The sequence below is a fragment of the Elaeis guineensis genome, chromosome 8, assembly GCF_000442705.2.
Source record: "Elaeis guineensis isolate ETL-2024a chromosome 8, EG11, whole genome shotgun sequence".
NCBI lineage: Eukaryota > Viridiplantae > Streptophyta > Magnoliopsida > Arecales > Arecaceae > Elaeis > Elaeis guineensis.
In genome coordinates, this window is record NC_026000.2 from 114,637,691 (window position 1) to 114,781,869 (window position 144,179).

Below are 144,179 nucleotides of genomic sequence, written 5' to 3' on the forward strand. Positions count from 1 at the left end.
GAAGTCACAATTGGATTAGAATTTGATGAAATCCTATTAGGTTTAGGTGCACCATACTAGCACATAGTTAAACCCAAATTCTTCTCAAGATTTGATTCCTTATTAAAAAAGATTCAGATCAAATCAATAGTCTTAATCCTTACCTAATCTATTTGGATCAAGAGGGGCATCACATTGGGCACCTCAATAGGATTGGGTCGAGCCAATTAGTCGGCTTATTTTCTCTTTTTCTCCCATGACTTAGTGCAATTTTTTTTGAAAAGGATCATGTGGGTCGCATGCCACCTCTGGATAAGATCAAGAGGAGCACACGCCTCATATGCATGGTACATAGAATTGCATGGAGAAGTGAGAGGGGCACACGCCCTTCTCTGATTTCAGCTTGTGGAGGAGGAAAAAAAAAGCACACCCCCCATCTCTCTCTTGCTTAGATGAGGACAAGTGGCTGCCAAGTATTGGCATCCATTTCACCTTCCTATTTAGGAGAGATGACTTTCTTTTTTAGATAGATTTTTCTTAAAAAGAAAATCTGAATAAAGAGAATGTGTTGTTATGAGATAACAACTAACTATTTTATCTCACTTTGTTTGGATTTCGAATTTAAATCAAGGATCAATAAAATGGGCTACCTTTAAGGTTTGCAGAGAGATGAAAATCAGATTTTTATTATCTCTCCCGAGTCTACACCTCATCTCCCTCTCCACTCTGTCCAACACCTGAAGAGTTTAGCATCCACATCTCCTCATGCCTAAGATTGTTAAGCTAGTTCCTCTTATGCCAAGAAAGTCTCAAGTGTTGAGATCGAGGAAAAAAGATCAAGTATTTATCTAAGGTCAAAAAAGGCTATCAAGAAGGATGATACCTGTAGAGGCCAGGCACGTGCATGGCTTAATAGCGAATCTCCTTCAAATTCATATTTTTTTCAGATTGCGGTGTTCATTTACTTGCGCAAGATCATAAATAGTTTCTCACAATAACCTTTTTGCATGGTATCTTTTTACTTGTATTCTAATTTAGATCGAAGCATCGCATTTTGGATCAAATTACAAGTTTTAAAATCTGCTGCCTCTAACGCTGATCCATCCAGTGTGGGATTCGATCCTTCACTAACTCCTAGCCCAAGCAGATAAGTATGTTTATACCAAGAAAGCTATAGTTGCTCGAACGGAGATAGTAGGAGGAAAATATGCCAAGAAGCATAAGAGTCATAAAGAAAAGGACAAGTCAAGAAAAAACACCATCAAGAAGAAAGAAGCACCAGATGATCTGAGAATCCACCTCAAAGATTCGAAAGATATACCCCTCTTAACATCCCAAGAGCTCAATGAAGATCCAAGATTGAGATTTCTAAGCTAGCCTCAAAGGAAGAAGGCTTCTATTGAAAACAGGGATATAAGCAGATATTGTCAGTTCCATAAAGATTATAGACACAATACTAAGCAGTACGTAAACTAAAAGATAATATTAAGGCTCTTATCTAATGAGGGTACCTCGATCAATATATTGATGGACAATAAGATAAGCAAATTTTTGAAAGGCAAAGTGATGATCGATCAATTGCCAGGGCTACTATCTCTAGAAGACTTAGAATTGAAAGATCCAATCCATCAATCTAAGGCCTGTGACCAAGAAATCCAAGCTGAGGGAAGCCATAGAGCAAGGAGAATACAGAAACATTGCATCAAGCCATACCAAGTAACTGAGCTCAAGAAGCACTACAACAGAACAGGGTATTAGTGATGCCAAAAATTTATCGCTAATAATCGATTTTTATCGGTAATAGTTGTTAGTGATAAAATTATAATTATTAATATTTAGTCGTAAATAATGTTATCGTTGATAATTTTTTACGATGGAAAAAAAATTTCATCGCCAATAATCGATATTATCGATTGAAAATTTTCATCATTAAATATTTTTTCGAAAACTATTTACAATACAAAATTTTAGTCATAAAAAAAGTAATTTATAATGAACCATTACATTGCTAATAAAAAAATAATTTAAAAATTTATTTATGATGAAATACTTTCATCACTATTAATTTAATTAAAAATTTTTATGAAATTCAGATTTATAAAAAAATATTAGCGACATAAAAATTTTATCACAAATATGATAATTTTTTATTTAAATTTTTATCACTACTAAATTAGCTATTATTTACGATAAAACTATTTTCATCATTATTAATTTAATATAATTTTTAATATTTTTAAATTTATTAAAAAAAATATTTATGATCAATTATTTTCATCACTAATATATTTTTTGACGATCAATATTTTATCAAAAATAATTTCATCACTAAAAATCTATATATAATTTTTTTAAAATAATTTATGAATATATATTTTTAATTTATATTTATAATATTTTTTATTTATAATCTATAAAATAAAAATAAAAAATTCACATAATAAACTCATAAATAAATTTTATTATTTTATTATATTAAATTAAAATTATAAAAAATTTGAAATAAAAATAAAAAGCAACATAAATAGGTCGTTAAGTGTCGGCATCTATAGAAGGAGAATGGACTGAGGAAGGAGAGCACTCAGAAGAGCTCGAATTGATTTGCTGCTGTCTCATCAGCTGCATCATCTGCTTCATCTGCGTCATCCGCTCCATCATCTGGGTCTGGAGCAGCTAGTACTCATCAACGTGTGCAGTCAACTCATCAGCTCGCTACTCAGCCCGCTGTCGATCCTCAGTAGCCTGACTCTGCATCTCCATCAGTCGAGCATCGCAAGCAGCATGGATGCAGCCCTAGACGAGCGTGAGGATGAGGGAGCATGATCCCATGCCCTAGATCTCTAACATAACAGGATCTCGTACCAAGCACCTGATCATAGATCTTATCACTATGGGTGCAATCGAGTCTTCAGGGATAGATTGGGATCTGATGCCTATCATACGATCTTGAAAATTATAATTATAATTATTTTAATTTTATACTAAAAATTAAATCATAAATAAAAAAATAATTAGAAAAATTTATAAAAAGCTCTTGGCTCTCCGTCGTTCACTCCTTTGACCGTCGCTGGTGGATCCATTGGTAGATATCGATCCTACCAAGAAGCTCGCCACTCTTTGCATCTCTCTGTAATTTGAGAATAATTAATTAAAAACTTTTTAAATAGTTAGAGAGTTAAAATATGCTAATTAAAAATTACATACCATCTGCTTCATATGACGAGTGAACGACCTCGAACCCCCACAATGCGATAAGATCTGTCTCGCCTGATTCATGATGTTTTGGGTATATTATTTCTGTACAATTAGCAATCAAATTAGTAGGTAACAAGCTAAATTTAAGAATAAATGATTCAATCATTAAACTCTAAAAAAAAATTTAGATATGTAACCTGATATGCCAGATCCTCATAATGCCGGCATACGAGATCCCAATCATCCATAGGATGCTGTCATATGGCCGCTACCACGCTGCCTCCACCCCATGTTCTGTATCACATGGTACTAATGTTGATGAATGCGATGGTGATACTCCTTGAAATACAAACATAAATGAGCATCCCAAGCTCGCCACACGCGATCCTCCTCAAAATCAATAATATCAAATACATCCTGCCAATAATAAATATTAAAAGAATACTATACTAATTAAATATTCACAGTATAATTTATTTTATCTATAACTATGTGTAAAAAATCTCTCTCTGAGTCCATATAACGTGATGCCAATCGAAAAGCATCTCGGAGGTATAACTACGGCATATGATGTCCAGCTCGGTCTGCCACGGCTCGCACCATCTCCTAATGGGTCTGATGTAGTCGGGTGGTATCTCAATACGAAGATGCTATCTCGGGTGCTCACATCTGTAATACTCTAGAGCGAGGTTCTTCGATAGACTTCGCTCTCGCCTCACCACCAGTGGAGATTGGTTTGAAATAATAATAAATAAATTATTAGTATGATAGCTATCCAAATAAAAAAATCAAATTTTATTATATAAAAAATATAATAATACTACTCGAATCCACCTCACTCGAATCCGTCTCACTCGGACCTGCCTCACTGGGACCTGCTAGTGCAGGATCCTCTGGCGACTCTGCTGGTGCGGCAGTGGAAATGGGTGAAGGCACCTCAGCCTCAAGGGTAGGCTGCGAATGTGAACATCATCATCTGTCTCTTGGTGCCATACCTACAATTCTTGACATATAAATGAATATAATATTGAACAATAGTAGTAAAAAATAAATTACATTCTAATGAATAGAATTATATCGCATACCATTATTACAAGAGAAGATTCAACAAAGAATATAGATCTACTCGTCAATATTCATATCTTCCTTGATGTGTAGGTCCTCCTTCGAATTACAATAATCGACTAATGTATCGTCTTCTATCTTATTGTCATTTATGAATTGATTGTTGCCCTCTGACTCATCAAGATTAAATATAAAATCAGCTTCAACTTCGTTAGACGGTAGATCAGCCCTATTCAAAGGGACTGTTATAAGTTTTTCATCAATAAAAAATTTAGCTAATATTTGTTCTTCCTCTTGAAAAGCTTTTTTTTCATGTAAATCTGAATTTTTATCCATCTCTAGTCAAGTTGGTATGTCATATACACCTCTAGGTATTATGCTTTATACGACATTCCAATTATCTTGATACTTTAAATCTTTCAAATATATTACTTATTTTGCTTGAGTTGCTAATATATACGACTCATTCTGGTACCATGTTCGTACAAAATTTATACTAATAAAGTGTGGATCGATATGAATATCGATCTTTTTATTGCTAATATCTCACCATTCACATTGAAACAAGAACGCAGATTTATTAGATCCATACTTCAGTTCTATGATATCTATTATACACCATAATATTCAATCTCTTCTTCTCCTTCATATCCTATCATAGCAATCCCACTATTATGAGTCTGTCATTGCATCTCAAGCTCCCTTATGTAAAATCTCATTCCTCTAATAATATAGGATGCATAGTGGTTAATCCTTCGATTGAAATCACATGCTAAATCGTACAATTCATCGGTTGCATCCTTTTCTTTATTAAAATACTTATATTTCATCTACACCATAACATAAAAAATTATGTTGGTTCAAATAATTATTTCTATAATTATTAAAAATAACATATTATTAGTGCAACTTACAAGGTCTCTAAATCATTTTGCAAATTATCTCCTATGTCGATCATCAGCATCCATATTATTCTCTCTAGATAGTATACTCTTATGCTCACTGTAACAAGTCATAATTTTTAATTTTACATCACAAATAGGGCTGGAAGTGGGTCGGACTGTCAGGAGGCCCATCGGATCGGCCTGAGGCCCATCGAATCGAGCTTCGGACTCGGCCCCAAACCATTCAGATCAGGCTTTAGCCAAAAAAATAGGACTCATTTGGCCATCGAGCTGGGCTCGGACAGACATTTGGCCCGGTCCAGAGTCGATCCGATTGGGTTTGGATCGATTAACCCCTCTCTCCCCCGATCCTGATCCAATCCACATTTTAATTTTTATATATATAATAAATAATTTTTTATTTTTTAAAAATATTTTTTGTCTAAAAATATTTTTTTCTAAATATTTTTTCCCAAAACAGGCTCTGAACTCGGCCCCTGCGACCCCCACTCCCACGGTGCCGGTGCCATCACCCACCCCACGCCATCCGGACTCGACCCCTACGACCCCCGCTCCCATGGTGCCACAGCCGTCACCCACCCCGCACTGCCCGAACTCAGATCCCGTGACTCTGCTCCCGCAGCACTGCCACCGTCACCCACCTTGCACCGCCCGAACTCGACCCTTGTGAACCCCGCTCCCTCAGTGCCGCCACCGTCACCCACCCCGCGCTGCCCGGACTCGACCCCCACGACCCCTGCTCCTGTGGCACCGCCACCGTCACCCACCCCTCGTGACCCACCTCCCACAGTGCCATCGCCCTCTCCAACCCCCTGCGATCCGAATCCCAACTCGAATTCTGAATAGATCCTGATCTAGATCCCAATCCAGATCAAGATCTTGATTCGGATCCCGATCTCGATCCAATTCAAATCATGATCTGAATTTTATTTTTATTCATCAAATTATAAAATAATTGATTAATATTTTATTTTTTTACTTTTTTTTCTTTTTTTCTCTTCATTTCTCCCTTCCCATCCTCCCTCCCTAGCCACCCCGATCGACCTTCCTCCCTCCCTATCATGCAAACCCCTTCGCCCCCTTCGCCCCCGACCCCCATGTCACCTCCGACCGCCCACCCCCACCCTTAAAACCCCCTTCGCCCCCCGACCCCCTCCCCGTCCCCGTATCACTCTCAGCCATCCACCCCCACCCCTGCAACCCCCTCCACCCACCGACCCCCGTGTCACCCTTGACACTAACCCCACACCTGCAATTCCTCCACCCCTCGACCCCCTAGCCCTTGTGTCACCCCCGATCACCCACCCCCACCCCTGCAACCCCCTTCGGACATCACTCGTTGGTGGCCCGATCAATCGAAAAAAAGGATGCGAAGAACCCTTACCTTCGATGGACGACAACGACAGTGGTGGAGAAGCCCACAGTAATGGCAACAACAACGATGGTAGACAGCAATGATGGCAGCGATGGTGGAGATGCGGTCGCCGGCGGGAAGAGAACGGGGGAGAGCTCAAAGAGGGAGAGGGTTTTGCCACGGAGAGGGAGAGGGAGAGGGAGAGGGGAGGAAAGCTCGGAAGGGACACGACATCGAGTTGACATTTAATAAATGAACAACTATTAGCGATGAAAATTTTTATCGCTAATACACTTATTAGCGACAGAAAAGTAATTTCGTCGCTAATAAGACCCGCCAAAAATTCTCCAATAAAAAAATTTTTTCTCTAAAAGAATTTTATCTAAAAAATTCATAAAATAAATTATTGATGATGAAAATAAAAATATGCATCATTAATAAAGATATTCATAATGAAAATATAGTTTTTTTTTTAATAAATACACCCAAAAAAAAATTTTGCTAACAATTTTTTCTTCAAAAAAATAAAAAATTTATTTTTAAAATGGTTTTATTGATGAAAATTTTTTTCATTGCTAATAAATTTTTTTTTCTATTAACAAATTTTTTCTTCATAAAAATTGATTAGAATAATATTTTTAAAATATGGTTGCCTATAAAAAATAAATTTACATCACAAATAATTTTTAAAAAAAATTAAAAAATTTTAAAGACTATTTGTGATGAAAATTAGGTTTACATCTCTAATAATTAAAAAAAAATTCTCTTCCAAATTTTTTCAATCTAAATTTTTTTTTAAAAATAATTTTTTTAAAAAATAATTTTAAATTTTTCTCATCAAGAAAATTTTCCATCCAAAAAATTTAACAAAAAAATGACATTAAAAATATATTCATAATAAAAAATAAAATTAATTTTCTTTAATCTAAAAATTTTTTGATCTAAAAAAATTTTCTAAAATAATTTCATCAAAAAAATTAATTTTTTATTAATCAAAAAATATTCATATAAATAGTTAATTTATGATTTTTTCTTTAAAAAAACTTTTTTTTTCAAAAAAATTATATAAAAAATATAATTATGATGAAAAATTTAATTTACATCACTAATAATTGTTATAAGAATAGTTCTTTGACTTTCGTAATGAAATAGATACTATAGGAGATCGATAGCTTTAAGGTCTTCGATCTTCAAAGAACTCATCTTATTTTTAGATTTCTCATTTCGAAAGTCAAAGTACGAGAATATTGTAATGATTTTGAGATTGTGAGAGAAATCTATCAAGATTAAGAATTGGAGAATATGATAGAGATGGAAAGTTAGATATCCATAAGCTCATATATTGCATGCATGTGAGGATCAAGTTAGAGAAATGTAAGAAGAATTGTGTGAGCATAAAAAATCTAGCAATTAACCAAAATCAAAACAGACCTGTGGGTAGTGCAAGTTGTGTTATAAAGTACAAGTTCATATTTATGCTTTTATTACTAGGAAGATGAGTACTCATATTGTCTGTCTTTTTATAATTGAAATTTTTATAGAGATACATTTGAGCATCGATCGATGCGGAAAGCACAGTACCTTTCAAGATCGTAGAAGTCATGCTAAAATATGCTGCTTAACTATATAGTTTCTATATGAAAGAAAGCTCCTTTCATACAGCTTAAGGCAGACACTCCATCAGAAAGATTCATTTATATCACTAGTAACAGTGACAATGATGAACAGATAGATTTTATGTCGTAAATAAACATATAGCTTATTTTATTCAAAATGATCTATTCATTCTACTCTATGAATATCATCCACTTTCATATGATTTTTTTACATAAAAAGTTCAATCTGAATCATAACTCATATTTGCTTCTTTACTATATAAAAAGATAAAAAATGTATGCAGCTGCTATAAAAAATAGATGTAGTTGCCTTACATAAATTAAAATTTTAAATTTTATGATTTTTTAAATTTTTAATTTTTTTAAATATCAATAATAAAAATATTTTTATTATAAATAATTAAGTATTTATGATATAATTTTTTTTTATTATAAATACTTAATTATTTATGATGAAAATTTTTCATCACAAATAATAAGCAACTTTTGATTTTTTTTAATTTTTGATTTTTTAAAATATTAATGATGAAAATATTTTTGTAGTAAATAATTAGGTATTGATGATGGAAAATTTTTTTCATCACAATAGTTGATTAATGATGAAAAACTTTCATCACAAATAATAAGCAATTTTTATTTTTTTTTAATTTTTAATTTTTAAATATTGGTGATGAAATTATTTTCATCATAAATAATTAAATTTTTATGATAAAATTTAGTTATTTATGATGAAAATTTTTTATCATAAATAATCAATAATTTTTGAATTTTTTAAATTTTTTATTTTTTTTAAATATTGGCAACGATAATATTTACATTGCAAATAAGCTTATTGACGATGAAAGAAAATTTTTTATCATAAATACTTAAATTATTTATGATAAAAATATTTTTATCACTAATATTTAAAAATTTAAAATTAAAATAAATATCATATTATTTATGATAAAAATATTCATCATAAATAATTTATATTTAAGATGAAAATTTTTTTCTGTCGCTGATATGAGACTATTTACGATGAAAAATTATTTTCATTGTAAATATTAAATTATTTATGATGAATATTTTTTTTACCATAAATAGTATTATTAACCATGAAAATATTTTTGTCATAAATAATTTTATCGCAAAAAAGCTATTTTTTTATAGTGAAGCTCATAGAGTATCCATACCCTGGACATAAGACCTTGACAATCACAGGATACACAACCAATAAGAGTCCTAATACTGAATTTTGTACCTTTTTATTACTAATAATTAATAAAAATATGTTTCAACTCTTCTCCAAGGATCAACCTAAAGAATCAAAGCATCATAGGTCATACATGTTTCATAGAAGTTACTAATCTTAAAGGCGAAAATACCCCTAGGACCTCTATTCAAAAGTCCTAGCACAGTCTAGGCTCAAATGGGAGGAGGCATGTCTAGCCTAATTACCCAGGTGCTGGCTATCTAAAGAACCCAATCCATTAAAGACTTGCAAGTCAAAATTTTTATGAAGGATCGAAGTCTACTACCTCAACCTAGTAATTCTAAGAACTGGAGCAAAGGCTCATTGGACATAAAGGACCATAATCCAATCTTAGAAGAATGTAATCCATTAGCTCACCTAGAAATGTCGAGAACTAAGGATAGAGGCCCATTGACCACAAATTGGTAAGACCATAGTCTACTATCTTGGCCTGATCATGCTAAAAATCAGGCCACAAAGGACCAAAATCTGGCACCTCAGCTTCAAATGACTATAGATATGACAAGCCTCTCTAAGGATAACTCTAAAAGGATTGGAGCCCATTACCTCAGCCTAACCATATTAAGAATGGGGACACAAGCTTGGAGATCCATAAAGGACCATAGTTCACTACTTCAGTCTTACTCAACCGACCTCGATGTCCATTAGACGATCTCAGATACTTGAGATTATTTGGAAAGGTGCTTTGACTAAACTCATCTACCTCAATATTTGTAAGATAGATCTCAAATATCTGGATGAAAAGTCAAACACTCAAACTTCACTAAAAAAAAAGGTACGAACAAAAAGTGTATTTCATAATATTTAAATATTTAATTATAAAATAGATTAGCTCAAAGTCCGATAAAACTATATCACAAAAGAAGAAAGTCGAGCTCACTGTTCTATACAACTAAGTAAGAAGAAGACTACAATAAGACCAAAATGATCAAAAACAAGAAAAAGAGAGTACAAAAGCCTAAAGGCCTACTCTTCGGACCTTAGAGAAGGATGCTAGACCATGTTGTCCTAAAGAGGAAGATTGGTAATGTTCTCTTCCTGCTCCTGCTGCTCCTTGATGCTGTCAAAACCGCCTTTCATGGTAGGAATGAGGTAGCTGAAGTTAATCTCAGGACAGAGTCTTGCCATTTGGTCCTAGCATTTAGCTTGCTATTTGGCTACCTACAATTCTTTTTAATCTCAGCAATTCAGAGCTTGGTTATTTTGGTGGTGCCCTTTATGGCCTCCGATCTACCTTCCATGGCCTTCGATCTGGCTTCTAACTTAGCTATCTTCGAATCATCTATGCGTAACACTATCTCGAGCTCTGTCACTCAACACCTAAAAGTCAAGAAGCTCTCATCCACTAAAGCCACAATGTCAGTGCTCTACAAATGAAGGAGAAGTCAAAATAATGGTCCAGCCTCAAAAATTAAAAAGAAGGCACCGCTTGGAGATTACCTCCGCAACCTAAGAGTCCAATATCTAGCAACAAACATAACAAACCGAGGAGTTTGTATTATTTCCTTCCTGAGCAATACCTTCATCCAAGGGACTTTAATGGAAAACACTAAAGAATCTATGGCAACCAAACTCCAAAAAGCTAAAGCAACCTCATCAAAAATTATGAAGCTTTTCAGATGAAGTGAGGGTGCTAGGACTTGTATCCTTTGTATAGAATCCTGAGAAGTTTAGATCAATACCCTTAATCGACTCCCTAGCTTGGCTAGTCGACATGCATTGACCTAACATTGGCCATTGGATATTTATAAGGATCGACACCTTATCAGATAGCTCAAGAAAGTAAAACACTATGGTACACCATTTGAAAATTTCTGATTAAGTATTTAATGCTACAATCCAAAAGCTTCTCGATTAAACCAGACTATATAGCATAAATGGGGGTACACTTGGATGATCCTACTATTTTCACCCAAACTAAGAAAAATGACTCAACCTTGGAAGTGGGGGCCAAGTGATATGGTATAAAATAAATCTAATGATGTGGTATAGCTGAATTAGCTAGCTCACAACTAACATGCTAACTAGGATACACTCATCAACCCCTGGATGTAATCAACCCATGAGGTTATAATATGTCCTCAGGTGGATGTATCGTATCCTAAGATAATTATTGTGTGATCTTAAATAGTCACATCGTGTCCCTCTATGGTTATTGTACGACCCCAATCTGTTATAACATAATCTTAAGGAGATTCAGAATTCTATAGCTATATATGGACCAAAACCCCTCCATAAAAAGGAAGGAGAAATGTATGAAAGAAACAAGACTTATGAAAACTCTCACCCTTGTCAATTCTCCTATAAGATTCTCCTCACAAAACTCTCTCTATTTTAAGCATCAAAGGACCCGACAAGAGATAAATCCTTTGAGCTCTTTGACTTGTTGTTGTTTTGTAAATTGATAGAGGCAATCCACATCAACAATTCAGAGATCAGCATCAACAAATAAGAATGTTTCTATTTGTTAAAAAGTCCCACCAAATATAGTAGAGGAGCTATTAGAATATATGGAGAGGTCTTCTATAACCAAAACCATGAAAAAATTTTAGTTGATGGATGAAGAAATGCAAGAATAATTAGATGATAAAGAGCTTGAAGCTAAACAAAAATTTTTGGGAAGCTAAGGTACAAAGGTTGAAGTGCAATGTGGAAGTAAACTAGAATACAAATAGACAAGACTTCCTCATCAACATTGCAACATGTTGTTCGATGAAAAAAGAAACCTAAGACATCTAGACCTTCAGATGCATAATTTAAATAGCAAGCTAGAGTTAGAAAAGTTACTCTTAGATAATTTTTAGTTAAAGGTATATTAAAGAAGAAAAAGATGAACCGAATATGATTATCAATTGATGAATGATTGTTTCCAGTTGGTATATTTTTCATGATATTCAACTGAAATATTTCATGACTATGAAAAATTATCGCACAATCTAGACTCGAGTTTGTTCTGTCGTCACGCTATCATATATGAGAAGCCATGTTTAAAGCAAATATAAAAAAAAAATCTTAGTTATTAGAGATCTTTATTATTCTTTTTTATGCATACATCCTAAACGAAAAGAGGGATATCAAACTATCATACCAACCTACTTCCACCACTGCCTACTAATCATTGGTCAAGTGGCAGTATGGTAGATTTAAGGCCCACATAGACAGTTCTATGAGGTCTTTTTAGAATAGCATTCCTTACACACAAATAAGCTATATATAAGTATAATATATCCTCCTCTAAATGTTGTAAAAATTTGAAGAGGACAAAAAAAAAAGCAAAGAGAGATAGCAACAGGTGAGAGCATAATAACAAAAAAATATATATGATAGTATTTACAAAAAAGTTTGGTATGTAGGTACGACCATGAAAGATTGGAGGATATATAAAGATTAAGAAGCTTGATGAACTTTCTTGTAAATTGCATATATGACTATATTTGTTAAGTATATTAATGCCTCCAAAAAGCCTCGTATGGTCAAACTTTTATTTCAAAAGATTGATATTGTTATTGAAGAGATTAGAACTAAAAATATTGTGCATATTTTATTTCTTTCATAAATTTAATTTTTTGATACTATTTTAAATGCATATCATGATCGATAATTTTAGTTCCAATGTATTGCAATGGAAAGACCACAAATATATTGAACACCATATGCTACAAATTGTGTGAACTTAATATTGGAGTTATCAAAAATACGAAGCTCCGCATATATAGTTATCTTGGCAAAAGGAAGAAGAATCATAAAGTTTATGTATAAGTATAAGCTCTTGCTTAACGTATTGAGGAAGGTTATAAGGAACGAAGACTTCATTAGAGCCAGTACTATTAGGTTTCACCATAATTTTCTTGCTTTCATAAAACTTAGATTAGTATAAGAATAATTTGAGCATATTATTTTATCCCAAGAATGGCTAAACAGCTAATGGTCTCTGATTAAAAGATGACAAACATTATCTTTTCTATCTCTATATGGAAAAAAAGTATTATGAACTCTATTAGATTCTCATCTTATGTTGAAGATGTTATAACAAGTGTGGAGAGAGAGAGAGAGAGGATCGTAGATTTATGATTTACATACATAAGCATTGACAGATGCTTATAAAAAGTTGATAGAGAACTTCAAATACAAAAACATCCTAAAAACTATTGATGATAGGTGGCAAGATCAAGATCATCAAGACATTCCTTGCTCATTGATGTGTTCTTTCTTGACTTAATTTTATTATGAGAAATGCTTATAAGAATGAAATTTTTAAGCATCAAGAAAGTTCTATTGAGTATATGGAGAAGATGTTCCTAAATCAAGATCTACAAGATACTATTTCAATTTAAGTAGAGTTGTACCTATCCTCTAAAGCATGGTTATGTATATTGCAATAAAATATTTTGAAAAGAAAGAGTTATAGATCAAAGGACATGCAAGAATGCAAATACCTATATCTATATGAAGTTTTGATTTGCATTTATAATACATGTCAGGAATTTATTTCATGTGAAAGTTTCATATTTATAAGTATTAATGATCTTATTTTATTTGAAATATAGTTGAAGGTGGGATATATTGGATGGTATTGCACCTGAATTATGTAGAAGAATGATGCATACTCTTGTCTTTGTTGCTCTCTTCATAATTTGACTGTAATTGGAGTATATTTGAGCATTTAAAGTTAATATATGGTCTCTTTCTAATATATGCATAATGAAAAAGCTAAAAGCAATTCTTTGTTTTTTTGGTTATATGTTTCCTCCAAATTTATACAAAAAAAAATAACTAGCCAAAACTAAGAAAATTGAATGATCTAGTTTATGTTCGACACAACAATAATGGAAGGAAGAGATTACTGATTTAATTTGTCTTGATGAAGTTGATCAATATAATGTGTGGCTAGTTGTCCAACCAAATCTAGATAGAGAGAAGTAGGTGTTTAAAAGTGAGAACTTACTTGATAGGATGTTAATATAGCCTTTGGAGCTTCAGCAGTTGTTGAGAGGAAAAAATCAACTAGAATGAAAGGAAAAAAAAAAAGGAGAGAATAGGACAAGTGTTATGAAGACCAAATTAATATCTTACTTGATTCCAAAAACACATGAAATACAATAATGAAAGTCTTAACCTAACAATACATAATCTATATATAATTAAAAAAAAAGTATTAATGTATTAGAGCCTTATTGAGCTATGCCAAATTTTGGCTCAACTTGAAATTTATATAAATATAAATTTTGGCTCGAGCACATTTTGTTGGTTTTAGCTTTTTTTTTAAAAAAAAATTGAGTCGAGCTTGATTATAGCTTTTGTTAAACCAACCTCAAGCTAAATTGGAGCTACTGAGTTTATTTGACATCCCTTGTATATATAGTTAATGCAAATAATCTAATTTGCTAATTTCTTTTCAAATACTTTCATTTTATATTTTGTTGAGTGAGAATGGCAAGTTAGATTGTGTAAGCATGATTTTTTCCTTTTCTTTTGGGATGAGGATGAGAAAAAACTAGATCAAAATCAAATGAGGGCATAATTCTATTCTAAATCACTTTTTGGTATAATTAAAGCCATAACATAATACTAATCTTAGTAAAGTTCCAATCATAATTAAAGTCATGCTTATTTTAAGTGATTATATATTTTTAGTGGGCCAAGCATGAGCTCTTTAATAGATACTAAATAAAACTTGAGAGGAGGAATTGATCAGGATGTTAATTTAAAGTTATTGCTTTATATTGCTGATAATTCTAGTAAAAAATGAGTTCATCACTTAAAAGTTTTGGACTTAGCTCATGATTATCTAAACTATTAGAAGATTTTCAAAACATCACATTTCTTTACATTACTATGAAATAAATAGGTGACAAATTGGCACATGGGCAATCAAATTGCATAAGTTTGTAGATATGGTGGAACTAGATAAGACCTGAATAGAAACTAGGCTTGCTCAAGACCGTTGATCTTAAACAACAAATATAACCATCATTTCTTAGCCATCTTTTTAATGAAAATAATAGTTTTATTTATTTAAAATAAAGATCTAGAAATAAGTTTTATTGCTTTATATTTTATTATTATTTTAGACAAGTGACATTTATGGTCACACCATGCAAAATGTTGACTTTCAAAATGTATGATACTAAAAATTAGATACAAGATGAAGGAATTAATTGTTATAGAAGTACTAAGAAAAATAATGATTCAACAAAAGCAATTGTTTATAATATTATAGTCGTAAGAAAGAAGCTAAATTTAGAATTTAAAAGACCTAGATTATATGAACACAATGTAACCCAATTTTGAAAAAGGCAAACTCTTTGAATTGTGTTGACCTCTGGATTAATTTTGATGATAACAAAAGTATTTGAGTATAATTGGTCATATTACTAATATTGTTTTTGAGGATGTGTAGCTTTTAATTTCTAGATTCACCAAGTTTCAAGTATTTTTCATCAATTAAATGAAGTACCACCATTTAAGCAATTTATGAAGAAACTCTTGACTAGACACATCTTAAAAGGAATGCTAATGAAGATTAAAATCAAGTTAAGAAGACAAGTCTAGTCTAGAAATAAAATTAGAGAAGAAAGACTTTTAAAGATCTCATGGCAGCTTGGCATACCAACTGAGTCGATCCAGTGGATATTTAAGCCAACTCAGTCTCAATGATAGAAAGCCAAATTTTTGAAAATAGAAGACTTAGTCAATCCAAAATCAAATTAGTCGATCAAGATAAGATCTTCATCAAAAAATTATCGATTCAGTCAGAAAGTTAATCGACTCAATCTCAGAGGACAGTAGAAGACAGAGAGGCTGATGTTTGAAGCATTGTTCATTGAGCCGACCAAGTCAGAATTGAGCCGACCCAGATAGAAAGTTAGTTGACTCAGAAGTTCAGTGAGCCAACTCAGTCTTAAAAGACAGACAGGATAAAAATTTGAATTTTTAGATCAAGTCTACTGAGCTAACCAAGTGGTCACTGAGTCGACCCAAAGACCAACTGAGTCGACCAAGTCATAGAGAAGCAACAAAAGATAGAAAGTTTATTTTTCAATTATCTGATACTTAGTTAACTCAGAAGATTTTTGAGTCGATCTAGTGAAGGACTTAGTTGACTCAGAGAAAAGTTGGTTGACTAAGTTACTGTAATAGTTAGTTTTCAGATCTATATAGTTTTACTTCCAATTTGCTCTTAATGGTTAGATTTTTATTTTCAACAACTAAGACATTAAATGCGGTCTCTCCCAATGCCTTAAAAGGGTGGAAAAGCTTAAGGATATAAATGAAACACCTTGGAGTATTAAAAAGAACTTTTGAACACTTATTGAAGAGCATTCAAGTAAAGTTCAATTCATTCAATTGTGTGAGCCATATTGTGAAGAGAATGAGTGATTCTAAGATACTCTTTTATCCTTCCAATCATTCTCTAACTGAAAGAAGTCAGACTACAGGCATTGAAGAGCTTCATTAACTTTTTTCAAGCATTCAAGGAGAAGAATCAAGCCAACAAGCTTTCAATTTGAATTTCTTCTCTTGGGCTTCATTGAGTTTTTTTTTCTAGACTTATTTACTCTTATACTTATTGTGGTTGTACATTTTTATTTTCAAGTTTCTTGGGATGAAAAACTTGGGTTGGTCTAAGCCTAGAGTTGGATATTGTATTAGTTTGATTGATGAGTCAAGGACAAAATCAATCGAGGTTGATTATTAGCTCAGAAAAACAATCCTTGTAAAGTTGTGGTTGGTAAGCTTAGGTCAAAACCAACTGAATTGAATTGTAAATCCAAAAAAAATAATCGAACTATAAACGAGTGAGTGATTATAGTTGAATTCTCAAGTGGTTTACTTAAAGAGTGGATATAGGTGTCGAGTTTAGCATCGAACCACTATAAAAGCATTATATTTGTGATTGTGTGGTTATCTCCTTATTATTCTTATTCATTGCTTGAGTTTCAATTAGTTTCATTAAGCACTTAGAAGTAGATTCAGTATAATTAACACTTAAATTTTTTAAATACCTAATTCACCCTCCCTCTTGGGTAGCCATCTTTGGGCAATAAATGGTATCAGAGCATATGCTCACTTGTTACTCATTATTTCAAGCTAAAGATTCTATGGAAAACCCAATTGAGACTTTATTGGTTGAGGGGCGATCAACCAATAGACCCCCGCTTTTCAATAGAACTAACTACACCTATTGAAAAGTGAGAATGAAAATTTTTATTCAAGCATAAGATTATGACATGTGAAATGTCATAATGATTGGTCCACACACACCCACAATCATAGCTGATGAAGTACCCATCTCCAAATCCGAAAAAGATTGGGATGAATATAATAAAAAACAAGCTCAACTCAATGCCAAAGCAATAAATGTATTATATTGTGCTTTGGATGCAAATGAATTTAATAGGATATCAACATGTCTATTCACCAAAGAAATTTGAGAGAGACTTGAAGTCACCCATAAGGATACCAGTCAAGTTAAGGAATCAAAAATAAATTTATTGATACATAAGTATCAGCTATTTAAAATAAAACTATATGAAACTATCATCGAAATATTCTCAAGATTCACTAATATATTAAATGATTTAAAGAGTCTTGGAAGAGACTATCTAACAGTGATATTATGCGAAAATTCTTTAGACCTTTGTCGAAGAATTAGAAGCCAAAGGTGACTGCCATTCAAGAGGTGAAGGACTTAAATAAGTTAACATTAGAGGAGCTCATCAGTTCTCTTATAACCCATGAACTGAACATGAACTAAGGGAAGGAAGAAGAGGTGAAGAAAATAAAAAATATTGTTCTTAAAGCTGCTGCGATCCAAAAAGATGAAAGTAATTCTGAAGAAGATTCAGAGGATGATGAAGAGATGGAATAATAGCAAGAAGGTTCAAGAAGTTTATAAGAAGAAGAAAAAAATTTGAACCAAGAAGAAGGTATAACAAGGGAGAAGGTAGTAAAGAGAAAGAGAAGGAAAAAGAAAAAGAACAACCTCTTTGCTATAAGTATAAGAAATCCGAATATTTTTGGATGGATTGTCAACTATTGAAGAAAAGCTCCAAGAACCTAAAGAAGAAGGCATATACATGATGAGGATTCTTTTTCAAGTGACGAAGAATTTCAATAAGAAGAAAATGCAAATCTTTGCCTTATGGTACTTGATGATGAGGTAACTGAAGATAATTTAATTTTAAATTTTATTTTTGAAGAATTATATGATACTTTTAATGATCTAATTAGTGATTTTAAAAAGCTATCTCATAAGAACAAAGAACTTAAGAAAGAGAACCAAACTCTAAGTAAAGATAAAGCTAAAGTAGAGAAAGATATGAAGAAATTATAAAGTAAACTAGATGTATCAACTAAAAGGAATGAATCATTACAAGAAGAAGTTAATAAATTAAAACCCATAGTAGATAAATTCACACTAAGCTCTCAAAATTTGCAAATGTTAATTGAGAAACAAAAGATGGTCTTTGATAAAGCCGGCATAGGATACAATCCATTAAGAAAATAAAAATTCTTAAAGAATGTATTTGCAAAATTTCAAAATCAAAGTAAGAATATAACTTATTTTAAATGTAACAAAATTGGACATAAATCTATAAAATATAAAATAATAAATATAAGTAAAAGTTTTAATACAAATAAATCAAAAATAAGATAAATTTAGATTTCAAAAAGAACCATTTGTGCTAACCCCAAAAGATCCAAGTTAGCTTGGATACCTAAATTTGCTTGATTGCATGTGTAGGTATGCTTGACATCTGTGAGAGCTAAAAAAGATGGTACCTTGATAGCAGATGCTTAAGGCATATGACGGAAGATAAATCTCAATTTATCTCTCTTGAAGCTAAGAATGGAGGTATAGTGATTTTTGAAAATAATGATAAAGATAAAATTATTGATCTCGATAATATCTTGATAACACCCTCTATTTGTATAGAAAATTGAAGGTTTAATGCATAATTTACTTAGTAATAGTCAATTATGTGATAGAGACTTTAGTGTTCATTTAAATCATTTCATTGCATTATAACTAGTTCATTTGATGATAGCATTAAATTCATAGAAAAAAATATGATAATATTTATATCATTGTCCTTGATGAACTCAAAAATAAAAATATTGAATGTCTTGTTGCTATGAATGCTAAAGTAAATGAATCTATTTGGATTTGGTATAATAGACTAGGTCATGCAAACATGGACTCATTGGCAAGACTAATTAAACTTGACTCAAGAAAAGTTTTACCTAAAATAAATTTTGAAAAGAATAAGCTTTGCAAAGAATATCAACTTGGTAAACAAACAAAATCTTCTTTTAAATTCAAGAATATTATTTCAACTTCTAGACTACTAGAGCTACTTTATATAAATTTGTTTGGACCTATTTCAACTACTGGTCTTGAAGGAAAAAGATTTGGTTTCGTTATAATTGATGATTTTTCAAGATTCACTTGGATTTTATTTTTATCACATAAAGATAAAGTTTTTGATGTCTTTATTGATTTATTTAATAAAATAACAAAAGAAAAAGATTGTAGTATTTTGAATATAAGAAGTAATTATGGCATCGAATTTGAAAATCATAAATTTAAAAATTTTTATTTTAAAAATAAAATTAATTATAATTTTTTAACATCTAGAATACCTCAACAAAATGGGATGGTAGAAAGAAAAAATAGAATTTTAATTGAAATGGCACGAACCATACTTTGTGAAAATAACTTTTCAAGATATTTTTGGGCGAAAGCCATTAACACCGCATGCTATATACTAAATAGAGTACTAATTAGACCTATTTTAAAGAAAACTCCATATAAACTTTATAAAGAAAAGAAACCTAATGTTTTATATTTTAAAGTTTTTGGATGTAGTTGTTTTATTTTAATTAATGATAAAGATAAATTAGGTAAATTTGATACAAAATCAGATGAAGATATTTTTTTTAGATTATTCATCTAATAGAGCATGTTGGTGCAAAAATCTGCTTGTGCCGGAGAAGCTGGAGTCGAGGAAGTCGCAGTCGCCGTCGGGACCTGCAAAGGAAGTCTAAACCGGAGGTGGGGTTGCTCCGGCAAGACCCTCCGACGCTCAAGTCAGTTCTCTGCCTCAACAAGAATGGAGTGCTCGAACGAAGAATTTAGCAGAGTTTTTAGATAAAAAAGATGAGAGCTTAGAGAATAACGTATCTGGGGTCTCCCTTTTTATAGGCGGAGGGTGCCACAGACTGATAGCGACGTTCATAACCGTCTGGTAGTGGGCTGCCCAGGGTCAGGTGGAGTTTGCTGCGAAGAGTAGTGGGGTGGACCCATGGCTATCACCGGGGCGTGCCACGTGGAGTCTGTTGCGGGGAGTGGAGCGGCGTCTGTTGTCACGACTTGCCAGCGGATGGGAGAATCGCGCGGTATCCATCGCAGGAAGTGGAGCAGGATCGTAGCCGTAACTGTGGCCTGCCAGGGAGTAGTGGAACTGCGCGGAATCTGCCGCAGGAAGTGGAGCAGGATCGTGGCCGTTATTGTGGCCTGCCAGGGAGTGCAGATCTGTCGGCTGAAGTTCGGTCAGCGGACGGAGCCCGGCTCCTGTAGGAGTCCAGGCGGAGTCTACTTGCGGTTGAAGTTGTTGGCGGAGTCCGGCTCCCGTAGGAGTCCGGACGAAGTCTGTCTGCAGCCGTTGGAATCGAGGACGAAGCCTGGCTCCCGTAGGAGTCCGGACGGAGTCTTCCTGCAATTGAAGTTAAAGGCGAAGTCCGACTCCCGTAGGAGACCGGACAAGGCTTACCGGCAGCTGATGTTGAGGACGGAGCCCGGCTCCTGTAGGAGTCCGGGCGGAGTCTACTTGCGGATGAAATTGTTGGCGGAGTCCGGCTCCCGTAGGAGTCCGGACGAAGTCTGTTTGTAGCCGTTGGAGCCGAGGATGAAGCCCGGCTCCCGTAGGAATCCGGGCGGAGTCTTCCTGCAATTGAAGTTAAAGGCGAAGTCCGGCTCCCGTAGGAGACCGGACAAGGCTTACCGGCAGCTGATGTTGAGGACGGAGCCCGACTCCTGTAGGAGTCCGAGCGGAGTCTACTTGCGGTTGAAATTGTTGGCGGAGTCCAGCTCCCGTAGGAGTCCGGACGAAGTCTGTCTGCAGCCGTTGGAGCCGAGGACGAAGCCCGGCTCCCGTAGGAGTCCGGGCGGAGTCTTCCTGCAATTAAAGTTAAAGACGAAGTCCGGCTCCCGTAGGAGACCGGACAAGGCTTATCGACAGCTGATGTTGAGGACGGAGCCCGGCTCCTGTAGGAGTCCGGGCGGAGTCTACTTGCAATTGAAATTGTTGGCGGAGTTCGGCTCCCGTAAGAGTCCGGACGAAGTCTGTCTGCAGCCGTTGGAGCCGAGGATGAAGCCCGGCTCCTGTAGGAGTCCGGGCGGAGTCTTCCTGCAATTGAAGTTAAAGGCGAAGTCCGGCTCCCGTAGGAGACCGGACAAGGCTTACCGACAGCTGATGTTGAGGATGGAGCCCGGCTCCTGTAGGAGTCCGGGCGGAGTCTACTTGCGGTTGAAATTGTTGGCGGAGTCCGGCTCCCGTAGGAGTCCGGACGAAGTCTGTCTGCAGCCGTTGGAGCCGAGGACGAAGCCCGGCTCCCGTAGGAGTCCGGGCGGAGTCTTCCTGCAATTGAAGTTAAAGGCGAAGTCCGGCTCCCGTAGGAGACCGGACAAGGCTTACCGACAGCTGATGTTGAGGACGGAGCCCGGCTCCTGTAGGAGTCCAGGCGGAGTCTACTTGCGGTTGAAATTGTTGGCGGAGTCCGGCTCCCGTAGGAGTCCGGACGAAGTCTGTCTGCAGTCGTTGGAGCCGAGGACGAAGCCCGGCTCCCGTAGGAGTCCGGACGGAGTCTTCCTGCAATTGAAGTTAAAGGCGAAGTCCGGCTCCCGTAGGAGACCGGACAAGGCTTACCGGCAGCTGATGTTGAGGACGGAGCCCGGCTCCTATAGGAGTCCGGGCGGAGTCTACTTGCGGTTGAAATTGTTGGCGGAGTCCGGCTCCCGTAGGAGTCCGGACGAAGTCTGTCTGCAGCCGTTGGAGCCGAGGATGAAGCCCGGCTCCTGTAGGAGTCCGGGTGGAGTCTTCCTGCAATTGAAGTTAAAGGCGAAGTCCGGCTCCCGTAGGAGACCGGACAAGGCTTACCGGCAGCTGATGTTGAGGACGGAGCCCGGCTCCCGTAGGAGTCCAGGCGGAGTCTACTTGCGGTTGAAATTGTTGGCGGAGTCCGGCTCCCGTAGGGGTCCGGACGAAGTCTGTCTGCAGCCGTTGGAGCTGAGGACGAAGCCCGACTCCCGTAGGAGTCCGGGCGGAGTCTTCCTGCAATTGAAGTTAAAGGCGAAGTCCGGCTCCCGTAGGAGACCGGACAAGGCTTACCGGCAGCTGATGTTGAGGACGGAGCCCGGCTCCTGTAGGAGTCCGGGTGGAGTCTACTTGCAGTTGAAATTGTTAGCGGAGTCCGGCTCCCGTAGGAGTCCGAACGAAGTTTGTCTGCAGCCGTTGGAGCCGAGGACGAAGCCCGGCTCCCGTAGGAGTCCGGGCGGAGTCTTCCTGCAATTGAAGTTAAAGGCGAAGTCCGGCTCTCGTAGGAGACAGGACAAGGCTTACCGGCAGCTGATGTTGAGGATGGAGCCCGGCTCCCGTAGGAGTCCGGATGGAGTCTACTTGCGGTTGAAATTGTTGGCGGAGTCTGGCTCCCATAGGAGTCCGGACGAACCTTACCGGCGGTTGACGTTGGCGACGAAGCTCGGCTCCCGTAGGAGTCCGGGCGGACCTCCTGGAGCCGATTCTGCTGAGGACTTCGGCTGTGGGTATTTTATACCCAACACCAGTCCTCCTACTTTCGAGTTTGAATTTCGAACGAAGGAAGTACAGAGAGAGACGGGCACAGCCGAAGCCGTCCCTTCGAATCCTGTGCACTGCCGCCCCCAGATATTTTGGCATTAAATGTGCGCGTGCTGGAGTCTTTTCGGATCGGAGCGATACGAAGTGACCCTTCGAAATTCTCGTCGGTACACTGGCCCAGGTACGGCACCATAATGGCCCTGCTGATTCATCAGCCGCTTTTAGCCGCCTGCCGGGGGGAGTGGGACACGTGCCGGGTGTGGACTGGCTTAGGGGGATTCGCGATCATTATGGCACTGGATCCCAGGGTCTATTTAAACCCGTCCTCCCACCTTTAGGTGCCCTATTCCATTCCAGAGTTTCGACCAGTGTCTGCCTTCTCTTCGAGAGCCCTGTTTCAGTGGGCATCTTCTCGAGCCGTAGGTGTCTTCCAAATCGTCTCTGTCTTCGTCCCTCTGGTCCCTCAGAGCGATATAGGTTAGTTCCAGCACCTTCAACCTTCTTTCCACCGCCTAGGGACTTCTTCTCTGTCATTATTTTTTTGCGTCCCTCCGAGTTAGTTTCCTGTGGCCTCTCGTCCCCCCTTCTGTCTGTCTTCTTAGGGACCTTTAGAGCCCTCCTTCGAAACTACTCGAAATGTCTTCTGGCTCTTCTGCTCCCTGCAGTTCCGGGAGCTCTTCCGCCTCAAACCCCAGGTCCCCGGCTCTGTAGACGAACCTGCGTCTGGGGCTGGGCTCCGCCCGGTTTTTGGGTCGGGCGCCATTCCATGTTCTCTGACCTCGAAGGAACTCCTTCTGATAAGGGTTCAGTACGGAGTTCCTCCGGAGTACGACCTGGAGCTGCCTGGCCCTTCTGACTGGGCCAGCACTCCTCCTTCCGATCATTTTTGTCTGTACCAGGAAGCGTTTCGTGCCGGACTCCGGCTTCCGCTTCCTTCCTTTGTTGTTGCCCTCTTCCGCTTCTTAGACATCTCCTTGGCTTCCGTGGCCCCGAATTCTTTTAGGTTCTTGATAGGATTTCTCTCCCTCTGCCACGTAGTCGAGGTCCAACCGTCCCTCTCCTTGTTTAGGCACTTCTATACCTTCAAGCGACATCCTTCGGCGAAGGACTGGTGGTACTTCTCCCTCCAGTTCGGCAAGAAGGGGTTGCTGAAAGGCGCCCCTTCTTCGATCCACAATTGGAAGGAGAAATACCTCTTCGTCCACTATCCGACCCTGAAACTGGGCCTGCCCCCTTGGGGCTCTCTGAGGGATTCTGTCCGTCGGACCCCCAGCCTGGGGGAGGACGACCTCCAGGCTGCCCGAAAGCTTCTAGCTTATTCCACTCCTTCCCTTCCCAATCTTCTGAGGGAGCAGTTTCTTTTCAACATCGGCCTGAGTCTCCAGGATCCAGCGAGTATTCATCTTTTACCTTATCTTCTCTTTTCATGCCTTTCTTTTCTTCTTCTCTTTTTCTCCTCTGTTTCTTTCTTTCTTTCCCTTTCTTCTTTTCTTCTCTCTCTCTCTTTTTTTTTTGCGACCTTTGACTCTTGATTGATTGGTTTGCTTCTTTTTCTTCTTTCCTTTTCTCTTTCTCTTTTTTTTTTCTTTTTTTTTTTTAGGAATGGACGCCGAAGCAGCGCGGATGCTTGCCAGGGGCCTTAGGGCCCATAAGAGAAAGGGTGCCGCGACCTCCGGATCGACGAAGAGGGCCAGGATGGAGGAGTCGAGCCTGGCTGCACCCGTCCAGACGGCCCCGGCCATCGACATTCCCTCGGATGCCGAGCCAACGACTCCCCGGGCCTCCTCGAGGAGTCCGCCGACCGGGGCCCCCATTTCGGGGGTCCGCTCCACGGAGGCACCCATAGTCGAGAGGAAAAGAAGGAAATCGATGGTCCGCAGGGCGAGTAGCCGCCGAACTGCCGCGGACGAGTCCCTCTGCTCCGAAGAGGGGTCAGAGAATCCCTTCAACGATAGGGACTTGATCAGGCGGTTGATCGACGGCTGTATTCTGCCTGACGTCGTTGAGAGGATCGACCGCGCCGATCCTGAGCAGCGGGCCTGGAACTCTTTGGGGTCCTTCCTTGAGGTAAGCGAGCCTTCATTTACATGGCTACTCGGCTTTTGTTCTAATTCCCTGGCCACCCTTGCAGATTGGGCACCAGCTCCTCGCCTATATCGAGACGATGAGTCGTGTGAGGAAAGACATCCTCCAGGTAGAGGAATGCTGTCAGGCCGAGGTTGCTCGCCTCCAAGCGAAGACGGCCGAAGTAGTCGCCCTCCAGGAGGCCCTGGAAAGAGAGAAACGAGCCCGGGAGGAGGAGAGGTAGACCTTGGAGGAGTCGGCGAGAAAGGCGGAGGCCGAGGTCGCCAACCTGGCCGAGCAAATCCCGGTCCTGGTCTCGGAGGCCAGAGCCCTTGCGGTGGAGCAATTCAAGGCCTCCGCGGAGATGAGGGACCTGAAGGTCCAATTTGGCCAGGAAGCGTTCATTAAGGGGTTCGAGCTCTGCCAAGAGAAGGTGGCCAGAAAATTCTCAGAGCTCGACCTCAGCTTCCTAAGCGAGGAGTCTGAAGACGAGGCCGGTCCCTCGTCAGCCGCCACTGCTGTCGCAGCCCCCGTGCCGGGGACGCCGAGTTCTCCACCCCCCGCCCCTGAGGTCTGAGACCTCGATCTTGTACCTTTATTTCGTCGTAATTTTTCTTTTCTGTTTGTCTTCAAAAATCATTCAATCAATAAAGTTGAATTTCTTGTTGCGGACGGCTTCTCCTTCCCCCCTCCTTCTCTCTGTTCTTCTTCCTACAATGAGTCGTGCTTTGACGCTTTAGCCTTCCGATGGCAGTGCCCTGCAGAAGCGCTCCCCCTGCCTCTGGGGGTCCCGCTGAAATCGACGATCCAGCGGCTGAAGAAGGAAGTCCTTCACCCGACAAAGAAGTTGAAGAAGATGGAAGGCGAGCTCCGCAAATTGAGAGAAGGTCACTCTGAAGCCACCGCTGAGGCCACCCACTTTCAAAATCTCCACGTGAAGGGGATCATGGAGTATAGCCGGAGGAAGGCGGACTTCGCAAAGGAACTCGAGGAATGCAAGAAGAGCACCAGCGATCGAATTTGGGCTCAGACCGCCAGGATCAGCGCCCTCAAGGTGGAACTATCAGCTGCGAAGGAGAAGATCGGCCAGCTGGAAGGAAATTCATCCCGGCTCTTGGCCCGGGTCGACGGTGACCGGGGGTGGTCGAAGAAGGTCTCCGACCTTCAGCGGCAGCTTCAGGACGCCGAGGTGAGCCACAACGTGCATCGGGCTAGCTGGTGCAGGCAGGTGAAAGAATATAAAGGGAGATTCAGGGCGGCGGCCGACGAAGTCATCCATCTCCAGAGGCAACTGGCTAGCAGGGCACAGCTTACTTTCGTCCGAGATTCTGATGAGCTCCAAGCCCTAAGAGACACCGTTGAGGGGATTTCTGTCTCCCTCGGGGAAAAGACAGCTGAGCTGCAACAATTGAAGATCCAGCTGGCATACGAGCAGCGGGCCGTCGCGGACGCGGAGGCAAAATCTGAGGTCTTGAGGAAGAGGCGTCGAGAGGCGGAAGCCGAGAGCCAGCGACTTCGTCGGGCGCTCCAGGATGCGCTGCAGAAAAGGGGAGAGCTAGAAGAAGAAATTGAGAATCTGAGGCAGTCCTGGTTAAGGGATGGAGTAGATAATTCTAGGTCGGAGGGAGTAGGGCCTTCTTAGAGCTCTTTTCGTCTTTCTGTCTTTTCATGTATTTACTTCCTTTTTATCGTTTTGCCTTTCTTTCCTTGGCCTTCCGGGCTTTGTAGCGTGTATATCGGAAATGGAATGAAAAGGGCATTTTGTGTTACCTTGTCCGCGCGTTGCACTAAATTGCCGTCCACCGAACTTTTCTTGTCGTTTGACTTGTCTGATGTAGACGTCGTTAGGGGGCGCCCGATCGTCGATGCGTTAGCTCGCCTTTCTCGTCGTACATGGCCGCAAGTCTGAGCTTGGCCGTCCGGGCTCCGCATTATTTCGGGGATGTCATTGTCTCCCTAACCGATGTCGAAAGTCTTTTTAGCGGCCGGAGGTGTTCGGTAGGAACTCTCCGTTTCAGTTGGGATGAAGTCCTTCAGGTCTTTTGGTGTGGTTCATCCTTCATCTGTTTTCGTCGTAGTTTGTCATCCTTCCTTTTAAATTTTCCTCCTCTTCTCAGAGTGAGGGCCTTCCCCCCGCTTTTCGTGGGGTTGCATAGGAGCGAGGAGGTGCCGATGAGGGGCTTTTTTCTTTCACCCGATCTTGTTGGGCGGCCGGGCTTCGCCACCATCAGCTCTTGCTGCAGAAGTCGTGGGTGGAACCCGGCTCCCGTAGGAGTCCGGGTGGAATCTTTCTTGGCATCGTGTACGGAGCCCGGCTCCCGTAGGAGTCTGGGTGGAGTCTTCCTTGGCATCGTGGACGGAGCCCGGCTCCCGTAGGAGTCCGGGTGGAGTCTTCCTTGGCTTCGTGGACGGAGTCCGGCTCCCGTAGGAGTCCGGGCGGAGTCTTCCTTGGCGTTGTGGATGGAGCCCGGCTCCCGTGGGAGTCCGGGCCTTCCACTTTGCTCGAGCCAGGGCGAGATTCTCCTCCCGTTCTTGGCTTGGCTGTGGGGGCGCGTTAGGGCGCTGTAAGGCCTCTCCCCCCATCCGGTCTAAAAGAATCGGGCCTTCGACTTTGCTCATGTCAGGACGAGGTTCTCCTCCTGTTCCTGACATGGCTGTGGGGGCACATTAGGGTGCTGTAAGGCCTCTCCCCCCATCCGATCTAAAAGAACCGGGCCTTTAACTTTGCTCATGTCAGGACGAGGTTCTCCTCCTGTTCCTGACATGACTGTGGGGGCACATTAGGATGCTGTAAGGCCTCTCTCCCCATCCGGTCTAAAAGAACCGGACCTTTGACTTTGCTCATGTCAGGATGAGGTTCTTCTCCTGTTCCTGACATGGCTGTGGGGGCACATTAGGGCGCTGTAAGGCCTCTCCCCCCATCCGGTCTAAAAGAATCGGGCCTTTGACTTTGCTCATGTCAGGACGAGGTTCTCCTCCTGTTCCTGACATGGCCGTGGGGGCACATTAGGGTACTGTAAGGCCTCTCCCCCGATCCGATTTCGAGATAGTCGGACTTTCATTTCAGGTATGTTAGGACGGGGTTCTCCCCTGTTCCTAACATAACTTTGTTTCAGGCGTTTAGAGGGGTCTTATCCAGTCGTAATAAATCCACACCAGATAGGAAGAGTATGTCAAGTAGAAAAAAATTTGGATTCAAGGTGAAATCGTAAGTGATATATTTACAGATTTTTCGAGTTCCACGGTAGCGGGTGGCCCGCTCCTCCTTGAGGCCCTCCGGTGATGGAGTCGATGGTCCCGATGGGAGGCCGGTCCCCGGGTTGCTCCTCCCTTCTTGGCGGTTCAGGCTGCGGAAGGGCCCTTGGCCGGTCTCCTCTACCCTCAGACCTGCGGCGGATGAACCTGTCGAGTCGACCTCGCCGAATGAGCTCCTTAATCTCGTCTCGGAGCTGGATGCATTCCTCTGTGTCGTGGCCGTGGTCGCGGTGGTAGAACTTGTTGGGGTTGTGCTTCTCGGGGTGTGTGCGCATCCTCTCCGGCCTAGGGAGCTGCTCCCTGGCCTCCATCAGCACCTGGGCCTTCGAGGCATTGAGGGGGGCGTAGTTACGGAATCTCCCTGGTGGGAAACCCCGTCGAACCCCATGATCCGGGCTTCTCTGCCTGTGCGCCCGGGGTGGAGTATGGGCGTGCTTATGCCCAGGAGGGGATCGAGAATGCAGCCGGGCTTCCTTTGGCCTTTTCTCAACTGCGGGTTTACTCGAGTCTCCCGCTTGCCGCTCCCTCACCGTCTCTTCATCCTTCATTTTGAAGGCTTCTTTCGCTCGGACGTATCCTTCAGCCCGAGCCAGCAAATCAGCAAAATCTCTGGGATACTTCTTCTCTAGGGAGAATAAAAGATCATTCTTCTGAAGGCCGCCTTTCAGGGCGGCCATGGCGATTGATTGGTCCAAGTTTCGGACCTCCAGCGCCGCGATGTTGAAGCGGTTGATGTAGGCCCGTATGGACTCCCCTTCCCTCTGCTTGATGTTGATGAGGGACTCCGAACCCTTCCGGGGGCATCGGCTGCTGACAAAATGGACCACAAATTCGTGGCTCATTTGGTCGAAGGAAAAGATGGTACCCGATTTCAAAGCCGAGTACCAGTTCCTTGCCGCTCCCTTCAAGGTAGACGAAAAGGCCCAGCATAGAATGGCATCAGGAGCACCGTGAAGCAGCATCATCGTCCGGAAGGCCTCCAGATGATCAACCGGGTCCGAAGTTTCGTCGTAGCTTTCGAACTGGGGAAGCTTGAAGTTTGGCGGGATCGGTACCTGCATGATCATTTGAGAGAAGGAAGGGTCGGTACAAATATCCTCACCGTAAGCGGGAGGCGTATGGCGGAGTTCTTCGATCCGCCGGTTCATCTCCTGGAGCCTTCGATCCAGAAAATCCTCTCGACTTCGAGTCTCGAGGGTTCTTTGGCAGAACGGGGGCAGGGATCTTCCAGGGGTGGAGTCATGGTCTGATTGAGGGCTCTCTACCCTCGGGTTCGTTTTCCCAGGAAGGACGGGGTGGCTGGCCCAGGTGGCCCGCCCCACCGCCGGATTCTGGTGTTCTGGGGATGCCCTTACCGGGCGTACCGATGCCTGCGGCTGCTGCTGCTGCATAGCTTGCACAGCTTCGGTGAGGCCTCTGACCTACTGCGCCAGCAGATCAAACTGCTCTGCGCCGACCGCCGCCGTCGGGGGAGGAGGAGGAGGTTGAGAAACAGGAGGAGAGGCCGGAGCCTGAGATCTGACCGCAGAGGCCGTGGACCGCCGCGTGGACGCCTTGCGAGGAGGCATCAAGTATGGATCCCGTGGGGGAACAAGGAGTGGGTGTCGGAGGAGACGACCGGAGGTGGATCCGTTGAGCGCTCCTTCAAGAACAAGGGTACTGCGAAGACAAAGCCCTTCCTCTAGCGCCAATCCTGTTGGTGCAAAAATCTGCTTGCGCCGGAGAAGCTGGAGTCGAGGAAGTCGCGGTCGCCGCCGAGACCTGCAAAGGAAGTCTAAACCGGAGGTGGGGTTGCTCCGTCAAGACCCTCTGACGCTCAAGTCAGTTCTCTGCCTCAACAAGAATGGAGTGCTCGAACGGAGAATTTAGCAGAGTTTTTAGATAAAAAAGATGAGAGCTTAGAGAATAACGTATCTGGGGTCCCCCTTTTTATAGACGGAGGGTGCCACAGACTGATAGCGACGTTCGTAACCGTCTGGTAGTGGGCTGCCCAGGGTCAGGTGGAGTTTGCTGCGAAGAGTAGTGGGGTGAACCCGTGGCTATCACCGGGGCGTGCCACGTGGAGTCTGTTGCGGGGAGTGGAGCGGCGTCTGTTGTCACGACTTGCCAGCGGATGGGAGAATCGCGTGCTATCCATCGCAAGAAGTGGAGCAGGATCGTGGCCATAATTATGGCCTGCCAGGGAGTAGTGGAACTGCGCGAAATCCGCCGCAGGAAGTGGAGCAGGATCGTGGCCGTTATTGTGGCCTGCCAGGAGTGCAGATCCATCGGCTGAAGTTCGGTCAGCGGATGGAGCCCGACTCCTGTAGGAGTCCGGACGGAGTCTACTTGCAGTTGAAGTTGTTGGCGGAGTCCGGCTCCCGTAGGAGTCCGGACGAAGTCTGTCTGCAGCCGTTGGAGTCGAGGACGAAGCCCGGCTCCCGTAGGAGTCCGGGCGGAGTCTTCCTACAATTGAAGTTAAAGGCAAAGTCCGGCTCCCGTAGGAGACCGGACAAGGCTTACCGGCAGCTGATGTTGAGGACGGAGCCCGGCTCTTGTAGGAGTCCGGGCGGAGTCTACTTGCGGTTGAAATTGTTGGCGGAGTCTGGCTCCCGTAGGAGTCCGGACGAAGGTCTACTTGCGGTTGAAATTGTTGGCGGAGTCCGGCTCCCGTAGGAGTCCGGACGAAGTCTGTCTGCAGCCGTTGGAGCCGAGGACGAAGTCCGGCTCCCGTAGGAGTCCGGGCGGAGTCTTCCTGCAATTGAAGTTAAAGGCGAAGTCCGGCTCCCGTTGGAGACTGGACAAGGCTTACCGGCAGCTGATGTTGAGGACGGAGCCCGGCTCCTGTAGGAGTCCGGGTGGAGTCTACTTGCGGTTGAAATTGTTGGCGGAGTCCGGCTCCCGTAGGAGTCCGGACGAAGTCTGTCTGCAGCCGTTGGAGCCGAGGACGAAGCCCGGCTCCCGTAGGAGTCCGGGCGGAGTCTTCCTGCAATTGAAGTTAAAGGCGAAGTCCGGCTCCCGTAGGAGACCGGACAAGGCTTACCGGCAGCTGATGTTGAGGACGGAGCCCGGCTCCCGTAGGAATCCGGGCGGAGTCTACTTGCGGTTGAAATTGTTGGCGGAGTCCGGCTCCCGTAGGGGTCCGGACGAAGTCTGTCTGCAGCCGTTGGAGCCGAGGACGAAGCCCGGCTCCCGTAGGAGTCCGGGCGGAGTCTTCCTGCAATTGAAGTTAAAGGCGAAGTCCGGCTCCCGTAGGAGACCGGACAAGGCTTATCGGCAGCTGATGTTGAGGACGGAGCCCGGCTCCTGTAGGAGTCCGGGCGGAGTCTACTTGCGGTTGAAATTGTTGGTGGAGTCCGGCTCCCGTAGGAGTCCGGACGAAGTCTGTCTGCAGCCATTGGAGCCGAGGACGAAGCCCGGCTCTCGTAGGAGTCCGGGCGGAGTCTTCCTGCAATTGAAGTTAAAGGCGAAGTCCGGCTCCCGTAGGAGATCGGACAAGGCTTACCGGCAGCTGATGTTGAGGACGGAGTCCGGCTCCTGTAGGAGTCCAGGTGGAGTCTACTTGCGGTTGAAATTGTTGGCGGAGTCTGACTCCCGTAGGAGTCCGGACGAAGTCTGTCTGCAGCCGTTGGAGCCGAGGACGAAGCCCGACTCCCGTAGGAGTCCGGGCGGAGTCTTCCTGCAATTGAAGTTAAAGGCGAAGTCCGGCTCCCGTTGGAGACCGGACAAGGCTTACCGGCAGCTGATGTTGAGGACGGAGCCCGGCTCCTGTAGGAGTCCGGGCGGAGTCTACTTGCGGTTGAAATTGTTGGTGGAGTCTGGCTCCCGTAGGAGTCCGGACGAAGTCTGTCTGCAGTCGTTGGAGCCGAGGACGAAGCCCGGCTCCCGTAGGAGTCCGGGCGGAGTCTTCCTGCAATTGAAGTTAAAGGCGAAGTCCGGCTCCCGTAGGAGACCGGACAAGGCTTACCGGTAGCTGATGTTGAGGACGGAGCCCAGCTCCCGTAGGAGTCCGGGCGGAGTCTACTTGCGGTTGAAATTGTTGGCGGAGTCCAGCTCCCGTAGGAGTCCGGACGAAGTCTGTCTGCAGCCGTTGGAGCCGAGGACGAAGCCCGGCTCCCGTAGGAGTCCGAGCGGAGTCTTCCTGCAATTGAAGTTAAAGGCGAAGTCCGGCTCCCGTAGGAGATCGGACAAGGCTTACCGGCAGCTGATGTTGAGGACGGAGCCCGGCTCCCGTAGGAGTCCGGGCGGAGTCTACTTGCGGTTGAAATTGTTGGCGGAGTCCGGCTCCCGTAGGGGTCCGGACGAAGTCTGTCTGCAGCCGTTGGAGCCGAGGACGAAGTCCGGCTCCCGTAGGAGTCCGGGTGGAGTCTTCCTGCAATTGAAGTTAAAGGCGAAGTCCGGCTCCCGTAGGAGACCGGACAAGGCTTACCGGCAGCTGATGTTGAGGACGGAGCCCGGCTCCCGTAGGAGTCCGGATGGAGTCTACTTACGGTTGAAATTGTTGGTGGAGTCCGGCTCCCGTAGGAGTCCGGACGAACCTTACCGGCGGTTGACGTTGGCGACGAAGCTCGACTCCCATAGGAGTCCGGGCGGACCTCCTGGAGCCGATTCTGCTGAGGACTTCGGCTGTGGGTATTTTATACCCAACAGAGCATATAGAGTATTTAATAAAAAAATATTGATTGTAGAAGAATTAGTGCATGTCATTTTTGATGAAACTAATTCTCTTAAAATAAGAGAAGAAGTATTTGATGTGGGTACAGATAATCTTATAAAGGAGTTGAAAGATATGACACTTGAAGATACTCCTTCTCAAGAAAAAGAAGATGAAGAGCAAAATGTTGAAAAAAAGATGCCACAACCCCAAGATGAATAAGGTACATCCAATTTATCAAAAGAATGGAGATATGATCACAATCATCCTAAGAAATTAATAATAGGTGATCCATCTCATGGTGTTAAAACTAAAGCATCACTTAGGAAAGCTATAAATCATTTTGTATTTGTATCTTATTTAGAACCTAAAAATATAATTGAGGCTGAAAAAAATCCTAATTGAATTTTAGTAATGCAAAAAGAGTTAAACCAATTTGAAAGAAATAAAGTTTGGAAACTAGTTGAAAGACCTATAAATTTTATAGTAATTGGAACTAAATGGGTCTTTGGAAATAAACTTAATAAGAAAGGCAATGTAATTAGAAACAAAGCTAGACTGGTTGCATAAAGATATGATCAAGAAGAGAAAATTGATTTTGATGAATCCTTTGCAGCTATGGCTAAACTTGAAGCTATTAGATTACTCTTAACATTTGTTTGCTTTATGAATTTCAAACTTTTTTCAAATGGATATAAAAAGTACATTCTTAAATAGGTTAATTAAGAAAGAAGTTTATATAGAATAACTTTCAAGTTTTGAAAATCTAAAATTGCCTAATCATATATACAAACTTAAGAAAGCCTTATATGGATTAAAACAAGCACCTAAAGCCTAAAATGATAGGTTAAGTAAGTTCTTATTAAATAATGATTTTAAAAGAGAGAATGTAGATAAAATATTATTTATAAAAAAAATTAAATAATTTATTGATTGTGTAATTATATATTAATGACATTATATTCGATGTTACTAATGAAGTCTCATATAAAGAGCTTGCTAGTCTTATGCAAGATGAGTTCGAGATGAGTATGATGGGAGAGCTAAACTTCTTCCTCAAATTTTAAATCAAATAATCAAATGAGGGGATCTTCATTAACCAAAGCAAGTATATTAAGAAAATACTAAGAAATTTAGGATGAAGAATGTCAAAGGAAGTGGCATCCCTATGAGCACGAGTTGCAAGTTTGATCAAGATTCAAAAGGAAAAGCAATGGATCCCAAGTTATATCGAGGTATGATTGGATCTTTGCTTTATTTAACTGCAAGTAGGTCAGATATAATGTTTAGCATTTGCAAGTATACACATTATCAATCAAATCCTAAAGAATCTCGTGTAGTTGCAGTTAAAAAAAATCTTTTGAGTATTTAATAAATACTCAAGATGTTGGTTTATGGTACTCAAAACAAACTTCATTAGACTTAATTGGATATAGTTATTCTGATTTTGCTGGCTGTTGCTTAGATAGAAAAAAAATAAATAGTACATATCAATTTTTAGAAGTGAATTTGATCTCATAGTTTAGCAAGAAATAAAACTCAGTAGTCTTATCTACGATGGAAGCCGAATACATTACTGCTGCGAGTTATTGTGCTCCACTATTGTGGATCAAACAACAACTAAAGACTATGGCATTACTTGTAACAATATTTCTATTCGATGTGACAATACTAGTACCATAAATTTAACTAAAAATTCTGTATTACATTCAAAAATAAAATATATAGAAGTTAGATATCATTTTATTAGAAATCATGTGCAAAATAATAACATTACTCTTGAATTTGTGCCAACTGAAAATCAAACTGTAAATATTTTTACTAAGCCATTAAATAAAGAAAAATTTTATGCAATAAGAAAATAATTAGATTTATTTGATCCAAATTGTTGATTTGTTGAATATGTTTTTGTGATGAATTTCTTTGAATTATTCATGTTTAAATTCCATTAGAAAAGGCATGTTCATTGACTTGGCCTTGAAACTTTGAATGTTCAGTTCTGTACCAAACTAAGTCGACTAACTCAGGTTCTAAGTCGACTAAGAATGAGTCAACTCATAAAAAACTTAGTTGACCCAGTACTTAGCCGACTCAAAATAGGTTTGAGTCGACCATTGGGGGACACCATTTTTTTAATGGAATTTTTCGTGGACCATCATTGTTCACTCACTATTTCATTTGAGCCGTCTATCCCTTAAACCAAAAGAGCCTCATCTTCAAACCCTAGGAGCCCCTAATCTCACTCCAAAAACCCCAAATCCACTTCGAATCTAAGGGAGTTTTGGATCAATGGCATCGAAAAAGAGACCTGGTCAACGAATCAAGCGCACATTCTCGCCAAGGAATCTTCAAGGAGAAGGATGCCGGACCAAGCATCATCTAGATCGCTCTGAGACATCTCAATATGCTCCACCTCCTCTTCCTCTGGTAGCCTCTGCTCCTTCTCCTTCTCCTTCAGTCATCCCTCCTCCTCTAGCTACTCATGTTCCACCATTTTCACCACCTCCAGTATAATCTACCCCACTCTCAGCTCAATCTTCATCGTACCTTGCACATCCTACACCATCTCAAGCAAAATCGATTCCTTTCTCTTCAAGGGCAATGACTACAAGAAGAAAAATTGATTTTGGATTCTTGGAGAAAGAACATTTTGAGATCGATAAGTGTCTGAAATTTCAAGGTTGGAAATTTTTATGTTCTTTGGATCTATCTACATACCCTAACCTTATGAGAGAATTTTATGGGAATGCAAAGATTAAGGCGAATTCTTTAGAATGTAAAGTAAAGAATGTGAAGATCCATTTATCTGCTGAAAAACTTGGATAACTTTTGAGGGCACCCACTGTAGGGGCTTAAAGGCTAGATGATCATGCTAGTGGGCTACGACTGTGGTTTGGAAGGGATGATGTGTTAGATTTTGAAGAAATTTTTGAAAAGCATTTGTGTACTGAACACCATCTGCTCCACCATATCACCTGCAAGATACTTATCCTAGGATTGGTCGATTTGATTATATGACAAGATCTGATGTTGCGATCATGTACCATGTGCTGAAGAGGGAGAAATTTAACTTTCCGACAGTGATGTTGAGGATTATGCAAGAAGCTAGGACGAGAGCTAAGCCAGCTCTACCTTACATCATGTTCCTCACTTTGATTTTTGCTGATTTTGATGTTGATGTGGAAGGAGAATCTTTTATGGAGCTGAAGCATTATGACACCTACAATGAAAAGTCACTAAAGTGGATGGGGTACAGAAAGATTGAAGGGCAATGGACTAAGGTTGATGAGGAAAAAGAAGGTCGAAGTGTGTCGGAGCCCGTGCCATGTTCTATAGGTTCATCTATTCGGCCAGTACCTCCTGTGTCAATTCAACTTGAGAAGGATTAGATGGAGGATATTGTGCAATCGATTGTTGCTTGGGTGAAAGATGTTGTTCAAGAGATGCTTGCTGAGCAGCATTCTTTCATGTCTATGGATCCATCCTCCTCAGCCCCTCCTGACCCCATCTTAGACTAGGCTGCATATAGTTTCATCTTTTTGAGCTTAAACCCTTTTTGTATGACTTGTTGCTTGTTGTTTAAGCTCTTTTTGGATCTATGATGTATGCCTCTTTTGGCCTCATGTTAATATTTAAACTCCTTCTTAAATATATGAATGAAATTTGTAATTTCTTTTAAATGTGCTATGTCTCCTTTTATGCAATGTGTAATGTTTATCTTTCTGATAATGACAAAAAGGAGGAGAAGAATAATGAGTATATGTTGAAGCTCTAAGCAATTTGAAACCCTAGAGAACAAATGGCACGCACTAAGGGGGACTAAATACAAAATTTAAAATTAATTTGAAACATAGTTATCATATTCAGGGGGAGTTCATAAAATTTGATAAAATTTGAATAAATTTGATGCATATACATTGATTGAAAGAGAAATATTTGAAAATTGAAAGAAATCTATACTCAAAGTATTTTGTCATCATCAAAAAAGGAGAGATTATTGATCTCTGGATTGATTTTGATAATAACAAAAGTATTTGAGTATAATTGGTTGTGTTACTAATGTTATTTTTGAGGATGTATAACTTTCAATTCTTAGTGCTCACTAAGTTCTAAGTATTTTTCATCAATTAAATGAAGTACCAGTACTCAAGCAATTTGTGAAGAAACTCTAGACTAGGCACACCTTAAAAGAAATATTAATGAGGATTAAAATCAAGTTAAGAAGATAAGTCTAGTCTAGAAATAAAATTAGAAAAGAAAAGCTTTGAAAGACCTCATGGCATGCTTGGCACGCCAGTTAGGTCGATCTAGTAGATATTTGAGTTAATTCAGTCTTAATGACAGAAAGTGAAGTTTTTAAAAATAGGAGACCTAGTCGATCTAAAATTAGGTTAGTCGATCAAGATAGAATCTTGATCGACTCAGTCAGAAAGTTAGTCGACTCAGTCTCAGAGGGTAGTAGAAGACAGAGAGACCGATATTTGAAGCATTATTCATTGAGCCGACCAAGTCAGATTGAGCCGACCCAAACAGAAAGTTAGTCCACTCAAAAGTTTAGCGAGCCGACTCGGTCTCAGAAAACAAACAGGATAGAAATTTGAATTTTTAGATTAAGTCTACCGAGCCGATCAAGTGGTTACTGAGCTGACCTAGAGATCAACTAAGCCGATCCAGATGAGAACTGAGCCGACCAAGTCACAGAGAAGCAGCAAAAGATAGAAGGTCCCTTTTTCAGTTGTCTGATACTTAGTCAACTTAGAGAATTTTTGAGTCGACCTAGTAAAGGACTTAGTTGACTCAGAGAAAAGTTAGTCGACTTAGTTACTGTAACGGCTAGTTTTCATATCTATGTAGTTTTGCTTTCAACTTACTCCCAACTGCTAGATTTTTATTTTCAACAACTAGAACATTAAATGCAGCCTCTCCAAATGCCTTAAAAGGGTGGAAAAGCTTAAAGATATAAATGAAACACCTTGGAGCATTAAAAAGAACTTTTGAACACTTATTGAAGAGCATTCAAGTAAAGTTCAGTTCATTCAATTGTGTGAGCCATATTGTGAAGAGAAGAAGTGATTCCATGACATTCTTTTGTCCTTCCAATCATCCTCTAACTGAAAGAAGTTAAGCTACAAGTATTGAAGAGCTTCACCAACTTTTTCAAGCATTCAAGGAGAAGAATCAAGCCAGCAAGCTTTCAATTTGAATTTCTTTTCTTGAACTTCATTGAGTTCTTCTTTTCTAAACTCATTTGCTCTTGTACTTATTATGGTTGTGTATTTTTGTTTTCAAGTTTCTTAAGATGAGAAATTTGGGTTGATCCAAGCCTAGAGTTGGACGTTGTATTTGTTTGAATGGTGAGCCAAGAACAAAATCAATCGAGATTGTTTATTAGTCCAGAAAAACAATCATTATAAGGTTGTGGTTGGTAAGATTAGGTCAAAACCAACTGAGTTGGATTGTGAATCCGAAGAAAACAATCGAACGGTAATCAAGTGAGTGATTATAGTTGAATTTTCAAGTGGTTTATTTGGAGAGTGGATGTGGGTACCGAATTTGGCATTGAACCACGATAAAAGCATTGTGTTTGTGATTGTGTGGCTATCTTTTTATTATTTTTATTCATTGCTTGAGTTTTAATTAGTTTCATTAAGCACTTAGAAGTAAACTCAGCACAATTAACACTTAAATTTTTTAAATATCCAATTCATCCCCCCTCTTGGATAGTCATCCTTAAGCAATAAATTGGAATTGTAAGAAATATCTTCTCACTATTGTTATTAATTGCGACACTATATAAAAATTTATGATTGTTTATTTTTGAAATGCTTTTTTAATTTGTAAAAGAAAATACTAGGCTACTTAAGGGGGACTTCCTTTCATTTGTTAGAATTTTATGATTTTTGAAAAGGTGTTCAAATAATCCCATGTGTGTGACTAAATCCAAGAAGACTTGTATTTTAATAAATCCAACAGTTAAACGCCTAGTTGGCCCTTCTAGTTACGGGTTGGTGGCCACATGCATGTAGTCACCTGCTCAGCTCAATTATCCATGCCATGCATGGCATGCATGACTCGGACATGTCCATGACTAATATTTTTAGGCACACTCTTCTTAAATTTGAATTTCAAAATTTGAATTGAGGTGCCTGCAATCATCCTAAGTTATTTCATATTTGTCTCTGGTATTTATAATGTAGGCATTATAGAGTTCAATCTCATATTTATAATGCTAACATAATTAGGTAGATTTGCCATAGGTAGGCCTTTATGGCCTTCATGAGGTAGCCAGTAGCTATTGAGGTTATTGTGAGCCTCTCTCTAAGGGTCATTCGAACCAAGTCTATATAAAGACCACAGGCTGAGGGTCTACAACATGATCAAGCATCTGTGAGAATCATCTTCGTCTTTTGCTTCTTTTTCACTATTTTTCTTTTGCTTTTCTTTTCTCTCTTTTTAGTCAGTTGAAGGAAGTTTTTATGTCAGACCACCATATGTCGTGCTTATGATAGGAGGCTTAATTGGGTTGAGTTCAATTTGTTGTACATACATTAATTGGAGATAATTTCATCAGATACCTGCATGATAGGACAAAATTCATCTTTCGGCTAGTGTCCCTACATCCCATGTTCCAAGCATGCTTTTCTTTTTTTAAAATATTTTTAAGTATTTAATTATTTCAATTATTTGTAAATATTAGCAAGTTATTAGCATTTCATTTTTCAGTTATTTGCCAACATCATGGGCCCATCATTTGACACTAGGATCAATATGAAAGCAAAATAGCTTGCAATTGTATGAGTTGATTCTTTATGTTTTGGATTATGAGATGGTCATATTGCTACCTTTTACTCCTTTGTTTTTATAAATAGTAATTTAGAACATCTATTACATTCTTTTGTGAAGAAAAACAAAAGTTGTGGTATTTTAGAACATGCATTACATGGTTATGATGCTTTAGAAAATGCATTATATTTTATATTTTATTTATTACAGTTTATCTTTTGGACTTCTCATAAATTCTAAATTAACTTCAAGATCTAAGTATGCACCTTGTATATATGGTAGTAATATGCTATCGCCCAGCTTTAAAACTTGTATGTCCTCCAAGGGCTAATCTTTAGAGAGAGAGAGATTTTAACCACTTGAGCCAACAACTATTAGCAAAATATAACAATATGACACAAGAAAATAATTTGATTCTTTCCAAAATAATTTTAAATAAATATTGGTGATTATAAAAAAAACAGGGAATTGCTAGGCAATTTGATGGATTGGACAATCATATGGTTGGCTTATCTTGCCAATTTTTCATGAATATGCTATATATTTGTATCCTTTAAATACTTTAAGAAATGTTGGAGGGATGATGAAGCTTCCAGTGCATACGGTCTTGAATTTTTGCCACTTGATTCTATAGTGCCCGAATTGGAGGATGAGTTTCCATTGACTTCTTTATGCTTACTATTTCCAGCTAGTCTTGCACCCCTCATGAAATACATAGTATCAAAAATACTACTCAAAATGGTGGTCTCTTGTTTATTATTTTTAGTAATTATACATCAATACTTAGAATAATTTGAAAGAATATAAGTGCCAAGATAAATGGAAACTATGTATTAATTATAACCATTCAAACAAGAGTACTACCATACTTATATATGACTGTGTACCAATATGATAATATATTATTAACTATCTACAAGGCAAATGCTAGTCAGTCAAGGTAAGTAATAGCCCCCTCTGCAACTCATTAATGCATGTTAATGTCAAGGGCATAGACTTTTCCTTTCAATAACAAATGCCACTCGGCCAGTCTTTAGTTGGTATGATTATAAAAGTATGATCAATATACCATAAAATTCTTACAAATCATAAGTCAACAGTGCCACCTAAGAAAAGAGCAAGATAAGATAAATTTATCTTCCTCTAGCAGCAATTTTTGCTTGAATTAAGACATTAATTTGAATTGATTTTGACTCTTATCATGTAAAACAATATAAATAAGATATTAGTCAATATAGTATCATCGTATCTTCACATTAGGAGGGATAGGTCAGGGGATGCAGAAATAGCGTAGTCAATATTTTGAACCAATTTATTATATCTTATTGCACTATCTTTGTATAATCCATGTAAAGATAGGCATCCAAAAAATGGGCAGTCTTACTTCTTATCTTCCTATCAACCTAACAACAGCTACTCCATTGTTATAGTCGGGCATCTATTCAATACTAATCTCGAGGATTCCAGGTACTAAGGAGCAGCAGGATTGAGTGTGCACATTCCACGTGCATGGGGCTTGCATGGTATTTATATTTCAATGTACCTCTCTGTCAAATCGATCTAGCGGATCTTAAAAGTGCAAAAAAAAAAATATTTGCCCTGTACTTATTGCATACCTCGATACAATATTAGGATATCTTATCACTTCGCATTCACAATGACGATATTGGGATGCCTTCACCAAATCAAAATTTAATTTTATATTTTAAAAATATAAAATAATATTTTTGTCCGTATCCATATCATGTAGTTGAAAATATAAGTTAAGTTTGTATTTCAATAATTTATTGTATATAAGAGATTTTGAGATTCAAAAATATCATCGCCTATTGAGTCTTGTACATAGGATTAAAATTAGATCGGATATTAATATATTTATATTTATATTTATTTTATCTATTAAATATAAATATAAATATAAATATAGATATTATTTAAATATAAAAAAATTTATATCTATATTTATTTTAAAAAAATATAGATACAATTTGGATATTGAAAGTTTATATGTAATTACAGATATAAGTTAGATAATTAAATTTTATGATCATAAAATTAAATATATTATTAAATAAATAATAAATCAAATTAATAATATATTTATATGAATATATATTTTTTTAAAAAAATTAATAAATATTATATAAAATTATATAGGATTATAAATAGATTTACATATTCGGATATAGATCAAATAGTTGTTTATCTACATCTATATGATAAAATATGAAGAGAAAGTAGAATTCAATTGTATTGATTGATTTTTCTGTACATGATTTACATCATATAAATAGACTCTAGGAAAGAATAAACAAGAAATAAAAAAAGATATATAAAAAGAATATACGTTGGGCCAATTTAGGATGGTTTTAATTGTGATTTGATTTTCGTGATTTGATTTTTATCAATAGAGATTTACTATATTGGTTAGATTTGGTTTTCACCAAAATTGAGATTTACGATATCTGACAGATTTGGTTTCACCAAAATAGGGATTTACGATATCTGACACCCCTCTGCAAACTCAAGATGGGTTTTAGCAAGAAACCATATTGAGTTTGGAACATAATGTAGAAAGTCGAGAGCCAGGATGCTGTTTTGTGGATAAGTCAGTAAGTTGATCTGAAGAAGAGATATGGCTGAGCGTGACAGTTCCTTGACGAACATGCTGACGAGTGAAGTTGCAATCAATGTCAATGTGCTTTGTGCATTCATAAAAGACTTCATTATAAGCAATTTAAACGGCATTCTTGTTATCACAAAATAATGAAGTGGATCGATCTTGAAGAACTCCCATTTCAGATACCAACTAACGAAGCCAGATGATTTCAAAGACAGTATCAGCAAGAGCTCCATATTCTACTTTGATGCTGGAGTGAGAGACGGTTGCTTGCTTCTTACTTCTCCATGAGATTAGAAAATCATCAAGAAGGATGCAATAGCCGATTGTAGATCGTCGATCATTGATGTTGTCAGCCTAGCCTACATCACTATAAGCACGCAACTGAAAATTAGATGTGCGTGGTAAAAGAATGCCCTAAAAAAGATGACCTTTTAAGTAGCGAATGATACGAAAAACTGCTGCATAGTGACCAATGTGAGGTTTGGCCATGAATTGACTAACAACATGAACTGCATGAGCTATATCAGGACGAGTTGTGATTAGATATATTAACCCACCAACAAGTTCTCTGTAGTGTAGGATTGTTAAGAGGTTTTCCATCATTTGTACCAAGTTTGACATTAATCTCTAAGGGTGTTGCGGCTGTTTTATCATCAGTTAATCCTGCATGAGTTATGAGATCAGAAGCATATTTAATTTGAGAAAGAATTAGGCCGGAGGATTGAGTAGTGACTTCAAGACCTAAAAAATAGCCAAGAGAGCACTATGAGAAATCCACCGATCCACATGTGATGTGTGAACAACGAAAGTTGTGTCTTTCATTTCAAATTTACTATACAGTGAAGCCTTCAATTTCAAGATACCTTCAGAGTCATCTCCTGTTATGACCATGTCATCAACATAAAGAAATAATAAGATGATACCTTTGTCAGTTTTTCGAATAAACAATGCAGGATCATATGAGCTTTGAGCAAAGCCAAAAGATGAAATGGTAGAGCTAAACTTGAAGAACCAAGCTTTTGATGCCTGTTTAAGCCCATACAGTGCTCGACGAAGATGACATACTTCATTAGGTTGGTGAGATACTCCAGGTGGTAGGGTCATATATACCTCTTCCTCAAGATGGCCATAAAGAAATGTGTTTTTAACATCTATCTGATGAAGCTTTCATTATCGTACAGAAGCTACTGCAAGGAGAGTTCGAACAGATGTCAGCCTGGCAACTGGAGCGAAAGTTTCTTCATAGTCAATGTCATGTTCCTGATTGTAGCTTTTCACCACTAGACGAGCTTTGTAGTGCTCAATAGATCCATCTGAACAAGTTTTGATCTTAAAAATCCACTTATATCCAATAGCTGTTTTATGTGGAGGTAATTCTGTAAGGTCCCATATATGGTTTTGAGCAAGGGCATTCAATTATTTCTTAATAGCTTTCTACCAAAGAGGATTAATGGATACTTCTAGGTAGGATTTAGGCTCACGATAAGAGAGTAAAGGGGAAATGAAAGAGGTGTCGTACCCCGTGAGACGTACATTAGATATACGTTGTCGTTGAGGGTATCGTCGTTCAATTGTTGAAGCTGGAGGTACTGGTGCAATAGTCATGAGGGTTTCAGTAGGATTAGCCTGTAGTGGATCATCATCTGTAAAGATACTGTCATCTACTTCAAGTATGCAGGTTGAGATGGTTGTTGAGAGTTGAAATCAAAGAGCTTTGTGAAAGGAATGTATTCCCAAAAAATCACATTTTGTGAGATGTGCAAGCGATTGGCTTTGGGATCGAAACATCGATAATCTTTTTATTCTATTCCATAACCTAAGAAGACATATAAGTTGAAACGAGCAGAAAGTTTATCTTTTTCATTTGGAGGAAGTAGAACAAAACAAGTGCACCTAAAGGATCTAAGATGATTGTATGTTGGATGTTTGCCAAATAACTTAAAGAAAGGAGAGATCATTTCTATATTGGTACTTGGGAGTCGATTTATAAGATAAATAGTAGTTAGCATAGTTTCTCTCCAAAAATATTTTGAAAGTCCTGAAGATAAAAGAAGGATGCGAGTGATTTCAATAATATGCCTATGTTTTCTTTCTGCAATACTATTCTGTTGGGGAGTGTGAGGGCAAGATAATTGAGAGATTATCCCCTCAAAAGACAGAAAGTTACGAAACTCATTTGACAGGTATTCTCCCCCAGAATCTAAACCAAAGACTTTGATCCTTTTTGAAAATTGGGTATAGACCATCTTTGCAAAATGTTTATATTTGAGAACTACTTCTGAACGAGATTTGAGCAAGTAGATCCATGTATAGCGAGAAAAATCATCAATGAAAATAACATAATATCTAGATCCACCCATAGTGGGATCACGAGATGGTCCCCAAACATCTGAGTGTACAAGATCAAAAGATGCAGTAGAACTGTGTATGCTATTATTAAAAGGTAATACAGATATTTTTTCAAGTTTGCAATGGATACAATCAATATTTTTGTTCGCACGCTACCTAACAATCCATCAGAAATGAGTTTATTCAAATAAGAGATGGATACATGACCTAATCTAAGATGCCAAAGATGAGAAGTTGTTACTGATGAAGTGACCATTGAATGTTGAGAAGGAGTGTATAGCCACACAATCTTGAAAAGTCGATCCACTTTACGGCCAATCCCAATGACCTTCTTCGACTGTTGCTCCCGTACCTGATAACCATAGTTAGAAAAAATGCATTCAAAACCATTCTCAACAAGTTGACCGATAGATAGCAAGTTCATAGATAAATTGGGGGCATAATAAACATTGGGTACAGATAAATGTGAAGATATGTTGACATGTCCTATATGAATAGGAGTAAGATTGTTTCCACATGCAGTAAATATATTGGTGAAATGAGGAATGGGCGTTTTGGTTGAAAAACAAATAGCGTTAAATGTCATATGATTAGAAGCTCCACTATCAAGAATCTAAAAGTTACCTGTGTTGGCAGATAAGACAGAAGCAGAGGAAGAATTAATATTATCCTGACGTGCAAGAGCTTTAACAAGAATATCCTTCACTTCAGCAGTCGTGAATATAAAAGTAGATCCCTTATGATCAGACTCATTGTTCAATGTATACGATGTTGTCGCTATAGCTGCAGTTGGTTGTGGTAGTCGTGTTGGAGCAAGTGGGCCTTTATTTTTCTTGGGACACTTGGTTGCAGTATGTCCAAACTCATGGCAGAAGTAACATTCAACTTTGTTCCAGTCGACTTTGCCATATGGTCGATGGAGAAAAGAACCAGTGCCTTTTGATGAAGGGGCATTGGTCATATTCCTAGCAAACAGCACTGCTTCTTGATGATGTTGATTTGATGATAGAAGGCCCTTGCGTGTTTCTTCAAAAAGGAGTTCATTCAAAGCACTGGAGAGAGACGGCAGAGAATCTCTGTGAAGTATTGAGGCACGAACAGACTCAAACTCAGGAGAAAGCGCTATCAAGAGTTCGAGAAATCTATCGATGTCTCGATGTTTTTCATACTCCATCATGTCTTCCTTGTTTTTGAGTTTTGGACCCATCTAATCCAATTGCTGCTATAGTGTAGACATGCGGGAATAGAAGTCTGCAACTGATTGATCTGTAGTTTGACGAAGAGAAAGCAAGTCCTGTTTTAACTTATATTTTTGAGCTGGATTAGGAGCTATATACCTTGCACAAAGATGATCCCAAACTTTTTTTGCTGTTTCATATTTGTCAAATTCCATGGCAATATTGATGCTTGACGTGTTCGAGATTCACGTGATAATCTTGTGATTGTTGCTATCCCAATCATCAAGTCTAGCAGCAAGGGCTTCTTCAATTTCAACAGTTTTTCTTGTTGGTTGGGGAATGTCACCTGTGACATGTCTCCACAGCTTCCTTCCCTTCAAAAAACTGATCATTTGTTGAGACCAAAATGAATAATTGATCCCATCAAGAATGACCTTCACAGGTGGAAAAGATTCTCTTAAATCTTCAGTGGCCATTGATGGATTGCAAAAATGTGAGAGGTTGCAAGAACTCTCACAAATAGGTGATGCAAGAATAAGGAAGATGAGGAATGATCCACGGTCAAGATGAAAGAGAGATGAATGAGAAATGAATCCCACGGTTGGGATTAAAGAAAAAAAAGAATGAATGGCTTTGGTACCATGAAAAAATATGAAGAGAAAGTGGAATTCAATTGTATTGATTGATTTTCTTCATATATGATTTACATCATATAAATAGACTCCAAAAAAGAATAAATAAAAAATAAAAAAAATATATAAAAAAATATACATTGGGCCAATTTAGGATGATTTTAATTATGATTTGATTTTCATAATTTGATTTTTACCTATAAAAATTTATTATATTGGTCAGATTTGATTTTCATCAAAATAAAAATTTATGATATCAGATAGATTTAGCTTCATCAAAATAGGGATTTACGATATCTGGCACTATATTTATTTATTTTTAGATAGATATATTATGGATATAGATATTAGTTAGTTTTTAAAATTTTTATTTATATTTAAATTAAATTAAATATAAAAATAAATCTGAATGTACGTTTTTCATACCCCTTTTATCCCCACTGACGTGAGTATGCTACCTGGGCATCTCAAAATCCACGGGACCGGATGCGTACCCCGCGGACGGACAGGCGACAGTGGCAAAAGCATAATTATGGTGAACGGAAGGGCCATTTCACCAAGAGTTGGTATTTATAAAATGTCATCGGGGTTAACGGACTGGCGGAGAGAGGGGGCCGGGGTCGGAGACAATTGAAGGCCGAAGAGGCGTCGACGGGCACGAGAAAGCGAGAGAAGAGAAGCGACTCCGACACGGCACCCCCACACTCCCCACTATTAGGAGCCAAAATACATAAAGAGCGGCCGCAGTAGAAAGGGGGGAAGAAAGAAATGGAGTAAGATAAGAAAAAAAAAAAAAAAGAAAGGCAAAGAAAATAAGAAGAGCTCCTGTCTCTCTTTCTCTCTCCTATTTCTCCCAATCCCTCTTCTCGCGCCCAAAACCCTCGGTTCGCGTCCTCGGAAAACCCTCCACTGGAGCCTCTCGCAGCGCCGTCCCCATGGCTTCTCTCCCCCAGCTCGACGCACTCCTCCAATGTGAGCTTCGAATCCCTAGCCCCTCTTTTTTCCTCTTTCTTTTTCTCTCTCTATTTTGCTGTCTTTTCTCGTTGGTTTTGAGGAATTATTTTTGATTTTTGGATTTCTGCATTGTCTCTAGCGCTCTGGGACCATTCGTTTAGCTTTTTTTGGAGTTTCCATATGTTTTTCTGATATTTTTGTCCTTTTTGTTTGTTGGTTTTATTTAGCCTTGAATGCAAGCCGTTCGATGTTTTTCTTGTGGGGAAGCGTAGATGTTACCGTTTTCTTTTTTTACTTTTGTGATGGAGGTTTTTGAGATTGTTTGTCGATAGGATCGGATGCTAGTAGGAGTGCTAAATTCTGCATTCTGGTTCTAACTCAATATTTTGCTTTTGTTTTTTTAAAGCTCTGGTTGTACTACTAAAATCTTTAGTTTTATGATTTGAATTCAAGGTTGAATATTTGGGAAAGTACAAGATGAAATTTTTATTTTTTATTTTTTATTTTTTTGTAAATCAACCATGGAGGTTGAAACGCCTTAGTTACTTGAGCACGACCGTTGAGTAATTCTTTTGATCATGATGCCACAGAATGTAGTTATTTAGCTGCTTGGTTTCCAAATTTTGGATCCAATTCCAACTAAAAAGTCTTGATTTTGGTGCTATTTCCTGAACAAGAATTGCTTGTCGCTATGACCTTGTTTGTTCCATGTTGTTTCCAGAACAGAAATAGGGAGTGCTTATCTAATGGCATGGACAGAGATGAGTGTTAGTAATGGAAGAGAAAGCATTGGTACGGCATCAGAGAATGAGTGCTTAAAAGGGCTGAGGTCTTCCTCGGATGTACCACCAACACAGGTTCCCCACCTTAAGAAGAGGTTCGAAGGGAAAGATGCGCTCTCCTATGCCAATATACTTCGGTCACGAAACAAGTTTCCGGATGCACTTGTGTTGTACGACAATGTCCTTGAGAAGGACGGTACCAATGTGGAGGCCCTGATAGGCAAGGGGATATGTCTCCAGATGCAGAATATGACACGACAAGCGTTTGAGAGCTTCATGGAAGCTGTCAAGCTGGATCCACAGAATGCATGCGCCTTCACTCACTGTGGAGTTATATACAAGGATGAAGGTCACCTGATAGAGGCTGCTGAGGTAAAGCGCCTATCACATGCTGTTGTTCCCATGGTATGGATGACTGGTGTAGACATGATGATTTCGTGTGACTTATGGAGATGAATTTTATGTTATTTCTTTGTTTATTCTTTAAGTTTTTTAAAATCCACTGTGGTTTTACTATTTATAGCTTGGATGCTCGACAAAATCTGCATTTCAGTTAGTTGAACCATTGCACCATTGCTTCTTTATTTTGCCTCTCTAATTCAATATATGATGAGTTTAAAACACTAGTTAAGAATTTACAGGTTGAACTTATAGAAAAATAATTCTCTTGGCCATTTCAAAACATGTTATCAGTAGAATTCATTTATCATTGCCAGATTCAAGGGTGATTTGTTTTTGTTATTTTTTATATATATGTGAATTGGATAAGAATCCCAAAGCTCAATGTGCAAGCGAAGACCATTTGTCCAGAGTAGTATGTGCATGTAAACTTTAGGGTGCAGCTAAGATGTGAGTTTGTGAATAATCTTTTTCTTATCTACAGAGGGTAATACTTGTGAGTGCTTTTGCTGGGCATGCAGAATGTTGAGCACAAATGGACATCTGCTCAAGTTCCTTAGTGGCATTGATTCCATGTGTTTTTAGATATTTTTCCTTAACTTTAATGGGCGTGGGCCTTCTTGCATGGTTGATCTGCTAGGCTTCTATTCTGAGTTTGAGGAATCCCTGCATTAGACTATAAATATTTCTATGTTGATTTGCTGGACACGCACTGGCACAACCCTTTGTTGTGGTGTGTATCCTATTGCAGGTCTGCCGTGTATCCTTGTTATGAAGATACATACATCAAGCATGCAAGTTAGTATTCACTCTAAGCTTGTTGTCATGGAGATATCTTCTTACAAAAAATACTATCCTCTGAACATGGTAGTTGAAGAAGCATTGCTGGAATTCTCACTTTGTTAGCTATTATATCCTCAGCTTTTGCTGCCTGTGTTTCCATTGAGCTGATCATGATTTTGATTCTGATCTGGTACTAATCTGGAATGAGCTGATTTGTTATTGCCCAAGGATGTCTGGTTTTGTTGAATAATTACATTACCTGACTCTTGTTTAAAGTGCATGTTGCTTATATAGTAAAGCCCTAGGGCATGTGCATGGAGTAGACTGCTTCTACACATCTCTTTCCATGCATGCTTGTGTGCACACCTCTTTTGAGTTATGTATTTATATTACCTTTATAAGAGGGAAGCTTCTAGCTAGGGTGGCATACCCGCTTTGGAAACTCCCCAGAAACATAATCAGGAACCCACTTCTAGGCATTTCTTTATTTAAAGTTTTTTAAAATGTCCACTTCCCCTGCACCCACACTTATACCTGCTCCTGCACCTGCTTCCAATTCTGGTAACTAGGATATTGCTGTACATGTTTTTCACCCCTGTTCTGTTCTTCTTATGATTTGGTTTGTTTACTTTCTGGAATTGTTCTCTGTAAGTCTTCCATCTGTGTTTCATGAAGATGGTGTTATGCATTCCTTTACTTATGAAGCTTACATGACAAATTTAATGCAGTCATATCAGAAAGCTCTGAAGGCTGATCCTTCATACAAACATGCTGCAGAATGCCTTGCCATTGTCTTAACAGATATTGGTACCAGTTTAAAACTTGCTGGTAACACCGAGGAAGGCATTCAGAAATATTGTGAAGCTCTAAAAGTAGACAGCCACTATGCGGTAAATTCATGATCGCTGCCTTTGTCCTTTTTTGTTTTTTCCCTTTCTAATTTTACAGTTGTAACCCCCAATTTATCATACTTATTGTTATGATATGTGCCAATGTTTTGTAGCCTGCATATTATAATCTCGGAGTGGTGTACTCTGAGATGATGCAGTATGATATGGCTCTTAGTTGCTATGAGAAGGCTGCACTTGAGAGGCCCTTGTATGCAGAAGCATACTGCAACATGGGAGTTATATATAAGAACCGTGGGGACTTGGAAGCAGCCATTGCTTGCTATGAAAGGTACTTTTGGTAGTTGTTGTCATGTATTAGCATTTGTTCTTGTTATCACTACTTGGTGCAACTGGTAGATGTTGCCTGTACTGATACTCTAGTTTCCTGGATTTTGCATTGCATCAGATGTTTGACTGTTTCTCCGAACTTTGAGATTGCTAAAAACAACATGGCAATAGCTTTGACAGATTTGGGAACGAAGGTGGGTACACATTGGTGACTTTTCTAATATATATCATGCTAATGCACAATTATTCATTTCTCGGAGTATACAAATCGTCTTCACTGTTTAAATTGTTTGATGATGCCATAAGTTTTTCTTGTGCCTGTTTAATTGCTTAATTTTTAATCATTTGTGAACATATTTGTGATAATATCAATTTTCAGTAACAAACTGAAAGTGTACTTATACTGTTGTATACACATTCTATGTGTGCTGTGAAAAATATTAAAATAGTTATTTTTTACAATTAAACAACATTAAATTTAGCTGCGAAATGTTTTCACTTCTAACAATCTTTGCAATCATCATAGTTGCTTGTCACATGCTTGAAGGACATACTTCTTATCCAGCTAATTTGAGTTGTTAGTTTTAATTTTTTTGAAATAAAACCTAGAAATTCATTTAAATTATGAGGAAGATTGATAGTTAGGTATCCACTTCATGAGTTTCTCTTCCAATATTCAAGTTATGGTGCTTTTTTTAAAAAAAAAAAAAAAATTCTTTCTCAATTGTTTCATAGAGTTGTGGATTCTAAAGTTTATTACTTGTGTCAAACTTATGATTGTAATTTCTACATTGAGAAGCATTGTCTTTTTCCCATTCCTTTAAGGACTCATTTGGTTTGCCGGAAGAATTTTTCTTCCTTAGAATATTACTTCTGGAAAGCTGATTTCTGAGAATATGATGCATGGGAAAGTGGTTTTGGCATGCTTGGTTGACCATGAGAAAGTGGCTTATTGTAGAGTAGCTTATATTTGATTGAGTATCCACTTTTCTGGAAAAACTGTATACAATATCTACTATACCCTGAATATAAGAAAAAATCTTACCCTATTCTATACATTACCATTGTTTGCAAATAAAAAATTATGATTGTTAAGGTTATTTTTGGCGGTAGATTGTGGTGGAGGAGGATTTGAGGCGTTGTGATGGAGATAATGTTTATTTCAGCCATAGATCTTTTGATGGCTTAAAAGGGTTTTTTGGGGAAAAAAAAGAACCTCCAATTGCCATCTCATGAGAATTCCAAAACCCATCTCCTACATGGTTTTTTTTTTCCCATGAAACATGGAAATTATATTTTTAGGGGAATACCTTTTTTCAGTCATTCTTTTGAAAACTCCAACTAAATAAGAGGATTTTTTTCCACTTCTCGTTGACCACACTTTCCTCCAACTTCCTACGAACCAAACAAGTCCTAAGATTTTTTCAAATCTAATGGAATTTTCAAGGTTTGCTTCTTTGTTGCCTAGGCTTAAACTTGCAATCAATGACCAAGATCTCCCTACCAGCAGCTGGTGTTATCGATCTCTTGTCTGGCACACTTTCGTAAAACCTTCTCAACTTAAGATGTTGCTGAATAGCTGATCCCTATTTGATAAAAAATGACTGCACCAATACTATTAGACCTTTCTACACCTCTTAATTAGTCATATACATGACAGGGTCATATGCCAAGTAGATGTCTTAATTAGCCAAACTTCAACCTCTTTAAAATATGGGATGCAAAGAATTATGAACAATACAAATATTTAAAAATGTATGCAGATGAAGATTTTAAACGATATTGACTAATTAACTAAGTGATATTTCTTGTCAAAACTAGCACTTGCTTCATATTGCACTGAAGAAAATAAAAGGTTTGACACTAACATGCCTTAGCCTTTCTAAAATTGTTTAGCACTCTAAACATTAGTCTAGCTAATATTGTTTAGCAGTCTAAACATTTCATTATCACATAGTGTCTTTGGACAAAACACACCAAGAGATTATGCTTAGTGCTGACCCTTTTAGCATATGCAAGCAAAACTTGTTATTGTTAAATGCCATGTGGTGTCATTCTGTGTCATGCCATGTCTATATATCTAGAGTGGCTAACTCTCTAGAAATCCTTGAAACCAAAGTTTCAAGAAAATAAACTGAAGGGTCGGTACTTCAGAAATAATTACACATCTTTTTTTTTTAATTTTTTTTTAAATCTCAGTGTATGAAATGGGCAATCATCTCTCTTCATCGTGATTTCTTGTGATGGCTTTCTATTGGTAGATGATTCCCCAATAGAGTTTATACTAGTAAGGTTTGCTGAATCGGATGGTTCAAGACATGTCGAACCGTATCAGTGGGCTACTGGTACAGATTGGGCATTCAATTTGGAACACTGGCGAAAATGGAAGGAGGGAGAAGGAAAGAGAGGTAGGCAAAGAGAGAAGAGAAGGGAAGGAGAGGAAAAAGCTGGTGGTGGTTGTTGACGGCCCATCGAGGCCATCGGAGGGCTATCGAGGCCCTTAGATGATCGAACCATAGAGGGAGACAGAGGAAGAGAGAGGGAGGGAGAGAAACAGAAGGAAGGAGAGGTTGTAGGCAAGGTTTTAAATCCCCTGGGATGGGGCTGTCCCAATTTTTCTATGGAACGGGACGCGCCGTCGTCCGCACTATTCCGACACTGGGACAGAAGATGTCCCAAGATGTCCCGATCAGGGTGTTGGGATGCTAGCGTGATGCTCTGTCCCGACACATAGGATGGTACCCTGTTTCGGTGTCCCATGGGACGTCCCGTTGGGACTTGAATCCTTAACTGTAGGGAGGCTGGTGATAGTTGCTGAAGGGCCCCGAAGGCCCCCAGAAGGCTGGAATCCCCCCCCCCACATTGGGCTTCCATTGGTTGGAAACAGGGGCGATCACCCCTGTTTTGAACCAATGGAAGGCAAGGAGAATTCTGGCCTTCTGGAGTCTTTTGTGGCCCTCCGGCGGCCTCCCATCTTTCCATTTCTATCCCTCCCTCCCTCTTTTCCTCTCTCTCCTTCCACGATTTGGTCATTCAAGAGCCTCCACGGCCCTTATGTGGCTACTATTGGCGTCTTCGCTAGCCTCCCTTTGCTTTCCTCCCTCTCCCTCTCCCTCTCTGTCTCTCTTGTCTGCTAGTTTTCTCTATCCTCAGCTTCTTTGCCATGTCGGTTTGGGATCAATACAGTCCGATAAGGGGGTGTAGCGAACCATACAGGCCGGTCAGCATGGGGTCTAGTTCCGGTTTTGCTTTATTAGGTTCATACTACAATGTGATGTTAGTTTCTCCATAATCTACCATCTTTTCTTTGGCTACTTCAAGTCTCTTTTCCTTATTTTGCTCAACTCTTGCTTCTCTAACACTTTTAGATCTTTTTAATTTAGAAGAGAGAGAGATATAAATGGAGAAAGATAGATAGATAGAGAGAGAGAGCAGGTGATATTGGATCATTTAGGAGGAAAAAGGAGTGAAACAGAAAAAGTGATAAAAGAGGAGAGAGTTGGATATCGATCTATTAGCGTGGACAAGGAACCTCATTTGCTTTGTTTAGATCAAGAGTTTTATATTCAATACCATCCTGTAATTTGATAAATCATTGCAACGAGATATACCTGTACTCATTCTTTGTACACTACCTCTTCTCTAAAACAAATTGAAATGTTATATGATCACCTTAGGAACTACTGCATGCCCTTCTAATTGTCTTTTCCCTGTTTGTTCTTCTTTCCGAACCTACAATGACAAATTTGTGAAAAACACTCACATTATCTCTTGTAGGATGAAATTCTGTTTCCTTACTTTTTCAGTGGAATTTTATGTCCAAATCTTTCTTATATTCCAGCCCAGAAGATTGCTGAGGGTTTTCCTAATCAGTGTTCCATAAATCTATGTTCTCTTCAATAACTTTGTGCTTCTTATCAATTTTTCCTATCATGTTTCCAGCTGGGGGTAGCAATTGGGTTAGGTTGGATACAGGATAGGCCAAAAATCTGTCAACCTGAATCCAACATGTGTGTTAAATGGGTCAAAAATTTAGGCCCAAACTTGACCATTTTATTAAATAGGTAACCAAGCCAACTTAGAATGTGTTGAATCAAGTTAAACAGGTTAAGCATTGCCACCCCTATTTTGTTACTTTCTTTAAAATGACCCATCTAGATGCGACTCTTTTTAAGTTTTGGCAGTGCCTTGTAAATCAAACTTTTCAAAATAACAAATTGTTACAGTATGAAAATAAGGACCGTAACCTAATATACTTGCGGGCTTGACCATTGTTCTAAATATTGCAAAGCAAATAATATAAAATTCCGGACTTTATTCTAGCTATCCTAAGGTACCCATGATGTTATCTTTTTCCAATTAAATAGCTTGCTGCAGAATCAATTAACTTCAACGATTAGATGGTTTTAGATCCATTAGAGTGCACAATAAAATATTACCATACATATGTTATTATGCATGCTACCATCCAGTTATTGACCAATTTAATGTCATGAAAGTTACCCTTGATTTCACCATTTTGTTTTTAATGGCTACATTAAATACAATCAAAGGTTAAATAAAAAAGAATTTGAAAGAAAATAGAAACGTGGTATATTAGAGATAGGAGACAATCTCTCTGTCACAAATTTAGCAATCACTCAAATACATAAACTAAGCTATGGAATCCACCACATAGGCTAAAAATTGTACTTCTTTAATTTGCTGCAGTCTATATGTATAACATTACAAATGTCAAAATAGAGATATTAGATGCCCATATGCAGCAACTGTGATTGTATACTTTGACCTATTAAATGTACTTAGAAACCTTAAGACCTAAGTATAACCAAGAATAGCTTTAAGACCTAGACATCTAGATTGTTCAATTAGGGCCAGCAATATGGGCTGGTTAGGTCTTGTTCAACCCAGTTAAAATAGAAAATTTTAAAATTAACATACATAAAATAAAGGAACAAAAATAATAATTTAAACTCTTGCTCCATGAATCTTACTCCTACCCTTTACTCTTTCTCTCTCTCAAGATTGTAAAAAGCAATTGCCATATGTGGGCAACCAAGGGACCAAATAATGCCTGTGCAGTAAGTGGGTCTGTATGGAAATGCCTAGATAACTGTGGAAGAGGAGGCTGAGAGGATGTCTATGAGTACAGGAGGAGATTTAAAGAAGTATAGGAGGAGAGGAGGCAGACCAAGAGGAAAGGTAGAGGAGAATGGAGAAAAAGAACGGGGAGAAAATCAGCTTTGCTACCAGTCACCATCTTACCACCCATTATTTGATGCTTGCTATTTGCTGTCGAACATTTAGTCTCCATGCCTTCGCTTTCGCTTTATCATCTTCTCTCTTGGTGTGGGGTTGAGGGCTTAAGATTCAGTACTCGACCTGCCTAGTTTGGAATTATAAAAACACAAACCTATCTACTTCATGATGGTCTTGCTTGACTCATAACAAACATCCAGCTCTTGCTTGGTTCTTATATATGGGCCAAACGGTCTTAATAACTGTTTGGGTGCCTGTTTTGTTGCCAGTGCCATTTGTGGGAGAGGTAGGAATATATAGAGCTATCAAGGATGCCTTTTAGAATATTGAAATTTCTAATACCAAATCCCCTAGTCCTTAATCTTAATCCCCCCCCCCCCCCATCTCTTTCCCTCCTCCGCTTCCATTTCTCCCCCTACCCCACCTCTCTCTCACTTCCTCTTCCTCTTTCCGAACCACACTCACTCTACCTAGTGCACTTTTCCTCCTAACGCATATCCATCTCCCTCCCTCCCATATCTTTTTAGTCTCATTCTTAGCCTTTGGCTGGTAGTTCCCTTTGCCCCACCCTTCCATCCCTCCCACTTCATCTTCATGGGTTTTTCCATTTATTTGCTTTATGAATTAGGAGATATCAAAATAGCAATAAAGAGGGTGGCAATTTTTGACCTGACCTGTTTACCTGACCTGATAAGATCAGAACCCAACTTGCCTAACCCAACCCATTGGGGTTTGCAGGATGGTATGGGTTATTTGATGCCAACCTGCCAGTGGGCAGTTAGATTTGGGTCAGGTCTCCTCTAGGTTAGGGGATATGTATACACATATAAGCGGTGGATTTGTGGGGTGATTGTGAGCAATTAGATCCATGATTTATATTGTTGTTTCATTTACTTTGTTATATCATGTGATTTAATCCAAAAAATATAAAAAATAGTCTATTCATATTTCATACAATATGAAGCCCAAAATCAGATGGGCTTGTGCCAAGTAAAATGGTTAGCAGTTGGCTGCGAGTCAGTGGGTTGGCTACTGGTCAGTTTGGGTTAGGCATACTTGTTGGGAGGTTGGGTCAGGTTTGGCTCAAGCCTTATCGGCCTTAGTATATGTTAGAAAATAGAGGATGGAGAAAGAGAAGAGGGAGAAGGAATTCTGGAGAATTGGACACTCCAATGTGGTGGTGTTCTATGATATTTATACTAATTGTAGAGATTAATACATAGGCAATTTAGCCATAAATCCCTTCACAAATCACTTATTAGGATTTTCCATACACAAAGATTCCTAATTAAATTAGGATCCCTTAACAATAGAATTCCTAATACAAGGATTCCTAATTAGACTAGGATTCCCTAATAATAGAATTCCTAATAGTTAGAAAACTTTTCATACACAAGGATTCCTAGTTAGACTAGGATTCCTTAACACTCCCCTTTAAGCTGAAGCATAAATACTATAAGTTCCCAGCTTGTTACAAATATATTTAACCCGAGAGCCACCTAAAGACTTAGTAAACAAATCAGCAAGCTAATCTTCAGATTTCACATGAGAGATCTTGATAACATTCTATAATAGCTTTTTCCTGACAAAATGACAATTAACTTCAATATGCTTGGTCTGCTCATAAAACATTGGATTGGAAGCAATGTGAATTGCTGCTTGATTATCATAAATTAACTTCATAGGCTTTGAATGTGAGAACTCAAGCTGCTCTAAAAGGTGCTTTAACGAAATCAACTCACGAGTGGTATAGGTCATTGCTCTGTACTCAGATTCTGCACTAGACTTTGCTACTGTGGTTTGCTTGTTGCTTTTCCAAGTCACCATATTTCCTCTTAAAAAGACACAATTGCTAGTAATGGATCTTCTATCATATGGAGACCTAGCCCAATCAGCATTTGTATATCCTTTAACCTGGGTATGCCCATTATTCTGATAGAGCAACCCTTTTCCTTGTGCACCTTTGAGGTATCTCAAAATTCTCATCACGGCATCCTAGTGACTCGTTCGTGGAGAATCTATGAATTGGCTGACTACATTTGTCAAGATTTTCAGTTCCGATACCGGTGGCCGTTTCGATCGGCCGGTGGCATATTCCAATACGGTTTCATACCGGATTGGACTGGTGCGAACCGACAAAGAGATGAATTGGGGAGGAGAAAAAGAGAGAAAGAGAGGAAGAAAAAGAGAGAGGGGGTCCGCTAGAGAGGTCGTCGAAGGGTCTCCGGCTGGCCATCGTGGTCGTCGGGCAGCGTAAATGCCACCTGCGGCTCTGTGGCATGAAAAAAGGACGATCACCCCTATTTCATAGGCTTTTTTAGGAAAGCCTGATAACAGTGAAGCCGGCAAACCGTGAAGCCGGCAATGGATTTGCCGGCTTCACTATTTTTGAGCTTTTTTTGAAAAAAATTAAAATAGTTAAGCCGACAAATCAAGTGTCGACTTCATTATTTTTAAACTTTTTAAAAAAAAATTCTAAAAAAAGTGAAGTTGGCAAATCAAGTGCCGGCTTCACTGTTTGTCTTTCTTTTTAAAAAATGTGAACCGGAGCAGTCGTCCCTGTTCTGCGGCCGCGACTTCGCCCGCGCCGCTTTCGCTGTTCGGTGGCCACGGCGGTCATCCGGAGACCTCCGATAGTCCCTCCATTGTACAGTCCTTTTGTCTCCGGTGGTCTCCCCTTTGTCTCTCTTTTCGCTTGTTGCGGCAGTCCTATCGGGCAAACCGAGCTTCCACAAGCGTCCGACCCTCATAGAGGGCCACCACCGGCCTTTGACGATCTCTTCCTCTCCTTTCTCTTTCTTTATTTTTCTCTTTCTTCTCCGAAGCTGGCGTGTGCCGTTTTTGCCGTTGGAACCATCCCGATTCTCCGTCGGTCTGGTTTGGCACGTTCGGCACGCCTCGAACTGTCCGGTTTGGGACGGTTCTGAAAACCATGACACTTGTATCCAAAGAGATGTCCGATCGAGTCATTGTTAGATAGTTTAATTTTCCAACCAATTTTTTGTATTGACCATAATCATCTAATAACTCTCTTTGATCTGTAAGAAGCTTACTATTAGTCTCCATAGGATTGTTAACAGGTTTAGAGCTCAACATCTCAGGCTCAACAAGTCTAGGGCATATTTTCTTTGAGAGAGAAAGATTCCAGAGCGAGAATGGGCAATTTCAACGCCCAAGAAGTATTTTAGTGGACCCAAGTCCTTAGTTTGAAACTTGGACCGTAGAAAGCCCTTCAGGTTTTGTATTCCCTTGTTGTCATCACCAGTAATGACAATGTCATCAATATATACAATTAATAAAATTCTTCCAGTACTAGAATGCCAGTAGAAAACATAATGATCAACTCCACACCTTTTAAGTCCAAAAGTCCAAACTCTGTAACCACATCACTGAAACGCCCAAACCAGGCCTTTGGAGATTGCTTGAGACCATACAAGAACTTCTTTAATCTGCAAACTAATCCTAACTCTCCCTGAGCAACAAACCTAGGAGGTTGCTTCATATACACCTCCTGAAGATCATCATGAAGAAAAGCATTCTTGATATCTAATTGGTGTAAAGGCCAATGAAACATAGCAACAAGAGAAATAAAAACTCGGACAGAGGTAATCTTAGCAATGGGAGAGAAAGTCTCAGAATAGTCCTGACCATATACCTATGTATATTTCTTTGCCACTAATCGAGCTTTCAGCCTATCAATAGAACCATCAGGATGCATTTTCACCATATAAACCCATCGACACCCAACAACAGACTTATCTGTAGGCAACTGTATAAGCTCCCAAGTATCATTTTCCTGCAAAGCATGCATCTCTTCCTCCTTAGCGTTTCTCCAACCAGGATGAGAAAGGGCTTCTGAAACAGACTTAGGAAAAGACACAGTAGGCAAAGAAGAAACGAGTGCAGAATAGGAAGGGGATAAATGGGAATAGGAAATAAACTGAGAGATAAGATGCATAGTACAGTTTCTTTTATCTTTTCGATGAGCAATAGGTAGATACAAGTCACAGAGAGTAGAGGAACTAGGTGTGAGATTTGAAGATTGCAGAGAGGTAATTGATGGAGCATCTGAATCAGAGGGTTGATGAACCACTTGACGGGACCTAAGAGTGTAAACCTACAAGTCAGGACGAGACAAACTACTCATAAGAACTTAGAGGCAAGGGAGTTAGATGAAATAATATGACTAGGTGATGGTAAACACAATTTCAAATCTGAAGGGTTATGTTTTTCTGTATAATATAGAGTTGACTAAAAGAATGTGACATTAGCACTAACAAAGAAATGATTCGAAGAGGGATAATAACATCGATACCCTTTATGAGTGCGAGAATAACTAAGAAAAATACATTTGAATGACCTGGGATCCAATTTATCACGACTCAGATTATGGTTATGAACAAAGGTTGTACAATCAAAAATTCGAAAAGGCAAAAAGACAAGGGATTGGGGAGGAAAGAGAATATTATAAGGTATTTTGCCATTGAGAACAGAGGATGGCATACAATTGATAAGGTGGCAAGCGGTAAGAACTGCATCACTCCAAAATGGTTTAGAAACGTTCATTTGAAGCATCAATGTACGGGCAATTTTCATTATGTGTTTATTTTTTTTTTCGGCCACACCATTTTGTTGTGGTATACTGGTACATGAAGATTCATGGATCATTCAAGATTCTCGCATGAATGTGTTGTATTCATCAAAAAAATTCTCTTGTGCATTATCACTTCGAAGAATATTAACAGAAGTATTAAATTGAGTATGAATTTAGCACAAAAATCATGAAATATGGAAAATAACTCAGAACATTCCTTCATTAGATAAATCCTAGTCATTCGAGAATGGTCATTAACAAAGGTTACAAAATAACGAAATTCTAACTTGGAAGTAACACGATTGGAACCTAGACGTCTAAATGCACTAACAAAAAAGGATGATTGACACATTTTTCTATTCTGGGAGCATAAGAAAGACGATGATGCTTTCCAAGTTGACATGACTGACATTTTAAAGTAGATAAATGACTCAAGTATAGAATTAACTGTTTCAACTTCTGCAAGAAAGGGTGACCCAAACGGCAATGAATTTCAAAAGGAGTTGCTATGGTTGAACAGGCAACACTGGATGGTAGCGGTTGAAAGTAATAAAGCCCCCCTTGATTCATGTCCTCTACCAATCATCTTCCTTGTCTTCAAATCTTGAATAACAATAGAGTTAGGAAGAAAGAGAACTGAGTAATTTAAATATTTGGTTAATTTACTAACGGACATCAAGTTGAATGGAGAATTAGGATATATAAAGCGGATGATAAGGAAAAGGAGTGACTAGGACTAACTGTGCCAATCCCACTCACAGCTGCAGTGGATCCATTAATGAGAGCAATATGATGAGAGTTATTTATGGAATGGATGGAAGTAAAAAGACTAGATGTACCTGTGATATGATCCGTGGTTGCAGAGTCTATGAACCAAGGACTGGGAGCAGAGGATTGAAAAGTAAAGCAAGCAGTGGATTTACCTAACTGAGCAAAGGAAGCAGTTGGTTCTGATGCTAGAGGAATAGATGCATGCTGAGCATTCTGATATTGAAAAAACTTAGCATAATCTTCTCGAGATACTGTCACCATTTCTTGAGCATCAAAAACTTAAACTGAGTTAGTAGCAGTAGCCGCAGAGGAGTCAGCTGCTGCCATGTTTGCCACTTTTGGTCTCAGTTGAGGATTCAACTTGTAACACTGATCCCTCATATGACTGCGTCTACCACAGTAAATACACTTGAGGGTTCTCTTTCCTTCTTTTCCACCTTTATTCCCCTTAAAATCAACTGTAGAAATAAGAACTAATCGATCAGAGACTGGGTCACTGGCCACATTTTTTGTGGAAGATGCACGTAGAACTCTTGAATAGGCCTCGGCAAAGGATGGAAGTTCAGATCCTCCCAATATTTGTGCCTTTACAGGTTCAAACTCTGATGGCAAGCTTGCTAAAAATTTGAGGACTACCATTTGTTCTCTTTGCTTTTGCATCTTCTGGATATCTGCTGAAATGGGCTGAATCACATTCAACTCTTCATAGATTCGCTTCAACTCAGTAAAGTATACAGTGATTGTCTTATCCCCTTTCTGTAGTTGAAAATACTCCATTGACAAATCATACATCCAGGTCAAATCACTAGCATATAATAATTTAACATAATCTCAAATTTTCTTACAAGTGTCTAAATGTTTACACATATCAGCAACAATTCGGTTCCATTGAATTCCGTAAAAGAGACACCAGTTGAGCATCTTCCTGAATCCACATATCAAGTTTAGTTTGATCAATGGGAGGATGTTCGGTTAAGTGTTTGTGTTTACCTTGGCCGGTTAGATGAACCTTAACTTCCTTTGACCACTGAAGATAATTCTGACCATTCAACTTTTGAGTTGTGATTTGATGCAGTAGCATGGTCGAAATCACCGACTTATTGTCTGTAGGATCTCCCATGGATGATAAGTTCTAGGTAAAAGAATAGAGGTTTCGCACACTGATTTGGGTCTCTGAATACAAGCAAAAAATCAGATCCTAGCAACACCTCTAGAAGCTTGGTTGTTAAATCAGATCCCAGCAACATCTCTAGAGTCTTGGTGTCGTGGATGAATTGTAGATGGGAAAAAACAAACACTCCCTGATGGACACCTCCTAATGGTAGGAGCATCAGCGGCTTAACAGAGTTTTTGTTAGGGTTTGAAAAACCACTCTGATATCATGTTAGAAATAGAGGATAGACAAAGAGAAGGGGGAGAAAGAATTCTGGAGAATTGGACACTCCAATGTGGTGGTGTCCTATGATATTTATACTAATTGTAGAGATTAATACATAGGCAATTTAGCCATAAATCCCTCCACAAATCACTCATTAGGATTTTCCATACATAAGGATTCCTAATTAAATTAGGATCCCTTAACAATAGAATTCCTAATTCAAGGATTCCTAATTAGACCAGGATTCCTTAATAATAGAATTCCTAATAATTAAAAAACTTTCCATATACAAGGATTCCTAATTAGATTAGGATTCCTTAACAGTATACAATCTCAACCCAATCTAATCCACAGATTGCCACCATTGGGTGACAGTCATGAATGAGAAGCAAGGCCATGGCTCCTTCCAAAGTTTGAAATCTTGTGGGACGGGGGTGTTCCGATTTCTTCATGGAATAGGATGTCTTATTGTCCTACCTCATCCCATGATAGTCCCTATATACCCTCCATCTCTCTTCCCTTCCATCCTTTCCTTTCTTCCATTTTTTCTTTTTATAAATTCTTTCCTTTCTTCCTTATTTCCTCTCTTTTTTCCTTACCTTCCTTCCTTTCCTTTTTCTTCTTTCTTTTTCTTATCCCTTTGCTTTTTTCTTTCTTTCATTTTTTTTCTTCATTGTCATTCCTTTCTTCCTTTCATTCTCTTACTTCTCTCTTTTTTTCTTTCTTTCCTTTTTCTCTTTTCTTTTACTTTTCTTTTTCTTCATCTTTCCTTCATTTCTTTCTTTCCTTCCTTTCTTCTTCTTTCTTCACATGGATGGGTTTTGAGATCCCGACACCATCCTAGTCCTGTTTTCTCATAGAAATGGGATGGGACGGCCAGGTTGCTCCTTATCTAGTTGCGACTTAACCTTAGTTCTTTCACCAACCCAACTAATATAGGTTGTCAACCCTAACCCCATCATCGCATTGTAAGAATTAGGTTCATGTTGATTTGAATATATAGAGGGTGAGCCTTGGCATAATGGTAAGGTTGCTTCATTATGACCTCATGGGTTCAAAACATAGAAATAGCCTCTTGGCTTGTGGATGTAAGACTATGTACATCCAACCTTCCACAAACGTTGAAATGGCAGGAGCCTCATGCACTAAGATGCCTTTTTTTATTTTAATTTATTTGTGTTAGAAATTTGACCTAGCAGTGGTACGATGCAGTCTGGTTGGGTAAGTTCATGAGGGGAATGTTGAGCTCTACATTTAACACTCCTTATTTTCTTTTGGCAACGAATATGCTGGTGGTAAGATCAGTAAGTCATAATCTATTGGTGGGCTTTTCTTTTCACCTAGAGATGGACATGCCAGAAAGCTGGAGACAAATTTCATGGCTAGGGGTAGATGTGTGGGTATACCATTGGCGTTGGATTAGTTGGAAATAGGATCATGAACGGATGATGGTGAGTGTAGCATGGGTCCAGGCAGGGTTCGTCGAACCACCCTGAATTGGGAGGTTGGGGCATGTCAAACCATATCGGCAGCTAACTGGTGTGATTCGGGTATTCAGCTTGAAACACTGGTGAAGACGGAGCTAGGGAGAAGGAAAGAGAGGAAAAGAGAGAGAAAGGAGGTAAGGAAAGGTAAGGGCAAGCGGTGGCCCGTCGAGACCGCCAGAGGGCCGTCGAGGCCTCCAGGGTTCCTGGTTCTCTACGAGATATGAGAAGAGAGAGATACAGAGAGAGGGGAAGGGAGAGGAGGGAGCGGAAGGCAGTGAGGAGGCCGTCGGACGGCCCAAAATTATCCTGTAGCTATCGTGGGTTTGATATAGGGGTTCGTCCCTGTTTCGTCATATTTTTTAGAAATCCATTGCTAGCTTCACTATGTATCGTGTTTTTTTTAAAAAATACGACAAAACAGAGATGAACCTGTTTTGAACCTGCAGCGGCCACGACGACCACCTAGCGGCCACGACAGCCACCCGACAGCCCTCTCTTCTCGCTTTTTTTCTTGTCAAGGATTGCGGAGCCTGAAAGGCCTCGGCGGCCCTCTGGCGGCCTTCATGGCCCTCCGATGGCCACTGCCGGTGTCTTCGCCAACCTTTTTCTTTCCCTCTCTTCCCTTTCTCTTTCTCTCTCTTTTCCTCCCTGGTTCATCTTTTATTTTCGTGTTGATTTAAGCACTGTACAGGGGTGTACCGATTTGTACCATCAGTCAGCCGGCATGGGATCTGATTCCGAGTCAGTGATCCTTGGATACAGGTGCTATGATCTTCGAGGAATTTTGGTACCGTCACACCATCTGTTCAAAAGAAGATAAGAGTATGATGGGGTGTAATCAAAACTATGATTGAAATAATCTACTATTATTGCTGCTCCCAAGGGTAGATTTAAAGTTTTATTGGTAAATTATGAGTGAGGAAGAGTAAAGATAAAATAAAGGTAATTAAAGATAAATTGAATTCATTGATGTGTCAAAAGGTCCTTTTGAGAATACAATCCACTTGTTTATACTAAAAGACAAATAGTAAGTAACTGGCCACTCTTCACATTAAAAAAAAGTAACTGTTTGCTCTAAAGCTAGCAACCTACATGCAGGCTCCACTTTCTTGATCGTTCTAATAATTGGTGCCAACTGTCCTGATTACTCGTATCCATCCTAACGGCCATATCTAGCATCGTCTGTTAGACCGATCAGCCTTGATTGTGTTACTAGTTTTCCTTTGGCCTGCTCCATTGTAGTTTATCTGGAGTATCTTTTCCTTTCGGCCTAATAACCTCTTCTTTTCGACTTGACCAGCTTATCTATGATGCCTATCACTCTAGCCTTGGTACCCAATGGAACCTTCAGCATAAGCCTTATTGCACCCATCATGTTCTAACCTCTCCACGTGGCTGAACGAGCACGTCTCTCAAGTGCCACTTTGAGTGAAGATGTGGGGTAAAGATGGCAACCCATGTTTGGCCTCCACTTTCTTGACAGGTTTGGTAATTGGTGCCAACTATCCTCCATTATTCACGTGTATCCTAAAGGCCATATCTGGTATCTTTTGTTAGACTGATAACCGTACTTGATCAACCTTGATCTTGTTACTAGTTTTCCTTCGGCCTGTTCCATTGTAGTTTATTTGGGCTATCTTTTCCTTTCGGCCTTTGCCATAACCTCTTCTTGTCAACTCGGCCAGCTTTTTTGTGATGCCTGTCACTCTGACCTTAGTACCCATCGGCACCTTCGGCAGAAGCCTTATTGCACCCATCATGTTCTAATCTCACCAGGTGGCTGAATGAGCACGTGTCTCTCAAGTGCCACTTTAGCGAGGATGTGGTATAAACACAATCTTTCCCTGTGAAGGTTAAGGATTGATCAACCTTTTGCATCTTCATCAAGCTCTCATTTGGTATTCTATAATCTACATTGCCAAATTAAGTGCTTGATTTTCCTAAATGCATCCCAAGGCCTATGCATCTAATGTTATTGTGGTTGGAGCACTTTTCACTTGGGAGTGAGCACCTTGGTTATGAGATACTTGTGATGTTAATTGGTTAGTTCAATGTTTGTTGCTTGTCCTTATAATAGTTAGTTTTTACATTCTTATGGTATTGTAGAAGAAGATTATCTTTTGTCTACATAACTAAAAGTCAATTTTTGTGACTCTTGTAAGAGTATCTTCGGCTTGTAACTGGTGACCATGGTTGACATGTTTATTCGTTTCATACATGTAAAGTGTTATGATAACCTAGAAGTGTTATTCTTGATCATTCTATTACCAAGACTGGTATAACCATCTCATGCTACTCAGTGTACTGTCATCCTTTCATCAAAAGACATGTAGGCTCTAGTTTTCCTGTTATCGTCCCTCTTAGGCTAACCACTTCCTCAACCCTCCACCATTCCTCCCCCCTCTTTTCTTTTTAATAATAGTGGAGTGTGGTCTTGCCATGCATGTATGATAAGTTATCATATTGAATTTGTTCAGGTGATACATTATAGTCGTACTAGATATTCGGTGCTTTCTTCTTCTCTTCTATTGCAAAGTGAATTTCTTTGTGAAATTTTATAATAAAAGAAAGAAGGTACAATCTTTTTTTTTTTTTAATTTAGCACATGTAACTACAATGCTGGAGTATGTCTTCAGGTAAAACTGGATGGTGATATCAACCAAGGTGTGGCATACTACAAGAAAGCGTTATATTACAATTGGCGCTATGCTGATGCGATGTATAATCTTGGTGTTGCATATGGCGAAATGCTGAAATTTGACATGGTCAGTCAAAGAGAAACCATATTAACTTGTCTCTCTCCATGTGTATGTTTGTCATCTAATTATTCTGACAAGGGCATTCGATTTAGTGGGCACCTACGCGTTATATAGTTCTACTGTTTTCCTAATTTGTAATTCCAGATTTGTTGTTCTATTCTTGATTATATTTGCAGGATTAGTGTTTTTAATCTTGAGTTCTGTTGAATTCTTTAAACTATTTTCATGCGTTGCTAAAGTGTTGAAAATCTGTCTATGAAGGCAATCGTATTTTATGAACTGGCATTACATTTTAATCCACATTGTGCGGAGGCATGCAACAATTTAGGAGTAATTTACAAGGATAGAGATAATCTCGACAAAGCTGTGGATTGTTATCAGGTGAATTTAATCACATTTAATTATGCAAGTCAATTACTTTGATGTATTCTCTATGTAGTGCTGTTTGTAATCATTTTTATTGGATTTGACATTTTTACTATTTGTTATTTGTGTAGATGGCTTTATCAATTAGACCTAACTTCTCACAGTCGCTAAACAACCTTGGAGTTGTTTATACTGTTCAGGTTTTATTCCAAACTTACATCCTATGCGCACAATTGAGACTATTGTTTTCTTTGGAGATATTTAATCTATCTATAATTATAGGGTAAAATGGATGCTGCAGCAAGCATGATTGAGAAAGCCATTGTAGCCAACCCCACGTATGCAGAAGCATATAATAACTTAGGTAGTTGGTGAATTCCACTCCTTTGTTTTTCTTCTTTCTTTAATTCTTGATATGCCACTTCTTATTTGTACAATTGGTATAATATCTATAAACAAACTAATGTTTGGTTAATAGAGATTTGATCATTTGATGGTAATAATGATGCTGTAAGATTTTAATCAATACGGAATAAATTGAAAAAAATAACTAGTTTAATTTTAAAAAATAAGAGTAGAATTTGGAGCATATTCTCTCAATGTGTTTAAGAATCAAGACTTTACTTTTGGCAAGCATGTTGAACTTTATGGCTTGATTGGAAATTGCTGGTCCTTACTTTGATTATGATTTCATTTATTTATTAATTAATCAATTTCTTATAAAGAAAAAGTCAACAATATGATATTTAAAGATACATTGATAAATGAATTGTGGTATGAATGGATAGTATAATAACTTCTGGTGCTTTGCTACTATTTCTGCTAGATGGGTTCCATTATTCACCTATTAATTTTCATTAATTGTGTATAGAAGTTATTGCTAGATTTGTAATCACCTTAAGTTCTCTTGCAGATTGATTTCAAGATAAATAATTGTTCCATTCCTTGATTTCATATCCAATAATTATTCCTCCTTAGCCTTCGACTTTCAAGTATTTTTATTGATTGTTGATTTAATGTATGGTTGGCTAAAGTGCTGTAGTCCTTCTATTGCCATCTGATTCTAGCACACAATTACATATTAGATGATGTGTTTTGAAGTTTTGTAAGTTTCAAGAGAATGCAGTTCTTGATTGAAGTAAAAACTAATCAAGAAAAGACAAGGCACTATTTACCGTCATGTCAAATTTCAATTCAGAAGGTTGGAGCTAAGTGTTTTATGTTGCAGAAGCTAAGTCATCAGATTTCATGTAATAGGAGGAAGCAACTTCTTCTGTCAGAACTTTTTTTCTTGGTTTTTTAGAAAATTGAGTGGGAAGATTTCTCCATTGCTGTTTCAGCAGCTTTATTTATTTGCTTGAAACAAATGTTCCATGCAAGGTTGGCGGAACCGGTACCGATGGCCGGATCGGCCGACCGGCGGTACGGTATGGCATGCCTCTGTTCCGTTCCGAACCGAGGCGAATCGACGAAGAAAAATACGGACGAACCGGGGAAGAAAAAGAGAGAGAGAAATAGAGAGAGAAAGGGAGGGAGGAAGAAAAAGAGGGAGGAAAATCCGTCGGAGGGGCCGTCGGAGGGCAGCCGTGGCCGTCGGGCGGCGAAAAGCGCTCCCGCGGCTCCGCATGGGGAACAGGGGCGATCCGTCCCTGTTTCTCGGGGCTTTTTTTTAAAAAATCCTTTTCAAAGTGAAGTCGGCAAAACCCATGCCGGCTTCACTTTGAAAAGGCTTTTTTAAAAAAAAGCCCCGAGAAACAGGGGCGGATCGCCCCTGTTCCCCGCGCAGAGCTGCGGGAGCGCGTTCCGCTGCCCGACGGCCACGGCTGCCCTCCGGCGGCCCTCTGACGGATTCTCCTCCTTTTTTTTTCTTTCTCCCTCTCTCTCTATTTCTCTTTTTCTTCTCCGACATCGGCATGTGCCGTTTTGCATGTCGGAACCACCGGGACGGTTCGGCACGCCCCGTCCGGGCGGTTCAACCCGGTACGGCAATCCTTGGTTCCATGACATCTTAGTTTGAACTAAGATTTTAAATCCCGTGTGATGGGGGCATCCTGGTTTTTGTCCGGAATGGGATGCTCTGCATCCCGCCTTATCCCGGTGGCTGGCTTGATTAGGCATCCCGATATACACTTGGGACGCCTATATATATATATATATATATATTATTTTTTTTGAATTTATCTTGAAGTTTTACTGATTTATTTTTTGTTTAAATATATTTAAACTTTAAAAGTAATATATTTATGATAGATCGATTTTATTTAATATTAACGCTCGGATGCATTATGATCTTTTAGATTATTGAAGATCGTTTCTTAATTATGAAGCAAAGATCTCTCATAATTGATGCATCTACAAGTGAAAAAGCTGAAATCCATAAAACTTGAGCTTAGTCACTTGTATATGGAAATATAAATATACTAATAATTTCAGTGTTACGCAAAATAGATTCATCGGTTTAAGATAAACATATCAAATTTACTACTAATTTCAGGTGAAATGCTTATGATGCTCATAAACATCTGGATCCTGTTCGTAATCGGGGCCTTAAATATGATGATAGTTTTGATACTGAGCCCATCCTTGTTGTTCATCTTGTATTTGATATTGTTTATGATAACCCTCTTGATAGTATATTGGATAAGAGACTGCCCATCCTTGGTTAGGAAAATGAGAGATAATGCCATACTAAGGTCTGAAAATGTATGCATATAAAGGTAGATATTGTATATGAGAATACGCCTCAAGATATGATCGTTGGGAGTATACATCTGAATCATTCGTAGAAAGAGAAGGGCTATGATATACATTTTGGCTATTTGATGTTCTAACGGATCCTGTTCTGGTTGATGATGATGATCTAATTTGCTCAGACTCTAATCTACTTCTCAAAGCATCTTGCTCCATCCACGTCATAAACTCTGAATATGTCTGACGTCGATGTTCCTCAGTTATTCTCCACTTTTCATGAAACGATTCAAAATATCTATAGTCTGTGTGCCATGTCCTGCGACAATTCTTTTCCTCCTATAGGCTAGCAACTCATCGTCCTGATATCTAGATCTGGGTTTCGCTCCATAGTTCTGATCCTGTGTAGCATGGGTGAAATATGCTTCTTCAATAAAAGAACTGATTCTATATGCTTCACCATCCCCTCCATCCTGACCATTATGATCATTAGATCTATCATCACTCTTGCTATTATTATCATCATCACTATTATCACGAGTTGATCTAGGCAATCCAGAATCTAAGGGCTCGGATGTCTCACTATCACCATCTCGAACCTGCACATCATCATTTGCTTCCAATGCTTCAATTGTTGTCTTTTCTTTTGGTTTGGACTTTCTATATCTCTTCTCAACAACTCTCTAGCTCTCTCTCGAGCTTTGATTGATCTTTACTTGTTGACTTATCCTACTTCTACTACTGATCTTAATGTCCTGGTTATTTTTGAAGATCCTTGTTTGATGTCTTGATCTAAATATTCTGTGATCAAATTGTTGATCAGAATTCTCAGAGTGCCTGCTACTTGCTCCACCATCATCTCTACCAATATCTAGCATTTCATTTTGAATGGGAGATAAATGAGAGGTCATCCATTGGTCCACATCGTGTATCCCTGCCTCATGTGTTATTGTTTTGCGTGGTCGGGGGGAGGGATCTCTTGGCTCATCCAACACTGGTGGGTCCCGTGTTTTTTGGTTTGCAATCAAGCTCAACATAGGATCCTTCTCATCATAGACAAAGTCCTTGAATGGGTTATTTTGTCTGGGCTCTTTTCTCTTATTGACATACTTGAGCTTCAATCTCATATTATAGTAGATAAAAATCAGATCTCTTAATCTTTGTGAGGTTAGACGATTTCTGATTTTTGTATGGATTAGGACAAATGTACTCCAATTGCGCTCGCATTCACTTGATGAGACAGTTTATGATAGAATTTGAATGGCAGTCTTTCTTAGATATGGTGCGAATGTGCCCTAGTGGACCCACTACTCTCCTACATTAAAATAATATATATATATATATACAAATATTTAAGTCTTTAACTACACATAGATGTAAAGAGAATAAAAAATAGTCTCATATTTATACCTAGTAACATTTTAGATATGGATCGATGTACTCCTTGTTCTCTAAAGCTCTCTTTTCTCTCTTGAAAAATTTTTTTCTATCCAATCAATATAGACTTCTCAATGAAGGTCATTTAATTTCAATAAATTAATATAATTCAAAAATATACCAACAATCCTATTAAAATAGGCATCTACTTTTTTATTACCTCACTTATAGCTTCTACAGGCAAATCCAAATCACTTTCTAACCTATACACCGCATTTCTTGGGGCTATCAGAAGCTCCTCATCCAAGGCAATATTATGGTCATACTTAGGTAGTAGGCTGTACAAAAAATAAGAACAATATTGATTAAGAGCAAAGATATTCATAGCTTATTCGATAAAGGATAAGTAAGAGTTGAGATTCAAATAAATTTTACCTGCCAAGTGCAATTCCTTCTCTATTTGAGTATCTCATCTGTCCTCAATGATATGCAAATATGGTACTGTTTTCTTCTGTTCCATTGTAGCTATATTCTCTTCTTTATAGGCAGACATCTTGGGGTATATATAGCCCATTTGAGGGAACTTCTCAGTATCTACTATCCGTAGCACTACATACAAGGGCTCTACTGTCTTAACCACCTTAGAGTACCTATTCCAAAAATTATTACTCAATATAATACCCTCAACACGTCGTCCATTATTGGTCTTTGCATATTTGGAAGCCCTCCATTTATCAGAAGTCATCATAGCCTTCAAACTAGGCTTGTTATCAAGAAGGCTCTTTAATGCTATGTAATTAGTGGCAAATCTTGTCAAATTCAGCCTAAGCAGCTCTTCTTATACATATTTTCTTATAAGAGCAACTATCCAGGTGTAATTGTATATGTATTTCGATACTGCTTGTCACTGTCTACTGCGGATTTTACCTTAGATAGCTAGCTGATATCTTTCATCATTAGATCTATACAATGTACTGCACAAGGGGTCCAATATAGATGTTGCTTTTCCAGCATTAGATCCTTTCCTGTTTTCATATAGTTTGCTCCATTGTCTGTGACCATTTCGACGATCTACTCTTCGCTAATCTCATTAACTATGTCCCTCATCAAACCCAAAATATAATTAGAGTTATGTATTTTATCTAAGTCATGTATTTTGTTCGAACCTCTATGGGTACTTTTGGACATTTCTTGACATTATTGAAGCCACCCACCAAGTGTTGCTTTAATCGAATGACTCTACCTCCTCTATTTTTCAATCTACAATAATTATATTCCCATTGATGTTGATCCTTTCCCATTTTTCTAAAATGCCATCCAATATCCGGGTTTTTCTGTTGCTTGCTGTTAGGCTCCATCTAGTTAAAAAAAAAATGAGTACCTGAAAATTGGATTTAAGTTGCCTATGCTATATTTGTATTTTTTTTCAAATTTATTATAATTTTTTAATAATTTTTTGTTAACTCTGGTTAAATAAAAGTTTAAAATTTATTATAATTTTAAAAAATTACTTGGATATTTATATTATTTATAGGCATTATTTTCATTAATTTTTTTTAATATTTATCATATAGCACAATCAAAATCTATTTTTATTATTTTGTATAATCACTAAAATTCATGAAAAATAACTAGAAATTGGATTTAAGTTGTATATGGTATATCCAGTTATCTATCCTTTTTCATGTTTAGTGTTTTTTTGTATCATTTTTAAATATTTTTATAGTCAATAAAATTTATTTTAAATATTTTATATTATCATTAAAATTTCTAATAAGTAACTAGAAACTAGATTTAAGTTGTGTATGTTGTATATAAGTGTGTTGTAATAGTAAATATAAAAATATTGACACTGAATGCATGTTGAAAATGTTATAAAGATTGTGGCATACAAGCTTTCCAGTTTAAATATTTATCAATCAGCATTGAGTGGGTTCAAATACTCTATACCAAACATAGCTATGGCTGAAGGTGGCCTGTCCAAAGACTCCAATTTTAAACAATGAAAAAATAGGGCGAAAGACCAGCAAGTCCAAAGAGTCGGCCTCTGCCACGTGGATTCATTGATTGGTGCATGCACTGAAGAGTGATGTGAGGAACAATGAGAAAAAGATTGACAAGTCCAAGGGGTTGGCCTTCAAGGCATAGATTCTTTTTCAAATTTTTTGAGGGTAAATAGGGAAGTGAAATATTGAATCTAATTTTTCTGAAAAAGAAATATGTACAAAGAATGTACAAGAAGTGATTATAGTGAATTGCTGATCAATTCGGATGGCTGTAGGGTGGTGAAAGGAAGCTTATAAGCTTTTCATGACTCTCCTTTACCTTTTGGTTACTTAAATTTCCACATTGATGGAAACAAAGTATGTGGTGTCCTGTGAAGAACCGCAATAAAGGAGGACTATTTTGCTTAGAAAGATTCTAGCATTTCTTTCCGACCCTATATGCACCAGCACATTGAAACCATAGGCGGATTCCAGGCTCTTGGAATGGAAGATTTGGCCCTTGCAAATGGGTATTCGATAAAAGATTACGTGATAGTATCTACATGTGCACCACACGAGGTACAGATTTAAAATAAAATTTTGTGAAAATGGTCCTGTTTCACTAATCATCCTCAATTACTATAGGTTGTAGCCCCCATTAACATGCAGCATATGTAAACCCAGCATACATAACATAATGAAACTCAATAAGACTTAATAAAATCAATATGTTTAACTTTGGTGATCCAAAAACTTCAAAGTAGCAGATTAGAAGAGCACTTGATTTATTAAAAAAGCGTAAAATATCCTTAATCTCAAAACCATTATTTATATTCATCTACATATTCTTAATTGGGCAGGGGAATATCATTGAGTCCCAATGGTTTCACTGGGAATGGTGGTTAGAGACTGGAGTCTTGATTTGAGCAATCCTCTGAGTCTTCTTCCTTCGTCCTACTTCTAAGGTAAGGCACTGAGGGTGAATATTGTTTGTCTGATTTAAAGAGCAACCCCGGTCTAAGCAGCTCCTGATCATGCATGGATGGATGGATTAATATTTTAATTATGTCGAGTGTCGGACTGTCAGCCATGCGAGAGTCCTATCGTAGTTTTTTTTAAAACTCTTCTTTATACATCAGCCATGTGAATTCGTTCGACAAAATGAGTCATGCGAATTCTTTTAGCTGTATAGGCATGAATCGAGTCAAAAACTCAAAATATGGGTACTATGTACATTGATGTGTTGCTGGTGCAGAAGTGATTCTTTATTTTTGGTAATTTACAATTAAGTGTGACAATGTGGGCGCAAAGACCAAATCAAGTCATGGAGGGGAGATCGGAGGCCTATGGGTGCGGCTTCCGTATTGCATGCACTTGGTGTACTTGGACCGTATCAAATCCCATGGTCGATAACGCACGACCCCTGCCCTTGTATGTCATCAATTCCCGATTGTGCACTATCCACCGTGCATATGCTTGGCACGAGATCGCCATCGAATGGATGGTGTCGGGGAGAAAACTCCATATCAGAGCTCGAATGCCCCGAGCGAGATTCCTCTTTCCTTTCCCTCCGATCCTCTCTCCTCTCTCCTCCCTCTCAATTGGCTTGGCTCCTCATCGGAAAATCCAATGGCGTCCTTCTTCTCTCCTCTCTCCTCCCTTCCCCTTCCCGAGTTGCCTCCCTCCTGGCGTAGCCTGCTCTCAGAAAATCGGAATTGAAGGGAGAAGATCGTGCTCCCTTTGGCAACGATGCCGGCACTGACGCACTAGCAGAAAAAGAGGTTAGTACTGCCTGGACCTTTCTTGGTTCTTTTCCCCTCCCGGCGATGAATGGCCCATTCGCATTTGGCAAAGGAAAAAACAATTAGGGCACGATCGGGATGGCTGTGTTGGTGCTTGATCTGGTTGGGATGAAGACGGTACAGCCAGGACAGAGTCTGAAAATGCATTTTGGGGTCCCGCACCCATCCCTGGTGTCGGAATCTCAAAGGAACGGGGCAGGATGGTCCCTATCTCGCTGGGACTTAAATCCTTGGTTTGAACCACCAAATTGTAACCAAGTCTGTACTGGAATATTTTCCATTTTGTTCATACCATAGAAAAAAAAGTTAAGTGTTGTTTCTTTAATAGATGATCATCAGTTACTACCATTCATTATCATCATCATCATTATCCTTGTTAATACAATCATTCCTTTTGCAGGAATTTGGTGTATATTTTATCAATTTTGTTTTCTGTTAATAAATGAATTGCATTAATTTGTGAAGTGGATTAAGAAATTAATTTTCTTGTTCACATATTTATCATTAGCATCTTTGGATGTTTAGGGGTCCTTTATAGAGATGCAGGAAATATTGCTTTGGCTATAGAGGCATATGAGAGATGCCTACAGATTGATCCTGATTCACGTAATGCAGGACAGGTATTATTTTCATCTTATTGTCCTCATTTTTCTTAAATCAGTGAGTTTTAACCATATTCACATAAAACTAACTAAAATTTTTTTTTGCCTAACTTTGCAGAATTAAACCCTCCTTTTTTCTTCTTGAGACACAAGAATACTTCTTAAAATTCAAGCATTGAGGAAGCATGAATACTTAAAGTCACTTGTCAAGTTGGATACGTATTGGATATTGATACTCATTGGATGCTTCCAAATACGTGTCTGATACTTGTGTTAAGTATCCTATTTTTCAAAATTAAGAAACCACTCCATATACTTATTGGATACACCCAAGATACTTCCCTGATACTTCAAAAATAAGTGGGTGGATGTTTTTTTTCCTTTTTTAATTTTAACCTTCATTGATTAATGATCAATTTTATAGTCTATGATGTTAATATTTGAAAATGAAGTATGAAGTGAGGTGAGGATTTGAAGGATGACTAAATAATGAGCTTGTAAAAGTTGATATTATCATGTAAAATATGGAATATATTATTTTGGTGCCTTACTATGATTTATGAATGTATTTTGGTATGTCCATATAAAAAGGATAATGCAGCAAACCCCAACAAGTTTAGGATTAAGGCTTAGTTGAATTGAGTTGAGTTTATGAATATTTATGAATATATTTTGATATATCCGTATAGAAGGGATAATGTAGCTGGCCCCAACTAGTTTGGGATTAAGGCTTAGTTGAGTTATGAATATTCACACACACACACATACATATATGCATGGGTGTATGAATATATAAATACATAAATTATTAACATTTCCTGGCTGTATCATATCTTGCCTTTTTAAGGTTTGCCATATTGGTGTATCCATATTGTGTCATTGTTATATCTGTCTTGTATCCATGTCATGCTTCATAGATGCTGGCAGCTTATTTTCCCATATGTTTTCCAGGTTTCTGGATAATGACCACTATAAGCAACTCATATGCTTCACTACTCGCACAGAATGTACAATATATATAATTATGACTTCACAGCAGTCAGTTATCACACTTCTTGCCTCTTTAACTTGCTAGACAAAGCTATTGCTTGGGATACTATGCTAGCCTTCCTATCTTGTTCCAATGTGTACATCTGCTTCTTATTGTTTTCTCCCACTTTGATCATGCATCTCTATAAATGCTGGCATAACATATGAAGACTACCTGTCTTGGTGAAATCTTTTCAATTATTGTTCATTTAGGGTCAATAAATCTATTATACTAGAACAAAAATCTACGAGCGTGATATATGTGATTAGGATCAGCTTTATGTGGCCTTTGTTATGTCTCATGTTTTTATCAAAATTAATATCAGTCTAAACTTTTGTAATCATTGCACATTGATTTCTCCCCTCTTCCTGTGGTCCTTTTTTCAACCCTTTGTTCAAGCCTAAGCCTTTTTCTTAGAACCTCCTCTAGTCTTCATCTAGAGTTGGCTCTCTTAATCGCATGATGCTTTGATTCCTACAACATTTTCAGCCATATTTTGGTTAGATAATTTCTTATCTCACTAAAATAGGCTCAGCAACATGACAAAATTAAACCTCATTGACTCCAATTGTTATATCTTTGATATTTTTGTGACAACAATGTTTGTGTTACTTCCTGCCTATCAGTTATGACAGACGCCTTCTCACTGAATTCTCAATAAAATTGTAAATCATATGGGATTGATGATATTATCATGGTATCTGAACCCAAATCTTATTGTTGCAAGATTAGTGGTTGACTCTTTAGAATGCAAATTTCCACTTTTAATCATTCATCTGCAACATCTAAAGTACTTGAAAATTAAATACAAAATTGGTGGTTTCTTGCCTAGGCATGTAGTGGTGCAAAGTGGAAAATAATGCTGATTGTGCCTGGGTGCTGAATTGGTACATGCACAGTTGCATGCGTGGATGTTTGATTTTTTTGCTCATGTCTTTCAGAACTCTACTTGCATGGTTCTTATTTAGCAATTAGCAATTATTCTTGTTTCATCAATTCACACACAATCATTTGCTAGTAGCACACGTCATGAACCTTATCATAGGCAATGAATTAGTGCTTAAGACTAATGCTTGATGTTGGTATGCTGCAACTATAAACTTTCTAATCTCTTGATGACTAGGTTAGATTCCCACTACTCTTTTATAAATATTGGTCATTCCTCATTAGTTTTAAATCCTATGGGATGGAGTTGTTCCGGTTTTTCCATGAAATAGGATGCCCCACTATCCCACCTCATTTCAGTGGCAGTCTTGGTTGAGAGTCCTGTAGATACCCGCCATCTCTCTCCCCTTCTTTCCTTTCCTTCTTTTACCTTCGTTTTTTTTCTTCTTTTTTTCCTCCCCTTTTCTTTACCTTCCTTTCTTTCCTTTTTCTTCTTCTTTCTTTTTCTTATTCCTTCTCTGCTTCTTTCTTTTTTTCCTTTTTCATCTTCTTTCTCTTTCCTTTCTTTCTTCTTTCCTTCTGTTCATTCATTTTCTTCTCTCTTTCTTTCTTTCTTTCCTTTCGCTTCTTTTCTTTCACTTTTCCTTTTCTTCACCTTTCTTTCTTTCTTTTTTTTTCTTTTTTTTTTTCACTATATGGATGAGTTTTGGAGTCCCGACCCAGTCTTGGTCTTATTTTCTCATAGAAATGGGATAAGACGGCTGGGATGTCTCTAGTCTTGCTAGGACTAAAAGACTGAAAACCTTGCTTGACCTTTTCTTTACTATTATTTCTTAATTTGCTTTCCACCGGTTAATGGAAACCATTTGTGGCTTCTATCTTTTTTTTTTTCTGGTTATTTCATTTAATCTCCTGAACAAGAAATCAACATTGTTGCTTGGCATAAGCTTAACAATTCTGTTAAGTTGTGATCACAATTTGTAGTTGCTTAATGACCTTCTACACTAATATCATGTCCAGATTGTTTAGTTCATGGACACTTAATGTGATTGTGACCATTTTCATTTATAAAATTCTAATGTAGCATTGTAATTATTGCTATAGCTCAAGTCATTTTGTCAAAGCTTGTGGTGTTGCTAGTTTTTTGTATATCTGTATGGTACGACTTTTCTTCATGTAACTGGATGTATTACTTCCTTATTTTTCATTAATATTTGGCCTTTGGTTTGTCTGACTTAATTATCAATGGGATGGATGCTGAAATACTGTGCTGCTTCATTCTTATAAGGATTTCTTTTCAGCTTTGTTTTAGTGCTCTCTGTACCATTTCTGGAATATGACCTTTTCTTTTGTCAGAATCGATTGCTTGCCATGAACTATATACATGAGGGAACGGATGATAAACTTTTTGAGGCTCACAGGTACGAAAGTTTACCTAGCATTAAAATATTTTTCACTACGCTTTCTGTTTGAAAAGGGTTTGGCTTTATTTCATTTTGAATAATCACAGTTTTAATTGGAAGAAGTGAAGAAAGCCCTTTTTGAAATTGTCACTTGCCTTCCAATCCTAGTATTAGGGTGTGAAAGTTAGGAGAAATCGATCTGTGAATATGAGGATTATTTGTTATCATTTGCTTTACACTGTTGTTATACTAGAAGTTGTTGCTTTTGACTCTAATTTTTGCATTTTGGAGTTTTGCTTGTTGATCTGGAGATGCACTTCCCTTGTGGAGATGAAACTTTCTGTTTCTAGCCACTTCTGTCTGTAATCTATGTGCTTTTGCCATGTAATTATGTAAACCTGCTGTATTTTTTATCTGGCAGAGTCTTTGGGATATTTTTTTAATTAAGTCTTTGGTTCAGATGGCTTGTAGTTTCAATCTTATAAACCTAAAGTTTTTTTGGGGAAGAATCACTGGAATTCTATCTAGAATCTAAATGGCACAATTACCTACTCTTTGAAACATTTTTAATTTATGATATTTGCTGTTCTTGTACATCTGATTATTTGTGTTCCTGGCACCCATACAAATATATGCCAAATTATGCACCCATTACTAGATGGAATAATTTTAAATGTCTTGTCTTGTCAACTGTTGGTATACCCTTTTCAAGGGTGTCTGGGAACCTTGAGTTAATTTTATGAATAGTTAGACTATCAAGCTTAGCCAACTGTTGAATTTATTGGTTTCACCTGTGTAACAAGTACGCATCACAACAAAAAAATGGGAATTGTTTGGCGTATGGGTATCATGATCTTATCAATGGGCATTAGTTTAGTTTTTTTTTTTTTTCTCTCTCTTGATCATTTATAGATCATTTCTATTCAATTTAAAAGTCTCATCACATCACCAAAACCAATTATGAATGATTCACTGGGTCATTGATATGGATAATATCCAAATACCAAATACAGCCTCTATGCAATCCATATAGAGAAATAGAAGTTGTTTTTGGGAAGATCAAAGAAACAACTTGTTCTTCTTCCATAAAGTATTCTTCAAATAATCCCAAACGAATCTTTGCAAAGGAGCAGGTACTGTATTTCTATGTTTACAAGCCAAAGTTCTAGCATACGAAAGTCAAATGTATACTTTATTTGATACAAACTCTTTTTTCTTTTTTTTTTTTGAGGATCCACTGTGATAACTGAGAAAGATTTCTATATATCCAACCAAATCAATTAATAATATCACAATATAATAAATGGGTGCAGATCTGCTTACTAATAGGATGCCCCGATGCAGTACAAAATTTAGCTTTAGACAATGAGCCAATAAGAGGAATAACTAGGATTTTGGTATCGAATTTTTTTTAGTAACAGTATCTATTAGAAATGATGTCTCCAGCATTTGATTTCTTGTCTTTGAAGGATTTATTGATACAGCTGAAAGATAACCCAGAAAATAGAAGGAACACTTTAATAATTAGAAACAAATATTAAAGAACTAAGTGGTTTACATTAGATTTGTTAGGTGTACCTTAACATTCTTGTGCGAAGATCATTATACATATAAAACAGCAACATGACAGACAGGACCTGTTTAAAGGATAGCATTGAGGTCTTCTTCTTTTTTTTTTTTCCCCTAGATTCATGATGCATATGAGTCATTGTAGATAGGCAATTTTTGGGCTATTATTTGTTATTCGTGAACAGGTGCTGAAAATTGAATGATAGGGCATGAGATCTGGAAGGAGCATGACTTTCTTCATTTGCAGATGAATAAATATACTAAAGTGCTTCAGAGATTAGACATGCTGAATGGCAGGCCTGTGCCATTAGAAAATGGAATATACATATTAGTCCTCATACTCCGCATCCCCACTCCACCACAAAAAGGGCAAAAATTTCATCAAAATTGTGTATATCAGTGTTTGTATTTAGTGGAGAATGATGCACTGTTGTCAATGACCTGGTTGGTTTTGTTGAATTTTTCAGAATACCACACTATACTTTTATATAAATACATGAAAAATGTATATGTGTATAGCTTATCACTTGCTCCTGTACTCCCCAACAGTTCGAAATAGTTAATATACTCCAAGGAATCTGGAAGTTACTCCTGCACTGTCATATCAGTTAGCAGACTTTCTATCATCTTCATTGATCAAATTGCAATAAGAATTGGAAACTGTGTCAGAACCATCACTCTTCTCTAAAACTATTATTGAAGTTAGTTTTCCCTGCTGCCAATTTGCATCAAGTACGTTAGTAGCAGGAAACTTCTGCTTATAGCATTGCACCTGTCTGTAAACCTTGTTCCTGCATCCACTTCTTAGGCATTTATTCTAAATTTTATCAAGAGATCTGCATCCCTGTACTGGCACCTCCTCTCACTTCAGGAAATTTTATTCAAATACTACCTAATTACTATTTGCTTTCCTCTTCTTGTTAATGTCTCTCATTGCTTTGACAGATACAGGTGATTTACAGCTGCTTTCATGTATCTGCTTTTTTACGTTGTTATATATGCGACCATTTTGCATCTTCCTGCTACTTAAACACTAATGTTGTTTCACAGGGAATGGGGAAGGCGCTTTATGAAGCTATACCCACAGTACACCAGCTGGGATAATCCCAAAGATATGGAACGGCCACTAATAATTGGATATGTGTCCCCTGATTATTTTACTCATTCTGTATCATATTTCATAGAAGCTCCACTTTCACACCATGACTACACAAATTACAAGATTGTTGTGTATTCTGCAGTTGTGAAGGTATTGTTCCCTTTTTCCTTTATTAGTTTCAAATTATGCTTCTGTATAAGATGAACCTTTTCTTTTTTTTTTCCTTAACTTTTCATTTTTCTTTCTGATGATTGACATAGTGTATCTTATCATGAAACATAAGGAAATACTGTTCTTATACTGCAGATAATGTTTCTTGTTGTTCTTATTCGCTTCTTCATATGATCTTTTAGGCAGATGCCAAGACCCTTAAATTTAAGGACAAGGTCTTGAAAAAGGGTGGATTATGGAGAGATATTTATGGGATTGATGAGAAGAAGGTTGCTGGCATGGTTAGAGATGATAAAGTTGACATATTGGTAGAACTTACAGGTCATACTGCAAACAATAAGCTAGGGACAATGGCCTGCCGGCCAGCCCCTGTTCAGGTATTGTATTTGTCATGATCATTTTACAGCTTCTCTTTCTGTTTGTCCTGATATGGTAGGCATATGTTAATTTTTCCCTGACAAGAAGTATCAGAAAATGAAGTTCCACTTTGCTAAATTTTAATCATTCTTCCTGAAATGCTGTCCATCCACTAGACCACACTCCATTGCACCGCCACTCGGTTAATGGCTGCGACCACCTTACCCCATGGCACCATAACCCTCCTTTATCATGATAAGTGCTGTTCATTCTCTGCCACCCTACTTGTTGCCAGTGAGTCTTATTATAAGCATCCTTATTCCATCTTTACTATCCATCAGTGTTGGATCCTCAACTGCTGCTGCCAGTGCAACCATATGCCATCTCCTATCACCATCATCTTTCCAGGGGCAAGCTCATCTTGCAACTGATCGTTACTTTCCCAAAATTTTTCAATCAAATGACTACAAATAACAACCCTTTCCATCAAAAGTTTTGCATTTTTGAATGGTCTCTTTATAACACATTTCCTAATAAAAAATGAATGTAGTCATAAATCTTGTGTTATGATCTGTGGTTCTCTGCATGTCTGTGACATTTCTCTCTGGTATCATCTCTTTTATGCTACTTGTAGGTAACTTGGATTGGATACCCAAATACAACTGGTTTGCCTACAATTGATTACAGAATTACAGACTCATTGGCTGATCCACTTACGACTAAGCAGAAGTAAGCTTGTAACATGTGTTCAATTTGATGGTCATCTACTAGATTTTGTTGCTATTTGTTTTGTATAGATAATCTGTATGTGACGATTATTTGATAATCTGTATGTGACGATTATTTTACCTGGCAGGCATGTTGAAGAGTTGGTTCGTCTGCCTGAATGTTTTCTTTGCTATATGCCTTCTCCAGAAGCTGGCCCTGTTACTCTGACACCAGCTCTTTCCAATGGTTTCGTTACCTTTGGGAGCTTCAATAATTTGGCAAAGGTTGTGCTTTGCAAATTTACCACTTTTAATTAGTCAACTCTAAATTAAAGCTGGGATGGTAGTTCTAATTTATCAATTACTTTACAGATAACACCCAAAGTGTTGCAAGTTTGGGCAAGGATATTATGTGCAGTTCCAAATTCCCGACTTGTGGTCAAGTGTAAACCCTTCTGTTGTGATCGTATAAGGCAGAGGTTTCTTTCAACATTGGAGCAACTGGGACTGGAACCTTTACGTGTCGATCTTTTACCTCTAATTCTTCTGAACCATGACCATATGCAAGCATATTCCCTAATGGATATCAGGTGAAGGATTAAATTAAATTTTTCTTCGTACGTGATGTGTGAAAAATGATGTTTTTCTGCATTTATATTCATCTATGAATACTGCATCAGCATGCTTGTGTTTATATTGTCCCTTTCTTCTTGATATATGCTTATCATGCCAGCTTTTGTTATATTCATCCTCCATCATGCCGAAATCCATAGGTGCAAATCTCAAGTTTCTTTTATCTGCTCATATTTTCTCTCCTTTCTAGAGTTACCACACATTCCAGTGCCACAACATTTTCTTATAATTCTTTTCTTTCAGTTTAGCTGGCCCACTGAAAGTACATAACATCCCATAACTGTATGGCCATTCAACCACCACACTTCAGTCTTGTTGGATATGCGTTGGTTAGCCTCTATTTCTATATATCCATATCTATATGTATGTATGTATGATGTATGTCTGTGTGTTTGTGTATTTCACTCTTGTATAAATGAATAAATGAAGGCATTTGATTAGGTAAAAATTTAAATCTAGTGGCCTCGCACTCATTTTAAATCAATTCTGTATCCAAGTCAAGTTGACGCAGCAGTGCTACCTGGACTGGGAATTCTTTGCACTTGGTATCTTGAAGCTTTAACTGTACCATCTTTCCATGGCAAACCATGTTGGCCTGTGTTACCTAAGACTGGTTGAATGTTCTTATTAACTAAATTAAGTGATTGATCAGCTGGTCACCTGATGATAATTGTATGTCCGCATCCATTGACTATGGATTGACCCCTGTGAGTATATTAAAATAATTACATGATAAAAAGCAAACTGGTAACAAGACTGACGAGATCATCATGACATTTTCTTTGTTTAAACTTGAATTTTCTTCCTGACCTTGTTAAGGTTGTGATATGGCTTGACCCTGATGAGTAATTTGGAATACTGTAGAGTAAAATTATTGCGAACCAAGCACCATTTTATTTCATTCATACACCTGTTCTTGTAAATTGTAAGTCTACATTCCAGCTTAACCCTGATGAGTAATTGGTAATATTGTAAAGTAAAAATTGTGGATCAAGCACCATTTCATATCATTAATAAATATTTGGCTGTAAATTGGAACTGTTTCCTGGACATTCTTTATTGTGGTTTCTTCGATCTAGAATTCCTAGAAGTGATATCATCCAGCACTTTCGGCTACTGCAAATGATTTCTGACTTTTGCCCCCATGTACAGCTTGGATACATTTCCATATGCAGGAACAACAACTACATGTGAGTCTTTATACATGGGGGTTCCGTGTGTTACTATGGCAGGTTCAGTGCATGCTCATAATGTTGGTGTCAGCCTTCTCACTAAAGTTGGTGAGTGACTTTCTCATGTTTGCTCTGCATCCTTGACTTCAATTGCTAACAGCATCTTGACTTCAGCATTTTATTACCATATTAGGAACATCTGCACCATGCAGCTCTGCCTAAGTAATGATATTTTCAGTGGCGAGGGAATTATGTTGCTTTTAAACTGTCCTTTTAGTCTGGTATTGAATTGAAACTGCACCCCTGGAATTTCTTCTGAATGGTACTCATACGGTGATGAGTCGGAACCAGATCCCTTTATGCTCAAAGGATTTCTTTGTTTGTTTGTTTGTTTGTTTTTTTTTTTTTGGTATTTCCATGTTCTTTGTTACTTCTTAGTTTCTAGGATGTACTGCAAAAGGATAAATATAAAAATGCCCATTCATCAATTGCAGAATGTCAGTGATATATGGATGCTTGATCTTATCGTTCTAAATTTGTGATTGTTATTTTGGCACTTGTGCTGGTAAAATGTTCTGTTTCTTAACCCCTGATCTGACTTTCGCTCTAAAATTCCAATTCCATTTTGTGAAATTAAGATTTTGACCCACCAAAGGCAGTTCCACGTTAAACAAGACCGCATCTGTCTTGCATTATCATTTGGGTCTATAATCGGCTGGTTAGACTATTTAAATACAGGCCTCTTCAGATGTCCTCTATCTACCCGTTATTTTTAATGCACTTAAGCAAGCTTTAAAAAGTTAATGAGCACTTTGACATTAGATTCTTCCACCATAATTTTCTTTGCTTTGCTATTTGGTATTTTTTAATTTTCATTAAAAATCATAATCATCATGATTATCTTTATGCAATGTGGAAATGTCTGATAGACTGTGAATGCAGGGCTGGGGCATTTGATTGCCAGAACAGAAGACGAATATGTCAAGCTGGCCTTGCAACTAGCCTCCGATGTCCCCGCTTTAGCAGAGCTGAGAATGACCCTCCGAGAACTTATGACAAAGTCACCAGTCTGTGATGGAGCAAAATTCACAAAGGGGCTAGAGTCTACATACAGAAACATGTGGCACAGGTATTGTCGCGGTGACATGCCAGCCGTCAAGCACATGGAGTTGATGCCACAGCAGCAGCCACTTTCAGAACAGGTTTCAGTGAAATTTTCTGAGCCCAAAACAAACACGGTGCAAGAAAATCATCTAGGGTCAGTAAAGATGAATGGCATGAGTTCAGTTCCATGCTCCACCACAAACGCATCCAACTGTGAGGAAAACGGAAACTGATACAGATCTTGAAGAGATATCCTGCAGAGATTTGATTATGCTGGAAGAACATACTGCCAACGAGACCAGAACCATGGAGCATTGCATGCTCAAGTAGCTAGGTTTTTGGTCCATTAAGTTAAGTCACCGAAAATTCGTTGAAATAATGTTGTTTATTTAGGAGATGGCAATGGCGTGGCTCAGTCAATGTACAAGTGGGAGCATCATGATGATGGAGGCTGGTGGGTGCAGTTATGAAAATTTTCTATGTAGTAGAAATTGAGCCTCAGGGTTGGGGATGGTGCTGAGGCTGAAGGCATGATTGTTATAGTGGCATTTTGAAATTGAAAAGAAAATCATATACTAGGTTTGTAAATTTAGATGCAGATGCATAATCTTAGAAAAAATGAATCAATTGACTTTCTTTCAGGTTACAGATATGTTGCTTTGAAGCAGTGGTATCATATATTTCCCAATATACTAATTAAGTTTCCAGTAGATATGCTAAATGCTGAGCGTGTCTCTCATTATTATTCGCAAAAATTTGTATAACTTTGCTATTTTGACTGAAGCCTGTTTGACAGAGGATCAAAAAATTAGCCTAAGAAATCTAGAAGACCATGAACAAGTACTGCTTTCTCAGGTGGTATTACCTCTTGCCCTTCTGGGTTCGATTCCAAGTTACATTGGTGGTTGCTTCAACTGCTGTGGATCATTTTCACAGCTGAAGTACTTCTGCCGCCACTTTTACATGCTTTAAGAGGTGCCTGCATCCATGTGTTCCTAGAAATGGTAGGATAAATATGTACAGGATATTCTCTATGCTTCAAAATCATGGCATCATCATGCAAGTTGCCACATTCTGACCTTTCTTTCTACCCAACAAAGGCGTCGTACAGGAACTGATTTCTAAATATATTGTGCTTTATTACCCTGGACCATGGTAGTCAAGAGAACCAAAGATTTATGATCCATTATAAATGTCTGCCCAAGAACAAAATTATAGAGTATGCTAAAATTGACCTCCAAAAAAATACTGTATGGTCTACCCAAAAAAAAAAAAAAATACTGTATGGTAAAATTTCAAGATCTGATAGTTTGGCATGAGAAAAACTAATGCATGTTCACAATCAGTTATGAGAGATGTTTCAGCACCATCTAGCCAGCACTAGCTTTTGCAGTGCTGTGCAGAATAAATTTTAAATTTTATGATGAGAGGTAAGAAATAAGTCAGCTTTGATATATATAATGATTAGAAGCCCTTGAGAGAAAGAAATGTTTGAGGTAAGTGGTACATTCTTTACTGCAACAAGATCATCTCAATCTTTGACCATGGTTCATAATATCTTCACCTCATGGATAGGCCTGAATCAGAAAAACAGGTTGCTAATGTATACCTTACAAGTCTCATTTATTGAATTGACTTCTTTCAGAAAAATGGTAATAAATTAAAATAAAATGCATAATCTACTAACATGCTCAGGATACATTTTTTTTAATTATAGTTTTATATGTCGTGAAGGCGGTAAGGTGCCTTCCAGCAAAGTGATGTTTCGTGAGTCTCTTTAAGGATAAGATTCACGGAATTCGGAGTGCAGTTTGTTTTTATTTAAAACCTGAATGCAATTCCATCATAAAACCTTCCAAGATCCAATGAAATATTACACACAACGGCACACCAAATGAAGGTTAAACTTCATCAACACTGACAACTAAAATGGAAAGAACAAAGGCTCAGATCATGTTGTAGCAATTCAAGAAATACAGTATTAGTTTCAGGCAAATATTATGTGACGAAGGCACTTCAGTTCTAGAAAAATGTGCCATTCTCGACAATAAAACAAAGAAAAAAAAATCTTATCGGCTGCTATTAATTTCTAACAAGGAATCAAGCGCGTCTACACATACTGCAGAGTTGGTGACTTCTTACGAGATTCTGATTATTCCAATAGTTGAATATGCAGAATATAACATACGTATCCAATGTTGTCCATTCAAAAGTTGTGTTATTATAAAAAAGCTCGAGAAACTATTCTGATGTTGCAGCCGTGCTAGTCTATTGATAAGGATAGGCAATCCATTACTTCTGTTATTTTGTAAGCACACGAAGTGAAATATAGAACACTTGTTTGATCAATGTCACTCTTTTTTGGAAAAGTCTAAGGTGGGTTTGGTTGGAGAGTGTTAGGCTTTGGAATGGGAATATGTTTTAAGGGCTATGAAAAGCAAAATTTTTATCACTTATTAAACAAAAAACTTTAATAATAATTGCGCACATGAATATTGGAATTATAGATATTTGTTATATATTAGGCAATGAACTTTAATCGGTATCTATATAATGATTTGGAAACTTTGCACAAATTAAACCTCCTACACACACATGTATTTATGTATGTCAGGTGATGATGATAAATAATGAGAACCAACAGAAAATATTATGATTGTTTGTGCATTCGATATATGCTTTATATTTGTATTGACCGGTTGAGAAGGAATTACAAATGATTCTATAATTTTTCTAGAGTGCCTAACAGACCCAAAATACAAATTTTCTTTATCCCCTAAAGGTTTTATTTAATTACATAAAATTGTAACAAAGTGATGTATGCGTTCTTGATATACAGAAATACTATCTCATTGATTCGGGATACCCGAACATGCTAGATTTTTTGTTGCCATGTTATGAAAAAAGATATCATCTATATGACTATAGAGTAGGATAGAATCCTACCAAAATAAAGGAGTTATTTAACTACATATACTTATCCTTACATAACATTATTGAGTATTACTTTGGAGTAATAAAGGCCAGATTCCCAATTTATAAACAAATGTCTCATCATAAATTTTGCATATAATATTACATCATGCTTGCATGTTATGCTATATATAATTTCATCAAAAAGCATTTCTACATGGGATTGTTTATTTGAGAAATATAAGAGGAAAGACATCATAATAACGATAAATAGCATCAAGAAGGCAGCACATTGTAAGAGAGAGTCAAACACAACAAACATGCCAGATGAATCAAGTTGAAGATCACATAACAAATAGTACATGGCAAAAAGAAAACAAGGTAAACTAAATGTTATTTGATGTTTCATTTAGATTGATGTTATCACTTTCGTATCAATATATAGAGACTATTACAGAATTGTTATATTTTAAATAGTCATTGAGTTTTGAATTTGGACTTGTCGGTATATAAATTAGAGAATACTAGAGAAAATACAACTGCATTAGATTTTACTTCTGTTTTATTATATATCTATATATATATAGTCTTTTGTCACGGAAAAAATAAGCTGTGAGTGTCAAACATCTTTGTTGTCAGAAATATGAAAAAAAATAAAAATAAAATTTTATTTTATTTTATTTCTTTTTCGAAATGACAAAGCTACGTATTCTTTTGAGTGCTTTACCTAATTAATTTAAAAAAAATATATTTATAAAAATAATCTAATTTTAACTTATTTACCAAAGTGATGCAAACAGTATAAAACGTCATTCAAAATGGCATTTTTTGATGGCCACGTCAGTACCCTATTCTACCATTTTTCACGTGGATGGAAAAAAAAAATTAAAATCGCCAAATCAAATGGCATTTTCAAAAACACCATTTGAATTGGTGATTTTAATTTTTTTTTCAAAAAAAAATAAAAAAATAGAAATAATAAATTTAAATTTTTTAAAAAATAAAAATTATAATTTTGATTCAAATAAAAATCATCATTTCAAATTAGTGTCCCCATTTCAAATTATCTTTTTAAAAAATATCTGAAAAAAATTGGAATTAAAAAAAATAATAAAAAAAATTAAAAAAAATAAAAATTATAATTTTAAATTTTAAAAAAAATAAAAATTTTAATTTTAATTCAAATAAAAATTATTATTTCAAATTACAATCCCCTTTTCAAATTAATTTTTTTTAAAAAAATACCATAAAAGAAGAAAAAAAGGGAAAAAATGAGAAAAAAATAAAAATTATAATTTTGAATTTAGAAAATAAAAATTCTAATTTTGATTCAAATAAAAAATATCATTTAAAATTATTTTTCTCATTTAAAATTAATTTTTTTAAAAAATATCATAAAAAAATCTTAAAAAATTTAAAAAAATAAAAAATACCATAAAAAAAGAAAAATGAGAAAGAAATGAGAAAAAAAATTATAATTTTGAATTTTAAAAAATAAAAATTCTAATTTTAATTCAAATAAAAAACATCATTTCAAATTACTAAATTAATTTAAAATTAATTTTTTAAAAATATTCCAAACAAAGGAAAAAATACCTAAAAAATGCCAAAAAGGGTAAAAAATGGGAGAAAATTAAAATTAAAATTTTAAATTATAAAAAAAATCAAAATTTTAATTTGATTCCAAAAAAATTAAAAATAATAAAAAATGCCATAAAAAATGAATAAAAGGGGAAAAATAGAAAAAAATAAAAATTATAATTATAAATTTAAAAAAAATAAACTTTCATTAAAATAAAAATTATCATTTTAAATTACTATCTCTATTTTAAATTAATTTTTTTATTAAAAAATCATATAAAAATAACTAAAAAAATTAAAAATATGATAAAAAAGGAAAAATAAAAAAAATAAAAAATTGAAATGGAAATGCCAAAAGGAATGGCGTTTTCCTTTTGGCGTTTTTGTAGCTTAAGACTCCAAAAAAAAAACCCTCCCCTCCCTCTTCTCTGGCGTCTCCCTCTTCTCCGCATTTTTCTTCTCCTCTTCGACGGCACGGCGGCGAGCTCCCGATGGTGGCGAGCTCTTTCTTCTCTCTTTCCTCTTCTTCTCTCTCTCCCTCTTCTCTCCCTCTTCCTCTCTCTCTCTCCCTCTTTTTTCTTGGCTCGCCGGCGACAGACGGCCGACGGTGGGCCCGTGCCCCCCCCACGTGGTTGGTCCGCTAGTGGGCCGGCGGCGGCTGCCCCGCCCCGCCCCTTCCCTTGGCCGACCACCCTCTCTCTTTCCTCTTCCTCTCTCTCCCTCTTCCTTCCCTCTTCCTCTCTCTCTCCCTCTTTTTTCTTGGCCCGCCTGCGACAGACGACCGGCGGTAGGCCCGCATGCCCCCCCTTGTGGTTGGTCTACCGGTGGAACGACCGCAGCCGCCGCCCCACCCCTCCCCTTCCCTTGGCCGGCCGCCCTCTCTCTTTCCTCTTCCTTTCTCTCTCCCTTTGCCTTTCATCTTCCTCTCTCTCTCTCTCCCTATTTTTCCTTGGCCCGCCGGCGACGGCCGGCCGACAGCGGTCCCATTTCGTTGGTCTGTCGGTGGGCCGGCGGTGGCCGCCCCGCCCCACCCCTCCCCTTGGCCGGCCGCCTACCCCTTCCCTTCCCTTCCCTTCCCTTCCCTTGGCTGACCGCCCCACCCCATCTCCACCCGCGGCGGCCCCTCCCCAGTGACGGGCCCCCAGCGGCGGCCTCGCAGCGGCCCCGTGGTGCCCCCCGGCGGCGGCCCCGTGGCACCCCCCGACGATGGGCCAGCGGCGGGCCCCGCGGTAGAGCCCCTGCAGCGGGCCCCGATGGCGGTTCTCGCGGTGGGCCCGTGCGGCCCCGTGATGCCCTCCTATTTCAATATTTTTATTTTTTATTTTTATCTCATTCTTTTTTATTTTTTATTTTTGTCTCATTAGATTCAGATTTGTTTTAAAATTTGATTCGATCTTAATTTAAAAATTTAAAAATATATTATATTTCATGAAAATGTAGACCTGTTAGTTGACCAATGTAGGATAGTCTACGATATCCGTATAAAATATATATTTGATTATATATTTTTATACAGATACCGTAAAATATATATATTGATCAATTGATTGTCCAGTTTGGACAGTTTGAGAATTGTATTTAATTCTATAGGTAATTATATTATTCGAACGATATGCAGAAGATTCGAAAAAAATTTCGGACAGTATTTTTCTTTAGTTCTCCTCACACATTTTCAGTCGTGTGGGGAGAACTAAGGAAAAATATTGCCAAAATTTTTTCGGTTCCTGTTGCGTATTGTTTGATTAATATAATTAATCTATATAATTAATGTAATTCTCGAATGAAATAGGATCTATCTGTACCTATTTATTGATGATATGATGTATTTATCATGTAAATATTTTGAAACGATAAAATAATTAGTAATATTAAATTTTTTGATTTTTATTTTGTCATAGATTTCTTTGAGAAAATGGTCAGTACTCGAGTTCGTATATTATTGTATTATGATGGCATGATATAGAATGATGAAACTGGTGTGCAGTACAGTCACCCTGCAAACCGAATGATTAGAGTATCTTTATCATTATCTCGTTAAGAATTATTGGACCATTTATACAGCAGTATTCCTGTAGATAAAGAAAAATATGAAATAAAATTGAAATAAAAATATCTTAATCTGTTGGGACAGTTAGTGCAGAGCAAGTATATCTTAGTTCCAATTAATGACGATGAAGATGTCGAAGAAATGCTGATCTTTCCTTTGAAATATTCAGAATATCGATTTTTAGAATTATATAATGAAAAGAAAGATGTACTGAGCTTTGGATACTATAGTCGGCTTTTAACTCAAGCGGACAATATTGTTGGGCCTTCCTCACCTTTCGTAACTTCTATGGTGCAAACCGATAATGTTAAGGCCATATTTGCAGAACAACATTCTACTACTGCCAGCCCTAATTATCCAATTATTCAAAGTCCTATGGTGACTTCTCTAGTGTCTTCTACTATAGTGACTTCTCTTTTGCTAGAAGTAGTGATAAATGCGGGAGACGATACTCATATAGGGAACGATGACTGGATAACCGGTGGAATAAATTCTGATAATCTAGGCTTTGAGTCAGATGAAAGCGGAGATGAAGACTATTGGATGGATGAGGACAGTAGCAGTAATGATGATGATGGTGAAGATGAGAATGATGATGAAGATGTTCAGCCTAATATTAATGTCGGAGAACCTTAACCTCGTTTGCATGAACCCCCATAATTTTTTAACGATATAAATTTAGATGATGATGGTTGTGTTAGTACTGGTCGAAGATTGAACTCTGACTATCAGTTTTGGGACTCCTCGATGACTGAATTTTCTAAAGGTCTAATGTTTGAGAGTAAAGATTATGTAAAGAGAGCTGTTGATCTTTATCATATTATGAAGCATTGGACATACAATGTAGTTCAGTCGCATTCGAAATTATGGTCCGTACGATGCGCATCATCAGATAATGTTTAAAATTATAAATGGAGGCTTCGTGCTGCATTGTTGAAAAAATATGGATATTTTTAAATCATAAAATATGAGGGTCCTCATACTTGTTTGTTTACGGGATTGAGTCGAGACCACAAACATGTCAGTGGGATGATTATTTGCACACTAGTTCGACATATTATTAAGAAAGATCTCGGTGTTAAAGTTGAAGCTATTGTGGCAACCGTTAATGATCAATTTCAATATACAGTGTCATACAGGAAAGTATGGTGTGGAAAGCAGAAGGCATTGATTGATATTTATGGAGAATGGGAGCCGTTTTATGCTAAATTATTCTATTATATGGCTGCACTTTAATATGCAAATTATGGTACAGTTATTTCATGGAATTTTTTTCAAACTGCGAATTCTAATGTCCGAGTTTTAAATTATATTTTTTGGACTTTCAAACCATCCATCCAAGATTTTACGCACTGCCGTTCTGTAATCAGCATTGATGGCATGCACTTGTATGAAAAGTTTAAAGATAAGATGTTAATTACAACAGAAATTGATGCAGATAATGGGATATTTCTATTAGCATATGTAATTGTGGATGAGGAGATGACTGCAAGTTGGAGTTAATTTTTTTTCCAGCTCAGAACATATATCGTCAAAGATAGAAATAGAATATGCTTAATTTCTGATAGACATCCAGGTATATTAAATGTCATCGCAGATGAGTCTATTGGATGGAGTCCACCACGTGCCTATCACCGATACTGCTTAAGACATATCTACAGTAATTTCAACACTCATTTTAAAAATGTACAGCTGAAAAGAGCAGTATGGCAAGTAAGAAGCACTCATCAAATTCGCAAGTTCAACTTTATCATGGATAGGATCAGAACAGTGAATGAAGAGGCTTGGAGCTGGTTGTCTGAGTTAGAAAAGGAGAAGTGGACGTTGGCATATGATGATGGCCTACGCTATGGTGTCTTAACTACAAATTTGTCAGATATTTTTAATAGTATTTTACGAGGAGCTAGAAATGTGCCAATTACAGCTTGTGTTTAAATGATATTTTATCATCTTATGAAATACTTCAATATGAGGCATTCCCAAGCCTTGAGATATATAGAGGAGAATCCAAATAATCTTTTTACTCCTCATGTTGCAATTAAGATTGCTGAAGATCAAGTTAAAGCTAATCAGCACCGAGTAACAGCATTCAACTTTCAAAGAGGCATATATGAAGTGCTTACGAGGAGAGCAAGCACATGGTTACGAGGTGAAAAAAATTTTCATACTGTTACTTTAGCTGAAAGAAAATATTCTTATGAAAAGTGGAGTATGTACAAATATCCATGTTCACATGTTTTAGCTGTTATGTCAAGAAATTGCTGTACATTTTAGTGGGTTTGTGGATGATGCATATACAATTACAGCATATATGAATGCTTGGAGCGGTGACTTTAATCCATTACCACATGAAGATTATTGGATGCATACACGTATGTTCCAATGTATTTCTGATCATCATCGTTTGAGACCCAAGCAGAAAGGTAGACCAAAATCAACAAGACTACAAAATGAGATGGATGATAGGCAAATAAGAAGTAAGAACCACCGTGGCATTTGTAAGGAATAGGGTCATGACCGTCGCCGCTGTCTTAGGATACTTCAACATACTTCAACTTCCAGCAGTGGAAGAAATTAAAGACTCCGAAGATGTATTTTCATCATTATTTTATATATTTCTATGAGATTGTATTTGAATATACGTGTTTAATATCTAGAGATGAACTAAATTATGTGTTTAAGTTGTATTGTGTGACAATATTGTATTTAAAATATATTTCTCATAAAATGAATGACTATCATATTTTTTATTTTTTAATACACTTATGATAATATCATTATTTTAGATTCATTAACGTATTATGGCTTACGATCTGCGGCATCTCGATCCTCGAGACAACAGTATTCTTACATTGTGGGAGCACCATCAATCATAGACTATTTTAGATGATGGCATAAGCATTCCAATCATACTCTTACTATTTTATTTTTTTTTGAAAAGTCATATACATTATCTAATTATTATATCTTATTACAGGAGCTCAGACACCTTCGTCTACGACGATCCGATGCTGACTTCTAGAGGACAGAGGACATCCCACATAGAGTCCTGAATTATTTACGATATCTTGGATTCTATGGAGTATATCAGATTGGTCGTACACAGATGGACGTTGGTCTTATTACTACTTTGCTTGAGAGATGGTGTCCAGAGATACACACGTTTCATCTTCCATTTGGTGAGGCAACCATCACTTTACAGGATGTCAGCATCCTTACTGGACTACCAGTTGATGGCGATCCAGTTACCAGAGTTGATCCCACGCTTACCATTCTGGAGTGGCAGGCTTTGTGCTTGCGATTGCTAAGGTTTGAGCCCGATGCTCAGTTTTTCGATCATTCACGACTTAAAATTGAGTGTTTGGATGATCGTTATCGATATTTTCATATTGAGGATGATGCACCAGAGGAGATGGTGCAGCAGTATGTTAGGAGTCAGGTGCTGCGGTTGTTAGGTGGTGTCCTGTTATCCGATACTTCATCAAATAAGATGAAATTGATGTTTTTGCCATTATTAGAGGATTTAGACTTCGCTCGTAGACTCAGTTGGGACAGTGCAGTACTAGCTTGCTTGTACAGAGCTATGTGTCGGGGTTCTTATGCTGATCAGAGCGAGATTGATAGTTATCTTGTATTATTACAGGTATATAAATTAAAAATTTTTATTTTTAATATTCATTTATAGTTCACATTGGGTATATCATGTATGATTTTTTTTGAAATTTGCAGATTTGGGTATGGGAGCGTATGCCGACTATCAGTCCATTACGATGATAGTTGCTCGAGATGCCATCAGAGCAGCATGATCCTGATGTTCCATTCAGACTAGATGGACCATTGAGATATAGGTATAAAAATATTACTTTTTTTTCACTTGAAACTTACTGTTTTAAATTTGATAAAATTTATTTAACATGAGTAGATTGTGAAATAGATGGAACGTTGCTGTTGGGTATAAAATACCCCCCAGTCGAAGTTCATAACGAGAATGACCCTCCGAAGATTCTACCGACTTCCGACCTTCGACGGCATCTCTCCGAACCTCTCTGGTGGCCGAGCCTCCGCAACACTCTCAAGTTTTGCCGACGGATAAACCCCCACCAGCGTCGATCAGATTCTTCACGACAGACGGGCTCCTACGGGAGTCGGACTTTGTCGACTTCGACTGCGTGAGGACTTCATCCGGACTCCTACGGGAGCCGGACTTTGCCGACTTCGACTGCGTGAGGACTTCGTCCGGACTCTTACGGGAGCCGGACTTCGCCCCCGACATCAATTGCAAGTGAACTTTGTCCGGACTCCTACGGGAGCCGAACTTCGCCGACTTCGACTGCATGAGGACTTCGTCCGGACTCCTACGAGAGCCAGACTTCGTCCCCGACGTCAATTGCAAGTGAACTTCGTCCGGACTCCTATGGGAGCCAGACTTCATCCCCGGCTTCTACTGCAGGCAGACTTCGTCCGGACTCCCACGGGAGCCGGACTTCGTCCCCGACTTCGATTGCGTGAGGACTTCGTCCAGACTCCTACGGGAGCCGGACTTCGCCCCCGACGTCAATTGCAAGTGAACTTCGTCCGGACTCCTACGGGAGCCGACTTTGTCCCCGACTTCTACTGCAGGCAGACTTCGTCCGGACTCCCACGGGAGCCGGACTTCACCCCCGACTTCGACTGCAGGTGAACTTCGTCCGGACTCCTACGGGAGCCGGACTTCATCCTGACTTCTACTGCAGGTGAACTTCGTCCGGACTCCCACGGGAGTCGGACTTCGTCCCCGACTCCGACTGCAAGTGGACTTCGTCCGGACTCCCACGGGAGTCGGACTTCATCCTCGACTCCGACTGCAGGTGGACTTCGTCCGGACTCCTACGGGAGTCGGACTTCGCCCCTGACTCCAATTGGAGATGGCCCTCGCCTATAGTACTAACGCTCAAGGCACCCAATGGTGGACGGCCTACCAGCAAAGTCCGAGCTCCTTCCAGATGGATAGGCACCTCTCTCCGCCAGGCGCTTCAACCGAGCTTCGGCCGACAGGCCTTGACTCCCCCTGACAGGCCACAGTAACAGCCACGACTCTGCTCCACCTCCTGCGATGGATTCTGCGCGGCTCCACTACTCCCCGCAACAGGCCCCACGCGGCAGGCCACAGTAATGGCTATGAATCTGCTCCACTCTCTGCAGCGGATGCTGCACGGCTCCACCACTCCCTGGCGAGTCACGACAATGGACGCCGCTCCACTCTCCGCAACTGATTCCACGTGGCGAGCCATGGTGACAGCCACGACTCCACCCCATTACTCTTCATGATAAATTTTTCCTGGCCCCGTATGGCCCACGACTAGATGGTTACAAACAGTCGCTATCAGTCTATCGCACCCCCCGCCTATAAAAGAGAGACCCCAGATACGTTATTCTCTAAGCTCTAATTTTCTATCCCAAAACTCTGCTAAAATTTTCGTTTTAGCACTCCATTCTTGTTGAGGCAGAGAACTGACTTGAGCGTCGGAGGGTCTTACCGGAGCAACCCCAACTCCGGTTTAGACTTCTTTTGCAGGTCCCGACGGCGACCGCGACTCCCTCGACTCCAGCTTCTCCGGCGCAGGTGAATTTTTGCACCAACAGGATTGGCGCTAGAGGAAGGGGCCTGTGTCTTCGCAGTACCCTTATTCTTAAAGGAGCGCTCAACGGAACCACCTCCGGCCATCTCTTTCGACATCCACTCCTCTTTCCCCCATTAGATCTTCGCCCGATGCCTTCCCGCGAAGCATCCACATGGTGACCCACAGCCTCCACGGCCAGATCTCAGGCTCCGGCCTCGCCTCCAGTTTTCCAGGCCCCTCATCCTCCGGCAACGGCCGCCGGCATGGAGTGGTCGGACAATCGGCCTCCGATGGATTTTGCCAACACCATCTCGGAAGAATCCCGACGGGGAGCGATCGGCGTATTGGTAGGACCTCCCAAGCGGCAAAAGATTGAGAAATCCATAACTTTCACTGAAGAAGATGCTTGGGGAGTTTAATTTCCTCATAACGATGCGGTCGTAGTTTCCATGAATATAGCTAATTACGACGTCCGCCGTATTCTTGTCGACAATGAAAGTTCGGCCGACATTTTATTTTACGATGCCTTCTCAAGAATGTCCACCCTTGACGGCCATTTGGGACCGATTAGCTCCCCTTTAGTAGGGTTCACCGGCGATGCTGTCCCGATGGAGGGAGTAATTACTTTGACTGTAGCTGCGGGTCAATATCCAAGACAATCCAGGGCTCTGGTGAATTTTTTGGTGGTGAAGGCACCATCGGCCTACAACGCGATCCTCGACCGACCTGACCTCAACGCTCTCCGGGCCGTCGTGTCAACCTACCATTTGAAATTGAAATTTTCTACCAACCAGGGGGTCGGAGAGGTCATGGGAGACCAGAACCTGGCCAGACACTGCTACAACATAGCCTTGCAAAGAAGTGACCAATCCGACCTCTGCCCAGTTGATGGGCTAGACACCCGCGACGACCTCACTGAGGAGAGGGGCGGCCCAATCGAAGATCTGGTTTCGATCCCTTTGAACGACGGGAATGCGGAGCATGTGGTGAAGATTGGCTCCAACCTGGGTGAAGAGGTGCGGGTGCATCTCGTCGATTTTCTACGAAAGAATGCGGATATTTTCGCTTGGGTCTCAGCGAACATGTCGGAGATTGACACGAAAGTCATGGAGCACCGTCTGGCCGTCGATCCAAAGCATCGACCGACGAAAGAAAAAATTCGAGGTCATGCACCGGAGAGGCAGAAAGCGATAGCCGAGGAAGTGGACAAACTCCTGAAAGCCGGGTTCGTTAGAGAAGTCAATTATCCTGATTGGATTTCCAATGTTGTCCTAGTCAAAAAGGCAAACGACAAGTGGAGGATGTGTATAGACTTCAAAAAGTTGAATAAAGCCTGCCCAAAGGACAGCTACCCTCTGCCCAGAATTGATCAACTGGTGGATGCGACCTCGGGCCATGAGCTCTCACCTTTATGGATGCATTCTCCGGCTATAATCAAATCAGGATGGCACTAGAAGACGAAGAAAAGACTGCTTTCATTACTAACCGTGGCCTTTACTGTTACAGGATCATGCCGTTCGGCCTCAGAAATACAGGTGCGACCTATCAGCGGCTGGTGAATAAAATCTTCAAAGAGCAGATCGGCCGCAACATGGAGGTCTACATGGACGACATGCTCGTGAAAAGCAAATCTTCTATGAACCACGTCGCCGACCTCGAGGAGACCTTCGGTGCCCTTCAAAAATATAAGATGAAGCTGAACCCGACTAAATGTGCTTTCCAAGTGACCTCGGGGAAGTTCCTGGGCTTCATGGTATCGGGGCACGGGATTGAAGCCAATCCAGAGAAAATTCGCGCCATCCAGGAGATGGCCGCCCCGAAGTCGATAAAAGAGATTCAACGCCTTACAGGGAGGGTAGCGGCCCTGAATCGCTTCGTCGCGAGGTTGGCCGAACGGTGCTTACCCTTCTTCCAAACCCTCAAGCGACCGAAGAACTTCTGTTGGACCCCTGAGTGCCAACAGGCATTCGAAGAGCTAAGAAGCTACCTCGGCTCACCTCCGTTGTTGGCGAAGCTCGAGCCTGGAGAGGAGCTGTTTTTATACCTGGCGGTCTCCCCTATAGCCCTCGCCGCAGTCCTTGTTAAGAAAGAGGCGAACATTCAACGGCCGATCTACTACGTCAGTCGTGCATTGAGAGACGCCGAAACCAGGTATACTAAATTAGAGAAACTAACTTACGCCCTGTTGATTGCAGCTCGGAGGCTCCGACCCTACTTCCAAGGGCACACCGTAACGTTACTCACCGACCAGCCGATCAAGGCTATTCTGCACCGGGCAGATGCCTTCGGGAGGATGGCGAAATGGGCGATCGAGCTCACCAAATTCGACATCAACTATCGACCCAGATCGACGGTAAAAGCTCAGATATTGGCAGATTTTATAGTAGAGTGCACAATCTCGGAGGAGGCCGAACCGGAACAGGATGAAATGGACGACCTTTAGCCCCGACCGAACTCCCCTGAAGAAGAAGCCGACCTCCCTGGTTGCTTTTGGGCCCTCTACGTGGATGGGTCTTCCAACATGTCGGGCACAGGCGCGGGCCTAATCTTGATCTGTCCAGAGGGGATCATCGTGGAGTACGCTCTGCACTTCGAGTTCCCCGCAACAAATAATGGAGCTGAATATGAAGCTCTGATCGCAGGGTTGAGGATTGCCAAAGAATTGAGAGTAGATCGGCTTCAAGTTCACAGCGACTCCCAATTGGTAGTGGGACAAGTCAACAGAAACTACGAAGCGCGGAAGGATAGCATGGCTAAGTATCTTGAAAAGGTAAAGGAGCTCGTCCCCACCTTTAGTAGCTTCCACATCAGTTAGATTCCAAGAATGGAAAATACCAGGGCCGATCTTCTCTCCAAGCTGGCTACGCTGGCTCCGGCTGAATTGCCCAAGGGTGTTCTCTTTGAAGTTCTGAAGTGCCCAAGTACGGAAGAATCACGGCCCGTGATGGAAATTGATCACGAGCCCAGTTAGATCGACCCACTGATGGCATATCTCAGGGACGGAGTTCTCCCTCACAATGCAAAAGAAGCTCGGAAGCTCAAAAATCAAGCCTCCCGATACATCCTTTATGAGGACAAGTTGTACAAGAGATCATACTCTTTGCCCCTTCTAAAATGCCTCCGGCCTTCGGAAGCTGAATACGCCTTGTGGGAAGTGCATGAAGGAACCTGCGGAAGCCATCTGGGGGCTAGATCTTTATCCCACAAGTTGCTCCGCCAAGGATATTACTGGCCGATAATGCATCATGACTCGATTGAATACGTCAGAAAGTGTGACCGATGTCAGAGATATGCCAACATCCAGAGACAACCTGCCACCGAGCTCACACCCTTGAGTGCCCCATGGCCTTTTGCACAATGGAGGATGGATATCCTTGGACCTTTTTCCGTGGCATCGGGGCAGAGGAAGTTCCTCCTGGTAGCGATTGACTATTTCACCAAGTAGGTCGAAGCCGAACCACTGGCGAAAATCACAGAAGCTAAAGTGCAAGATTTCGTCTGGAAGTCAATCGTTTGTAGGTTCGGCCTGCCAAGAACCCTAATCACTGATAATGGGCGGCAGTTCACGGGAGCAAGATTCGTCGAATTCTGTGAAGATCTAAACATCTCCCACAACTTCACATCAGTAGCCCATCCTCAGGCGAACGACGAAGCTGAACTGACCAACAGAACCCTGCTGCAGGAGATCAAGACAAGGCTCGAAAAGGCGAAGGAAACTTGGGCAGACGAACTCTATCATGTGCTGTGGGTGTACCGAACTACCCAAAGACTGTCCACGGGGGAGACCCCCTTCGCTCTAGCCTTCGAAACGGAGGCTGTTATCCCAATCGAGCTTAAACTCCCGTCGGCATGAGTCATAGTATTCAACGAACATCACAATTCGCAAGGTCTTAAAGCCAACCTCGACTTACTGGAAGAAAAATGGGAGGTAGCTCAAGTTCGGATGGCAGTCTACAGACAGAAAGTCCCCCGCTCTTACAATTTCTGGGTCAAGAATAAAGTCTTTAGAGCAGGAGATCTAGTGCTTCGACGAGCCACTGTCTCGCAACCTCAGGATCGAAGGAAGCTCGTCCCAAATTGGGAAGGCCCGTACGAAGTCAAAGAAGTAGTCCGGCCCGAAACTTATTACCTCAAGGAGCTCGAAGGAGCAGACCTCCCGCGACCATGGAGCTCGAAAAACTTACGAATGTATTATCGATAACTTTATTTTAAATAAAAGCTTCATATATGCACGTCTCCTCTCTTGGCACGAGCCTATATTAACAGGACAGTCAAAACAAACCGTGTCGGGAGCAGGAGGAGAACTTCGTCTCAACAAAATCGAAGGCCCGATTCTTCTTAGACCAGATGGGGGGAGAGGCCAAACAGCGCCCACATGCGCCCCCACAGCCATGTTAGGGACAGGAGGAGAACCTCGCCCTAACTTGAGCAAAGTCGAAGGCCCGGTTCTCCCTAGACCGGATGGGGGAGAGGCCAAACAGTGCCCATATGTGCCCCCACAGCCCTGTTAGGGACAGGAGGAGAACCTCATCCTAACTTGAGCAAAGTTGAAGGCTCGGTTCTCCTTAGACCGGATGGGGGGAGAGGCCAAACAGCGCCCATATGTGCCCCCGTAGCCTTGTTAGGGACAGGAGGAGAACTTCGTCCTAACTTGAGCAAAGTCAAAAGCCCGGTTCTCCTTAGACCGGATGGGGGGAGAGGCCAAACAGCGCCCATATGTGCCCCCACAGCCCTGTTAGGGACAGGAGGAGAACCTCGTCCTAACTTGAGCAAAGTCGAAGGCCCGGTTCTCCTTAGATCGGATGGGGGGAGAGGCCAAACAGTGCCCATATGTGCCCCCACAACCCTGTTAGGGACAGGAGGAGAACCTCGCCCTAACTTGAGCAAGGTCGAAGGTCCGGTCACACTTAAACCGGATGGGGGGAGAGGCCCCGCAATGCCCATATGTGCCCCCATATCTCCATTAGCGACAAGAGGAGGACCTCGTCCTAACCTGGGCTAAAATCGATTACGTCAGAAATAGGGGAAGAACCCCATCCTGACACTAATTAAGGTCTGGTTATTCAAGATCGGATGGAAAAAAGGGGACCTTTCCAGCGGCCCCTTCACGCTCCCGCAACCCCACCAAGAGCAGAGGGAAAGCCCCCACTCGAAAAAAAAAAGGAGAAAAGGGAGGGGAGTTAAAAAGGAAAGCGACGGACTGCGTCAGCGACGAATGAAAAACAAACAGCATCAAAGATGCAGGGAACCTCGTCCCAGCAAGGATCGGGGTTCTTATCAAAAACCCCAGCCTTCAAAAAAGCCCTCAACGCAAGCCCGAGATAAGATGACTTCCTCAGGGTGACGAGAAGCTCGGACCTCCGAGCTCGAACTCTAAAAAAGGGCATCAAAACTGAGCGGCCCCGGGCAAATCTGCGGCCATGGATGAAAGGATGGGTCAATACGACGGTAATCAGGTACCTCCGAATGGCATCGATTTCAAGCGAGGAAAAAGCCAAAAGAAGCTCGGCAAGCGGCAATTCAACACATGAGTAAAAGAGATAGCAGAAAATTCCCTTCTCATGTTATTTATTAAATATGCATCACAGAGCCATTAAGCCTTAAGAAGAAGGATGACTGAAAAAGTGAGCCAACGCGGCAACGACCAGCGATCTCTAGACGACGTCGAAAAAAAAAAAAGAAAGAGAAAAAGAAAAAGAAGGGAATACAACAATAACAATGGTAAATGAAAGAAGTTCGATAGGCAGCAATTCGACGCAAAGTGCAGAAGAAGTAACAAAATCTCCTTCTCATTCTTGATTAACAAAGGTGTACGTTACAAGGCCCTGGGGGCCGAGAAAAAAAACATTACTACAAGACTCAAAAGGAACACGTTGGAGACCACTTCAAGCTCCCAACTTCTTCTTTCGGTTCCGTTCATCTCGGCAGCATTTTTCAGTGCGTGTGATAAATCCTTCAGTTCTCACCCCCCGCCTCGTTCCGCTCCATCGTCGAAACCCCAGCCCTGGGGGAAAAGGGTGGGATAGAATTCAGGGGGCAGCGACGGCAACGACAGCGGCGACGATGACCTGCATCAAGAAGAATCGAAGGTACCCCGGAGGCTGCGATGGCGTCGGAGGCATGCACCACCACCGTGTGCTCCATGACAACCACCATCCTAGGTACTTCGGCAAGGTCGGCATGCGCTACTTCCATCGTCCCCACAACAAGTTCTACTGCCCCACCGTCGGCGCCGATCGCTTCTGGTCCCTCGGCCCCGACGACGTCAAGAATTTCGCCACAGCTTGTGACGACAACTCTGCCCCCTTGACCGGTGTTGCCCCGTTCAGCTACTCCAAAATTCTCGGACGGAACGTCCTCATCGGTTGTCCCCGTTATTAAACCCCTGTTGTTGAAGGAATTTTCCCTCGAGCCCCCTTTGAGGCGATGGGAACCCTCAGTGACATTTCGACAGTCGGAGAATTCGCAGGCCGCTGTTTTCCCCCTCATACTCTTCTTGGTCCATGGCATCCTCTCGAGATTGGCCTCCGAGGTAGAGGCCTTGGCGGGAGAACCCCTCGAAGGGGCTCGAAAGATTGAAGGCGGCGGGGAGCCGGTGGGGATGGCGAAGACTGGTGCGAAGAGTGCTTGGAGTCAAAAAGGGCGCCGATAGAGGTGGCTAAACTCTCAAGCAGAAGAAGGATGCCAACTCTCATGCGAAGTGAAGCCCCTGGAGGGAAGGAGGGGGCTTAAATAAGCGACGGGGCCTGGCACAGTTATGGTGGCAGATATCCCTAGGTCAACCAGTGCCCGCCACGTGTCCCACTCACCGCGGCATAGGGCTGACCGTTGGCGGGACCATTATGGTGTGGCACTTGGGACTACGCTCCCGTGGGAATTCTGAAAGGACCCTTCGGATCGCCCTGGTTGGAAAAAGGCTCTGGCACGCATGCATTAAATACCAAAATATCTGAGGGCGATCGTGCACCAGATTCAAGGGGACAACTTCGACTGTGAAATTTCTTTGTACTTCCTCTATTCGAACTCGAACATGGAAGTAGGGGGACTGGTGTTGGGTATAAAATACCCCCCAGCCGAAGTTCATGACGGGAATGACCCTCTGGGGATTCTACCGACTTCCGACCTTCGCGGCATCTCTCTGAACCTCTCTGGCGGCCGAGCCTCCGCAACACTCCCAAGTTTTGCCGACGGATAAACCCCCACCAGCGTCGATCAGATTCTTCACGACAGACGGGCTCCTACGGGAGCTGGACTTCGCCGACTTCGACTGCGTGAGGACTTCGTCCGAACTCCTACGGGAGCCGGACTTCGCCGACTTCGACTGCGTGAGGACTTCGTCCGGACTCTTACGGGAGTCGGACTTCGCCCCCGACGTCAATTGCAAGTGAACTTCGTCCGGACTCCTACGGGAGCCGGACTTCACCGACTTCGACTGCGTGAGGACTTCGTCCGGACTCCTACAGGAGCCGGACTTCGCCCTTGACGTCAATTGCAAGTGAACTTCGTCCGGACTCCTACGGGAGTCGGACTTCGTCCTCGGCTTCTACTGCAGGCAGACTTCGTCCGGACTCCCACAAGAGCCGGACTTCGTCCCTGACTTCGACTGCATGAGGACTTCGTCCGGACTCCTACGGGAGCCGGACTTCACCCCCGACGTCAATTGCAAGTGAACTTCGTCCGGACTCCTACGGGAGCCGGACTTCATCCCCGACTTCTACTGTAGGCAGACTTCGTCCGGACTCCCATGGGAGCCGGACTTCGCCCCCGACTTCGACTGCAGGTGAACTTCGTTCGGACTCCTACGGGAGCCGGACTTCATCCTGACTTCTACTGCAGGTGAATTTCGTCCAGACTCCCACGGGAGCTGGACTTCGTCCCCAACTCCGACTGCAAGTGGACTTCGTCCGGACTCCCACGGGAGCCGGACTTCGTCCCCAACTCCGACTGAAGGTGGATTTCGTCCGGACTCCTACGGGAGCCGGACTTCGCCCTCGACTCCAATTGCAGATGGCCCTCGCCTATAGTACTAACGCTCAAGGCACCCAACAGTGGATGGCCCGCCAGCAAAGTCCGAGCTCCTTCCAGATGGATAGGCACCTCTCTCCGCCAGGCGCTTCAATCGAGCTTCGACCAACAGGCCTGGACTCCCCCTGACAGGCCATAGTAACGGCCACGACTCTGCTCCTCCTCCTGTGACGGATTCTGCGCGGCTCCACTACTCCCCACAACAGGCCCCACGCGGCAGGCCGTAGTAATGGCTACGAATCTGCTCCACTCTCTACGGCGGATGCTGCGCGGCTCCACCACTCCCTGGCGAGTCGCGACAACGGACGTCGCTCCACTCTCCACAACTGATTCCACGTGGCGAGCCATGGTGATAGCCACGACTCCACCCCATTACTCTTCATGATAAATTCCTCCTGACCCCGTGCGGCCCACGACTAAGCGGTTACAAACAGTCGCTATCAGTCTATCGCACCCCCCGCCTATAAAAGGGGGACCCCAGATACGTTATTCTCTAAGCTCTAATTTTCTATTCAAAACTCTGCTAAAATTTTCGTTCGAGCACTCCATTCTTGTTGAGGCAGAGAACTGACTTGAGCATCGGAGGGTCTTGCCGGAGCAACCCCAACTTCGGTTTAGACTTCTTTTGCAGGTCCCGACGGCGACTGCGACTCCCTCGACTCCAGCTTCTCCGGCGCAGGCAGATTTTTGCACCAACAGTTGCATTCAACGTTCATCACGTATCGACAAGAGTAGCATGGGTTTATAGGTGCCAGTTGGATATATTAGTTGATACATATAGATGGATAAATTTGGTTTTTTTACAAATATCATTTTACAGTATTCATAATTTGACAGCTTACTAATTTTTTTTTATTTTAACTCTATCAATTTTTGTAGGAGCCATATACAGATGAGATATTGGCTATATTGCTGTAGATGTGTACAGTTAGACATGACATATGGACTGTTAGGATGCCACTTATTTATTTTGATGTGGTAGAGTGACATCTTTTCGATCATGTCCTGCAACAGTTTGGTCAGATTCAGGACATCCCAGAGTAGTTTGATACCAGCCAGGGACTTCATCGTGTTGATCGATGAGGGAGAGCTCGTATTGACTGACGTATCAGACATGCAGAGTACATCGATATTTGGGATGCACGTCGAGATCATATTGTTCATGGTGATCTCATTTTGAGAGGCCGTTCATATATCGAGGACTACATGGCTTGGTTTTTTAGCATTACAGTGCGAGTCATTGGACAGCTTCGGTATACAGTTGCCGGATACGAGGGCGAGAGTTCTGCTGTGCGTCTTTTGGTAAGACTACGAAAATTAGTTTATGTTGTTTGTGTTATATTTTTATTGGATGCTCGTCGTGCTTTATTAAAGACAAAAGGTTACATTGAGCCATGAACTTTAATTAGCCTTGTTAACAGATAGAGCTCAGCTGATAAATGACTACTATTAGACATAGCTCAGCTGGTTGACAAGGGTGTGTTTCAGGTTCTTTGTGATTGGGAATGCGATGGCAGCAGGCTACCTTGTCCTCTCCCTTCCCTTCTCCATCATCAGCATTTGTTGGCCACAAGCAGTCGGTCTATGGCTTTTGCTCCTTATCTTTGACACTGTAAGTGTCGAACCCTCGTTATATCTTAACAGCTCATTTTAGAAGGTAGTGAAGAATTTTGCTCACAGACATATCAGCATCTCTAGTAATGGATTCATCAAATGGTTAATCTCTACATAGATGAGATAAGGCTTGTTGATTGTGGTTATGTTGCTTTGTTTCCTAACAAATGCAGGTAATGGTAGGCCTGACTACGGCTGCTGCCTCCGCAGCTGCGGCGATCGTTTATTTGGCTCACACTGGGAGCAAGAAAGCAAATTGGGTTGCTATCTGCCTACGCTTTGATGGGTTTTGCCAACATATTAGTGGTGCAGTTGTGGTCTCATTTGTTGCAGTAGTCCTCTTCATGGTCTTGGTTGTGATGTCTGCTCTTGCTATGAGGAAGCATTAGAGATGTCTGCAGTCTACGTTGTGTGCATGTCTCATGGCTTCAAGCCTTCAAGTCTTTTAGTATTATTTGTGTGCTGTAAAACCGAATTGCAGCTCTCTATAGGGGAGGAACTTTCATGATTGAATGTTCTGACTATTGTATTTTGAAGGTTGGAAAGTGTATTTTGCTATTGCATCTTTAAAGTACAATTGAAAGCTATATCTATGTGCTTGTTTATGAACATATCCTTTAGATGCTCTCATGAAAGCATTCTTGTAGGGGGAAAAAAGCTAAGATCTCATGAATTATTTTGTGGCTGGACAAAATAGTCCACAGTGAATAAGTAGGCACTAGATTTAGCTCCTGCATTGAATGTTTAGTTCCTGCATCGTAAAGATTTTGTTCTCTTATTGGTTCATTGACTTGGCAACAATAACTCGAAGGTCGAGGTTGATCTAAGTTACTAGGCTCTATATACGAAGAGACTTGCTGTTCATTGACTAGAAAGAATGAATCCAACTTCAGTGCCAACTAGCTAACAACTAATTACCACACGCTTGAGAGCAGTCCACCTTAATTAGCTACTCCCTTGTTTCAGTCTGAAAGATGCCATATTCCACCTCAACTTCTCCCTTGTCTGAGCTAAAACTACTTCCCTTCATCCACACACATACCAATCCTTGCTCCTCAGCCTTGGTAGGATCAATCTTTATTTTAATCAGTGATGCTCCTGGCCAGAGATCGCAAGCTAAAGGTCATCATAATCGCCGTATATTCACGGAGAATTCTTCCTACAAGTATATAAGATATCTCTTTCAGCTATCATAAAACAAACAGTGAAATTAATTTAAATAACTAAAAATTGAAATTCAATTAGCAAATCTAATTAATAAATATATTTGAAAGTCTTTACACAAAATAAATCTCAATTGATAAATTTCAACTAATAATAATAAATCTAAATCTAAACAATATCGATATTGCTGAATTTCACTTCTAATCTTACTTTAAACAGTATCCACATATGAAACTAAGTATCTGAATCTGAAAAAAAGAAAAAAATAAGGGACTAAACAGCTCAGTAAGCAATGAATACCTTGATTAGATAATTTAGTGATAATATAGAATACAATAGTCAAATATAATTTACCATTAATCAGTGTAAAGTCTAATCAATTCATTCTCAAATATAAGTCCAGTAATCCCGATATCTTTCAAACATTCATATACATAATCATAATTTTTATTCAAAAATTGATGATATTCAATAATCCTATTCAAAATAAATCCCATTTAACTCATTAGCCTTTAATTATGATCACACTTATATCTTATGGTGGAGCCAGAATATCATATTTATATCCAGTAGTCGGGCCAAAATACCATATTTATATCTTGAGATGAGGCTAGAGTACCATATTTATATTCTTTGGTCAGGCTAAATACCATACTTATACCCTTTGGTTAGATCAAAAGAGAATTATAAGCTCAGTAATAGTTAGAGTGCTAATGTATTATCTATAATTGGCAGAATTTTAGAATACAGTCTGACTGAGAGTCCAAATTCAAATCATATCAAAATTTTTCTATAGAATAACATATATTTTATAATCAAATACACACACACACACAATATCTGACCAATAAACAATTATAACAATAGTCTGACAAATATTTTCTTTTCAAAATTTTTTATCAATTTCCATTCAAATATAATTTCTAAAATTTATAAATTATATAGAAATCAATTAATAATTTATTCGATGTTCTAAATAATATTGTATAAATGAAAGATCTACAGAAGATAGATTATTACTTACTTCCCATGTACGCTAATCAATCCAAATAATTCTGAAAATTTCTTTCCAAAATCTTTATTTAATAGATCATATCATAATAACCCACTTTAGATATCTTCTTATGAAAACAATTACACCCCTATACATAATTGAGCCTAATAGTTAGATAGGATATAGTTAATTGTAGAAAGATATGATTGACAATAGTCACATTCAATGAACCAAGTCAGTCCAATCATGTTAACTTTATACAGGTGGTCTAATAGAGTTCGAGTATGATCAAATCAATTATTTGACAGGAGTCAAGATGGAGGTCAGTATGCCATCTAACAATCAGAGGTCGATTCGATCAAATAATTTTATTTGATCAAAATTATTAAAGATGTAAGGATTCGATAGAAGCCAATAAGAATTAGATCTTGTGATGCTTAACAAAAGTTAAAATGGTACAGAGCTATCCAACCAATAAGGTGATTTGAAGTGTCTCAACTAGATCAACTTGGATTCAAAGGAACAAAACTCGGACCTTTCATTGGATTCATAAATCATGTAGAGACAGAATGCTAGAAGAGAGAGAAATTATAAGGTGGAATAGGACTAATTAGGTGACACTGCATAACATCCTGATCAATCCGACTAAGGTGATTCAATCAAATCATGATTGAACAGATGATTCAATAAAAATTATGGATAATCAAATTTAATGGTATTCAATCTGATCAAGAAGATGCCGTCATCATATTCGGTGACCATAGGTCAGGACCCATTTATCAAAGTCGATCAAAATTATTGAAAAAATTATTTTGCTGAGTCCAATAATCCTAGAGAGGAAAGTCATATAGAGAGAGAAAGTAAAATTTTTAGAGAGAGAAAATAGGAGAGAGTGGAAAGATAGAGGAGGAGAGAGAAATTTTCTTTTTTTTTTTGCCTCTTTTTTCCTTTTCTTTCTTTATCTTTTTCTTTCCTTTTTTTTTTCTATCTTCTTCTATCTCATTTCTTAGGCAAAAGAGGGACCTATATTTCTCCTTCCCGAAAGAAGGAGCTCTTGGCCGGCATGGCTGTAGCCATTGGAGGTTGAGGTTACGATGGTAGAGCTGGTGGATCCTGTACTAGTGGTTTGTGGTGGCGATCAGAGCCGGCAAAATAAGAAAAAAGGGGCAAAAATCGAAAAAAGAACAAGGGTCGAGGCATTTAAGAAAAATCTGATGATTATTGCTTGAATCAAGGGCTTTGAGGGTTAAGGAGGATGGCAAACCAATTGAACTCGAAGATTAGAAGATCCTTACCTCTTTCTTGGCGGTGCATTGGTCGTGCTGGTGGTGGCTTGCAACTGATGATGACAAGTGAAAACACTGACAATCCTTCCAACTTGGGGCTCCGATCTTTGATGAGAAGGTTAGGGGAGGCCTCTTCACTTTAAATAGAGTCGGAAAGGAGGAGTTAGACTCACTCCCTGATCCGATTTCGGACTCCAATCGAGAGTCGATCTAGGTAGAAGAGGATTTTGATGGGAGTAGTCCAAGTCCTTCGCCCAATGCATGCACAACATATGCTGGTCCCTTTTTCTTGTGCCCATACTTTAACAATCATGTAAGATCTTTTTTAGGGCGTCTCTGGTGGCTGGGCCGGGTCAAGTGGACCAAGCCCACTTTGATACCAAGTCTGTCTTGCCCGGATATTGTATATTAGTTGCTGAAATTGAAGAGAGGGCAAACAAGCAAATAGATATCTTCTTTCTCATAGACTCACCTACTATAGATGCCCATGATCGAAGAAGAATTGAGACTACAAAACATGTAAACTTGAGTTCTCCTTGAAGAAGACTCAAGTTTCTCTTGCACCATATCGCCCGCATCACCGTTGCCATCATACAATCCCAATCAAGTTATGCTAGCTCATCGACTTGTGAATTCTCCAAAATTTCCACCACAAATTTTGATCAATTTCAGAACCTTCACACCCTAGGCTTGTGTTTGACAGAAAGCCAAACATACTTAATGAACATATCAAAAAGATATGCTCCACCATTTTTAAAGATCGTTTAAACAAAGTCTTGCATGTTGGATAATTTTTTATGATCAAACACACTAGGCTTTCTACATAGAGAGCATTAGATGCATTTATGACTTTGTATTTTAAAAGTCTTCAGTACATATTTCATTTTCTTAGATGCATATTTGTCCATGCTACGGATTCACACATTCTAAGTTGTTGATACATTTTTTTTTATTTTGCCTGAAGTAATTGATTCAAACTAGTGACACATACACCCAGAGTAGCTAATACATATTTTTGTTTTGTTCGGTGCACGACTTCACATAGCAATACCCATATTTGTTGTTTGCATGGTATATTTTAATGTAAGTGATACATAAGTTTATATGTAGACATGGACTTATTATGTGTCGATGCACATTCCAAGATCCACTTTCGCACAGGCACCTCCTCTAATCCGAGCTTTCACAAAACGAAGAGAGCAATCGACACAGCTTCATCAAAGCCTTGCTTCGACTATGATGCATCAACTATGACGATCATTGATGCCTCACCAATTAGGTAGGAGTCCAAGGTGGATCGAGAGAGGATCACTATATATGAGAAGGATCTTGCTTCCATTCATTGACGGCGAAGGCCTTGGAGAAAACAACAGATAACCCAAAGTCTGTGGTGACAGTGAAGGCAACCATGCAATAGACCATAAGAAAGAAGCCATCAAACAATTCTACCAAAGAATCCAGGAAGAGTATGGCAGAAAATGGAAGATGCATCATTGAAGCCCAGTGAACATAAGTCTCCCATTGGGGACTTGGTGCAAAGATGCCCGAATAAAGATTATGATGGGTAATGTCAATGGGTAGAAACTGATCGAATAAAGCATATGAGAGCTTTGTGGATGCTCATTGCTTCGTGGACAAATTCAAAGATATATTTAGCAAGAACTTAAGGGAGCTGCTCCAAAAGTTGTTGGAAAGAACACCTTTCTTTAAGTTGTTCAATTTCCTAGACATCACGAAGGATAGGCCTACCATAGAAGAGATTTTTGGGTGGTGGCAAGATATCATGAATTTCTAACCTAGTGGCTATTCATGTTGGAATCTCCACGTGATGGAATGATGCACACATTTCTAGCCGGATTATGTACGTGCATGAGCATGCTACTGGTGTCAAGAACTAAAAAAGAGAGTTAAAAGATTGGTAGCATGGATCTTGATATCTTGACCTTCAAGGATTTTCATCATTAAAATACTATCACCCAAAAAAGAAGAAGGTAGGTTGTAGCCAGAGCTACGAGTCTACATTAATAGCTACATAATAGGGATAAACTAGGATAAAGCAAGGTAAATAAAATAGAGCAAAATAATTAAATATAAACACAAAGACAAAGTAAAGATTGATAGGTGTTTGATCGACCAAAAGTTCTCCTTAGCAATTTGGAATTTACAAATGGCTCCTCTTAATTGCTAGGATTGGTATCACTGCTTAAATATTGACACTTATTCATGTTGGTTTGTATGATGTGGGCCAATATTATCATACATTATAGTTATCTTTCTTCCGCTACTTTTATATTCTGAATAGTGCTACCACTCTTCTGTTCCAGATAATGGTAAGATAGATGTCACTACTTAGCTTTTGATACTTGTTTTTGTTGGTTTGAACCACATGAATCTCTATTATTATGCATGACAATCATTTTCCTTCCACAATTCTTATATTTTGGATAACACTATTGTTCCTCTGCATACCGAGTAGTGGTAATTGCTGGTTAGAATTGTCTAGGATTCCACTCCATAAAAGGCCTAATCTTAGGTTGATAACTATCATCCCTTCTCGATTTACATTTCAATTATTCAGTTTGCATCTTTAGCATATCACTCTGCACCTTTGGTATATTGATCTATATTTTTGGTATTTTAGCTTGCATCCCTATTAGCGTACCAGCTTGCATCCTTCATGTATCAGTCTGATACATTGGTCTATTAGCTTGCTTCTCTTACACTATTCGAGATTGGTATCCTAGTAACACTAGGCTTCCTAGCCATGTATTTGGCCTACCATTGGAGTATTTTGATATGCTAACTAAGTACAACATCAACCTACTAATCAACTACAGCTTAGCTTGCATACTAAGTGTAACTTTGGCCTACTAGCCGAGTATTTCAATTGAATTATTAGTCTATACCTTGGTACTTGATCGAACATTGACATTCTTCCAGTATCTTTTATTTTAGCCTATATAAGATGTCCTCTTTGCAGACCTACTACTAATCAGTTTATAGTGACTGGCATTTCAAGCCCATTATTTGATTGGTCCAAGGATCACATTCATAAGTCCGGATGTGACATAAACAATGCTCCCCACATCCTATTAGTCAATTGTCAGGAGGGTGATGGGATGTATCTATCTCCATATTTATCAATAGGGATGGTAATTTATGACCTAACCTATCAAGTCAACTTACAAACAACTTGTTTTAAGCAAATTTGGGTTTGACATAAATGAGTTTGGATCATAAATAGGTCAATCCTATCTAGTCTTATTTATTAAATGGATCAAATTTAGGTTTAGACATATGACATATATAATCTATTTTGATCTACTTAATAGTTGGGTCGATCCATGACCCAACTTATTTAACCTATTTAAAAATTATTTTTAACCCATTTAAATCTGCTTAAGCCATTTCATTCTTTATAGAGTACCAACCAAAAAAGAAAAATCTTTCCTAGAAAACAAAAGAAAATCCTAAGTGAGCAAAGCCAAGCGCGAAGGAGGTGTGAGGCCTACCTCTTTTGAAGCTTCTCTCTCTATATATATTTTGAGTTGAAAACAAAAGGAAAATAAGAAAAGAAAAAAAGAAGCAAGCTAACAAGAAAGAAAGAAACTAAAGTAAAAGCCCTAGATTTAAAGATCCCAAACCACATGAATTTTCAAATTTTGAGGCTGATGGAGTCGAGGTGCAAAAATCCGCTTGCACCAGAGAAGCTGGAGTCGAGGGAGTCGCGGTCGCCGCCGGGACCTGCAAAAGAAGTCTAAACCGGAGGTGGGGTTGCTCCGGCAAGACCCTCCGATGCTCAAGTCAGTTCTCTGCCTCAATAAGAATGGAGTGCTCGAACGAAAATTTTAGCAGAGTTTTTAGGTAAAAACGAGAGCTCATAGAATAACGTATCTGGGGTTTCCCTTTTATAGACGGAGGGGGCAACAAATTGATAGCGACGTCTGTAACTGTCTGGTAGTGGGCCGCCCAGAGTCAGGAGGAATTTATTGCGGAGGGTAGTGGAGTGGGATCGTGGCTATCGCCGTGGCTCACCACGTGGAATCAGTTACGGAGAATCGAGCGGCGTCCGCTGTCGTGACTCGTCAGGGAGTGGTGGACTCGCACAGAATCCGCCGCAGGGAGTGGAGCAGAGTCGTGGCCATTAATACGGCCTGTCAGGGAGTAATGGGGCTACGCAGGATTCACCACAAGGAGTGGAGCAGTGGTGTCCGTTACTGTGGCTTGTCAGGGGATCCAGACTTGTTGACCGAAGTTCGGTTGGAATCGGTAGCGAGGTCCGGCACCCGTAGGAGTTTGGACGAGGTCTTCCCGCAGCCGGGATAGGAGACGGAGTCTGACTCTCGTAAAAGCCCGGACGCAGTCTTCTTGCAGTTGGGGGTCGTAGGTGGAGTTCGGCTCCCGTAGGAGTCCGGGCGGAGTCTTCCTGCAATCGAAATCAAAAATGAAGTCCGGCTCCCGTAAGAGTCTGGACGAGGCTTACCAGCGACAGAAGTCGTGGACGGAGCCCCGGGCGGGGGTCTTCCTTGCTGCAGAAATCGTGAACGGAGCCCGGCTCCCGTAGGAGTTCGGGCGGAGTCTTCCTTGCTGCAGAAATCGTGGACGGAGTCCGGCTCCCGTAGGAGTCCGGGCGGAGTCTTCTTTGCTGCAGAAATCGTGGACGGAGCCCGGCTCCCGTAGAAGTCCGGGCGGAGTCTGATAGAATATGTAATGGTGGTGGAACATACAACAATAGTATGAGAAACTATATAAAACAATGGAGAATACAACTTTTTCTCACAAACCCTTCTCCTTTTTTTTCTATTCTGGATACCACTTCACCACACCGTCAATTCTACAACAACCACCTATTTATAGGTATAAGAAATGACCTTTTGACTCCCCTAATAAATTTATCATTTAGACTTCCCATGTGACTCTTGGATTTTCCATGTGACTCTTGGCTTTTCCATGTGACTTTTGGTTTTTCCATGTGACTCTTGGTTTTTCCCACTTCAATTAAGTTTACAAAATGACCTTTGGATTTCTTCAAATATATTTAATATTTGCTTTTTCCAACACCCCCCCTTAAACTTAATTGTTCTTTCTTCATCATGCCAAGAGAACTTTTAAACTTGGTGAAGAGCTCTGCTCCTAATGGTTTAGTGAATATGTCGGCAACTTGATCTTGTGTCTTCACATACAGTAGCTCTACTTCTTTGTTCTTCACATGTTCCCGGATTGAATGAAAACGCACATCAATATGCTTGCTTCTTTGATGATACACCGGGTTCTTTCCTAGTGCAATAGCCGACTTGCTGTCAATGCTTATCTTGGTAGGTTCCTTTTGCTCAAAATGAACTTCCTTCAGCAAGCTTCTTAGCCATATAGCATGTGATACACATGCGGATGCAGCAACATATTCGGCTTCACATGTAGAAAGAGTAACAATAGGTTGCTTCTTTGACATCCATGAAAAAGCTGCATCTCCCATAGAAAATACAAATCCGGAAGTACTCTTCCGATCATCCATGTCTCCAGCCCAATCACTATCCGAATAGCCCACAAGTTCAAAGTTACTATGATGAGAATAAAATAGTCCATCAGTAATAGTACCTTGGATGTAACGAAGAATTCTCTTTGCTGCCTTTCAGTGCATTAATTTGGGCTCCTCCATGAATCTGCTGACTAGGCCGACTGCATATAGAATATCCGGCCTAGTACATGTCATGTACCTCAGACATCCTACCAAGCTTCTAAAGAGAGTAGGGTCCACAATCTCTCCTTCATCTTCTTTTGACAGCTTTGCTCCACAATCAACGGGGGTGCTTATAGGGTTACAATCTTTCATCTTGAATTTCTTCAAGATTTCTTTGGCATAACCTTCTTGAGATAAAAAAATTCCTTTTTGATATTGTTTGACCTCCAAACCCAGAAAATATGTCATTAACCCCATGTCTGTCATCTCAAACTCCTTCATCATGGCATGCTTGAACTCCTCAAACATTTGTAGATTATTACCTGTAAAAATAAGATCATCCACATACAAACACACAAGTAGAATGTTAGAATTTTTCTCCTTTACATACACAGCATGCTCATAGGGACATTGCTTGAAGCCATTTGCTTTGAAGTAGCCATCAATTCTTGAGTTCCATGCTCTTGGAGCTTGTTTTAAACCATAAAGTGCCTTCCTTAGCTTTAAAACCTTCTCTTCATGTCCCTTCTTCAATACCCTTTGGGTTGTTCAACATATACTTCTTCTTCTAGAAAGCCATTTAGAAATGCCGACTTCACATCTAACTGGTAGATGTTCCAATTACTCTGTGCAGCCAAAGAAATCACCAGACGAATGGTCTCCATGCGTGCTACGGGAGCAAATACCTCTCGTAGTCAATTCCGGCTTGCTGCTTGTAGCCTTTAGCTACTAATCGAGCCTTATATTTCTCCACCTTTCCTTCTGCATTCTTCTTTACCTTATATACCCATTTCACTCCAATGGGTTCATGACCTTCTGGAAGAGTAATAAGTTTCCATGTGTTATTCTTCTGGATTGCCTTCATCTCTTCATTCATGGCCATCCTCCAGTTTTCATTCTTCACTGCTTCTTCAAAAGAGATTACATCCTCATTAGCATATAAACAAATGAGATTAAGGGGACTCGTCACCTCATAGAGATCTTGAATGCTTCTTGTCTTTCTGGATTCTTCATTTGAAGATGGAGATCTCGTGCTAGGTGATGAAGGTGATATGGGATCTTCAACTTGAGCCTTCACTTGTTCTTCTTCTTCTTGCACCTCTATCATGTTGGTGCCCAATTCCAGATTCCTTCTTCATTGAATTTCACATCACGGCTTATGAGGATCTTCTTCGCCTTTGGATCATAAAGTTTGTATGCCTTGGATCTCTGATCATATCCTATAAAGATGCAAGGATAACTCTTGTCATCAAGCTTGCTTCTCCTTTGATTGGGATGTGTGCATAGGCAATGCAACCAAATACTCTCAGATGAGATACATCTGGCCTATATCCATTCCATGCTTCTTGAGGGGTCCTTCCTTCAAGATTCTTTGTTGGGCAGCGGTTGAGAATGTATACCGCACAATTCACAGCTTCCGCCCAAAACTCTTTTGGCATTTCTTTCGTCTTCAACATGCTTCTCACCATGTCAAGAATGGTCCGATTCTTCCTTTCTGCTATGCCGTTTTGCTGGGGTGAGTATGGTGCAGTCAAAGTCCTCCAATACCTTGAGATTTGCAGAACTCCTCAAATGCCTTCGAGGTGAACTCTCCTCCTCGATCTGATCTCAAAGCTTTGATTTTGCACCCGGTTTGGTTCTCCACAAGAGCTTTGAACCTTTTGAATGTCTCCAGGGCCTCACGTTTCTCCTTCAAGAGATACACCCAAGTTTTTCTGCTAAAATCATCAATAAATGTTAGAAAATAATGACGACCTCCAAATGAGGCCGGTGTGATGGGACCACAAATATCCGTATGGATGAGTTGCAAAGGCCTTCGGGCTTGATGAAATGACTCTTTTGGGAAGCTAGCTCTTGAGTGTTTTCCAATAATACATCCTTCACATATTCCTTCAGGGGTATCCTTAATGAGAGGTAATCCCTTCACCATCGCCTTCGAAGATAAGAGTTTCAAGGAACCAAAGTTCACATGTCCGAACCTCAAGTGCCATAGCCATGTGTCATCCTTCATGCATGCACTCAAGCACTTTGTCATAACATACTTGATGTTCAATATAAACATTCGGTTCTTGGTCATAGGTACTTTTGCAATCAGCTGATCATGTTTTCTTAAGTAAAGATATCTACCTTCCATAACAACATCAAATTCTTTTTCTAATAATTGACCAAGACTTAAGATATTTGTTTTCATATTAGGCACATAGTAAACATTAGAAATGAACTGTTGAGAACCATTCTTGAGTTGAATTAGGATTTTACCTATCCCCTTCACTTGAACTTTTGAGGTATCACCAAAAGAAACATTGCCTTCCACTGTCTCATCTAACTCTTTGAACATGTGTTTGTATCCGCACATATGATTGCTTGCGCTGGTATCCAAGTACCAAATATTTTCATTGGAAGCTTCTTCTCCCTTCTCTGCTAGTAGCAAGATACCATCTTCTCCTTCCTCCTTCTTTGCATAGTTGACCTTCTCATGCACTTGGTTATTCTTATTATGGTAACATTCTGAGGAGTAATGACCATATTTACCACAAGTATAACATTTAATTTTACTTTTGTCATACCTTCGTCCTCCTCTTGAGAAACCTCGTTGCCTTCTTCCGCCAGAGGGACCTTGTGTACTTTCTTTATTAGGTAAGACTCCTGTGCCTCCTCTTCCTCTGCCATGTCCAAAGGAACCTCGTCCTCGTCCATGGCCTCGTCCATGATCGTATCCGCGGGTATAACTATGACCGCGATTTATTTGACTGCTTTCGCTAGTTGGGCCATCCTTCTTCTCATTGATGGTGAGCTTGCACTTCAAGGCTTGCTCCAAGGATTCTTCTTTCCGCATCAAGATCCTTTGCTCATGGACTTGTAGAGAACCCATGAGTTCATCAACTGTCATAGTGTCCACATCTTTGGACTCTTCAATTGCAGCTACAACATAGTCAAACTTCTGATCCAAGGATCTTAGGATCTTCTCCACCACACGCTTGTCCTCTACATTCTCACCATTTCTTTTCATTTGGTTTACATTAGAAAGAACCTTTGTGAAGTAATCCGAGATGGATTCTCCTTCCTTCATCTTCAAAGTCTCGAACTCACCTCTCAACATTTGGAGGCGCACCTTCTTCACTTTCTTAACGCCCTTATGAGCATTCTCAAGGATCTCCCAAGCTTGTTTTGAGTTGGTGGCACAAGCAACCTTCTCGAATCCGGCTTCATCTAGCCCTTGATAGATGAAATAAAGGGCCTTCTTGTCCTTTTTTCTTTGATCGACAAGCGCCGTTCTTTGTGCCGCCGTTTGTACGCGGTCATCTTGGGGTTCTTCATATCCCTTTTCAACAACCTCCCAAATATCTTGAGAGCCTAGCAATGCCTTCATTTGGATGCTCCAATTCTCATAATTGGTGGTGGTGAGTCGTGGAATGGGGAATTGCATGCTGTTGGACATATTTCCAACCTCCGGGCTTTGATACCACTTTGATAGAATATGTAATGGTGGTGGAACATACAACAATAGTATGAGAAACTATATAAAACAATGGAGAATACAACTTTTTCTCACAAACCCTTCTCCTTTTTTTTCTATTCTGGATACCACTTCACCACACCGTCAATTCTACAACAACCACCTATTTATAGGTATAAGAAATGACCTTTTGACTCCCCTAATAAATTTATCATTTAGACTTCCCATGTGACTCTTAGATTTTCCATGTGACTCTTGGCTTTTCCATGTGACTTTTGGTTTTTTCATGTGACTCTTGGTTTTTCCCACTTCAATTAAGTTTACAAAATGACCTTTGGATTTCTTCAAATATATTTAATATTTGCTTTTTCCAACAGAGTCTTCCTTGCTGCAGAAATCGTGGACGGAGCCCGGCTCCCGTAGGAGTCCGGGCGGAGTCTTCTTTGCTGTAGAAATCATGGACGGAGTCCGGCTCCCGTAGGAGTCCGGGCGGAGTCTTCCTTGCTGCAGAAATCGTGGATGGAGCTCGGCTCCCGTAGGAGTCCGGGCAGAGTCTTCCTTGCTGTAGAAGTCATGGACGGAGCCCGGCTCCCGTAGGAGTCCGGGCGGAGTCTTCCTTGCTGCAGAAATCGTGGACGGAGCCCGGCTCCCGTAGGAGTCCGGGCGGAGTCTTCCTTGCTGTAGAAATCGTGGACGGAGCCCGGCTCCTGTAGGAGTCCGGGCGGAGTCTTCCTTGCTGCAGAAATCGTGGACGGAGCCCGGCTCCTGTAGGAGTCCGGACGGAGTCCTCCTTACTGTAGAAGTCATGGACGGAGCCCGGCTCCCGTAGGAGTCCGGGCGGAGTCTTCCTTGCTGTAGAAGTCGTGGATGGAGCCCGGCTCCCGTAGGAGTCCGGACGGAGTCTTCCTTGCTGTAAAAATCGTGGACGGAGCCCGGCTCCCGTAGGAGTCCGGGCGGAGTCTTCCTTGCTGTAGAAATCGTGGACGGAGCCTGGCTCCCGTAGGAGTCCGGACGGAGTCCTCCTTGCTGTAGAAGTCATGGACGGAGCCCGGCTCCCGTAGGAGTCCGGACGGAGTCTTCCTTGCTGCAGAAATCGTGGACGGAGCCCGGCTCCCGTAGGAGTCCGGGCGGAGTCCTCCTTGCTGCAGAAATCGTGGACGGAGCCCGGCTCCCGTAGGAGTCCGGGCGGAGTCCTCCTTGCTGTAGAAGTCGTGGATGGAGCCCGACTCCCGTAGGAGTCGGGCGGAGTCTTCCTTGCTGCAGAAATCGTGGACGGAGCCCGGCTCCCGTAGGAGTCCGGGCGGAGTCTTCCTTGCTGCAGAAATCGTGGACGGAGCCCGGCTCCCGTAGGAGTCCGGGCGAGTCCTCCTTGCTGTAGAAGTCATGGACGGAGCCCGGCTCCCGTAGGAGTCCGGGCGGAGTCTTCCTTACTGTAGAAGTCGTGGACGGAGCCCGGCTCCCGTAGGAGTCCGGGCGGAGTCTTCCTTGCTGTAGAAATCGTGGACGGAGTCCGGCTCCCGTAGGAGTCCGGGCGGAGCGACGGGAGCTCACCAACAGTTGTTGAAAGTCGGAAGAGACTCGCGAGGGTCGATCCTGTCAAGAACTTCGGCCGAGGGTATTTTATGCCCAACATTGCTAAAAAAGGCTTGATAGACAAGGCACTTCCTCCAATCCGGTACAACTAGACCTATACTCATTCAGGTACATAGGTTCAGGGCATCTGACCCATGCACCTATTTTTTTTGGTAACAGTAGGACGTGGATTCATTCATTCAGAAGAAAGATATAATATACAGCAAGGATACCCACATAATACCACCTAAGGTACCACAAAGCTAATACATATTCTACCCTCCCCTTCAACCCATACAACTTTAACACAACCTCCTGATATACATTAATTTAAAAGCCACTCAATCGTTCACAGAAAAGGAAAGACCAACTAACAACTAAAGCATTCTGGCTTTAAACATTGCACTTTCTGAAACTGCTCAGGATTGTAATCCTTGTCAAAATATACTACACCTAACACTCTTCAAGAGGTAGATGCATTGGGAATAGAATCTTGGCAACTCTCTTTCATAACCCACCACATTTGCTATCTTCTGCTGTAGAAAATACCACGTCTGTCAGCCTACAAAATGGAAGATAGTTCAGAATGAATAGATTGACTTGTTATCTAAAAGCACTCTCCCTGATATGCATATTTAGCAATATAATCAGCCACTTTATTTGGCTGTCTATAAATATGAGAAACAATAACAGTATTGCGTTGTTGCTTCTAGCATTGAATGTCCAGCAAAAAGGGATTTCTTTGACCGACTTCTACCGGTGCATTTTTTATAGCAGAGATAGCATACAAAGAATCACCCTCAATATGCACATTTGTTGCTCTTAATTCCACCACGGTAGCATATAGACCCATTCGAGCAGCCACAATTTCAGCATGGTGAATAGAATAGTTTGGTAATGGCTTACTAGCTATCTTTATGAGTATATCTTTATTGTCCTAAAGTCAATTATCAATCTGTTGATAATTGAGCTCATTGTAAATTATATATAAATTATTTATTAATAAAAATTATTTGATATTTTTTATCATAAATTATGCATCTTCTTTATTGAACTCCTATATTATGATGAAGTCCTTAGAACTACTTTCAATCGATAAAGGAGGATTTATCATGTAGTTCTTAAACTAGTTCGCGACCAAACGATGCGTTATTAACTAGGAGATAACATTCATCAAGTGTAAATCGTTATGTGCCATATGGATTGGTTGTTCTCATAACAAAAAAGTGTGGAGATACTGGTATGGCATGCAGATAAAAGGTAGGAGTATATTTCACTGAACGTGCATGATCTAACTGCAGAGCACTCTGCAATCAAGAGTAGCTCGTGAAGGATATAGGTATAAATGTTCTTCCGATCTAAGATCACCACAGTGACTTGCAAGTAACTCACTGTGCTTTGGTGCCAGACTATCTAAATTTTAATTTAGTGATGGAAGATTTTTGGGCACAGTCAAGTACTTATGAAGTCAGTGTGTGAGTCAAAATAGGATTGACCGCTTCTAGTTTCAGGAGATAATCTATATTATGTTTCAATTCAGTAAAATCTTGACCAAGATAGTCCTTGTAAGGAGTCACAGGATTTATAAGGTTGAGACACATTATGGATGTACTGATTAAAAGTTGACAGTTTAACTCTAAGTTATCCTAAGCATTGAGGATCAAAGAGATAAATTATACGAAAATCATATGTCAGGATTCTTGAATGTTGCTTCACAATCATTCGACCTATCCAGACGTCGGATACTATTACTAGATAGTCACTTTGATTAGTACAAAAATTTATTTCTATGCTACCGACTTAGATTCAAACCTATGGGGTTACATAATTTTTTTTTTATCTGATCTGATGGCTGATCAACGATTGAGAATCGTTCAAGGGTATAATTGTCAATATGATTGATGATTAACCTTGTGCAAAAGTTGTGATAAAATAATTTGCTAAGAATTAATGAATTATAGAAAGATTAATTAGTAATTAGATTGCTAATTAGCTCAATTTGATTGAGCAATGAGATTTGGATCAAGTCTAATTGAATTAGATTCAATTAGGTTTGACCCGATTAGGTTATAAGATAATCTAATCGCTAAAGAAATTTGATTCCTGATTTGATCAGGACTTAGGCTTGATTAATTTCTAATTGGATTAAGATTTAATCAAATTGGTTGAGTGTCTAATTAGATTAGGTTCTCTTATTTAATTAGGTTTAACCAAATTAGATTTGGATAAGAACCTAATTAGATCAAGCTTAAGTCCAATCGGATTGGACTTGCTCATTGCGCCAACTGCCAACCCCATGCCATTCCTCATGCTGATTTGAAATTGGCATGAGGGTTTGCATGCCTTTCAAAGGCTGGTCGCCCACTCTAGATAAGGCCCAAGTGGTTGGGATTATCTTAGTTCAAATTTGATTCAAATTCAATTTTGAATTCAACTTTGAATTAGGTTTGATTTTGAATCAAACCAACTCTATCTCATCCAAACCACCTCTCCCTTTGTCGCCATTTTAAGGGCTGATTTTTTTTGTGCATGAGACATTGATTACTAGGAGAGTGGGGCAAAAATCTGAGAGTGGGGCGGGCCTTCTGTGCATGAAATAGAGGATAGAAATTTCCTCTTGGGCGTGAGACTTATAAGTGGGTTCCCAAGGGTTCTAGGGTTTCGAGAAGAGAGAATAGTAAGAAGAGAGATTGTCTCATCTTTATAGTCTTCCACTCCTCATCCTCCTAGATCCATCTTTGGCTTTAGAAGAGTCCGAGTGGTTTGAAGAAGGAGAGCAAATCTATCATCAAGAAGATCTCTGCACAAGCTAGCACTTCTGGAGAGATTGATCAGCACCAGGGCTTCGTGTAGACGTCCCGTAAAGATCAAACATCTTGTGCGACTGCGAGCAACCAGCAGGATCTTAGATCCATATTTTCAGTTGTGGTTATCAGCTATCCATCCTCAGATATCGAGTTTTAAACTCAGATCTGATGTAAATTTGATCTACTGTTGCATCGATATGATCCATGCTTGTTGATTTTTAATTTTAGATTTTATATATACCATACATCATGTCATAGATCCTAGTGTAGGTGTTTTAAATCTGATCTATTGCATACTAATTAGATTAAATAGTTTAATTTGATTTGCTTCCACTACGAAAATTTAAAAAAATGCATGCTTGAAATACCTATGGTTTCCTTCAGTGATATCAGAGCCTAGGTTCGTTATGACATGACATGTGCATATTAGATCTGAAATTTAATTTTTTTCATGTATGATATATTAGAATAAATGTCTTAGTATGTAAGTAATCAGATTGGGTTGATCACCAGACTGTCCGGTCATAAGAGTAAGTAGAATTTAAAGATTCTCTCTTCTCGTTCGATGGGGTTCTCTTATGGCGTATTAGGATACCGTGTGATTAAATCTCATGAAGAAGAATCGCAAAAAAAATTTTAAAATTATTCTAATAAGTATAAATAAAATTTAAAATCATAAATAGGTTTAGATTAGATCTAAAATAAATTTATGACTGATTTTATTTCAGTTTATGTAAAAAAAAATTATTTTGAAACTAAGCAATCTGTTGCTGGCATGCCTGCGGAGTCGACTCTATTTCTGTTTGAGTCGACTCTAGTTCCTGATGAGTCGTCTCACCTTTATTAGAGTCAACTCCAAATCTAGTTGAGCCAACTCATTTTTTAGATGAGTTGATTCAATCTATGTAGGGTGAAATTAATGTTCTCTATTCGTCACAGGAAGTTGACTTTATTTGAGAACGAGCTGATTCACTGTGATGAGCTGACTCATTCCAGGGATGGGTCGACTTTCTTTGTGGATAGAAAATTTGCATAAAAAATTTTATAAAATTATTTTATAAATTGAAATGATTTCAATTAATAACCTAAACCCATGTTAATGCTATACTTAATTAAGAATTAAGAGATGAATCTTTAGATTTAAAATTATGAATTTAAGATCTAATGACATTGCATAAAATATGGAAGCATGGGTTAGCTCAAATCAGGTCTTTTTAATTGGGTTGACCTATGGATAGAGTCAAAGAGTTAATGGACTAAAAAGAGTAGTTGATCAAATCTAACCAAAAGTTGATTTAGATTAAGTCAAGGATACTTTAGATCTAATATAATAGTTATAGTTGATCAAGTCCATATCTTTGATTAGATCAAATAGATCTGATTGTGGCTTAGTGGTTGAGTTCAAGTCATTAGGCTGATCAAATTAAAACTAATTAATTAGTTGGTGTCTAAGGTAAGTCCGATAGTTCGGACCAGTGGTTTTAATTGACAGCTGCTTACCTGACCATTTTGATGGTGTCTAAGGCAAGCTTGATAGACTCTTCCATTGATCTCACTTACCTGACTAACTTGATGAATTATATTTTAATTAAGTTGCTTTGTGATTCGAGTTGACCCATGCCATTAAGGTTAATTTAGTATGATTGATTTAGGTGCCTTTCGACCAGCTTGTCATGAGTCCTATTTCATAACTTGATGAAGTCAGTGGGAGGATTTCTAATTACTGATTGATGTCTTCTCTATCTTCTAAAATCATATAACTAAATTTTCTAAATTATTAGGTCTTTAAAATAATAATGTTATGGAGATAACAAAGTCATAGCCTCCCATTACGGTGGATGATAATCGGTCTGATAATATGATAATCATTGGAGGAATCACACGTCTGGTGCTTATCTGCTATTGAAATTATCATTTATAATATGATGATTTAGTTATACTTTCTAATAAGTGGTTAGGTTGGTCGAGCCACACTCAGGTCTAATCATTCATTAGTCAGATGCACTGAATTTTATCATGTTAATAGTTGGACCTAATCAAAACTTTCAGTGGAGGCACCACATACCTGATAAAGAGGTGCCTAAGGTGAAATTAATATTAAAAATTATTTGATGAAATAATTGATTAAAAATCTACCTATAGGTGCACAGAAGTTAGTCAAGCCATACTTAGGCCTGTGTGTAGTTTGTGCTGATTCTAGTATCTACTAAGGAATGAAGATAATTCTTTGAATTGAAAATAGAGGCTATCAATTTGCATAAAATAGTGGAAGAACTTTTAGGCTAAAGTCCAAGTCTTTAGGCTTAATTAATTCATATACTAATTGGTTCTTATTTTCTTTTCAGTAATGGCTACCACTTTGTCACTCTGATCACTATTGGATAGTGATAAACTGATGGGATCCAATTTCGATAGTTGGTATCGAAAGCTAAAAATCATCTTGAAGCACGAGCGGATCTTGTATATTTTTACAGATCCGATACCTGAGGAGGCCGCTCCGAAAGCTCATGGTGTGACCCGAGATACTTATTAAAGTGGCTCAACAATCGTACCACGATGCGTTGTAATATGCAGGCAGTCATGAACGATGAGTTCATCCGTAAGTTTGAGGATGCTCAGTCGGAGGACATGCTTAAAGTGTTAAATGGGTGCTTTGGCACTCCTGATGATGTTGAGAGGTACAAGACCAATTATACCATCTTCGATGTTCAGATGAGGAAGGGGCATTAGTCACCGATCATATACTATACGTGATCAAACAAATTGAGCGTCTGAGCAAAATTAGATTTTTCTTACACGAACAGCTAGGAAAAAATATAATTCCGAACTCTCTGTCTAAGTCCTACCTACCCTTTCTCAATCATTATAGAATGACGAAGCTGCAATTAACTACCATGATTTATTGGGGTTGCTGCAGATTTTTGAGAAGGATCACCAGCTCCATAAGGAGCTGATGAATATAATGGGAGGATCCTCTTCCAAGCATTCCCTTAAGAAAGGGAAGAAGAAAAGGAATAAAATTAAGAAGATGCAGAGTGCTGGGTGTCTAAGCTCAATTTGATCAAGAAGTCCAAGTCTGATCAGAGTCAGGTAAAGTACTTCTACTATAAGAAGCAAGATCACTAGAAGAGGAATTATCCTTAGTATATTGCCTTTCTTGACCCAAATAGGCCAAATAAGAGAAGAAAGCAAACGGTTGCTGGTCAAAGTAATTATATGATAATACCTTGTAACTTCTCTATTTGTGATACTACAATCTGGGTATTAGATACTGAAAGTCCTATTAATATTTATAATTCGTTGTAGGAACTTCAGATCAATAGAAGATTTGGAGACGATGAGAGATTTTTGAACATTGGAGATGGAAGATCAGTTTCAGTTCTAACTTTAAGAATTATCAAGCTTATTTTTAATTCTCATATCATTGTTTTGAGTGATTGTCACTATTGTCTATCGTTCTTGTTGAATGTAATTTCTGTAGGCCTTTTGACCATGAATGGATATGAAATTTCAATAAAGAATAGTTATTGTGATATCATTATGAATGGTGTTGTTGTGATGAATGAACAAATGAATAATAACATCTATACTTTATCACGATCTGTTAGTATAATGTACACGTCAAATAAATATTCTAGATTAGATAATATCTCTGATGTCTACTTTTATTATTGTAGGCTAGATTATATTAACGAGAACAGGATAAATAGGTTGACTCAAGAGAGAATCCTTGAAGTCAATGATTGTGAATCATTACTAATCTATGAATCCTGTCTTCTTGAGAAGATGACTAAGTCACCTTTACTGAAAAGGATGAATGAGCCAACGAAGTTCTAAGTCTAATACATACTGATGTATGTGGACCAATGAACACTTGTGCCAGTGGTGGATATTACTACTTTATTATGTTCACTAACGACCTATCGAGGTATGAGTACATCTATCTTATGAAGCATAAGTTTGAATCATTTAAAATATTCAAATAATTTCATAATGAGATGGAGAAATAAACTAGAAAGAGTATTAAAACTCTTCGATCAAATTGAGGAGAAAAATACCTCATCAGTGAGTTTCTGACATATCTAGAAGGGAATATGATTTTCTCATAATGGACCTCTCCTGGTGTGGGAAAATTCAGTGCAGGGGTAAAATGATAATTTTAAAATTTTTTCAAAATATGATTTTAAAGTGAAAAAATATTAATTAATCTAATTAATTAATATAAATTTACCCTACACTAGGATCTACATATGATATATAGCATGCATGCATTTAAATTTAAAATTTAAATTCAAACAGTAAACACTTTACTGTAATGTGTTCAGAACATAATACCTTTGTGCGGGTAGTAGATCGCCGCAATCTGATCACCATCGAGAGAGTCTGATCATCGTGATATAGCCAAACAGTGTGTCTGGCCTCTGTGAATCATCCACATGAAGCTCCCGATCTGATCGACTCCTCACGAGTGCTAGCTCATTGTAGAGCCCTTTTGACGGTCGATGCTGATCGAACTCCTTCGATCGATGTCTGTCGATTCTTCGGATGCTCTGGATCATCAACAGACATGCTTGAGAGGATGTTGAAGATCTTTCTGAGATTTTGTGGACTCACGATACTCGTAGCTCACTTTCTCACTTTCCGAACCCCAGGCTAAAACTCTAGGGAACTCACCGAAAACCTTGCTCCCACTTTTCTTTCTTTTCTTTCATTTTCTCTTGGAAGGATATGAACTTTCTTCTCATGCACAAGACTTCTCACGTTCCAAAATTTTTCTTCAAAAATCTTCTTCTTGCACGCCCCACTCTTCTTCTCCTTTTATAACAACGTCAAACATCTTATCCAAAAGAAAAAATAAAGATGAGTAATTGCACATTTGAATTCAAATCAAATTTTGAATTCAAATGGACATTAACTCATCCCTTATCTACTAAAGGCATGAGGTGTAGCTTAAATTGTGCATGGAGTGATTTCATGAGAAACCTTTTCTCATGTAATAAATGGGGCGTAAAAAAAGAGATAAGGTGCAAAGATTGATTGTCCATTCAAATTTAAACTTTATTTTGAATTTGAATAGCCAACCAATCATCCTTATCCATTCATATGGCATATTAAAGTGGGGCATGGAGAGGGCTTGGCGTGAGAAAAAAATTCATGAGAAGTTCCTTCTCATGAATTCAAATGGGTGCAATGGAAGTGAGGAGGCGTATGGAGATTGGGTCAAGGTGGTTTAATTATTTAAACCAACCTAATTGAACCAAATAAGTTAGGTCCAATTAGACTAATTTAAACCCAACTAAATTAAGTTTAATTAGGCTCAATAAAATCCTAATGAAATCAGGAATTGATTAAGCCTAACCCTTGATCAAATCAGGGACCAAACTATCTCGACGATTAGGTCAACTCTTAACCTAATCGGGTCAAACCCAACTGAATCCAATTCAATTGGACTTGATCCAAAAATAATTACTCAATCAAATTGAGTTAATTAGCGATCAAATCACTAATTAAACCTCTCATAAATATTGAGTCCAAATTCGATGGGCAATCAGGCATCAAATTCATCGATATGTAACCCTGATCGAAAAGTCCCAACCAGTGGGACTCTTGACCCCGGTACCCATAATGTGTGGAACTCGTGATTAGAGAATCTTGATTCTCGATCATTGAGTCCCAAACATATAGGATTCTACATCAGCCATCAGATCAGATAGGAACCTCTAATGTGTGTGACCCCATAGGTTCGAACCTAAGCCGGTAGCACAGGAACCAATTCCTGTACTAATCGAAGTGACCATCTAGCAATGGTACCCGACGTCCGGATAGGTCAAAGAGTCACAATCGCAACACTCAGAACCTACATGAATATGGTTACTGTATAATTCATCTTTTTGACCCCTGTATTTAGGATGACTCAGGGTTAAACCGTCAATCTTGATCAGATCATCCGAATCGTGCTCAACTCAAACAGTCCTGTGACTCCTCACAAGGACTACCCTGACCAAGGTTTTACTAAATTGAAACACGACTGTACACAGCTCCTAAACTGGAGTGGTCAATCCCATCTTGACACACGTACTGACAAGTCAAGTACTTGACTACACCCAGCAGCCTTTCGTCACTGAATTAAAAATTCAGGTAGTCCAGTGAGTTGCTTGTAAGTCACCGTGGCGGTCTCAGATTGGAGGGATATTTATATCCATATTCCATCGGAAGAAATCTTGACAGCAGAAATAGCTCCAGAGTCGGTCACGTTCAGTGCAGATGTACCCTTACATCTCACCTGTATGCCATACCAGTGTCTGCACACTCATTGGTTAAGAGGACAACCAACCTATATGGCACACAACGACCTATGCTTGATAAATATTATCGTCTTTGGTAACAATGTATCATTTGGTCGCGAACAGATTTAAGGACTAAACAATAAATCCTCCTTTGTCGAGTCTAAATAGTCCCAAAGACTTCACCACAACATAGGAGTTCATTAGAAGATGAAATATTTTGTGATGAAAAATATCAAAATAATTTTTATTAATTCATAATTCATATACAAATATAAAAATGAGCACAACCGTCAACAGACTGACGATTGGCTTTGGGATACTATTCTCAACAATCTTCCACTTGGCCTAAAGCCAATCGGTGTAGTATCTAATACCCATCTTCGACTTGTAGTTATCGAACTCCTTCACCGCAATGGCTTTAGTGAATGGGTCAGTCAGGTTCTTCTTTCCGTCGATCTTCTGAAGATCGACGTCACCTCGATCCATAATTTCTCGGATGAGATGGTAGCGGTGCAGAATATGCTTCGTCCGCTGGTGTGCCTTTGGTTCCTTCGCCTGAGCAATGGCTCCAGAGCTGTCACAGTAGAGCAGAACTGGACCAACAAGGGAGGGTGCTACTCCGAGCTCGGTGATAAATTTTCTCAGCCACACCGCTTCTTTGGCAGCATCTGATGCGGCGACATACTCCACCTCGCAAACTGAATCAGCCACTGTGTACTGCTTGAAATTTTTTCAGCAGATAGCCCCACCATTAAGGGTAAAAATAAATCCCGACACACTTTTTCTGTCATCGTGATCAGACTGGAAACTAGAGTCTGTAAACCCTATAAGTCTTAAGTCCGATTCACCATAAACAAGCCACTGGTCTTTAGTATTTCTTAAATAGTTCATAATGGTTTTAACAACCTTCCAGTGATTCTCCCCTAGATCAGATTGGTATCTACTCACTACCCCTAGTGAGTATGCACATCTGGTCGTGTACATATCATGGCATACATGATAGATCTCACTGTCGAAGCATATGAAATCCTACCCTTATGCTCTCTCTCTTGAGGTGTTGTCGGACAATCCCTCTTCGAGAGAAAAATTCCATGACCTATCGAAAGATAGCCTTTTTTGGAATTCTCCATGCTGAACCTCTTCAGCATAGTATCGATGTACGTGGACTGAGATAAATCAAGCAACCTTTTAGATCTATCCCTATAGATCCTAATCCCTAGGATGTAGGAAGCTTCTCCTAGATCCTTCATGGAGAACTGTGACGACAGCCAAATCTTTATTCCCTGTAATGCAAGGACATCATACCCGATTAAGAGAATATATCCACATACAATACAAGAAATACTACTACTGGACCATTAGCCCACTTATAAATGCATGGCTCTTCTCCATTCTTAACAAAGCCATACGTCTTGATCGTCTTATCAAAACGTATGTTCCAACTCCGTAATGCCTGCTTAAGTCCATAAATGGACCTCTGTAGCTTGCACACCTTAGACTCATCTGTGGATGTGAATCCTTCAGGTTGTATTATATATACCTCTTCATCCAGCTCTCCGTTTAGGAAAGCTATCTTCACATCCATCTGCCAGATTTCATAGTCCAGATGGGCAGCTATCGCAAGCATAATCTGAATGGATTTGAGCATTGCCACAGGAGAAAATATCTCGTTATAATCTATACCATAACGTTGATGATATCCCTTGGCAACCAGACGGGCTTTATAGCTTTCCACCTTTCCGTCTGTGCCTCCTTTCCTCTTGAAGACCCACTTACCCCCTATGGGTTTTACTTCTTCGGGTGCGTCAACCAATGTCCACACATCGTTGACCTTCATGGACTCCATTTCAGATTTCATAGCCTCTAGCCATTTCTCAGAGTCGGGTCTCTACATTGCATCCATGTAGGTGATCGGATTCTCATCGTTTTCATCAAGTTCGATAGGATTGTCGTCCTGGATCAAGAAACCATAGTACCTGTCTGGTTGACGTGGTACTCTACTAGATCGCCTTAAGGGTGCTTGAACAATGAGCTCCGGATCTGATCTAACCAAATCCGGTTTAGGTTCAGCAACTTGTGTTGGTTTTTCTACCTGCCAAACTTTGTCAAGTTCGATCTTAGAGGCAACAGTCCCTTTACCAAGAAACTCCTTTTTCAAAAAGATTGCTTTAAGGCTGACAAACACTTTTTGCTCATTAGCTAGGTAGAAGTAATACCCTTTGGTCTCTTTTGGGTATCTTATAAAATTACACTTGTCAGATCTAGGTCCAAGCTTGTCCGTAATTAAACGTTTAACATAAGCCGGACACCCCCAAACCCTAAGGTGCGAGAGTACTGGCTTACGTCCTATCCATATCCCATTCTCCCCAAGATATGTCAGAAAATTATTGAAAAGGTATTCACCTCCTCGATCAGATCGAAGAGTTTAATACACTTTCCAGTTTGTTTTTCTACCTCATTTCGAAATAGTTTGAACATTTCAAATGACTCCGATTTATGCTTCATTAAATAGACATACCCATACCTCGATAGGTCGTCTGTGAAGGTTATGAAGTAGAAATATCCACCTCTTGCACTTGAGCTCATGGGTCCATATACATCAGAATGTACCAGAGCCAAGAGTTCACTGGCTCGCTCACCTTTTCCAGTAAAAGGTGATTTGGTCATTTTAGCAAAAAGACAGGACTCACAGGTTGGAAGTGATTCACAATCACCTACTTCAAAAATTCCTTCTTGAGCCAACCTATTTATCCTGTTCTTATTGATATGACCTAGCCTACAGTGCCAAAGGTAGACTTCTGACATATTATCTATTTTAAGGCATTTACCAGAGGTTTGAACCACATTAACAAGTTATGATAGAAAGTAAATTCTATTATTAAGTTGTCCAACAAACATTGTAACACCATTCAAAATGATATTGCAAATATTTTTTTTTATTAAAAATTGATAATCGTTCATGGCCAAAAGGCCTACAGAAATAATATTTAATAAAAAATTTGGATAATAGTGACATTCACTCAGAATTATATTTCGAGAATTGATTACAAGGTTCATGATTCCTAATGCTAGAACTGGAACTTTGCTTCCATCTCCAACGTTCAGGAATCTCTCGCCTTCATCAAATCTCCTACTGACCTGTAGACCCTGCATCGAATTGTAAATATATAAGGGCTTTCGGTATCCAATACCCAGACAGTAGTATCACAAATAAAAAAGTTGCAAGGTGTTATCATATAAGTACCTTGCTTCTTCTTCGGTCTGTTCGGGTCCAGTAAGGCAATGTATAGAGGACAATTCCTCTTCCAGTGCCCCTGCTTCTTGCAAAAGAAGCACTCCGCCTGGCTCTGGTCGGGCTTGCGCTTCTTGGTCTGACCATGTGCAGATATCCCAGCATGCGGTTGCACCTTCTTATTCTTCTTCTTCTTGTTCTTCTTTCCTTTCTTAAAGGGTCGACGACCAGAAGAAGACCCTCCCATAATATTTACCGACTCCTTATGGAGCTGGTGGTCCTTCTCAAAGTTCTGCAGCAATCCCAACAAGCCGTGGTAGTTCACTGCATGCTTTGTCATTCGAAAATGAGTAAGGAAGGGAAGGTAGGACTTGGGTAGAGAATTAAGGATCGCATTTTTATCGAGCTGCTCGTGCAGGGGAAAGCCCAATTTACTTAGCCGCTCAATCATTTCGATCATGTACAGTACATGATCAGTGACTGAGGCTCCATCCCTCATCCGAGCATTGAAAATGGCACAACTAGTTTTGTGCCTTTCAACATCGTCAGGCATGCCAAAAGAGTCGTTCAACATTTGAAGCATCTCCTGTGGTTGGGCATTCTCGAACCTGCGGCTGAACTCATCATTCATTACCGCCAGCATAATGCACCGAATGGTGGTGCGATCGTTGAGCCACTTCTGATAAGTGTCTCGGACTGTCCCTCTAACGTTCGGGGCTGGCTCCTCAGGTGCCGGATCCGTTACTACATAAAGGATCCGCTCATGCTCAAGGATGATTTTTAATTTTTGATACCAGCTATCAAAATTAGGTCCCATGAGCTTGTCATTATCTAATAATGATCGGAGGGACAGGGTAGTGGCCATAGCTGCATAAGGAAAAACCAGACCTCTATTAGTACATAAATTATAAATACTAAAGACTTGGACTTTAGTCTAAAATTTCTTTCAGTATTTTTACGAACTGGTAGCCTCAACCTCCAATTTGAGAAATTACTTTAATTTCTTAGTAGGTACTAGCATCCACACAGACTACACACGAGCCCAACTTTGGTTGGTCAACTCATGTGCATCTATGGGTAGGTTCATAACCAGTTATTTCTCTAAACAACTTCTAGTAATTGATTTTGCCCCAGAACCTAATCAGTAGGCTTTGGCCTCCACTGAAAAGATCTGGTTAGGTCCAACCATTAACATGATTTGATTTGGTGAATCGGACCAATAAATGATCAGACCCGACTTTGGCCGGCCAACCTGATCACCATCAGAAAGACTCAAACCAAATTATCATATTATGAATGATAATTCCATTAGTCAATAAGCACCAGGCCTTTGGGCCTCCAATGATTATTAAACTAATGGACTCATTATCACTCAATGGGAGGTTATGACTTAGTTATCAATATAACTTAATCATTTTTAGGGACCTAATAATTTTTGAGAATTTTATTAAAGGATAGATGAGAAGAAAATATCCAGTCAATTTCAATCCTCCCAATGACTTCACCAAGTCAGATTAAAAAAGATTTAATTAAAGCTGGCATTAGGAGCACCTAAATTAGTCAAACTGATTTACCTAATGACATGGGTGAGCCCTAATCACCAAGTGATCTAATCAAAACCTAATTCACCAGGTTGGCCAGGTAAGTGAGATCAGTGGTGGGGATAAGCCATTAACTCGTCAGAGATCGAATCACTGCAAGTAGCTCCCGCTTAAAAACCACTGGTCAAACTGCCAAACTTACCTTAGACACCAATCGGTTCATTAGTTTTAATTTGATCAACTTAGTAAATAGGGTTTCACTGCGTAGCCATGAATTAAGTCCATCTTGGTCTAGTTAAAGATATGGACCCATTCAACTACAACTATTGGAGTTGAGTCTAGAGTATCCGTGACCTAATCTAATTCAACTTTTGATTAGATTTGATCAATTACTCTAATTTAGTCCATTTCTTTAAGCTAACCTTAGGTCTAACCCAATTATGGACCTAATCCATCTAACCCATTGACCTACAAGTTTATGCAATTATCTTAGGTCTTAATTCACAATTCTAAACCTACTAGACAATATTTAATTCTTTTAATTAAGTATTTGAGCTGATGGGTCAGGATTTGGCATTTCGAAAATAATTTTTAAATTTAAAAGATTTTATTTTTTGTTCACCAAATATGTTGACTTAGTTCACAAATAGATCAGCACATTTCATAAATAGCAATCCTATTACTAATTACATAACAGAAAATAACTTAATCAAAATAAATCATGAATATTCCTTTAGATCTAATCTAACACATTCATGATAAATTTTATAATTGAACCTTTACAATTAATTCCTTTCACTGCTTCATCTGCATGGGATATAATTGTAGCGGCACCCCTACCGCCATAGGAGACCCCATCGAATGGGAGGAGAGGGCCTTTAACCCCTGCTTTTCTCCTATGACCGGACGGCCATGGCAACCAACCCAATTCGATTACTTGCTACTTGGATCAAGTATATCTAAATATACCAATTTCAAAATTTAAAATTTAAATTTAAATTTTAAATTTCAAATTTTAAATTTTGAATTTCAAATTTCAAACAAATTTCAAATTTCAAATTTCAAATTTTTGAATTTCAAATTTTGAATTTCAAATTTTGAATTTTAAATTTTGAATTTTAAATTTGAAATTTCACCCAAATTTCAAATTTCAAATTTCAAATTTTAAATTTCAAATTTTTGAATTTTGAATTTTGAACAACTTTCAAAATTCAAATTTTAAATTTTAAATTTTAAATTTTTGAATTTTAAATTTTGAATTTCGAACAACTTTTAAAATTCAAATTTTAAATTTTAAATTTTAAATTTTAAATTTAAACTTTTAGATTACAACTTAATCTATGCATGCAAATATATATATCATATCTAAGAACCTGCTCTGATACCATTTGTGGGGAAATTCAGTGTAGGGGTAAAATGGTAATTTTAAAACTTTTTCAAAATCATGATTTTACAGTGAAAAAATATTAATTAATCTAATTAATTAACATAAATTTATCCTACACTAGGATCTAAATATGATATATATCATGCATGCATTTAAATTTGAAATTCAAATTCGAACAGTAAACACTTTACTATAATGTGTTCAGAACACAATACCTTTGTGCAGGTAGTAGATCGCCGCAATCTGATCACCGTCGGGAGAGTTTGATCATCGCGATGTAGCCACACAGCATGTCTGACCTCTGTGGATCATCCACACGAAGCTCCCGATCTGATCGACTCCTCACGAGTGCTAGCTCGTTGTAGAGCCCTTTTGACGGTCGATGCTGATCGAACTCCTTCGATCGATGTCTGTCGATTCTTTGGATACTTCAGATCATCAACAAACATGCTTGAGAGGATGTTGAAGATCTCTCTAAGATTTTGTGGGCTCACGACACTCGTAGCTCACTTTCTCACTTTTCGAACCCCAGGCTAAAACTCTAGGGAACTCACCGAAAACCTTGCACCCACTTTTTTTTTTCTTTCTTTTTCTCTTTGAAGGATATGGACTTCCTTCTCATGCACAAGACTTCTCACGCCCCAAAATTTTTCTTCAAAAATCTTCTTCTTGCACGCCCCGCTCTTCTCCTCCTTTTATAACAACGTCAAACGTCTTATCCAAAAGAAAGGATAAAGATGAGTAATTGCACATTTGAATTCAAATCAAATTTTGAATTCAAATGGACACCAACTCATCCCTTATCCACTAAAGGCGTGAGGCATGGCTTAAATTATGCATGGAGTAATTTCATGAGAAACTTTTCTCATGTAATAAATGGGGCGTAAAAAAAGGGATAAGGTGCAAAGATTGATTGCCCATTCAAATTCAAACTTTATTTTGAATTTGAATGGCCAACCAATTATCCTTATCCATTCATATGGCATATTAAAGTGGGGCATGGAGAGGGCTTGGCGTGAGAAAAAAATTCATGAGAAGTTCCTTCTCATGAATTCAAATGGATGCAATGGAAGTGAGGTGGCGCATGGAGATTGGGTCAAGGTGGTTTAATTATTTAAACCAACATAATTGAACCAAATAAGTTAGGTCCAATTAGACTAATTTAAACTCAACTAAATTAGGCTTAATTAAGCTCAATAAAATCTTAATCAAATCAAAAATTGATTAAGCTCAACCCCTGATCAAATCAGGGACCAAACCATCTCGACAATTAGGTTAACTCTTAACCTAATCGGGTCAAACCCAACTGAATCCAATTCAATTAGACTTGATCCAAAAATAATTACTCAATCAAATTATGTTAATTAGCAATCAAATCACTAATTAAACCTCTCATAAATACTGAGTCCAAATTCGATGGGCAATCAGGCATCAGAATTCATCGATATGTAACCCTGATCGAAAAGTCCCAACCAGTGGGACTCTTGACCTCGGTACCCATAATGTGTGAAACTCGTGATCAGAGAATTTTGATTCTCGATCACTGAGTCCTAAATATGTAGGATTCTACATCAGCCATCAGATCAGATAGGAACCTCTAATGTGTGTGACCCCGCAGGTTCGAACCTAAGCCGGTAGCACAGGAACCAATTCCTGTACTAATCGAAGTAACCATCTAGCAATGGTACCGGACGTTCGGATAGGTCGAAGAGTTGCAATCGCAACACTTAGAACCTACATAAATATGGTTACTGTATAATTCATCCTTTTGACCTCTGTGTTTAGGATGTCTCAGGGTTAAACTGTCAACCCTGATCAGATCATCCGAATCATGCTCAACTCAAACAGTCCTGTGACTCCTCACAAGGACTACCCTGGCCAAGGTTTTGCTAAATTGAAACACGACTGTACATAGCTCCTAAACTGGAGTGGTCAATCCCATCTTGACACACGCACCGATAAGTCAAGTACTTGACTACACCCAGCAGCCTTCCGTCACTGAATTAAAAATTCAGGTAGTCCAGTGCCTAAGTGCAGTGAGTTGCTTGTAAGTCACCGTGGTGGTCTCAGGTCGGAGGGATATTTATACCCATATTCCATCAGAGCAAATTTTGACAGCAAAAATAGCTCCGGAGTCGGTCACGTTCAGTGCAAATGTACCCTTCATCTCACCTGTATGCCATACCAGTGTCTTCACACTCATTGGTTAAGAGGACAACCAACCTATATGGCACACAACGACCTATGCTTGATAAACATTGTCGTCCTTGGTAACAACGTATCATTTGGTCGCGAACAGATTTACGGACTAAACGACAAATCCTTCTTTGTCGAGTCTAAATAGTCCGAAAGACTTCACCACAACGTAGGAGTTCATTAGAAGATGAAATATTTTGGGATGAAAAATACCAAAATAATTTTTATTAATTCATAATTCATGTACAAATATAAAAATGAGCACAACCATCAACAGACTGACGATTGGCTTTGGGATACTATTCCCAACACCTGGGACACCACAACATAATGGGGTGTCAGAAAAGAGGAATCAAACTTTGTTAGACATGGTTCGATCTGTGATGGGCTTTGCAAGTCTGTCGATCTCTTTTCGGAGATATGCACTCGAGTCAGCTTGTTATGTACAATAAAATTTTGAATAAGTTTGTAAATAACATACCACATCAGATGTGGATGAGGCATAAGTTAATACTCTCTCACCTTAGAATTTGGGGGTATCCGATTTATGTCAAATATTTGAAAACAGATAAGCTCGGACCTAGATCTGATAAATATTTATTTATTGGATATCCAAAAGAAACTAAAGGATATTACTTCTATCTTGTTGATGAACAAAAGGTGTTCATCGGTAATAGGGCAGTCTTTTTGAAAAAAAAATTTCTTGGGGAAGGAACCAATGCCACTAAGGTTGAACTTGATGAAGTTTGATAGATAGAAGAACCAACCTAAGCAACTAAACCTACAGAATTGGATTTGATTAGATCAAATCTGAAGTCCGTTATAGAGGCATCCTTGAGGAGATCTGGAAGAGTATTGTGTCAATCGATAGATACTCCAATCACCTATATGGATGCCATGCAGAGGTCTGACTCTGATAAGTGGTTTGAAGCCATGAAGTCTGAAATGGAGTCCACAAAAATCAACGATGTATGGATACTCGTTGATCCTCTTAAAGGGATCAAATCCATAAGGTGTAAGTAGATTTTCAAAAAGAAAAAGGGTGCAGACAGAAAGGTGGAGAATTATAAAGTCCATCTGGTTGTCAAGAGATATCGTCAACATTATGGTATTGACTATGACGAGATATTTTCTCTTATGGTAATACTCAAGTTCATTCAGATTATGCTTACGATAGGAGCACACCTAGATTACGAAATCTGGCAAATAGATGTCAAAATTACTTTCCTAAATGGAGAGCTAGAAGAAGAGGTTTATATGATACAATCTGAAGGGTTCACATCCATAGATGAATTAAAGGTTTGTAGGCTTCAAAAATTTATTGATGGATTGAAGTAGGCATCTCAGAGTTGCAATATGTATTTTAAGAAAGTGATCAAAATGTATGGCTTCGTTAAGAATGGAGAAGAATCCTGCATATACAAATAGACTAATAGTTCTATGATTGTATTTCTTATTTTGTATGTGAATAATATTTTGTTAATTGAAAATGACATCCCTGCATTACAGAAAATAAAAGTTTGATTGTTGTTACAGTTTTCTATGAAGGATTTAGAAGAAGCATACTACATTCTAGGGATGAAGATCTATAGAGATAGATCTAAAAAGTTGCTTGGATTATCCCAATCCATGTCATAGATATCGTGCTGAAATAGTTCAGTATGGAGAATTTCAAGAAAGGCTATCTTCTGATAGATCATAAATTTTTTCTCTCTAAGAAGGATCGTCTGATAACTTCTTAAGAGAGAGAGTGTATGAGTAGAATTTTATATATTTCGACAGTGTAATCTATTATATATGCCATGGTATGTATGAGATCGAATGTGGTATACTCACTAGGGATAGTGAATAGATACCACTCTGATCCGAATGAGAATCACTAGAAGGTCATGAAAATCATCCGTAAGTATTTGAGAAATACTAAGGATCAGTGGCTTATTTATGGAGATTCTGACTTGAAACTTATGGGATATACTGATTCTAATTTTTAGTCAGATCATGATGATAGTAAGAGTGTGTCGGGATACATATTATCCTGAATGGTAGAATAATCTGCTAGAAAAATTTCAAGCAGCACACTGTGGCTGATTCAGTATGCGAGATGGAGTACATTATGGTATTCGATGCTGTCAAGAAAGCTGTGTGGTTGCAAAAGTTCATCGATGAGTTAGGAGTAGCACCCTCCATTGATGGTCCTATTCTACTATATTATGACAGCATTGGAGCCATAACTCAAGCGAAGGAATCGAAGTTCTATCAGTATACCAAGCACATTCTACCTCGCTATCATCTTATCCGAGAGATCATGGATCAAAATGATATCAAGCTTCATAAGATCAATGAAAAGGAGAACCTGACTAACCCATTTACTAAAGCCCTCAGAATTAAAAAGTTCGATGATCACAAGTCAAAAATGGGTATAAGTTACTGTACCGATAGGCTTTAGTCCAAATAGAAGTTATTGAAAATTATGTCCTAAAGTCAATCGTCAATCTGCTGACGATTAAGCTCATTGTAAATTATATATAAATTATTTATTAATAAAATTATTTGATATTTTTTATTATAAATTATGCATCTTCTTTATTGAACTCCTGTGTTATGATGAAGTCCTTAGAACTACTTTCAATCAATAAAGGAGGATTTATCGTGTAGTTCTTCAACTAGTTCGTGATCAAACGATGCGTTATTAATTGGGATGATAATATTCATCAAGTGTAAGTTGTTGTGTGCCATATGGGTTGGTTGTCTTCATAACCAAGGAGTGTGAAGATACTGATATGGCATGCAGGTGAAATCTAAGAGTACATTTCATTAAATGTGATCCAATTGTAGAGCACTCTGCTGTCAAGAGTAGCTTACGAAGGATATGGGTATAAATATCCCTCCAACCTGAGATCACCACAGTGACTTGCAACTAACTCACTGTGCTTTGGTGTCGGACTATCTAAATTTTTAATTTAGTGATGGAAGGTTTCTAAGCATAGTCAAGTACTTCACTATAAGAAAATAAGTTATTAGTTATGAAAAATTTTTATCGCTAATAATAATTAGCGATAAAATTTTATCACTAAAATTTAGTCACAAAAAATACCATCGTTGATAATATTTTATGATGAAAATTTTTTTTCATTGTCAATAAAAGTAATTTGTGATAAAATATTTTCATCATAAAAAACTAAAAACAAAAAACTTATTCATAAAAAAAATAATTTATGATGAAAATAATAGTCACTAATAAATAATAAATTAATAGTGATGAAAATATATTCATCGCTATTATTTCAATCTTTTAGTGATAAAAATTTTTTATCACCAAAAATTTTATTTAATTAAAAAATAAAAATTAAAAAATTTAGTGACTAATATTTATGTCATAAATAAATATTTTTTTGATAAAATTTTACGTTGCTAATAATTATTTATGATGAAAATTTTTCGTCACTGTTAATTATATATTTTTTGAAAAATTAAATTATTTTTGTAATTTTTTTGTGATTAATATTTCGTTAGTAATAATTCTGTTGCTAATTATTTTTTTAAATTTAGATATATTTTTTTAAGTATATGTATAATATTTTTTATAAATTAAAAAATTTGAATAAAAAAATTATATAATAAAATGATAAATAAATTTTATTATTTTATTATATCAAATTAAAATTACAAGAGTTTAAAAAAAAATACATCAAAGAGCCATCATATATCGGCATATGGAGAACGAGGTGGGGATGGGGAATGCTCGATGGAGCTCTGACCGACCTGTTGCTGGCTCAGCATCTGGATCTCTGCTCCATGGCGCCATCTGCTCCATCATCTGGATCTGAAGCTGTTGATATTGGTCGGTGCGTGCAGCCAGCTCCTGAGCTCATTACTCAGCCTGCCTCTGCACCCCCATCAACCGAGCCTATCATGTAGAATGGATCTTAGCCCTAGATGATCGTGAAGATGAAGGAATAGTGATCCCATATCTTAGACCCCTAACATAATAGGGTCTCGTACCGAGCATTCGATCACGGATCTCATCATCTGTGGCTGCAGTCGAGCCCTCAGGAGTAGGTTGGGATCTCATGTCGGTCATACGATCCTAAAAATAAAAATTAGAGTTATTTTAATTTTTTAATAAAGATCAAATTATGAATAAAAAATTAATTGAAAAAACTTATAAAGAGCTTCTGGCTCCCCATCGTCCACTCCCCTGACCGTTGCTGGTGGGTCCACTGTTAGATATCGATCCTCCCAGGAAGCTCGTCACTTTTAGCATCTCTCTGTAATTTAAAAATTATTTAAAAAATTTTAAATAATTAAAGAAATATATTATAATTAGAAATTTAAAAAATACGTACCATGTGCTCCATGTGGTAAGCAAAAGATCTCGAACCCCACAATGCAGCACGGTCTGTCTCGCCCGGTTCGTCACATTCTGAGCACATCATTTCTGTAAAATTAGCAGTAAAATTAGTAGATAATAAAAATAATTTAAGAATAAATGATTAAGTCCTTAAAATCTAAAAAAAAGTTTAGATATGTAACCTGATATGTCGGATCCTCGTAATGTCGGTATATGGTAGTCCAATCGTCGATGGTGATGCTGTCGTAGGGCTGCAGCCGCGCTGCCTCCTGCCCATGAGCCTGCACCACCTAGTACCAATGCTGATGCATGTAATGGTGATAATCCTTGAAACACAAGGATAGATGGGTATCGATTGCTCGTTTCACACGATCATCCTTGAAATCAATGATGTCAAATACACCCT

At 39.3% G+C, this 144,179-nt stretch overlaps 2 protein-coding genes across 3 annotated transcripts; both read left to right on the plus strand.

Annotated features, from left to right (window-relative positions):
- Nucleotides 1-47,369: 47,369 nt before the first annotated feature.
- On the plus strand, nucleotides 47,370-86,688 carry LOC105061442 (probable UDP-N-acetylglucosamine--peptide N-acetylglucosaminyltransferase SPINDLY). 2 transcript variants are annotated; one of them, XM_010945484.4, is made up of 18 exons: nucleotides 47,370-47,720; nucleotides 48,424-48,856; nucleotides 50,395-50,556; nucleotides 50,670-50,845; nucleotides 50,963-51,038; nucleotides 66,970-67,098; nucleotides 67,354-67,473; nucleotides 67,590-67,658; nucleotides 67,741-67,822; nucleotides 75,836-75,930; nucleotides 79,184-79,248; nucleotides 81,850-82,048; nucleotides 82,252-82,446; nucleotides 83,061-83,155; nucleotides 83,283-83,418; nucleotides 83,506-83,723; nucleotides 84,919-85,046; nucleotides 85,881-86,688. In XM_010945484.4, the coding sequence occupies exons 2-18, from the start codon at nucleotides 48,449-48,451 to the stop codon at nucleotides 86,273-86,275; spliced, it is 2,748 nt and encodes a 915-aa protein (XP_010943786.1). In that variant the 5' UTR covers nucleotides 47,370-47,720; nucleotides 48,424-48,448; the 3' UTR covers nucleotides 86,276-86,688. The 2 variants fall into 2 exon arrangements, with proteins under 2 accessions (XP_010943786.1, XP_010943787.1); XM_010945485.4 differs by having other exon boundaries at nucleotides 47,532-47,720; nucleotides 48,429-48,856; nucleotides 85,881-86,491.
- A 16,915-nt stretch (nucleotides 86,689-103,603) lies between these two features.
- Nucleotides 103,604-108,211, plus strand: LOC105061451 (casparian strip membrane protein 2-like). The gene is made up of 3 exons (XM_073242780.1): nucleotides 103,604-103,698; nucleotides 107,697-107,820; nucleotides 107,996-108,211. The coding sequence occupies exons 1-3, from the start codon at nucleotides 103,604-103,606 to the stop codon at nucleotides 108,209-108,211; spliced, it is 435 nt and encodes a 144-aa protein (XP_073098881.1).
- The last annotated feature ends 35,968 nt before the right edge of the window (nucleotides 108,212-144,179 follow it).

Excerpts from the sequence above, each read along its gene's own strand:
- LOC105061442 (XM_010945484.4), top strand. The coding sequence starts at position 48,449 with ATGGCATGGACAGAGATGAGTGTTAGTAATGGAAGAGAAAGCATTGGT. Across the intron at positions 67,659-67,740 it reads GAGTTGTTTATACTGTTCAG|GGTAAAATGGATGCTGCAGC; the intron begins GTTTTATTCCAA and ends CTATAATTATAG. Across the intron at positions 82,447-83,060 it reads GCCGGCCAGCCCCTGTTCAG|GTAACTTGGATTGGATACCC; the intron begins GTATTGTATTTG and ends TGCTACTTGTAG.
- LOC105061451 (XM_073242780.1), top strand. The coding sequence starts at position 103,604 with ATGGATGAAAGGATGGGTCAATACGACGGTAATCAGGTACCTCCGAAT. Across the intron at positions 103,699-107,696 it reads CAAAAGAAGCTCGGCAAGCG|GTTCTTTGTGATTGGGAATG; the intron begins GCAATTCAACAC and ends GGTGTGTTTCAG. Across the intron at positions 107,821-107,995 it reads TGCTCCTTATCTTTGACACT|GTAATGGTAGGCCTGACTAC; the intron begins GTAAGTGTCGAA and ends TAACAAATGCAG.